The 120,914-nt window shown below is 47.9% G+C and overlaps 5 protein-coding genes and 1 pseudogene across 32 annotated transcripts; 5 read left to right on the forward strand and 1 right to left on the reverse strand.

Moving 5' to 3' along the window:
• Nucleotides 1–4,872: 4,872 nt before the first annotated feature.
• CEACAM6 (CEA cell adhesion molecule 6) lies at nt 4,873–21,088 on the forward strand. Its single transcript, XM_003316368.7, has 6 exons — nt 4,873–5,352; nt 6,234–6,593; nt 10,895–11,173; nt 11,615–11,869; nt 15,832–15,948; nt 19,683–21,088. Exons 1-5 carry the CDS (start codon nt 5,289–5,291, stop codon nt 15,906–15,908), a joined length of 1,035 nt encoding a protein of 344 aa, XP_003316416.1. The 5' UTR covers nt 4,873–5,288; the 3' UTR covers nt 15,909–15,948; nt 19,683–21,088.
• A 19,336-nt stretch (nt 21,089–40,424) lies between these two features.
• On the forward strand, nt 40,425–55,144 carry CEACAM3 (CEA cell adhesion molecule 3). Its single transcript, XM_054673814.2, is given in 10 exon segments — nt 40,425–40,574; nt 41,422–41,781; nt 50,920–51,198; nt 51,584–51,855; nt 52,375–52,381; nt 52,637–52,739; nt 53,774–53,826; nt 54,132–54,163; nt 54,641–54,706; nt 54,981–55,144. Coding segments are annotated over 10 exon segments (1,302 nt in total). The 5' UTR covers nt 40,425–40,510; the 3' UTR covers nt 55,047–55,144.
• An 18,309-nt stretch (nt 55,145–73,453) lies between these two features.
• Nucleotides 73,454–74,838, forward strand: LOC100615342 (heterogeneous nuclear ribonucleoprotein A1-like; annotated as a pseudogene).
• Nucleotides 74,839–83,184: 8,346 nt separating this feature from the next.
• On the reverse strand, nt 83,185–90,918 carry LYPD4 (LY6/PLAUR domain containing 4). 15 transcript variants are annotated; one of them, XM_054672540.2, is made up of 7 exons: nt 89,636–90,129; nt 87,241–87,455; nt 85,613–85,722; nt 85,324–85,510; nt 84,986–85,129; nt 84,047–84,373; nt 83,185–83,456 (listed from the first exon to the last, which is right to left on the reverse strand). In XM_054672540.2, exons 4-7 carry the CDS (start codon nt 85,388–85,390, stop codon nt 83,254–83,256), a joined length of 741 nt encoding a protein of 246 aa, XP_054528515.1. In that variant the 5' UTR covers nt 85,391–85,510; nt 85,613–85,722; nt 87,241–87,455; nt 89,636–90,129; the 3' UTR covers nt 83,185–83,253.
• DMRTC2 (DMRT like family C2) lies at nt 90,809–98,378 on the forward strand. 11 transcript variants are annotated; one of them, XM_063800254.1, is made up of 9 exons: nt 90,809–91,055; nt 93,463–93,690; nt 93,774–93,919; nt 94,491–94,567; nt 94,834–95,014; nt 95,169–95,295; nt 96,363–96,423; nt 96,577–96,751; nt 97,635–98,202. In XM_063800254.1, the coding sequence occupies exons 2-9, from the start codon at nt 93,467–93,469 to the stop codon at nt 97,745–97,747; spliced, it is 1,104 nt and encodes a 367-aa protein (XP_063656324.1). In that variant the 5' UTR covers nt 90,809–91,055; nt 93,463–93,466; the 3' UTR covers nt 97,748–98,202.
• A 7,145-nt stretch (nt 98,379–105,523) lies between these two features.
• On the forward strand, nt 105,524–118,958 carry RPS19 (ribosomal protein S19). 4 transcript variants are annotated; one of them, XM_009435659.5, is made up of 6 exons: nt 105,524–106,348; nt 106,834–106,904; nt 107,170–107,270; nt 115,079–115,262; nt 115,744–115,798; nt 117,390–118,958. In XM_009435659.5, the coding sequence occupies exons 1-6, from the start codon at nt 105,821–105,823 to the stop codon at nt 117,414–117,416; spliced, it is 966 nt and encodes a 321-aa protein (XP_009433934.2). In that variant the 5' UTR covers nt 105,524–105,820; the 3' UTR covers nt 117,417–118,958. The 4 variants fall into 4 exon arrangements, with proteins under 4 accessions (XP_009433934.2, XP_054529787.1, XP_003316419.2 ...); XM_003316371.6 differs by lacking the exon at nt 105,524–106,348 and adding an exon at nt 106,429–106,553; XM_063801773.1 differs by lacking the exon at nt 105,524–106,348 and adding an exon at nt 106,525–106,660.
• Nucleotides 118,959–120,914: the final 1,956 nt, after the last annotated feature.

Consider the following 120,914-nt stretch of genomic DNA (forward strand, 5'->3'; position numbering starts at 1 on the left):
CCTGTGGCTCCTGTTTCTCAAACCCTCTGGGACCTGCAGCTCTGGGGGTCTCTTCCCCCAACCCAGTTCCCTCCCCTTTAGACCAGAACAACTAAGCCATGGCCACCTTCCAGATGGACACACAAGGAGGCCTGGTGTCACCCACTGCTCCAGGGGCGGTGTTCTCGGCAGGGGAGCTGTCTCTTGTCCCGGATCCTGCTCTGCTGCCACCTTATGTGGCTGCAGAATTGGAGGGAATTGTGAACAGAGAGAGGACAGGGCAACTTCCCAGGCAACAACACTACTATTGCCAATATTTTGCCAAGGATGGGAGCAGGAGCACAGAGGGAAAACAGACCTTGTCAACGTCTCCTCCACCAACACATAACACCCACTTTCCTGCCAAATACTCAGATAGAGAAGGTCACTGAAAGTACAAGAAAATTCAAATGAGAAAAAAGACTTGAGGAAGAAACCATGAGGCATTGGGGTGTGGGGAGGTGGGAAGGAGTACAGGAGAGAACTGGCATGGCTGCCAAGTTGTCAGTCACCTTCTTATGTTCTTAAGAATGCTGCATTTCTTTTGTTTGACCAGTTTCACTTCCCAGATTCCCGTAAAGCACATGGTCTAATCTGTTACCTAACAGCAGGAAAGCATGATCTCACCTGTTCTTGCCCTCAAATAGGAACACTGCCCTGGGACTATACCGCAGACCACCAGGCTGAGCCATCCCCAGAGGTCAGGAGCTTCCAACCGGGAACCTTTCATACACTCTTCAAGCAACGTACAGCTCCACCGACGGTCGCGATAAAAATTCTAATCTCTTCCCTCCTCCTGTTGCTGATGTCCATGGTCTCTAGCAGCCTGAATCCAGGTAAATAAGACTGTCTATGAAGGGGAAAACGGGGGGAGGAAATGGAGCAAAACAGGCCACAGGTGCATCAAAATGTAGCCCTTTCAGCTACAGGGATTGGGAGCAAGTGAGCCTTTTTCAGTGCCAGTTTCCTCATTTACTGAAAGGAGCAAACTGTACTTACATCTAGTGTTGTGAGGGTTAAATGAGATATTGTATGTGAAAGTGTCTGCAACTACAGCTGGCAGATATATACATATGTACATATTGGTTCAACGAATATTTGCTCCCATGCCTTCACCCCCAAGCCTTTTCCAGAAGAGTAATGCATTTCCCCAGGGTCAAACTTGGTGGCAGTAGTGGGAGGGTATTGAAGGCAACCATATATTTACAAAAGATAAGGAACTCTTTGCTTATATTCTTTTTTTTTTTTTTTAAAGACAGGATCTTACGCTGTCGCCCAAGCTTGGAGTACAATGGTGCAATCATAGCCCATTACAGCTCAAACTCCTGGGCTCAAGCAGTCTTCCTGCCTCAGTCTTCCAAGTAAGTAGGGCTAAAAGTGTGCACCACTCTGCCTGCCTAGTTTTTCCTTTTTTTTTTTTTAGAGTCAAAGTATCACTATGTTGCTCAGTCAGATCTCAAACTTTGCTTGTATTGTTTATATTCTTTAGAGTGCACCAAGCATGACATACTTTAATGCTATTCAATGGTAGCTAATAAATGGAAGAAAATCCTATCACCAGGTAGTGTCCGTATTTGAAGCTTTAGCCACACCAAGCCCTGCTGCAACAGTGCACCATTTGAGTAGCAGACCTTTGGCTAAGGCTTTCTAATCTGCTCCAGTTTTCACTACAACCAAAGTGGCCAAGCCCTTTGCAAAGAAATCATGCAGAAGACAGCTTAGCCCCATGTATATTTCCACTTGGGAGCACCATCTCCCCAAGGGCCACTTTGAGGTGAAACAGCTTTGTTACATACTCAGCGTCAACTTGGTCCTAAAATCAGGAGATGTTCAGCCTTCTCCACTCCAATTTCCAATGTTCCTTGCTTTGTAGAGAGAGCGCTCTGGAAGCTGCTGAGCCCCATAGCCCTGGGGCCTAAACCACCATTCAGGAAGGGAAGGTTTTTCCATCACTGTGACAGACACCCAGGCCAGAGTCCTCAGCCTAGACTAAAAGCTCTAGCCCCAACCTCCGTTTCCAGTGCAACCCCCTCCACTCACTAAAAATTACTCTCTCTCTCCACCCAAACTAGACTGTTTGCCCTTCCCTGAACAGGGCTTGTGTTTTCCCACCAGTTCAACTTTGCAGATACACTCAACTAAAAAACCATCTTCCCACAGGCCAGACAAGTGCTCAGCTCCTCCCACACCCAGACAATCACTCTCCATCCTGAGAGCTGGCTTAGCCCTACTGGACTCTCTCTTCTTGCACTTATCTGCTGCCTTATATTGAAGACCTTCCTGTGTCTCTCCTGCCTCCACCCACTACCCTTCGAGGTTGCAGCCTCCTTGGCAGCACAGACTGGTGCACTGTTTCCATATCCCTCATGCTATCCAGCTCAGCACTCAGCAACCATTAGCTAACCGCACGAATGCGTCCTCAGGTTTCTAAATCAAACCAGGGCTTCAGAGCAGCTCTACTGACAACTGGGCTGACCGATTCCTTGTGGTGAGGGCTGTTCTGTGCATTGTGAGATGTTCAGCAGCATCCACATGCCCTCTCTCCACTACATGCCAATAGCAGCCTTCCCCCTCCCTCAAGCACCCTCTTCCTTCATGAAAGCAAAAAATATTTCTAGATATTGCCAAATGTCTCCTTGAGGGAAACCACCCCTAGTCGACAAACATTGCTTTATACCAATAGTTCTCCACCTGGCCACACATTTACACTCATCTAGGCATTTACCCTCAGCCTGGAAGTCAGGGGGGCCTAGATCCAAATCCTGGTTCTGTCACTCCCTTTGCAACCCTGGACAAGTCGCTTCATTTTTTTTAGCCTTTTTATCGTCTTAAGATGAATAAATACCACTGTTCACACAGACTTGTTGTGAAGATTAGATGAACCTCAGTGTGACCTGGAAAGGGTTCAATAAATGGACTGAGTGGAATTTCTAAAGTCGCCCTAAAGCCGCTCCTAAAGCACTAGGGTGAGGAACTGGGGAAAGCTCGCTGAGCCGCCAGGGGGCGCCATCACAAACCACCTCGGTGGGTGGCGCTGGGCTCGAGCTTTGTTTCCCAGCCAAGTAAAGTTTGTAATGCGGGCCTGAGTCTGAGCTACTTAGTGGCTGGAAGAAATAATAGCTCCTCCATTCCCAAAATAAATCTCAAAATAAAATCTAATCTTATTTTATATCTCCCCCCCCCCTTTTTTTTTTTTTGAGATGGAGTTTTGCTCTGTTGCCCAGGCTAGAGTGCATTGGCGCAATCTCGGCTCACTGCAACCTCCGCCTCCTGGATTCAAGCTACTCTCCTGCCTCAGCCTCCCTAGTAGCTGGAACTATTGGTCCCTGCCACCACACCCAGCTAATTTTCATGTTTTTAATAGAGACGTGGTTTCGCTGTGCTGGCCAGGCTGGTCTCGAACTCCCGACCTCAAGTGATCCGTCCATCTCGGCCTGCCAAAGTGCCAAAGCGTAAACCACCGCCCCAAGTGGCTGGCATTGTTTATTATGTCGCTGATATTGTCCAAAATTTGGCCATTGGGAGCTCCTTCTAGTTGGTTTCTGTGACTTTTGACACAACCCCATCATTTTTCAAGCAGTTCCTTACTTCTGGCCTCACAGAATGTTTACTTCTGGCCCCACAAGTCTCCTCTCGTGCTTTCTTGCCCCAGCCCTGGATCAGCTATTTCTCCAGGGACCCCTGGTTCCTTTCACGGGAAAATGATGTTTACAGACCATGGGCACCCATATGCCCATTGCTAGTAGGTGCCGGTGCTTCTATGCCCTCTAGTGGTCGGAGCTGGGAAATAACACACCCACACTAGTGTACTGTTACCCACATTTCACAAATTAGGTAAATGAGGCACAGAAAAGTTAGACAACTTGACCAACATCACAGAGAAAATAGGTAGTAGAACTGGAAAACAAAAATAATGGCAGATGCACAAGTCCTAACAAGCAAAAGTAACTTCTTCACACATGCATGTTAGCAGAAAGCCACAAGCCCAATATTCCAGCATAGACACTCTCCTTGGAAAATAACCAGAATTCCACAGCAATAAACACAATGATAACCATCACGTACTCAACACCCGCCCGGGCACTGGGCTCCCACATATTCCCAACAACTGTGCAAGGAGGATTTTACCATCCTCCTTTTACAAATCAGGGAATCAAGGATCATAGAAGCCAAGTGACTTGTCCAAGTCAACATAGTTAAGTGACAGAATCATTAGCTGAGCCCAGGTCTATCTGGATATAAATTCCATGCTTATGCCACTATATAAGCGTTTCCCAAAACTGATTTTAGGTGAAACATAAATAAACTTTGTTTAAGTTTAACTGTGTTTATTTTAACGCATGACAGGAAAAAAATTAAGCACACATCAAATCTCTGATTTCATGGACAATATTGCATAAGACAAAAATATTTTGTCTTCAGCTCCTGGCCTCAAGCCATCCTCTCACCTCAACCTCTTGAGTAGCTGAGATCACAGGTGTGAGCCACCGAGCCCTGCTAAGACAAGGATGTTTTGTAAACTAAATTTAATTGCAAAAAAAGTATGAAGTAAATAATAATAAAGGTGGTAAAGCTGTAGAGAAAATCATAAAGTTGGTCTAGAAATGTCTGGGGTCTGGATGACATAATACTACAGCACCATGCAGCTTCATTCTCAGTTACTCCCAGGAAATTAGAGTCACATAACACTGCAGAAAGAACAATTCAGAATCTTAGACCCGGGCTTTAGCCCTGGATGTGTCCACTCCTAGGACCCCAAACATCTCTGTGACCTCCTTGCTGGGGGTAAATCCAACCTTCCCAGACATGTGAGAACACTAGGAACATCCCGCACACATAGAGGGGTTTCTCTGTAACAGAGAAAATAACACCAGGTTTGAGGACCCCAGGGACTCTCTGTGTGGTGCTGACAGACCCAAGGCCCAGACACAGCAGAGGTCCGTGCTGGGGAGGGCGGGTCGTCCTGTTATGGAACAGGGGTCCAAACAAGCTTGCTTCTCAGAGCATCTTCTGGGGAACTGAATATAAACAGAAAGGGAAGAGGAGGAGGGACAAAAGAGACAGAAATAAGAGGGGAGGGGATAGAGGATTCCTGAACAGAGACCGCACCCATGACCCACGTGACCCTGGGAAATGCTTCTGCCCTGAGAGGAGGCTCAGCACAGAAGGAGGAAGGACAGCAGGGCCAACAGTCACAGCAGCCCTGACCAGAGCATTCCTGGAGCTCAAGCTCCTCTACACAGAGGTGGACAGAGAAGACAGCAGAGACCATGGGACCCCCCTCAGCCCCTCCCTGCAGACTGCATGTCCCCTGGAAAGAGGTCCTGCTCACAGGTGAGGGGAGGACTCCCTCGGAGTGGATGGGAGGAGGGAGCACAGAGACTGGCTAGGGTCTCCTGGGGAGGACAAGGCTCTGAGAGGAGACAGAGGGCTTCTGTTGAAGCCTGAGGAAACAGAACACCAGAGAGGGACAGGGGTCACAACAGGAAAGTCACACTAAACTGGGATTGATAAAAAGGGAGGAAAATCAATTGATCATGTTTTCCAAGTTAATCATCATTTGTCATTACAATTTGAAAAAAAAGAAAAATGATAGAAATCAGAACTGCATCAGGGTGACACTCCAAATAAAAATATAACAAGGAAATTAAACGCTGCCCTTACTCACCAATCAGAAGTTGAAAAATAACCACCAGATACACTCATTAACTCATCCACAAGCATTTGCAATCAATTTTAGTCAATGGCATACAACAAGCATCAGACAAGTCTCAGTCATCACAGAGCTCATGCTGTCATGAAGAGGAAAACACACACACAAAGAGATCTAGAATGTGAGGTCAGGTGTTGACAAGAGCCCTGGAAGGAACAGAGCAGGGAAAGGTCAGAAAGAAAAGACCCAGGGTCTGTAGAGGGGGTGTCAGGGAAGGGATCTCCCAAGAATGCCCTGATGTGAGCAGGACCTGAGGCCAGTGGGGAGGGAGCCATGCAGACCCCTGGGGAAGAGCATTCCACACGGGGAAATGCCAAGGTCAAAGGTGCTGAAGGAATGGGGGTGTCACACTGCTGACTTTGACTCAGTAGGACACACACACACACACACACCCACGCTCCAATGTGGAGGGGTGAAGAGACCTGCTCAGGACCCAGGGCCCCGTTTTTCCACCCTAATGCATAGGTCCCAATATTGACCGATGCTCTCTCCTCTCTCCTAGCCTCACTTCTAACCTTCTGGAACCCGCCCACCACTGCCAAGCTCACTATTGAATCCACGCCGTTCAATGTCGCAGAAGGGAAGGAGGTTCTTCTACTCGCCCACAACCTGCCCCAGAATCGTATTGGTTACAGCTGGTACAAAGGCGAAAGAGTGGATGGCAACCGTCTAATTGTAGGATATGTGATAGGAACTCAACAAGCTACCCCAGGGCCCGCATACAGTGGTCGAGAGACAATATACCCCAATGCATCCCTGCTGATCCAGAACGTCACCCAGAATGACACAGGATTCTATACCCTACAAGTCATAAAGTCAGATCTTGTGAATGAAGAAGCAACCGGACAGTTCCATGTATACCGTGAGTATTCCCCCATGACCTCTGGGTGTTGGGGGTCAGTTCTACTTCCCACATATGGGATTGTCAGGCCTGGGCTGTGCCTGTGGCCCTCTCTGCATTACATCCTGTATCAGGGTTTGGACATTTAGTGCAGGACACACACGGGGGAGACAAACTTCCACAGATCAGAATTCCTTTCCTGGATCCAGACCCTGCAGACACTCGCTGCAGAGGAAGGACAGTCTGATGGGGGGACTCAGCAGGGCGAGGTCAGTGTCAGACAAGCACCCCATGGTCTCCCCATGGACCTGACCCTGAGAAAGACCCTGGAGAACTGGATCAGGGCCTGGCCTGAGGGGTCCCCCTAGGGACCCCTCAGAGAGAAGCTCAACTCTTCCCAGAACTGAGCCCCTGTACAAAGCCCTGTCCCTGGTTCCTGATTCCAGGTGATCCTGGGGAGTCTGTGCCAGGGCTGTGTGGTGGCCTCTTGGGCAGGGCTGGCTGGGAGCAAGGATGTGAGCTCTCCAAGGGCCATGACTCCTGGAGTTGGTCACCAGCCAGGTCCCAGCACCCAGAGCCTCATCTAGCTGAGGATAGGGCCTCCTCCTTCACTTGAGGCTCAGCATGGAAAGGACAGATGGAAAAAATTACTAGTGCATGAGCCCACTGCCCTGGGGGACACAGGTTACTCCCTGGGAAGTTCAGAGTCCCCAAGGGGAGGAACAGAGAAGAGAGGATGCTCCTGGCAGCTCCATGTCCACCAGGGATCAGGCTGAGGGCCCTCTGTCTTGGAAGCAAATAATCATAGATACTGTTCACTTGGGCAGCTCCTCTGTGCAGAGCTGAGATCAAGTAATTGTAAATATTTTGAGGTTAACTCACAAACAACCTCACAGCCAAATAGCACTTATCCTACTTATTGAAAGGAAATTGAGGGACAGGGAGACAGTCACTAACAAGGGTCAAACAGGCCATAGGTGGCAGATTAGAGACATATGAGGTCTGTCTGCAGCCACAGCCCCCTCCTCTCCTCAACCGGGGGTGGATGGGGCTGTTTGCTGTTAGGCATCTGCAGACCTGAGACCAGTCATGGGTTCACTTCCTTTTGTCTTGTGCATCCGCAGCTCAGAAGTGGAGATTCTGGTCTGGAAAGTAAGAAGCAAACAGAGAATTAATCAGTTTTACTCTAGAACTAAATCACCTGCCTCAAATAACAGAGTCAGTGCTGGAATTGTCCAGGCCTCTCCCTTCGATCCACAGTCCCCTCACTGCACCTGAAATCCTGTTTCCCGATGTGTGGGTGTCACTCCCATGGGAGGATAAAGGAGAGGACTTTGCTTTCTCTCCCCACTCACACCCTGCACCAGCACAGGCCCAAAGTGAGACACATGCTCGCTCAGGAGTTCTCTCATGAAAAAGGGAAGAAAGGAAGAAGGAATGAAAAAAGGATCCATAACCTCTTTAGAGACCGGCTCCTGAATGCAGAATCCTATGAGGTTCTGGCCCACCTGTTTCTTGTCCCTCAGGGGCTGACACCCATGTTCCATCCCTCTGAACCCCTGTCCCTAAACCTACCCCATCTCATGTGACTCTGGGGTTCCTTGGTCATTAGAGGGTTTTCAGGTCTCCCTGGTCCTGGTCTGGGGCACCCAAGAGGCTCCTGGTCCCTGGGGTCTCTGAGGTCACCGTATCCCCCACTGCTCACTGCCATGGGTATCTCTGGCTCTTTCTGCTCCTCTGTGTCCCTCATTTTCCTCTCCTTTCGTTCTAGCTGGGATGCCCTGCCCTGCACAGCTTCCTCCACCCTTAGGCCTTCCCCAGAAAACCCCTCTAACAAGGCTGGCTGTCCTGTTCCCTTCCTGCTCACACTGTGTCCTGGCCCACATCCCAGGCAACAGAGAAGGCACAGAAATCGGCCGGAGCAGCTGCCCCTGCCAGGCTCCATCACGAGCCAATGTCCCCAAGTCAACAGGAGAACGAGCTTCCACTGTGTCCCCATCCAGGGCTCTTTCCCCCAGTGAGGCCGACATGTGGAACAGGCCACGGGACAGGGACAAGCGACTCCTCCATACAGTCTCTACTGATTCACCAGGCAGTCAGAGGCAGGATGACAGGTCTGCTTTCCCCAAGGCCCAGAGGCTAATTTCACCCATTGACTTCCGTCCTCATCTTGGTGTGAGGCTCACATCCTCCAGTCATTCCCCAGGACCTTCCCCAGGTGGAGCCGGCCAGGCAGGTGCTGTCTGATGGGTTTGCTGCCCATTCCACATACACTACTGTGTCCTCATGATGATGCCATTGTCATAAGGTGGGGTCCCTTGGACTGAGAAGTGCACCAGCCACTGGAGTCTCACATAGACTCTGCCCAGTTTAGATGAACTTAAACTCTCATTGTGTTTTCTCAGGTTAACAGGAGAGGAAGAAAGCATTTCACATGACTGTTTGGGGCTCCTTCCCTATTTGCCTAACTGCACAGGAATTAGGGGCAGGGAGCTCTTTCTAAATTTACTAACATAACACACGTTGCTTCTAATTTGGCATCGTTCCTTCCTTTATGTAACTGACACACACCTAAGACTTCCTCTCCTACTGGTTCTATCCTCCCAAGAGGACTCATGTGCCTCTCTCTACTCAGGGAGTTGCTAATTTCAAACCAACTTCAGCATCTTCATTTGACGACAATATGATCCTGCTGGAATTCACAGCACACCTAAACCTTAGTATGTTATCAAGAAAAATACTACTTCCAGCCATTGATCTTCGATCTTTAGGCCATTAGTAACGATCTCCACTTATGGAAAAAATTAAATGTTTCCCCCAAATTTCTTTTATTTTTTACTATATTCAGAACATAACATGAGGTCTAAACTCCTGACAAACTTTTCAAAGCAAATTACAGCACTACAGATCAAGCATCCCACATCCAATAATCCAAAATCGGAAATGCTCCCAAATCTGACACTTTTTGACCACTAAAGTGATGCTGAAAAGAAATGCTCACTGGAGCATTTTAGATTCTGGGTTTTCAAAATTAGGGTGCTAAACGGGTAAGTCTACTGCAAATATTCAAAAATCCAGAAACAGTCAGAAATCCAAAACACTTTTTGTCCTAAGCCTTATGCGTAAGTGATACTCAATCCGTATGAACTATAGGTACCAAGCTGTACAGCAAATCTCTAGAACCTCATCCTGTGTATAACTGAAAGCGCACACCCATTGACTAACTCCCCATTCTGCCTCTCCCAATCCCTGGCAACCATGGTTCTACTCTGATTCCATGAGTGTGACTGCTCTAGGGACCTCATATAAGTGGAACCCTACAGTATCTGTCCTGTGAGTGACTTATTGCATTTAGCATAATGTCCAATGGGAGAAAATATTTGCAAAACTTCTTCTCAAATTTCTGTCTCATATCTGTCAAACACACATGGTCCTTGAGAGTCAGATTTGCAGCATTTCATGCTCCCCCTTTCCACCACTCAGCTGTGCATTTGCAAACATCCACATGTGTTTATGGAGAGAGCCACAGGGTCCTCACCTGCCCTCCACAGAGGGAGAAGAAACATTAAAGGCCAAAGAAAAGGAACACGGTTCTGCTGTGAAATTCAGGCAGCTCCTGCCTGTCCCCCTCACTGTCTTCTAGATCATTCTCTGAATTCTGCTCTATCTTTAGGGGTCACAGGCTCAAGTCAGTCATTATTAAACACCTGGGAAAAACTGCCCCACCTTGTGGTTCCACTGCCTGATGACTGAACTGACCTCCAGGCTTGCCCCTGGTGTCCCCTGGTGTCCCCTGTGTTATTTCTGCTGAAAGATCCAATCCCAGGCCAGGCTGCACAGTATCCTTGGGGTTTAAGGACAATAAGAAGTCCCATCATCACCCATCTCTAGAATGTCCTTAGAAAAGGAAGCCACACAGAAAATACAGCCAGGGGGGCAAAGTAGGACTAAAGCTTGAAAAGACCCAGCACCTGAATGTTTCAGGTGAGGACTCCAAGGGAAGCCAGGCAGGCAGCTGGTCAGGGAGAAACCAGGAGAAGCACAAGGGGCTGTGACCCCGGGTCCTGTGTCTGTCCATGACCCAATGCTGCTGCTCAATTCACACTTGAGAAAGACTGTGCTTCTCCCACACAGAGCAGGTGATCTCACACAATCTCAGCCCTCAAATCATCGTGCATCTGTTGTGTGACACATACACCTGCCAGGGGCTTTTAAGGACTCAAGGGGGCTGAGAGGTGAGAGATGCCAACTCTGATTGAAAGATGCCTGTGGAGGAATCAAAGGTGCCACACAGGGCAATCTTCTCTCTGTTTTCTGCACAGCGGAGCTGCCCAAGCCCTCCATCTCCAGCAACAACTCCAACCCCGTGGAGGACAAGGATGCTGTGGCCTTCACCTGTGAACCTGAGGTTCAGAACACAACCTACCTGTGGTGGGTAAATGGTCAGAGCCTCCCGGTCAGTCCCAGGCTGCAGCTGTCCAATGGCAACATGACCCTCACTCTACTCAGCGTCAAAAGGAATGATGCAGGATCCTATGAATGTGAAATACAGAACCCAGCGAGTGCCAACCGCAGTGACCCAGTCACCCTGAATGTCCTCTGTGAGTATCTTCTGTTCCTCTGTGGCCCAGGCTGCCAGCCCAAATCCACACAACCAGAGTCCAGGTCTCTCAGTCCCTCTCAGGTCTAAGGACTCAGACCCTCACCCAGGCTGGCCATGACTTCCTGCCCTGAGCAAACCTGGGCAGACCAGGCCTTGACCAAGAATGGGAGGGGAGGGGCTGTCTCCTGTGCTACTTCTGCTCAAACACCTATTCCCATCATCACTCATCTCCAGGATGTCCTTAAGGCTCAGGGTTCACATTATCTGATGGGAGAAACAGGTGAATGTCTCAGACTTTGGCTCAGGGGACATAGTGGGGGTTTGGTTGAGACTTCAGGGTTATGACATGGCTCAGGGGGACACCGTCGCCCTTCCACAGACCAGGAACTTATGCTTCCCTCTGACAACATCACCTGTGGCTTTATTCTCTTTCCTCCAGATGGCCCAGATGTCCCCACCATTTCCCCCTCAAAGGCCAATTACCGTCCAGGGGAAAATCTGAACCTCTCCTGCCACGCAGCCTCTAACCCACCTGCACAGTACTCTTGGTTTATCAATGGGACGTTCCAGCAATCCACACAAGAGCTCTTTATCCCCAACATCACTGTGAATAATAGCGGATCCTATATGTGCCAAGCCCATAACTCGGCCACTGGCCTCAACAGGACCACAGTCACGATGATCACAGTCTCTGGTAAGTGGATCCATGAAGCACTAGCATCACATTTTCAGGTGGAGTCTGGCTCTCAGAGAAGAGCCAGGAAGAAATTTTCTTTCCCAACCTGTGTCCAAGGGGCACAAGCAAATCCCAAATTCTCCCCTGAACCCTCCCAATTCACCTCTGCAGACTCTTTTCCCCTTGTTTTTTTGTTTTTTGGTGTTTTTTGTTTTTTGATTTCTCATGTCTGACTTTGGGTCCATCCTGGAATGAGAGAAGGGGGCTCCCTCAGCACTGAGCCCTGTGTAGTGAAAGGGGCTTCACAGAGAAAAAAGGAGGAAGGGTCCTCAGGGTCAAGTTGCTGCTCTCTGTCACCAACAATTCCCTTTCTGTCACTTCTTTGTGTTCTTTTACCTACTCCATAAGCTACAAGGGACAAGGAGGCTTTGAAATGAACTCACACTTTTTCCTTAAATGAGAAGAGGAAGCCCCTTGGGTGATGGAGGAGCAGCTCAGACTCTGCCCCCATCTCTGCTCCCAGCACCCCAAGTGACTGACTGACCCCATCCTGAAGCCACCTAAGGTGGAACCAGGGCATATGGAGAAGGTGCCCAGGTGTCTGTCCTGAATCAGGCTAAATCAAGATGCTAATCAACACCAAAGCCTCCCCTGGATCAGGCCGCAGGAAAATGGGAAGACATGGAGCCTCATGACAGACTGCTGAGCTGTGTCCTGGCTCTGAAGTCACTGGCTGTATAAGACTGTGGGCACAGCACATGGGACACAGCACAGAGGACAGCAAGTGACGCACACTTGGAGACATAGGGAGATTCAGCCATGGGGACTCTGCATGGCAGGGAAGGGGCAGTGCCAAAAAGTGTGTATTTATAGAGAGGATAAGACTACCAGCCACTATGCATCTAATATAGGACTTACCTTTTCAACCCTTCCACGTGTGCAGGTCCGTAGTATTAAACACATTCCCGTTGTACTGCTACCATCACCACCACCCACCCACAGAACTCTTTTCTTCCTCCCAAAATGAAACTCTGTTCCCATCAAACTCCTGGGCAGAGCTGCCCACCTGTGACCCACAGCCTGACCCCTGAACTCACCTCTAGACTTGCTTCTGGTCTCCCGCTCAAACCCCCATCCCCATCATCACCCATCTCCAGGATGTCCTTAAATAGCAAAGCCTCAGAAAAAACACACCTTGGCTGGGTGGTGGGGGACTGTGCAGCTGAAAGAAACAGCACCTGCATGTTCCAGGTGAGTACCCCAAAAGACCAGGCAGTCAGCCAGTCAGGGAAGAAACAGGAGAGGTGCCAGAAGCTGTGGCTGTCAGTCCTGTATCTGCCCAAGACTCAATGCTTCTGCCCTATTCACATTTGAGAAAGTCTGTACTTCTCCCACACAAAGCAGGTGGCCTCGATCTCTGAGCCCTCAGATCGTTGTGCATCCGTCTTCTGACACACACACCTGCCCTGGGCTCTTAAGGACTTGGGTGGACTGAGGGGTGGGAGATGCCAACTCTGATTGAACGATGCCTGCAGAGGAATCAAAGGTGCCACACAGGGCAATCTTCTCTCTGTTTTCTGCACAGCGGAGCTGCCCAAGCCCTCGGTCACCAGCAACAATTCCAACCCTGTAGAGTTTTCTACATATAAGTTTAAGTTATCTGTGAACAGAGATAATTTTACTTCTTTCCGATTTGGATGTCTGTTTATTTGTTTGTTTGCTGCCTAATTTCTCCAGCTAGGACTTAAAATACTATGTTGAAGAGAAGTGGGGAAAGCAGGCATCCTTGTCTTGTTCCTGGTCTTACAGGGAAAGCTTTCAGTCTTTCTCCATTGAGTATCCCTCTATTATGCTGAGGTGGTTTCCTTCCATTCACAGAGTGTTTTTATTTATAAAAGAATGTTGAATTTTGTCAAATGCTTTTATTGGCTAAATCTTATTACTAATTATAGGTCTATTCAGATTTTTTTGTGTGTTCCAGGAATTTGTCCGTTTCATCTAGGTTATCCAATTTGTTGGCATACAATTATTTACCACACTCTTTTAATCTTTATTATTTCTGTAGAATTGGTAGCAATGTCATCAATTTTTTTGAGAGTAGGTCTCACTCTGTAACCCAACCCAAGCTGGAGTGCAGTGGCTTGATCATAGCTTACTTGCAGGCTGAACCCCCTGGGCTCAAGTGATCCTCCTACCTCAGCCTCCTGAGTAGCTGGGACTACAGGCATGTGCCATCATGCCTGGCTAGCTTTAAAAAAAAAAAAAATTGTAGAGACTGTGTCACCCTATGTTGCATAAGCTGGTCATGATCTTCTGGCCTCAAGCAACCCTCATCCTCTGACCTACCAGGGTGCTGGAATTAAAGGTGTGAGCCACCATGCCCCCATTTTCATTTCTGATTTTAGTAATCTGAATCTTCTCTTTTTTTCTCAGTCAACCTAGTAAATGATTGTCAATTTTGTTGATCTGTTTTGAAGAACAAACTTTTGGTTTCATTGACTCCCTTTATTGTTTTTCTAGCCTCCATTTTATTTATTTCAGTTATAATTCTTATTGTTTCCTTCATTCACTATCTTTGGGTTGATTTTGTTCTTTTTCTATATCCTGAATTTGTAAAGTTAGGTTGTTGATTTGAGGTCTCTCTTTAATGTAAGTATTTACCACTATCAATTTCTTGTACAAGATTCTTAACTTCTCTGAGCCTTCAATTCTTCAACTGAAAATTGCAATAATTCTCATCACTAAGAAATGGGTGGAAAAAATGAAAATGGAAATAACAATGCCTGTTTCATAGTATCGTTTTGAAGATTTAATGTTACATTTGATTAAGCCTTCAGCAAAATGCCACACACAAAGAAAAGCTTCACAAATATTAGCTATTATTATTACTACTGTTACCATTAACCTTGAAGTCAGGTAGTCCTAGAGTCAAATTCTAAATCCACTTGTCACTAACCATGTGACTTTGGATAAGTTTTCTCATCACCCTAAGCCTCTGTCTTTTCATCTGTAAAATGGAAATAATGTCTACCCAAGAGAGTTACTGTATAAATCAAATGAGATACAGGTAAAGTATTTAGCACAGGGCCTGGTATCTAGGACATGCCCCTCAACAGTAGCTAACCTAGCATTAACCATCGCACTGAGATGACTGGTGAGGGCTAAGCACCAAATGGAAACTCACTAGGACATGGTTACTGGCTAAACATGGGAGAGAGGAAAAACAGTGCAAAGAATCAAGCCTGGTATGTTAGCTTTCATCCACTGAGATGCAGCCAAGATGGGATTAGAGGTACAAGATAATTCACTGGGTAAAACAGCCACGAGGGAAGGTGGAGCAGCAGTGACAGGAGAGCCTAAGAGAGCCCTCAGACCACGATGCATATCTGATTCCTGAGAAGGAGAAAGAGAAGGAGGGAAGTTTTACACAGCAGTGCAGTTCTGAGTTTCCCCAAGACCGATGGGGAGTCCTTGAACCCCTCTCCCATGAGAGTGAAGCAGGGTCTCACAGACTTGGGCTTGCTTTCTTTCCCCTGGTGGGAGCCCATGGGAAGTGAGTTCTCTGTGCAAATAACATGGTAAATTCAGAATGCACTAGCCTGGGCCTTCTGTCCATCAAGTCCCTGCCATAGAGCTCCAACAGGCTCTTATTCATGGCTGCCACAACTGAGACACTGAGAAAAAGATGCAACCATAAAAATAAAGAAAGTTCTAATGACATGCAAAAATAGCAATCAGACTTTCTCAAATTTTCAAAGCCTTCAGAAATGTCTGAGTGCAGAAAGAACAAGATGAAATTGACAGAAGACTGATCACCAACCTAGAAACATGGTAAGAGAGAAAAAAAATTGCAACTTTCCCACAAAACTAGTGTATTCCTTGAAGGAACAAGTCAAGACTACTTCATGTTGACAGCTAGTTCTTGGGGACCCCACTGTAGAATAACATCACCTTCATTCCTTCTCTTTTCTTCCCACAAGGAAGTGCTCCTGTCCTCTCAGCTGTGGCCACTGTCGGCATCATGATTGGAGTGCTGGCCAGGGTGGCTCTGATATAGCAGCCCTGGTGTATTTTCGATATTTCAGGAAGACTGGCAGGTATGATCGCCTATCCTCTTGCTATGTTTCCTGCAGGGCTGACCACCATGTTTGGGAAAGGGAAAAAACTTCTTCACCTGTATCTGGTACTGGATCTCCTTCTACCGCTAAACTCCTGCTTCTCAGCACTAATTCCTGCAGGTCTCTTCTTCCCTGGTCTTCATGCTCCCTGTACCCCACTGTCTCCCAGATATAATTATCCCCAGCCTCTGCTCATTTGTTTCCTAGAGTCAATACATTGTCAAAGCCTCTTCGTCCTTTTTCAACATCTCTCACTTGTGTCAGTCTCTCCATTCCCATAAACCTCAATAATTGTTCAACATCCTGCTTGACCCCTTGTTGTAAGGTTGGAATCTTTCTTGCATATGACTGCCTCATTACCTTCCTAAAATCTAGTTCACTCACCTACTTAAGGAGCCAAAGGGGGCCAGGCACAGTGGCTTACGCCTGTAATCCCAGCCCTTTGGGAGGCCGAGGTGGGCGGATCATGAGGTCAGGAGATCGAGACCATCCTGGATAACACGGTGAAACCCGTCTCTACTAAAAATACAAAAAATTATCCAGGCGTGGTGGCGGGCACCTGTAGTCCCAGCTACTCGGGAGGCTGAGGCAGGAGAATGGCGTGAACCTGGGAGGTGGAGCTTGCAGTGAGCCGAGATCGCGCCACTGCATTCCAGCCTGGGCGACAGTGCAAGACTCCGTCTCAAAAAAAAAAAAAAAAAAAAGAAGAAGCCAAAGAAACCTGCTCTGGCCTACTAGTTAAGTTCAAATTTCTTCTCTTTACTAATTCTTCTTACTTCCTTTACCTCTACTTCCCAGTATAATTCCTCCATCTTAATTAGAATCTGACTCTCTACACATCCCTGCCCCTTTACCCCGGATGCACATAGAATTCTTAGTTTCAATGTTACACCTAAAAACAGGGTGATCTCCCCTCCACCACCTGCCCTGTGGACTTACTCACACCCTTCATCACAAGCAACCTCTTATTTCATGGAGAACACAGACTGCGTAGTATTAATATGTGAACTTTGGACACATCCTGCATGTGGCTGAGAACCTTTTCCTGACGATCAATTCATGTGTTCATAACAGATACAGAAATGAAGAAAGCAAGGTCCCTACCCCCAGGGAACATAAAGCCCAAGACAGGAGATAAGACCTGAAAAATAATCATGATACCAAAGTAGAAAGGAGCGAATGCCACAAAAATTCAGATAAATCTGATGGGAAATATAGCTACACATTGGAATCACTCAGAAACATTTTTAAAAACGGATGCTCAAGCCCCAACCATAAATTCTGATCTACTGATCTGGAGTGGGACCCAGGCATTGGTAATTTTTAAGCCTCTCCAGATGCTACTAATGTGTAGCCACGATGGAGGATCCCTGTTCTAATAGGTAGGACTTGGGGCTAAACCCATGGTTTTTAGCTAGGAGGATTAGAATTACCTCTGGAGCTTTTTCAACATACATGGGCCTATACTTTGTTGGCCTAATTCATTAATGGGCTCCACCAAGAACTCAGTAATCTAACTGAGAAACAGAAACTAAAAGGAAAAGCTGCCTTATTTGATATGTTACATTATATGGGAAGCACTGTCAAATGATAAGTGATGCTAAACCTTCTCTAAGTTATATTTATGGTTATGTTATTGATGTGAGTGTTCCAAAAATTATAAGAGATTCCCAGAAATCTAATAGATTATAAGCCATAATGTCATATGCCACAGAAGTAACTAAATGTCTATGGGAGATGCATTCTTATCATAATGAACTCTCATCAGATGTTTAACCATACTCATTTTCAATCTTTGTCATTCACTGACAATTGTTTTTTGTTTTGTTTTGTTTGGTGGGGGGGTTGTTTTTTGTTTTTGTTTTTGTTTTGAGATGGAGTTTCACTAGTTGCCCAGGCTGAAGTGCAATGGCGTGATTTCAGCTCACCGCAACCTCTGCCTCCTGGGTTCAAGCGATTCTCCTGCCTCAGCCCCCTGCACAGCTGGGATTACAGGCATGTGCCACCATGCCCGGCTAATTTTGTATTTTTAGTAGAGATGGGGTTTCTCCATGGTGATAAGGCTGGTCTCGAACTCCTGACTTCAGGTGATCCACCCGCCTCAGCCTCCCAAAGTGCTGGGATTACAGGCAAGAACCACCGCGCCCAGCCCTGACAATTATTTTGATTCTTCCTTCCTTAAAGCATTTGCAATCAGCTACCATCCAAAATTGCTTCTTCATTGAGGATATTTACAGAAAATACTCCTACATGTACTCTTGAATACAAGTTTCTGATAACATTAAAATCATACCATTAGACTATTTAAGAATTTCCAAAATTTTAACAAACTGATAGCTTCATGAAACTGCCAACCAAGAGCAAGCAGAGAAAATAATTCATTTCATGGGACTAAAAGATAATAATGAAAATAATATTTTTATGATTTTTTTATTTGAAATTTTGTGGATTCTTTGTTTTGTTTCCCAGATTTCAGGAAACATTTTTTCTTTTAAGCTATCTAGAGCTTCAACAATTTGGTGAAGTAGACTTTTGCGAACAAAAATTGAAACATCTATATTTTCTCCCTACCTGACTGCTCCAGAATTCGGAAATTATTCATGAATATTTATATGTTTATAATAATATCGTTATTTGCACAAAAATATAGTTATTAATATTAATTGTTATAAAATAATTATTATTGATAAACAATTATTTAATGATCATTATTTAATAATTTATTAATATTTATTAATAAATTAATAATTATTATTTAATGACTAATTGTGATTGCTAATTAATATTAATATTATATAATAAATATAATAGTATAGTTATTTGCTCAATAAAAATCTGCTCCCTTTATAACAGGATACATTTGAAAACACTGGTTATATTACCCAGGCTTTGATTGGGATGTTATATTTGGGAATATACATAGATGAACCCATAGGCACTGCTGGCAAAGTCTGAAGTCGGCCTTGGTTTGGCTTCCTCATGTCAAGAGGTTTCTAAAAGTTTAATCTGAGATTCCTTATAAAAACTTCCTGTAAAACAAACTTAAAAAGACCCCAGGCTGGGCACAGTAGCTCACGTCGATAATCCCAGCACTTTAGGAGGCTGAGGTGGGTGAATCATGAGATCAGGAGTTCAAGACCAGCCTGGCCAACATGGCAAAACCTCGTCTCTGCTAAAAATATTAAAAAAAAAAAAAAAAAAAAAAAAAAAGCTAGGTGTGGTGGTGGGCGCCTGTAATCCCAGTTACTCGGGAGGCTGAGGCAGGAGAATCACTTAAACCTGGGAGGTAGAGGCTGCAGTGAGCTGCACTCCAGCCTGGGAGTGCATACATAGGCCTATACTATTCATGTGCATACATAGGGCTATACATAGGCCTATACTCCTATTCAAGGAGAATCGCTTGAACTTGGGAGGTGGAGGTTGCAGTGAGCTCCACTCCAACCTGGGCAACAGGGCAAGACTCTGTCTCAAAAGGAAAAAAAAAAAAAAAGACTGTGTGGTCACCTGCTACTCTTGTTGCACTTATATAAAGAATGAGGCCAAGTTCGATGAGACTAAACTTATTTGGAAAACAAATATGTCTTACTGGGATTATCTTTGGTAGAAATAGAGATGCCTATGAAGAGAAAAATTATGTTGAAAAAAACTATAGTACACCTGTTATGACATCACAGCTCTGCTTATTGTTTTTTATTTTCATTATCCACCTATAGATTGGACCAGACCCTGAATTCTTCTAGCTCCTCCAATCCCATTTTATCCCATGGAACCACTAAAAACAAGGTCTGCTCTGCTCCTGAAGCCCTATATGCTGGAGATGGACAACTCAATGAAAATTTAAAGGGAAAACCCTCAGGCCTGAGGTGTGTGCCACTCAGAGACTTCACCTAACTAGAGACAGTCAAACTGCAAACCATGGTGAGAAATTGACGACTTCACACTATGGACAGCTTTTCCCAAGATGTCAAAACAAGACTCCTCATCATGATAAGGCTCTTACCCCCTTTTAATTTGTCCTTGCTTATGCCTGCCTCTTTCGCTTGGCAGGATGATGCTGTCATTAGTATTTCACAAGAAGTAGCTTCAGAAGGTAACTTAACAGAGTGTCAGATCTATCTTGTCAATCCCAACGTTTTACATAAAATAAGAGATCCTTTAGTGCACCCAATGACTGACATTAGCAGCATCTTTAACACAGCTGTGTGTTCAAATGTACAGTGGTCCTTTTCAGAGCTGGACTTCTAGACTCACCTGTTCTCACTCCCTGTTTTAATTCAACCCAGCCCTGCAATGCCAAATAATAGAATTGCTCCCTAACAGCTGAACAGGGAGGAGTCTGTGCAGTTTCTGACACTTCTTGTTGAACATGGCTAAATACAATGGGTAACACTGAGACTAAGTTGTAGAAATTAACAAATGTGCTGCTTGGTTAAAATGGCTACATTCATCTGACTCATTCTTTATTCTATTTTAGTTGGTTTGTATCTTGCCTAAGGTGCGTAGTCCAACTCTTGGTATTACCCTCCTAATAGTCATACTAGTAGTCATACTCCCTGGTGTAGTGCATTCTCTAAAAGCTTTAAATGTCTGCATGCAGCCAGCCATCAAATAGTGAATGGTCTCTCTTTGGCTGGAATTACAAAACTCAGAGAAATGTGCCATCAGGAGAACATCATAACCCATGAAGGATAAAAGCCCCAAATGGTGGTAACTGATAATAGCACTAATGCTTTAAGATTTGGTCACACTCTTACCTAGGTGAGCGCATTGAGCCAGTGGTGCTAAATGCTACATACTCCAACTGAAATGTTAAGGAAGAAGATAGATCCAATTAAAAAAAAATTAAAACCAATTTTTAAAAAAAAAGAACACAGGAGATTCCAGTCTACTTGAGTTAGCATAATATAGAAGTCCCCTCTACTTTAACTTTTACAAAAAAGTAACCTGAACTAATCTGATGTTAACCAATGTATTTATTTCTGTGGTTCTGTTTCCTTGTTCCGATTTGACAAAACCCACTGTTCTTGTATTGCCCAGGGGGAGCTATCACTGTACTTGTAGAGTGGTGCTGCTTTAATTCATAAATCACAAATAAAAGCCAATTAGCTCTATAACTAAATTTGTTGTAATTCTGTCTCTTTGATGTGGGTTCACAGCCAGCCATGGCCAGTGGAGTCTCTCAGGCTGCATCATTCTCACCCCGACCCTCCTGCCTTCCTCTTTCACTTACAAGGGCCCTTCTGAATACACTGAGCTCGCCCAGATTATCCAGAATAACCTCCCATCTCAAGATCCTTAACTTTACTTATTTGCAAAGTCTTTTTGCCAAATAATGTAACATGCACATGTTCCAGGGATTAGGATGTGGACATTTTTAGGAGATCATTTTTCTGCCTAACACAAGTAACTTTCATAAACATCACCCACAACAAAAATTTGCTTTGCCTTCCTTCTGTGTCTCACCTTTCTGCCTGAATCACAGGCCAGAGCACAAACTTTAAGGTGAAACACACCAGCTCTGCTGTGAACTGCCTGGATGATCCTGGACCACTCACTTCACCTCCCACAGTCTCTTCTCATTTGCAGCACAAGGATGACACTTACTGCATCAGAAAATGACAGTGCAAGAGTAAATTAAGATACTAAACACAGAGCCTGGTACCTGATGAGCCCTCGGTAAACATTCCTTTCAGTCTCTTCCTTTCAACATCCCGTTTCTTTCACCCTCACCCGTCTGCCCTTTCATCTTCTTTCTCTTCAGCAACTTATACAGTCTACCCTACCAGTTAGCAAAGAAGCCAGCTACCCATTCTCTCTTGATTCTGCTGGAATGTTCTTGTGATGGAGTCTGCTATCTACTCAAGAAAGCCCACATTATTTATATGGAGAGGTCTGTTTAGAACAAGAGGTCCTTTTTATGTTCACATAAAATGTGTACATATGGCCGGGCGCAATGGCTCACGCCTGTAATCCCAGCACTTTGAGAGGCCGAGGCGGGCAGATCACCTGAGGTCAGGAGGTCGAGAACAGCCTGGTCAACATAGTAAAACCCCATCTCCACTAAAAATACAAAAATTAGCCGGGCGTAGTGGACAGGAGAATTGCTTGAGCCCAGGAGGCAGAGGTTGCAGTGAGCCAAGATCACGCCACTGCACTTAAGCCTGGGCAACAAAGAGCGAAATTCTGTCTCAAAAAAAAAAAAAAAAAAAATTATACCTATGTCCCCTTAACTTACACATACCCGTCCCAATTCTGCCCTGTTAATTTATATGTGCACTTCCTTATTCATTCTTTAGTCTTTCTCTTTATACCTTATAATCTAGGATAGCACAGAGACAAAACTAATGACCCAAGCCACAAGAGGGGATTTTTTTTAGCAAGATGAATGCTTTCCATTAAAAAAAATCAATGCTTTTTTTTTGGCAAAAGGAATGCTAATTTGCAAGGCACCCCTGAAGCCTGTTTTTAGGCTTGGCTTTTGGAAAAACCATTTGAGCCTACAACACATTCTTAGACGCTCCCCAAACAGGAGACAATAATTACCACAGAAGCCACATTCACTCCACGTATTCCTGCTGTTGGATAAATGCATTTTCACAGAATGTTGAGCATGAGTTACTCCTCCCCAGTCCTTCCACTCCTGGAAGTTAAACTTCCTTCTTAACCATCTTCATCTCCAGGTGGACTGCCAGGACTCTGGCTGGAAAATACCACCCACGCTGGATGGCCAGGGTGGCACCTTTGCCTATTTCCATAATTATAATAGCTCATATTAATGCAGCACTCACTATGCACCAGGCACTATCCTAAGAACTTTCTAGCTAGCTACAGTCCTCACAAAACATCCTGAGTGCCACCATCCCCATTTTTACAGATTTTTAAAACTGAGACAGAGAAGTGAAGTAGTGTACCCATTGTCTCCCAACCCATAATTTAACCTCATTCCCCTCCCCATCTGGGCAGAGGACACCCTAAGATTTCCAAGGTCTCTTGAATGACATCCACCTTCCAGAATGATTTTTGCCCCCTCTACTCTCAGGATTTGACAAACAGCCAGCATTTTGTTTTCAGTCTCACCCTTCACTTATGCACCTGTTCCCTAACACCACACTCACAACTGCACAGCCTGGAATAAAAGCTGGCTTTTATGGACCTCAATCTCTTTGGAAAAAAAACAGGGCCAGGTTCCCAGTCATATACAAAGTCATTTTTACTCAATTGTCAACTACTTGCACAGCCATTCCCTGGCCACAAATGAGGTATGCTAGGGACAGAAAGTGTAATGAGAAGGAAGTAGGAGGAGGGTGACTTCCTGGAATGGTCCCAAAGAGGAGAAGATTTCAAATCCAGAAGCGGTCATAAAACACACCCAGAGTATGGCCTTTGAATAATGACAGCCCCACCTGTCTCTTTCCATGCCTCGTGGCCTCTATCTTCCTTCTCAGCCTGCCCTTCCTGCCCTTGCTTTCTTAGATCAATACTAACCACCTGGGAGCTGGGGCCAGACCAGAGCACATAGCACTGAGTCGTCAGGGTGGAGGAGCTGAAAAGAGAGAAGAGTGTTTAACTTATGGGCGTCTGACTCACCTAGGTACACATCACCTGGGCAGAAAGTGGATTCATGATGACCTGTGCGAGACTTATGGTAATTCATCAAAATGAGTGACTGAGGCAAGTGTCTGAATCAATCGTGATTTATTAAGCCAGAGCTTGAGGGCACGCCCTGGGAAAACATGAGTCCTAGAAAACCTCTGTGGCTTGCATTCTCTCTGAAGTGGTTTTCAAGAGACCAGGTTTTCTTTCTTTTTTTTTTTTTTTTGAGATGGAGTCTCACTCTGTCTCTTAGGCTGGAGTGCAGTGGCATGATCTCGGCTCACTGCAAGCTCCAACTCCCAGGTTCAAGCAATTCTCCTGCCTCAGCCTCCCAAGTAGCTGGGATTACAGGCATGTGCCACAACACCTGGCTAATTTTTGTATTTTTAGTAGAGACAGGGTTTCACCATGTTGCTCAGGCTGGTCTCGAACTCCTCACCTCAAGTGATCCACCCACCTTGGTCTCCCAAAGTGCTGGGATTACAAGCATGAGCCACTGCACCCAGCTGAGGCCAGGTGTTTATACGTTTCCTTACAGCGGGGAAGGCAGATAGGAAGAGGTGGGGTAGGCAGAAGAATGATTAATCTTGCCTTTGTTCTGTACCTGGAAAGATAAGCATTATCAGTCTGAAATATAACAGGCTTTATTCTTAGGAACTAGACTTAGATTGCAGACCTAAAGTTATAATCGACATATTCTTGTTTTATGGGAGAATATACATCTTAAAAGGTGTATAAAAAATAAAAAGGGTTTGAGAGCAGCAAAGAACAATTTGTGAGGGCAGTTATCCAGAGATGCCTGAGGCCTTTTCACCTTCCCATGGAGGTCTGACTAATGTACAATGCCTTGACACAAGGTCATGTAGTAATAGCTATTCATTTTAGGAAATGATTATGGTGTTACATGACTCAGTCTCCAGGTTGAACTTCCCTTTGGCATAAAGAGTTTGGGAGTTCTGAGATTTTTTTATCCCTTTACATTTACCCCCTTTTTTTTTTTTTTTTTTTTTTTTTTTTTGAGACAGTCTTGCTCTGTCACCCAGGCAGCTGAGCTGGAGTGCAGTGGCACAATCTCAGCTCACTGCAAACTCCACTTCCAAGGCTCAAGCAATCCTCCCACCTCAGCCTCCCAAGTAGCTGGGACTACAGGCACATGCCAACACACCTGGCTACATTTTTTTTTTTTTTTTGTATTTTTTGTGGAGACAAGGTTTCACCCTGTTGCCCAAGCTGGTCTTGAACTCCTGAGCTCAAGTAGTCAACCTGCCTTGGCATCCCAAAGTTCGAGGATTACAGGCACGAGCCACTGCACCTGACCAGCACCTATTCTTCAAAATCTTTCACAGAAAGCATTGTAGAAAACATGAGTTTTTGGCTGTATGTTTCGTCTGATCCTACATCACTAGGAAGGTTCATTCTTAGGACGTTGTGTTCCATGGAGAAGGGCATGAAGTTCATTAGAAAAAGACCAAAGTCAAGTTACAGAAACAAAGGGAAAGTAATCCTGGAACCCTATTCAAGCTACACAGCTGCCTCTTCAACTAAAGCAGTTCTTTAGGCAACCATCACTCTAACCCTTTCAGCTGCCTCTTCAACTAAAGCAGTTCTTTAGGCAACCATCACTCTAAACCTTTCAGTTATATGTTGGCTCACTTGTAATATGTGGTAATACGTGGAGCAGACTATAGGCTAGTTTTTTTTGTTTTGTTTTGTTTTGTTTTTTTTTTTTTTTAGAGTCTCTGAAGCATCTTCAAATTCCAGTGGCAGATTCCTCTGGATTGTAGTCTGAATCAGGTGTACAACTGAGCCTTTTCAGTAGTCCATACATCAGCAGGCATGAAGGCTGTTGATCTATAATGCTGTGTTTTTCTCCTGAAGTTTACTTAAATTGTCTAGCTTCAGGTTGCAGGGCTTTAGGAAGAAGCACTGTTTTAATTTCTAATGATTCCAAGTCAGAAAAACGGAAGAAAAATTGGAAAATGTTAGCTTTGATACACAAAAATGTACCAAAAAGTACAGCAGAGTCACTACATCAAGACTAGTCCTACACAAATCTTCTCTCATTAACCAAAATTTTCCAGAGGAAATGGTGATTTTTATTGTCTGCTTGACCAGATTGCACAGAGAAAGAGAAGCCAGGAGCCTCACTGGAAATAAATTCTTACCCTTTTGCTAGCTGATCATCTTCCTGGATTCCGTCATGGCCAAAAACAGGTTATGGTTGTACATCAGGTTTTAGTGGCAAGACAGGTTATGGGAGGGAGAAAGGAGGAGGCTCGGCTAACAAAGATGGTCTTGTTATGTAGATGAAACTTCACAGGTAGCAGCTCCCAGAGAGAGTAGATGGTAAATATTTATTTCAGATCTTTAAGGTATCAAGCTCAGTTCATTTTTCCTGGATCCAGACAAGAGAAAGTCTGCCTGTATTAATAGGGATTCTCTACAGATGCCAATTTTCTCATGAAAGACAGCTTTGCAGGACCACTTCTGCTTGCTGGCCCTCCAACAGACATCTCAAAATAGGTCAAAAAAAACATTTTGGGTTAAACATCTTATTTCCTTCAACTGACACATGTTTCTAGAGGTTTAACTTGGTGTCCTGCAGTTGCGGGTGTTTTCGCCAATTTTGAGGACGGTTCACCATAATGTAGAGCTCCTGCTGGATTTGACCAAGTTGGAAGGTGTTTTGGACACTACGCGGGGTCAAGAGTTGGTCAAATCCAAAGGAAGAATGACAAAAATCAAAAACACAACAAGTGATTGCACAAATTACGTACTGTTGAACACTCTAAGCATAAAGAGAGGTTAGAGCCGGCCGGGCGCAGTGGCTCACACCTGTAATCCCAGCACTTTGGGAGGCCGAGGCTGGCGGATCACGAGGTCAGGAGATCGAGAGCATCCTGGCTAACACGGTGAAACCCTGCCTCTACTAAAAACACAAAAAATTAGCCAGGCGTTGTGGTGGGAGCCTGCAGTCCCAGCTACCCGGGAGGCTGAGGCAGGAGAATGGCGTGAGCCCGGGAGGCAGAGGTTGCAGTGAGCCGAGATCGTGCCACTGCACTCCAACCTGGGCCACAGAGTGAGACTCCGTCTCAAAAAAAAAAAAAAAAATAGAGAGGTTAGAGCCAACTAGCAATAAACCTTAATCTGCAGCTATCAAATTCTAAAACAAAATCCCAACCCAGCTCCTTACCTGGGAGGGGACCAAGCTGAAGGCTGCTCTCCATTGGCACAGGAGAAGAAAACTCACCTTCCTTATAGGAAGCGAGCAAAACTCCAAGAGTAAAGGAGTTTCATGGCAAAACAAAACTCAGATCTCAAACAATCAACTGGGGAGAGCAGTGACCTCAAGAAGGAGTAGCATCTGATCCTCAGAAAGTCACAAAAGCAGTTAAAGCTAAAGCTTGATAGTTGGTACCAAGCGTAAACAGGAGAATCGCTGCAGGCCTAAAGAGCTAAGCTCCACTCAGAGGGTTCCTTCATGGTCACCAAAATGTTAACCAAAATGAGTGACTGGGGCAAGTGACTGAGTCCATTGAGGTTTATTAAACCAAAGCTTGAGGGCACACCCTGGAAAAACATAAGTCATAGAAATGCTCCATAGCGTGTCTCATCTTTGAAGAGGTTTTCAGGAGGCCTGATACTTATACATCTGCTTAAAGTGAAGAAGGGAGATAGGAAGACACAAGTAGAGGGATGAATAATTGGTCTCATCTAGTCTTTCTTCTGTACTTGGAAATATAAGCATTATCATTGTGAAATCTAACAGGCTTTAGTTTTAGAAGCTAGATTTAGTTTATACACCTATTGTTACAATTGCTTTGTCCTTGTTTTTTTTGTTTTTTTTGTTTTTTTTGAGACAGAGTCTCGCTCAGTCGCCCAGGCTGGAGTGCAGTGGCACGATCTCGGCTCACTGCAAGCTCCGTCTCCCAGGTTCACGCCATTCTCCTGCCTCAGCCTCCCGAGTAGCTGGGACTACAGGCGCCCGTGACTACACCCAGCTAATTTTTTTAGTAGAGACGGGGTTTCACCATGTTAGCCAGGATGGTCTCGATCTCCTGACCTCGTGATCCGCCCATCTTGGCCTCCCAAAGTGCTAGGATTACAGGCGTGAGCCACCACGGCCGGCCACTTTGTCCTTGTTTTATGGGAGGATATACATCTTGAAAAGTTCCAAGGCCAGTAAAGAACAATTTGTGAGGACAGTCACCCAGAGATGTCCGAGGTCTTTTTGCCTTCCTGTGGGGGTCTGGCTAATGTACAATGCTTTGACACAGGTTGTGTAATAACAGTTGTTCATCTGGGGAAAAGATGGTGGAGTCACATGACTCAGCCTCCAGACTGAACTATCACTTTGGTGTAATGAGTTTGACAGTCCTGAGATTTTTACTTTCCTTTACATAATTTTAAGAGTCAAGGGGCTGGGTGCGGTGGCTCATGCCTGTAATCCAGGCACTTTGAGAGGCCAAGGCGGGTGGATCACGAGGTCAGGAGATCGAGACCATCCTGGCTAACACGAAGAAACCCCGTCTCTACTAAAAATACGAAAAATTAGCCAGGCATGGTGGCGGGTGCCTGTAGTCCCAGCTACTCGACAGGCTGAGGCAGGAGAATGGCGTGAACCCCGGAGGCGGAGCTAGCATGAGCCGAGATCACGCCACTGCACTCCAGTCTGGGTGACAAAGCAAGACTCCATCTCAAAAAAAAAAAAAAAAACAAAGAGCCATACTTCCTCGATGCTGTTCCACTGAGGTCAAAGGGATGGGTGTGGAAGGCATCACAGCTTTTTCCTATTTAGAAACCCATTGACCCTTCCTTCGCCCCCTATTGGGTTACATTCCTCTGTCCATAGATCACATATTTACTGAGTTGTTTTCCAGGGGAAAAAAAAGTCTCAGTTGAACTCCTTAAAGCCCCAAGCATTCAATTCAGTTCAAGAGTGTCTCTCATTTTAATGATGACCAGGCACAAATATTTTTTAAAGGCTCTCCAGAAAATTTTGATAAGAGCCTCTGCACAACCCACAGTAGCTTTGGGGAGCACTGAGCTACAAAAGTGATGGGCAAGGAACCTGCTATGTGCTGGGGACCTTTATATGTCCACCTTATCTAATGCCCCAAATGACGCTTTAAGTAGGCACTATTATCCCCCTATCCCAAGACATCAATTAACTTGTCCTTTATCTCAGAATTGGTCAAAGGTGGAACCAGGATTCCGACTCATATATTTCTGAATCTAAAGGTCATGTTTCACTGCAGAGCGATTGAGCCTACACGAACTCAAAGAAAGACAGGATGACTGCTTCTAACAGAAATAACCATACAGTCTTCAATGAAGAGTCAGGGTCTGAAATGAGCCTTAGGAAAAAGAACAGCTCAGGAGGCTGAGAAGACAGTCAAAGGTATTGTGGAAAGGAGTGAAAGAATTAGAATAAGTTCAGACATGAAAACATAAAATGGGGATCAAGTCTTTCTACACAAACCAAGGGAGTAGACTGGGGCTGTGTTATGGGGCCTTTGAATGGCAGCCTAAGGAATTGAAACTTCATTCTATGGATGATAGGAGTCACCGGAAAGCTTTGAGAAGCTCAGTAACATGACAAACAGCATTTCCAGGAAGATTACTCTGACAGTGTAACCAAAAACCAGTGTAACGAAAACCAGGTTAGTCGCATGCTGCATGTAGTGAGGTCCATCAACATGAGTGAGGTCCGATACAAAAAAAAAAAGTGAATTTATTCTAAAGCTAGCTTGGAGGAAGGGGCACAAAGCATTCTGCCTTTAAATGTGCTGCTCCACCTTTGGAGCAGAAAGCAGGCATTTTTTTAGAAGGTAAAAGAGAAAATGAGCAAGAACAAGTGTCCCCCTGCTACTGGGCAATTATCTACCGGGCAGTTGAGATGGTGCCTTCCTGGACAGAAGTAAGTTGTAAAAATGGCCATGTGGGCATGCTTCTGACATGTTCCCCTAGTGGGTGTAAGTTCTGAGGTGACGGAAGCTCTGAGGCAACCCTCTGGAGGTGAAAGGTCCATGGCAGGTATTCTTTGGTCCGCTAATGAACTGTCAACTCTTGAGAGATTCATCACGGAGCACACAGCTAGAGGAACTTGCCCTGTAGGGAATGTCTGGTGATGGGGGAGGTGGAAGGTTATATATGCATTTCTGAAGGGCTAAGGGTAGGAAAGGGGTAGCCAGGGAAATGAGACAGGAGACAGAGGGAGGAAAAAAATAATTAAACCACCTCTAGAAAAATGGGGGTACTCAGTTACCATTTTCCACTGCCAAGCTTTATTTTTATCTTTATGGGATCTGGGTGCCATATTCGTTCTGAGTACTTTTTGCTGAAAGGGGGCATAGTCAGTGAGCATTAGAATGAAACTGATCTACCTAGAGTTGGAAATATTTATGAGTACCCGGACTTATAGATTATATTGGTTGGAGCATTGTGGTCTGAGGTCTAGAAGGTCTCTGGGAAAGCGTGCCTTGTATTTTTATAAACAGGTTGTAATATCAGGAAGCTCCACACCAGAGGGATATGCCTATCCCTGCAAGCAGGGCCAATGTTATAAGCAGCTTTTGCTCCTAGGATGGTTCTGACCCAAATCAGGATGCTAACCATTGGTCAGCAACAATGTGGGGTTAGGAGAAATGAAATAATTATTTCTGTTAAAACAATTAAAAAAATTAAGCTACCTCTAGAAAAATAGGGGTACTTGGTTACAATAGTGTTAGGCAAGATAACTTAGAGATGTGGTTCTGAACTCTGACAACTTAATAGAATTACCTAGAAGCTTTTCTCTTTTTCTAAACTTTTCATTTTGAAACAATTTCACACTTTCAAAAATGTTCCAAAAATAGAGTCCCCATATACTTTTCACTCAATTTTCCCAAATATTGTTTTAGATAACCACAGTGCAATCATTAAAATCAATACATGGGCCGGGCGCAGTGGCTCACGTCTGTAATCCCGGCACTTTGGGAGGCCAAAGTGGGAAGATCACCTGAGGTCGGGAGTTCGAGACCAGCCTGACCAACATGGAGAAACCACGTTTACTAAAAATACAAAATTAGCCGGGTGTGGTGGCACATGCCTGTAATCCCAGCTACTTGGGAGGTTGAGGCAGGAGAATCACTTGAACCCAGAGGGCAGAGGTTGCGATGAGCCGAGATCATGCCATTACACTCCAGCCTGGGCAACAAGAGCAAAACTCTTGTCTCAAAAAATAAATTTAATTTAATTTAAATTTAAAAAATAAAATAAATACATTAATCACTGACATTGTACAATGAATGAATCTGCAGACCTTATTGAAATCTCCTCTATCTCCCCACTAATGTCCTCTTTCTAGACCAGGATCCAATCCAAGATCACACATTGCATCTCATTTTTTGTCCTCTCAGTCTCCTTTAAACTGGTACAGTTCCTCAGAATTTCTTTTGCCTTCATGACCTTAACACTTTTGAAGAGTATTGGAGTTATTTTGTAGAATGACCCTCAGTTTGGGCTTCTATTTTTTACTCATGATTAAACTTAGGTTGTACACGTAGACAAGAACACCACAGAGGTGATGCTGCACCTTCTCCATCCATCATATTAGGATGTCCTAAGATGTCGATATCTCTGATTACTGGAGACGTGAACTTTGAGCACTGGGCTAAAAGTTCCTCCACTGTAAAATGGCTATTTTCTTTGGAAGCATTTGTAAGTGACCAATACTTGGGCCACATGATGAACCAATCAGCTCAGACTCTCTTAGGGGAAGACACAGGCCCTGGTAAGTTTTAAATGCCATATAGGTGACTCTAACCAGCATCTAAAGCTTACACCATGAAGATTAGAATCCTGGAAATCAGCTAGGAAGCCATTCCTTGGACCTAACATCCAGTTCCAGACACAATATTTGGCATGGACCCATGATAGGGAAATGGGAAGGCAAAAAAATCTCCTAACTGAGAAAATGATGGGTGAGTAGACTGCTACCCAATAAAAAGAGAAGGCAGGGCCAGGTGCGGTGGCTCATGCCTGTAATCCCAGCACTTTGGGAGGTCAAGGCAGGCAAATAACTTGAGCTCAGACGTTCAAGACCAGCCTGGGCAACATGGTGAAACCCCATCTTTACCCCAAAAAAAAAAAAAAAATTGGCCAAGCATGGTAGTACATGGCTGTAGTCCCAGTTACTTACTTGGGAGGTTGGGGTGGGAGGATCACTCAAACCCAGGAGGTTGAGGCTGCAGTGAGCCAAGACTGCACCACTGTGCTCCAGCCTGGGTGACAGAGAAAGACCCTGTCTCAAAAAAAAAAAAAAGAAAAAAGAGAGAGAGACGCAGGACACCAAGTAAAGTGTCCAGCCCTTCTGGACTATTTTCTCTCCAGACCTCAGAGAAACCTGTATTGTAGTGAAAGCACACACCATATAATTTTTTTTTTTTTAAGACGGAGTCTCGCCGTGTCGCCCAGGCTGGAGTGCAGTGGTGCGGTCTTGGCTCACTGCAAGCTCTGCCTACCGGGTTCATACCATTCTCCTGCCTCAGCCTCCTGAGTAGCTGGGACTACAGGCTCCCACCACCATGCCTGGCCAATTTTTTGTATTTTTAGTAGAGACGGGGTTTCACCGTGTTAGCCAGGATGCTCTCGATCTCCTGACCTCGTGATCCGCGCGCCTCGGCCTCCCTAAGTGCTGGGATTACAGGCGTGAGCCATGGCGCCTGGCCCACACCATATAATTTTACTATCACAAGCCTGACATGAGCTCCTGATTGCCACTGACGGGAAGGGAATTATGAATTATGTCATGGAAATATATGACCACATATGCCAAGATGCACACTTCCGGGTATAACTGAATGAAAAATTCACAAAATCCACATCAGAGATACATGACCTCCCCTAAATAACCCTGTTCTCCCCACTTGGTCTTTTGTCCTTAATTTCTTTTGAAGTAAGAGAATAAAGACTGTTATAAATTTCACAAAATAGGAAAGTGTACACATCTCCTGTCACCCGGCTGTTTAAGCAAGAGGACACTGTGCTCAACTTCGTTAGAGTTATTATCTTGAGGTTTTTATAAAGAGATATCATCAGTCCCCTCCTCAGAGGGTCCATCTGATAACATGCAAAAAAAATGCCACTGTAACCAAAACCCAGAGGCAGGAAGGACCCTGAGAAGAGCAATCCCTAAGGTATTCACATGCCTGCCATGGTCTGGTGCTGCTGGTACAGGAGGAACTGCTGCTGGCAATAGCTCGAAAAAAAGAGAAGGCAGGGTCAAGTGCAGTGGCTCACGCCTATAATCCCAGCACTTTGGGAGGCTGAGGCCAGCGGATCATCTGAGGTCAGGAGTTCAAGACCAGCCTGGTCAACATGGTGAAACCCCATCTCTACTAAAAATACAAAAATTAGCCAGGCATGTTGGCAGGTGCCTGTAATCCCAGCTACTTGGGAGGCTGAGGCAGGAGAATCACTTGAACCTGGGAGGCGGAGTTTGCAGTGAGCCAAGATCATGCCACTGCATTCCAGCCTGGGCGATAGAGTGAGATCCTGTCTCAAAAAAAAAAAAAAAAAAAAAAAAAGATAGAAGGCAGCTCTAACACTCAGGGAGTAGTAAGAAAAGAACTCACTCAACCTTCAATTCTCAATTCTCAATTCTCACACAGCCAACACCCTTCCAGCCTCTCTATGGGGGTCTCACTGGGAGGGCTGGCACATAATTAAATGCCAATACATGGATGAAATAAGTTACAGAAGGGTGGGATCAACTGGGTCAAAAACGGTTGAACATTTCACAAAACAGGAAGGATTTGGGTTAGACCCTGAAAGACTCAGGCTTAGGAAAGCAGACACAAAGAGAAACAGAAGCCAAGGGAACCTAAGTAAAGCATCCAGCCCTCCTGGCCAATTTCCTCCTCAGACCTCAGAGGGACCTTTATTGTAGTGAAAACACATGCCATATAATTTTACTATCCTAAGCCTGAGATGAGCTCCTAATTGCCACTGATGGGAAGGAAATTATGAATCATGTGATAGAAATACACAACGCATGCAAAGATGCACACTTTGCACCACTCTGGATGCACAAAGACGCACACAGGCCCCACCGGAGATGCTAGTTTTGAAGAAGGTCCCAGGAATAAGAGTGGGTTTGCAGATGTTATTTTATTTACTCTTCTCACACACGATATGGGGATATTTCACAAGGAGGATACTGATCCTCAGAAAGGGGAAGTAACTTGCCAAGGTTGTTGGTGGATGTGGGATTAGAACCTCAGTGAGTCTAACACCGGAACCCATGCCACCACCACTACCACCGAGAGACCTGAACAGGGTATGTGTAGGGAACAGGAAGGAGCAGGGAGAGCTGAAGCAGAAAGAAACCATTTTAAAACAGGGAAGTTAGGTAAGCTTGCTAAACAGGGATAATATGTTGCAGGGAAATGAACACTAGACAGGCATTCAAACTTGATCTGATTACAGAAAAGCCACTGAAGGTTTTGAGAGGGCAGAACCAGCCAAAGTGAAACCTTGAGCCAAGACCAAAGAAGGTGGTGAAAAGGGGAGTCTGGATTCCTAAGCTAGAGAGATGCCGCCAACAACAGTGACAGGACCACGTGATGCATGGAGCAAGAACTAGTCGGAGAGGCTAAAGCTGTTGGTTTAAATACAAAAAGTCATGCAGTAAGGGCATGGCAGGGTGAGGCAAGTTATATTCTTTCTCTGCAGTTCAGTCTCTCTTCATCTATAATCAGGTGCAATGAGAATTAATGTCTAAATGACCCTCAACCCTTGCTACTCAAAGTGTGGCCCACCAACCAAAAGCAACGACATGTCCAAAAGCTCCTTAGAAATGCAGAATCTCAGACTCCATCAGAAGGATCAGAATCTGTATTTAAACAAGATCTTTGGGGGATCTGTGAGCACATTAAAGATTGTGAAGCAGTTTTCTGAAGTGTCTTCCAGTTCTAAAATGCAATGATTTCACAGTCATCTGAACTCCGTCACCTTACAGGAGAAAGAAGGAAAATAACATTTACCTTCGCCTCATTTGTGACCTTTTCTTAAAACAGCCTCTTAGACTCGCCCACATCCAGGTAGAGGATTTAGAAAACACCCGAAAGGCAGTGCTGCCACCTTGTGACCATCATCAGTAAATGCACTTAACTCTTACCGGTCTCTCCAGTCGTGGAGGGGATGGGGCTGGAGCGGGCAGGGTGTAGGAAGTGAAGTCCAAGTCACAGATGAGGTAAGAGAACCATAACCGCCCACAAAGACTGGAAGTAACTGTCAGAGAGAGCTCAGCCTGCATCACAGAGCAATGACCCATTGCAAAAAACAGTTTTTATAACAATATGTGGTCAGTGAGAAACAGTTCCAAGCCAAGTTCTGCCCTTGTAACCTTAAAAATCATTGTAATGGGTATTTTCTTTTGTTTTCTTTTCTTTTTTTTTTTTTTTTCTGGAGACGGAGTCTCGTTCTGTCGCCCAGGCTGGAGTGCAGTGGCGCGATCTTGGCGCGATCTCCACTCACTGCAACCTCCGCCTCCCAGGTTCAAGCGATTCTCCTGCCTCAGCCTCCTGAGTAGCTGGGATTACAGGTGCACACCACCATGCCCAGCTAATTTTTGTATTTTTAGTAGAGACGGGGTTTCACCATGTTGGTCAGGCTGGTCTCGAACTCCTGACCTTGTGATCCACCTGCATCGGCCTCCCAGCTGGGATTACAGGCGTGAGCCACCGCACCTGGCCCACTTGTATTCTTTAGAGTGTACCAAGTATGCACACATTTTAATGCTATTTAATGGTAATGTAATAAACTGAAGAAAATCCTATCACCAGATAGTGTCCATATTTGAAGCTTTAGTCACACCAAGCCCTGCTGCAACAACGCACCCTTTGGGAAGCAGACCTTTGGTTAAAGGTTTTGAGTTTACTCCAGTTTTCACTACAAGCAAAGTGGCCCAGACCTTTGCAAAGAAACCACCTAGAAGAGAGCTCACCCCACCAGGTGCAGTGGCTCACACCTGTAATCCCAGCACTTTGGGAGGCCAAGGCGGGCAGATGATTTGAGGTCAGCAACTCAGGACTAGCTGATTAACATGGTGAAACCACGTCTCTACTAAAAATACAAAAAAATTAGCCGAGCATGGTGGCATATGCCTGTAGTCCCAGCTACATGGGAGGCTGAGTCAGGAGAACAGCTTGAACCCATGAGGCAGAGGTTGCAGTAAGCCAAGATCGCGCGCCACTGCACTTCAGCCTGGGCAACAGAGCAAGACTCCATCTCAGAGAGAGGGAGAAAGAGAGAGAGCTCACCCCATGTATATTTCCACTTGGGAGCATCATCTTTCCAAGGGCCACTTTGAGGTGAAATGGCTTTTTTACATACTCAGCATCAATTTGGTCCTAAAATCAGGAGACATTCACCCTTCTCCACCCCAATTTCCAACATCCCCTCCTTTGTAGAGAGAGCACTCTGGAAGCCACTGAGCCCCATAGCCCTAGGGCCTAGACCACTATTCCTAAAGGGAAGACTTTTCCATCACTATGACAGACACCCAGGCTAGAGTCCTCTGCCTGGACTCAAAGCTCTAACCCCAACCTCTTTTTCCAGTGCAAACCCTTCTACTCACTAAAAATTACTCTCTCTCCACTCAAACTAGCCTGTTTGCCCTTCCCTGAACGGGGCTTGTGTTTTCCCATCAGCTCAACTTTGCTCACATGCCCAGCTCAAAACCACCTTTCCACAGGCCAGACAAGTGCTCAGTTCTTCCCACACGCAGATGAGTGCTCTGCCTCCTGAGAGCCTGCTTAGCCCTACTGGACGCTGTCTTGTTGCACTTATCATCTGCTGCCTTAGATTGAAGGCCTTCATATGCCTCTCCTGCCTCCACCCCCTGCCCTTCTAAATTTCAAACTCCTTGGCCGCACAGACTGGTGCACTGTTTCCATATCCCTCACGCTATCCAGCTCAGCACTTGGCAAACATTAGCTCACCACAAGAATGCATCCTCAGGTTTTTAAGTCAGACAAGGGCTTCATAGCAGTTCTATTGACGTTGGGGATGAACAGTTCCTTGCGGTGGGGGCTGTTCTGTGCATTGTGAGACGTTCAGCAGCATCCACGTGGCCTCTTTCCACTAGATGCCAATAGCAGCCTTCCCTCTCTCCCGTCCCCACCCCGGTATGAAAACCAAAAATGTCTCCAAACATTGCCAAATGTCCCCTGGGCGGAAACCACCCTCAATCGACAACCACTACTCTATACCAATAGTTCTCCACCTGGCCACACATTCAGACTCACCTCAACATTTACACTCAGCCTGGAAGTCAGGGGGACCTAAATCCAAATCCTGGCTCTGTCACTCCCTTTGCAACCCCGGACAAGTCGCTTCACTTTTTTTTATCCTGTTTTATCGTCTTAAGATGAATAAATATCCCTTCTCACAATCTTGTTGTGAAGATTAAATGATCCGCAGCGTGACCTAGAAAGGGTTTAATAAATGGACTGTGTAGAATTTCTAAGTCGCTCTTAAAGCACGAGGGTGAGGAACTGGGGAAAGTTCGCTGCGCCACCAGGAGGCGCCATCACAAACCACGTCGGTGGGTGGCCGCCAGGCTCCAGCTTTGTTTCCCAGCCAAGCAAACTTTGCAATGTGGGCCTGAGTCTGAGCTACTTCGTAGCTGGAGGAAATGACACTCTTCCTCATCCCCCAAAATAATTCTTAAAATAAAATCGAATCTTATTTTATCTTTTCATGACATACATGCTCAATATGCTTTTCACAGGGGAGAGGGAAAAAAGAAATGGATGAGAATATATGAGGATATTATGAAAGAAATCATATTTTATATGATTTATAATAGATGACTCATTACTTATAATATTACTTGTTAATCATAAAATTACTTATAATAATAGCTGACATGTTTTAAGAACTCCTGTGTCTCAGGCATTGTTCTAAGCACTTCACATTTATCTCATTTTATCCTCACAGAAATCTTATGCATTTTACATTTTTTTACTTTTCATTTTTCAGACTTTCAAAAATATTGTAAAAATAGTCAGAGTTCCAGTATATCCTTCATCCAGCTTTTTCAAATAACCTTAACTCTAATGCAATTATCAAAATCAGTCACCTAGCATTGATACAAAAAATTTTTTAATATAGAAATATGGGGCCGGGCACGGTGGCTCACGCCTTTAATCCCAGTACTTTGGGAGGCCAAGGCGGGTAGATCACGAGGTGAGGAGATCGAGACCATCCTGGCTAACACGATGAAACCCCGTCTCTACTAAAAATACAAAAATTAGCCAGGCGTGGTGGCGGGTACCTGTAATCCCAGCTACTCAGGAGGCTGAAGCAGGAGAATCTCTTGAACTCGGGAGGTGGGGGTTGCAGTGAGCCCAGATCGAGCCACTGCACTCCAGCCTTGGCGACAGAGTGAGACTCTGTCTCCAAAAAAAAAAAACAGAAATATTAAAATTTTGCTAATCATCTCAGTCATGTCTTTTTTCTGCTCCAGAGTCCAACCCAGGATCCCACACTGAATAACACTGTCACATTTCCTAGGCCTCCTCCAACCTGGGGGAGTTTCCCACTCTTTCCCTCTCTCAGGACCTTGATGCTTTTGAGGAGGTCTGGTCAGTTGTTTTGTAGAATGCCCCTCAATTTGGGTTTGTCTCATGTTTCCTTGGGATGTTTCAGGTTATGCATTTTGGGCAAGATTAGCACAGAAGTGATGTGTCTTTCTCAGGACATCCCAGCTGGAGCCCCAGGATGTCGATATCTCTCATTACCGATGAGGTTCACTTTAAGCGCTTGGTTCAGGTGGTGTCTGCCAGGTTTCTCTACTGTGAAGTTACTGTTCATCTCATTGTAATTAATAAGTATCTTGTGGACAGATACTTTGGAAATATGCAAATAGCCAGTTTGTTCTTAGCATATTTTTTCCAATTAGTTTCTAGAATCCAGAGATAATTGTAGCCGATAAACGATTCTTACTGTGGTGTTAGCCAAACAGTGATTTTCTGTTTCCATCATTGCTTCTACACTGATTAACTGGAATGCTGCTGTAAGAAAGAGCTACTTCTTCTTTCTCATTTATTTATGTATTCACTTATTTATATATATCAGCATGGACTCTCAAGTATTTATCGGTTGGACTACATTACTATTATTATTGATTATGTTGCTATATTGTCCCCAAATTGGCCATTGGGAGCTTCTTCTAGTTGGCATTTGTGATATTTTCCACACATCCCCATCATTTTTCAAGCTGTGCTTTACTCTCAGGCCCCGCAAGATGCTCCAGTGTCCTCTTGTGGTTTCCTTCCCCAGCCCTGGAATCAGCCATTTCTCCAGGGAACCCTGGTTCCTTTCATGGGAGAATGATGTTTACAGACCATGGGCGCCCATATACCCATTGCTAGTAGGTGCCGGTGCTTCTATGCCCTCTAGTGGTCAGAGCTGGGAAATAACACACGCACAGTAGTGTATTGTTACCCACATTTCACAAATGAGGTAAATGAGGCACAAGAAAACTTAGGCAACTTGACCAACGTCACAGAGAAAATAGGTAGTGGAACTGGGAAATGAAAATAATGACAGATGCACCACAAGTCCTAACAAGCAAAAGTAGCTTTTTCACACATCCACATCAGCAGAAAGCCACAAGCCCAATATTCCGGCGTAGACATTCTTTGAAAACCCGAATTCCATAGCAATAACCACGATGGCAACCACCACGTACTCAACACCCGCCTGGGCACGGGGCTCCCACAGCAGCTCACTTATTCCCAACAACTCTGCAAGGAGGATTTTACCATCCTCCTTTTACAAATCAGGGAATCAAGGATCACAGAAGCCAAGTGACTTGTCCAAGTCAACATAGTTAAGTGACAGAACCATTAGCTGTCCCCAGGTACATCTGGACATAAAGTCCATGCTTATGCCACTGTGTCAGCATTTCCAAAAACTGATTTTAGGCGAAACGTAAGTAAGCTTTTTAAAAACTTTAATACTTATGCGTTTAATACACATTGAGAAAACATTTAAGCGCACATCAAATCTGTAATTTCATGGACAATATTGCATAAGACAAGGATGTTTTGTCTCCAACTCCTGGCCTCAAGCCATCCTCCCACCTTAGCCTCTCGAGTAGCTGGAATCACAGATCTGAGCCACCGATCCCTGCTAGGACAGGATGTTTTGTAAACTAAATTTATTTAGAAAAAAGGATGAAATATATAATAATAAAGGTGGTACAAGCTAGAGAGAAAATCATAAAGTCAGCCTAGAAATGTCTGGTGTCTGGATGACATAAAGCTACAGCACTGTGAAGCCTCATTCTCAGTTACTCCCAGGAAATTAGAGTCACATAACGCTGCAGAAAGAACAGCTCAGAATCTTAGATCTGGGCTTTAGCCCTAGATATGTCCATTTGTAGGACCCCAAACATCTCTGTGACCTCCTTGCTGGGAGTAAATCCAACCTTCCCAGACATGTGAGAACAGTAAGAAGACCCTGCACACACAAAGGAGTTTCTCTGTCACAGAGAAAATAACACCAGGTTCAGGGACCCCAGGGACTCTGCATGGTGCTGACAGACCCAAGGCCAAGGCATAGCAGAGGTCCACGCTGGGGAGGGAGGGTCATCCTGTTATGAAACAGGGATCCAAATAAGCCTTGCTTCTCAGAGCCTGGTCTGGGGAACTCAAATGTAGACAGAAGGGAGAAAGGAAGAAGAGAAAATGAGGCAAAACTGAGAGGGGACGGGACAGAGAGGTGACCTGGGCAGAGCTTCACCCATGACCCTAGAAAGTGCTCCTGCCCTGGGAGGAGGCTCAGCATGGAAAGAGGAAGGACAGCAGAGCCTAAGTCACAGCAGCCCTGACTACAGCGTTCCTGGAGCCCAGGCTCTTTTCCACAGAGGAGGAAAGAGCAGGCAGCAGAGACCATGGGGCCCCCCTCAGCCTCTCCCCACAGAGAATGCATCCCCTGGCAGGGGCTTCTGCTCACAGGTGAGTGGAGGATTCCTGGGAGTGGGCAAGAGGAGGGATCACAGAGAATTGCTGGGGTCTCCTGGGGAGGATGGGGCTCTGATAGGGGACAGAAGGCTTCTGCTGAAGCCTCAGGGGAGAGACCATCAGAGAGGGACACGGGTCACAACAAGACAATCACATTGAACTGGGACTGATAAGAGGGAGGAAAATCCATTGATCATGTTTTCCAAGTTAATCATTACTGGTCACTACAATTAGAAAATGATAAGAATAAGAATTACATCAGGGTGATACTTTAAATAAAAATATAACCAGGGCACTAAACCCTGTCCTTGACCACCAACCACAAGTTGCAAAATAACCACCACTCCTTAACTCATCCACGAGTATTTGCAATCAAATTTTAGGCACTGGTGTACAACAAATATCAGACAAGTCTCTGTGTTCAAAGAGCTTACACTCTCGCAGAGATGAAGACAGATACCCAAAGAGATCTAGAATGTGAGGTCAGGTGTTGACAAGAGCCCTGGAGGGAACAGAGCAGAAAAAGGTCAGAAAGGGAAGACCCAGGGTCTCTAGAGGAGGTGTCAGGGGAAGGGTCTCCCAAGGATGCCCTAATGTGAGCAGGATCTGAGGGCAGTGGGGAGGGAGGCATGCAAACCCCTGGGGAAGGGGATTCCAAACAGGAAAATGCCAAGGTCAGAGGTGCTGAAGAAAGAAAGGTCACACTACTGACCTTGACCAAGTGGGACACACACACACTCTCCAAGGCTGAAGGGTGAAGAGACTCTCTCAGGACCCAGGGCCCCATCTTTCCATCCCAATACATGGGTCCCAATATTGACTGATGCTTTCTCCCTTCTAGCCTCACTTCTAAACTTCTGGAACCTGCCCACCAGTGCCCAGCTCACTATTGAATCCACGCCGTTCAATGTCGCAGAGGGGAAGGAGGTGCTTCTACTTGTCCACAATCTCCCCCAGCATCTTTTTGGCTACACCTGGTACAAAGGGGAAAGAGTGGATGGCAACAGTCTAATTGTAGCATATGCAGTAGGAATTCAACAAGCTACCCCAGGGGCCGCATACAGTGGTCGAGAGACAATATACCCCAATGCATCCCTGCTGATCCAGAATGTCACCCAGAATGACATAGGATTCTACACCCTACAAGTCATAAAGTCAGATCTTGTGAATGAAGAAGCAACTGGACAGTTCCATGTATACCGTGAGTATTTCCACATGACCTCTGGGTGTTGGGGGTCAGTTCTACTTCCCACATATGGGATTGTCAGGCCTGGGCTGTGCCTGTGGCCCTCTCTGCATTACATCCTGTATCAGGGTTTGGACATTTAGTGCAGGACACACATGGGGGAGATAAACTTCCACAGATCAGAATTCCTTTCCTGCATCCAGACCCTGCAGACACTCGCTGCAGAGGAAGGACAGTCTGATGGGGGGACTCAGCAGGGCAAGGTCAGTGTCAGAAAAGAACCCCATGGTCTCCCCATGGACCTGACCCTAAGAAAGACCCTGGAGAACTGGATCAGGGCCTGGCCTGAGGGGTCCCCCTAGGATTCTCAGAGAGAAGCTCAACTCTTCCCAGAACTGAGCCCCTGTGCAAATCCCTGTCCCAGATTCCTGACTCCAGGTGACCCTGGGGACCCTAGGGATCCTGTGCCAGGGCTGAGTGAGGCCTCCTGGGCAGGGCTGACTGGGAGCAAGAATTTACCAGCTGTCTGAGGGTGGTGGCTCCTGGAGTTGGTCACCAGCCAGGGTCCAGCCCCAAGAACCTCTTCTGGGCAAGGACAGGGCCTCATCCTTCACCTGAGACTCAGCATGGGGTGAACAGATGGACAAGATTACTAGGGCATGAGCCCACTGCCCAGGGGAACTTAGATGACTCCATGGGAAGTTCAGTATCCCCAGGGGGAGGAAAAGAAGAGAGAAGATGCTCCCAGCAGCTCCTTTTCCGCAAGGGATCAGACTCAGGGACCTCTCTTTTGGAGGCAAATAAGCATAGATGCTGTTCATTTGGGCAGCTCCTCTATACACAGCTGAGGTCAAGTAATTGTAAATATTTTGAGATTAATTCACAAACAACCTCACAGCCAAATAGCACTTATCCTACTTATTGAAAAAAAATTGAGGAACAGGGAGACACAGTCACCGACTAGGGTCACACAAGTCAAAGGTGTCAGATTAGAGTCACACGAGGTCTCTCTGCAGCCCCAGCTGCCTCTTCTCCACCAGGGGGCGGCTGGCGTTATTATTAGACATCTGCAGACCTGAGACCGGTCCTAAGTTCTCTTTCCTTTTTCTTGGGCATCCACATCTCAGAGGGGGAGGTTTTGGTCTGGAGAGTAAGGGGCAAATGGAAAATTAATCAATTTTTCCTGATATAGTTTGGATGTTTATCCTCTCCAAATCTCATGTTGAAATGTGATCCCCAACGTTGGAGGTGAGGCCTGGTGGGAGGCGATCGGATCATGGGGGGCTGTTTCTCATGAGTGGCTCAGCACCATCCCCTTGGTGACAAGCCAGTTCTCACTTTGAGTGCACAGGAGATCTGGTTCTTTAAAAGTGTGTGGCACCTCCACACTCTCTCTTGCTCCTGCTTTTGCCACATGACACCACCTGCTCCCCCTTCTCCTTCCACCATGATTGTAAGCTTGCTGGGTCTCACCAGAAGCCGAGCAGACGCTGGTGCCATGCCTGTATAGCCTGCAGATCCCTGCATCAATTAAATCTCTTTTCTTTATAAATTACCCAGCCTCAGACATTTCCTTATAGTAACAAAAAATAGCCTAACACATTAGCCTAACCTAGAACTAAATCCCTTGTGTCAACAGAGTCAGTGCCAGGAATGTCTGGGCCTCCCTCTCAGATGCGCACCACTGCCCTCACTCGACCTGAAATCCTGTGTTTCCTGATGTGTCAGTGACACTCCCACAAGAGGATAAAACACTCCCCACTCACACCCTGCACCAGCGCAGGGCCCAGTGAGAGACACACACTCAGTAGTTCTCTGACGAAGGAGGGAAGGAATGAATGATGAATAATTCTTAAACTCTTCAGAGACCGGATCTTGGATGCAGAATCCTATAAGGTTCTGGCCACATCTGTTTCCTGTCCCTCCAGGGGCCGGGATCCTTGTTGCATTCCTCTAACCCCTGCCCCTAAAGCCACCCCAAGAACCGCATCTCATGGGACTCTGGCACAGCTCATCTGTGGGAAGGTTTTCAGGTCTCCCTGGTCCTGGTTTGTGGGCGGCAGGCCACCCAGGCGCCGAGGCAAGAGACCAAGGACATGAGCTGTTCCAGTATAATAAAATATAAAACAAGAAAAGTTATACCAGATATAGATCTTAGATATGATTATATGTGAATATCATTAATCATTAGTTGGTAGCAATTACTCTTTATTCCAGTATTATAATAATCCTCGCTCTATAATCATAACCTAGGAAAAGCCAGGCCATACAGAGATAGGAGCTGGGGAGACATAGTGAGAAGTGACCAGAAGACAAGAGTGCGAGCCTTCTGTTATGCCCAGACAGGGCCACCAGAAGGGCTCCTTGGTCTAGCGGTGACACTAGGGCCTGGGAAGACACCCGTTGCCAGGCAGACAGAGGTCTAGCGGTAGCGTAAGTGTCAAGGGAAAACACCCGCTACTTGGCAGACCGGGAAAGGGAGTCTCCCTTTCCCCGGGGGAGTTTAGAGAAGACTCTGCTCCTCCACCTCTTGTGGAGGGCCAGACACCAGTCAGGTCCACTCGCAGTTATCCGGAGGCCTAACCGTCTCCCTATGATGCTGTGCTTCAGTGGTCACGCTCCTAGTCCGCCTTCACGTTCCATCCGGTACGCCTGGCTCTGCCTTCTAGATAGCAGTAGTAAATTAGTGAAAGTACCAAAAGTCTCTGATATGCAGAAATAATGGCATAAGCTGTCTTTCTCTTTGTCTCCTCTCTCTCTCTGCCTCGTCTGCCAGGCAGGGAAGGGCCCCCTGTCCAGTGGACACATGACCCATGTGACCTTACCTATCATTGGAGATGACTCACACTCTTTACCCTCCCCCTTTTGCTTTGTATCTAATAAATAAAAGCGCAGTCAGACATTCGGGGCCACTACCGGTCTCCGCGCATTGGTGGTAGTGATCCCCCCGGGCCCAGCTGTCTTTTCTTTTATCTCTTTGTCTTGTGTCTTCATTTCTACACTCTCTCGTCTCCACACATGGGGAGAGACCCACCGACCCTGTGGGGCTGGTCCCTACACTGGTTCTAGAATAACCAGGGGTCTCCTGGTCCCTGGGGTCTCTGAGGTCACCGTAGTCCCCACAGCTCACTGTGATGTAATCTCTGGCTATCTCTGCTACCCCTTGTCTCTTATCTTCCTCCCCTTTCACACCAGTGAGGATGCCCCTGCCCTGCACAGCTTCCTCCACCCTTAGGTCTTCCCCAGGAACTCCCTCTAACAAGACTGGCTGTTCTGTTCCCTTCCCACTCACACTGTGGCCTGGCCCACCTCCGGGGCAATAAAAAAAGGCACAGAAATCAGCTGGATCAGAGCCCCTGCCAGGCTTCATCATGAGCCAGTGTCCCCAGGCCACCAGGAGAACGAGCTTCCACTGTGTCCCCACCCAGGGCTCTTTCCCTTCTTGAGGCCAACATGTGGAAAAGGCCACAGGACAGGGACGAGCGACTCCTCCACCTACTCTTGTAATTTCCCAGCAGGTTTTTCCTGCCACTGCACAGACAAAACCAATTCACTGAGACCACGATATTGCAGTCAAGAAAGAGTTTAATTAATGCTAAGTGAGCCAAACAGTAAGACAAGAGTTTATTATTACTTAAATCAGCCTCCCTGGAGGCTTGAGGTTAGAGTTTTTCATGGATAGTTTGATGGCAGGGGACTAGGGAATGGGGAAAGCTGATTGGTTGGGGATAAAATCATAGGGATGTGGCAACTGATCCTGGTGTGCTGAAACTGCCTCTGAGTGGGGGCCACAAGACCACTGAATCATGGGTCACGGTCCAGGTGGAGTCAGTCAGTTGCCAGAATGCAAAAGTCTGAGAAACATCTCAAAAGACCAATCTCAGGTTCTACAATAGTGATATTATCTATGGGAGCAATTAGGGAAGTCACAAATCTTGTGACCCTCCCATAATGCTAATCTCGTAATGTTTCATTAGTTTACAAAGGCAATCCTTGACAAAGAGGGAGTTAGTTTTAGGGAGGGACTATAATCATCCTTGCTTCAAAGTTAAACTATACACTGAATTTTTCCCTTGGTTAGCCTGGCTTGTGCCCAGGAATGAGCAAGGACAGCCACCCTGAGGCTAGAAGCCAGATGAAGTCAGCCATGCTAGCTTACTCTCGCCATCTTAATCTTTGCAAAAGTGGTTTCACTCTCTACAATGACTCACCAGGGGTCAGAGGCAAGAGGAGAGGTCTGCAGTCCCCAAAGCTCATGGCTCATTTCACCCATTTCCCTCCCGACTCCACCCTCATTCAGCTATGGGGCTCCCATCCTCCAGTCATTCCCTAGAGACTTCTGGTGTCCAATTTGGCATGTAAGAAGCTTGAAATCTGTCACTCAGTTATAACAACAAGTATAAAACTGAACAAACTGAAAAATCAACAACTCTTTTAGATCCCTCAGAGAAGCTAGGCCTCGGTGTTAATTGCCCCGCATATTGGAGAGACCGACAGGCAAAGATGGAGCAGCACACCTCACCTGGGCAGAAGCCCAGGGACAGAAACCCTGCAGAACCAGCGCTGGGGTCGGAAATCTGAACTGTAACTGACAAATTGCTGGAGGCTCAGCGTGGACATGCCCCAGAGTTAAACTAAACACTCCAGGGGAGGGATCAATCTTGGGGCTGGGACAAGGAGGGACTCTTTTGTGAGTCTTAACTCCTAGAGCTACCAGATTCTCATAGTGAATAGGCAACAAAGATCCCCTCCTCCTTCCTGAAGCGGGAGGGGAAAGGAACTATTTGGAAAGATCTCCGTGAATTCTATTCTTCTTAGCAACAGCTGCCTTTAAGAGAAACTTTTACCAGAGCCTGACCTGCTGGGGTTTTATGGGAGCCTAACTGGCCTGGCAGTGGGTAAATGTCCAACTCCAGCCCCCTGTAGCCATCATGTCCCACCTAAGGGGGCAAAAATACAGAGAGTTACTTATGAAGTTCACAGCCCAGGCTGCAGACCTCATCCAGGACCACAGAACCCTTCCCTCCCCACACTCACCACAGCGTCACTGAACACCTGCTCACCCAAGTTCCTTTTACCCAGAATATCATGTCTGGCTTTCAACAAAACTGCACAAGACAGACTAAGGCAAAAACAAAAAAAATGCAATTTGAAACTCAGAACAACAATCAGAACCAGACTCAAATGTGGCAGGGATGTTGAAATTAGCAGAACGGGAATTTAAAACAACTCTGGTTAATACAGTAAAGGTTATGATGGAAAAAGTAGACCCCGTGCAGGAACAGATGGGTGATGTAAGCAGAGAGATCGATATTCTAAGACAGAACCAAAAGAAATGCTGGAGATAAAAAAAGAAACCCTCCTGTAAGGTAAATGAAGAATGCCTTCAATGGGCTTACTGGTAGCCTGGACACAGCTGAGGAAAGAATCTTTAGCTTGAGGGTGTGTCAGTAGAAACTTCCAAAACTGAACAGCAAAGTTTTGTGTGTGTGTGTGTGTGTGTGTGTGTGTGTGTGTGTGTTTTGAGAGGAGTCTCGCTCTGTACCCCAGGCTGGAGTGAAGTGATGCTATCTCAGCTCACTGCAAGCTCTGCCTCCTGGGTTCACGCCATTCTCCTGCCTCAGCCTCCCAAATAGCTGGGACCACAGGCGCCCGCCACCATGCCCGGCTAATTTTTTCTATTTTTAGTAGAGACGGAGTTTCACCGTGTTATCCAGGATGGTCTCGACCTCCCAACCTCATGATCTGCCCGTCTTGGCCTCCCAAAGTGCTGGGATTACAGGCATGAGCCACCATGCCCGGCCTGAAACAGCAAAGTTTTAGAAGAGTGGGAAAAGGCCAGGCGTGGTTGTTCATGCTTGTAATCCCTGCACTTTGGGAGGCTGAGGCGGGTGGATCACCTGAGGTCAGGAGTTCGAGACCAGCCTGGCCAACATGATGATACCCTGTCTCTACTAAAAATACAAAAAATTAGCCAGGCATGATGACAGATGCCTATAATCCCAGCTATTCAGGAGGCTGAGGCAGGAGAATTGCTTGAACCTGGGAGGTAGAGGTTGTAGTGAGCCAAGATAGCGCAATTTCACTCCAGCCTGGGCAACAAGAGCAAAACTCTGCCTCAAAAAAAAAAAAAAAAGAGTGGGGAAAAAAAGTGGAAAAGCATATTCAACTTCACATTCAATATTTTGTATTGACAATGGCATATTTTATATTTTGTACTTGTGGGACAACTACAAAGGCTGTAACATACATGTAATGGGAATACTGGTGGTTCCTGGGACCAGGTGGAGCTGGCCAGCCCTGTGCTGTCTGATGGGCCCACTGCCTGTTCCACACACACCTGTGTCCCTCGTGATGATGCCATTATCATAAGATGGGGTCTTCGGGTGGGGAGATGCACAAGCCACCGGCATCTCACTTAGACTCTGCCCAATTCGGGCTAATTTAATCAAATTCTAGTTGTGTTTCCTGAGGCCTAAAGAAAAGGAGGAAGGTGTTTCATATGCCTGTTTAGGCCCCTTCCTATTTTGCCTAACTCTGCACAGGAAATTGAGGTGAGGGCTCTTTCCACATTTACTGACATACACACATCACATCTCCTAATTTGGTATTTTTCTTCTCTGTGTATTATTGAGACATCTCAGACTTTCCCTCTGACCAGTTCTGTCTTCCTAACAGGACTCACAATTCTCTCTCTACCCAGAGAGTCACTGATTTCAAACCAAAGTCAGCATCTTTCTTTGAGCTTAACATGATTATGCTGGTCTTCAGCATTTAGCAGACCTAAACCTTATTATGTTATCAAGAGAAATGCTACAGCAACCAATTGACCTCAGACCTTTCGACCATTAATAATAATTTCCACTGATAGAAAAAAAATTAATTTCCCCCAAATTTCTTTTTTTTTTTCACTATAGTGAGATCATAACTCCTTTGTCTAAACTCCTGACAAATTTTTAAGGGCAAAATGGACTATTACAGATGGGGAATCCCAAATCCAAAAATCCAAAATACAAAATGTGCCAATATCCAAAATTTTTTGACCACTGGCATGATGTTCAAAGGAAATGCTCACTGGAGCATTTTGAAATTTTAGATTTTCAGATTTGGGATGCTAAACCGATACTTGTAATACAAATATTCCAAAATAAAAAATAATTAGAAATCCAAAACACTTTTGCTCTTATGCATAAGAGATACTCAAACTCTATTAATTATAGACACCAAGCTGTACAGTAGATCTCTAGAACCTCCATATTTTGCATAATTGAAACTGCACACCCAAGGAACAACTCCCTGCCAGCCCTTGGAAATCACCACTCTGCTCTTTTATTCTTTTTTCTTCTTTTTTTTTTTTTTTTTTTTTTTAGATAGAGTTTTACTCTTGTCACCCAGGCTGGAGTGCAATGGTGTGATCTTGGCTCACTGCAACCACCGCCTCCCAGGTTCAAGCAATTCTCCCTAGCCTCCTTAAGTAGCTGGGATTAGAGGCATGCCACCACACCTGGCTAATTTTTGTATTTTTAGTAGAGACAGGGTTTCACCATGTTGGCCAGGCTGGTCTGGAACTCCCGACCTCAGGTGATCCGCCCGCCTCAGCATCCCAAAATGCTGGGATTACAGGCATGAGCCACCGCACCCGGTCCGCATTCTACTCTCTGATTCCATGAGTTTGACTACTCTAGGGACCTCGTATTCGTGGAACCGTACAGTAGTTGTCCTTGTACGACTGACTTCTTTCACTTAACATAATGTCCAATGGGAGAAAATATTTGCAAAGATTCTTCCCAAATGTCTCTCTCATATCCATCAAACACACAGAGTCCATGAGGGCCAGATTGCCAGCAGCTTCATGCTCCCTCTTTCCACCAGTCAGTTCTGCATTTGCAAACGTTCATATGTATTTCTTATTAAGTTCCACGGAGTCCTCACCTGCCCTCTGCAGGAGGAGAAAACACATTAAGGACTGAGGACAGAGAACACGGTTCTGCTCCAAAGCCACCAGCTCCTGCATGTCCCCTCCCTCTTTCTAAGTTGGGATTCTACTCTTCCTGTTGTTGTTGTTGTTGTTGTTGTTTGTTGGTTGTTGTTACGGAGTCTTGCTCTGTCACTCAGGCTGGAGTGCAGTCGTGTAATCTCGGCTCACTGCAACCTCTGCCTCCCAGGTTCAAGTGATTCTCCTGCCTCAGCCTCCGGAGTAGCTGGAATTACAGGCATGCTCCACCACACCCAGCTAATTTTTGTATTTTTAGTAGAAACTGGGTTTTTCGCCATGTTGGCCAGGCTGGTCTCGAACTCCTGACCTCAGGTGATCTGCCCACCTTGGCCTCCCCAAGTGCTGGGATTACAGGTGTGAGCCACCACACCCGGCCTTCTACTATACCTTTTATTGACTCACTGTCTCATGTCAGTCACCATGATATACCTGGAAAGAATAACCTCACCTTGTAATTCTGAGACCTCAGCACCAGCATGTTCCAGGTGAGGACCCCAAGGTCAGCCAGGCAGTCAGCCATCAGGGAAGGAACAGGAGAGGTGCCAGGGGATGTGACTCCTGGTCCTGTGTCTGTCCAACACCCAATGCTGCTGCTTAATTCACAGTTGAGAAAGTCTCTGCTTCTTTCACAGGCAGGCAGCCTCACAGTCTCTGAGCCCTCAGACGGTCATGCATCTGTCTGTGACACACACATCTGTCTTCATCTTTTTTTGTTTGTGTGTTTGTTTGTTTGTTTGCTTGTTTGTTTTGAGAGACAGAGTGTCACTCTGTCGCCCAGGCTGGAGTGCAGTGGTGCGATCTCGGCTCACTGCAAGCTCTGCCTCCCGGGTTCACACCATTCTCCTGCCTCAGCCTCCCAAGTAGCTGGGACTACAGGCGCCTGCCACCATGCCTGGCTAATTTTTTGTATTTTTTAGTAGAGACGGGGTTTCACCATGTTAGCCAGGATGGTCTCTATCTCGTGACCTCGTGATCCACCCGCCTCAGCCTCCCAAAGTGCTGGGATTACAGGCGTGAGCCACCGCACCCGGCCCTGTCTTGGTCTTTTAAGGAGTGGAGTTGGCCAAAGAATAGGAGATGTTGATTCTGATTAAAATATGCCTGTGGAGGAATCACAGGTGCCACACAGGGCAATCTTCTCTCTGTTTTCTGCACAGCGGAGCTGCCCAAGCCCTCCATCTCCAGCAACAACTCCAACCCCGTGGAGGACAAGGATGCTGTGGCCTTCACCTGTGAACCTGAGATTCACAGCACAACCTGCCTGTAGTGGGTAAATGGTCAGAGCCTCCCAGTCAGTTCCAGGCTGCAGCTGTCCAATGGCAAGAGGACCCTCACTCTACTCAGTGTCACAAGGAATGACACAGGACCCTATGAGTGTGAAATACCGAACCCAGTGGGTGCCAGCTACAGTGACCCAGTCACGCTGAATGTCCTCTGTATCTTCTGTTCCTCTGTGGCCCAGGCTTCCAGCCCAAATCCACACAGCCAGAGGCCAGGCCTCTCAGTCCCTCTCAAGTCCAGGGACTCAGACTCTCACCCAGGCTGGCCATCACTTCCTGTCCCGAGCAAACCTGGGCAGACCCAGCCTTGACCAAGAATAGAAGGGGAGAGGCTGCTCCTGTCCTGGGAGGCTCAGGGTCCACAGCCTGTGAAGGGAGAAACAGGTGAATATCTCAGACCCAGACTCAGTGGACAGATTGGGTTTCGTTAGGACTTCAAGGTTGTGACTTGGCTCACAGGGACACTGTGGCTCTTCCACAGACCAGGAGCTTCCCCTTCCCTTTGATGATATCATCTATGACTTTATTCTCGCTGCTCCAGATGGACCGGGCATTCCCACCATTTCCCCCCCAGACTCCTATTACCATCCAGGGGCAAATCTCAACCTCTCCTGCCACATGGCCTCTAACCCACCTGCACAGTACTCCTGGTTTGTCAGTGGAATGCTCCAGCAACACACACAAAAGCTCTTTATCCCCAACATCGCAGTGGAGAAGAGTGGATCCTATGCTTGCCTCGCCCATAACTCAGCCACTGGCCTCAGTACAATCACAGTCAAGATAATCACAGTCTCTGCTAAGTGGATCCCTGGAGCATAGGCCCTGAGCCCTGGGTAAAGCCACTCAGTTTTCTGAAAGAGCCTAGAAATTTATTTCCCAGCCCGTGTCTTGGACACAAGCAAATCCCAAACTCTACCCTGAGCCCTCTCACTCCACCTCTGCAGGACCCCTCCTCCCCTTGTTGTTCTGATTTCTCACAGCTGACCTTGGGGCCAGCCTGGAATGTTGTACAAATTTTGTTTTATCACTTACAAGTTCTGTGACCTTCCTTGACTTACTGAGGTGCTTTAAGTCTCAGATTCTAACTCTGCAGCTGGGGGTGATGCCCCCTCTCCCTCAAGGTGATGTAAGGATGAGATGAGTTGTAGGTGGGTTGGTGCCCACTGGAACTGGCACATGGAAGGCCCCTGAAAACAGTCAATGAACATCATCCCTGCTTATCAGCATTGAGTTGATGCCAAGGGCCTGCCCTTTGTGAGTGTCATGGGATGGAAAAGGAGAAACAGAGGGAAGAGGCATGATGCAAGAGGAAGGAGGGACTAAAAGGCACAGGAGCAGGGTGAGGTGCAGGCACCTCTGGGAGAACGTATGAGTTGGTGCCGCCCAGTGTGTCAAGCCTGCAGAAAATGTTGCCACCATGGAAAGCAAGGGAATCCGTGATGAGGACAACACAAGAGACTACACTCAGGCCCCATGGCATCTCCTTCTTCCCTGACTGCACACCTTCCCTGCAAGGCCCCTGTGGTTTCCTCTGGGATAGACTTGGGCCTCTATCCCCTTTGCCTTCTTCTTTCTGCAGAAGAAAATGCCCCAGGCCTTCCTGTGGGGGCCATCGCCGGCATCGTGACCGGGGTCCTGGTCGGAGTGGCGCTGGTGGCCGCCCTGGTGTGTTTCCTGCTCCTTGCCAAAACTGGAAGGTACCACAGCTTTTTCCCATCCTTCTCCCACCCCCTAGGCTGACTCCAGGCCAAAAGAAAGGAGACCTTGTCCTGTATTCAGGGCCAGGCTCTCCACGGCCTCCCAAGTCCCCAGGGATCCTTCCCTCTTATTCCACGGCTCCTCCCTCGTCAGCTCCTGACCCTGGGTTGCTGCCTCAACAGCTTCCTCCTCTGTGAATTTGGCCCAATTAAGGCCCCACCCCTGAGTGTGGCCCTAGTTCCCTCACACAGCAAAGCCACAGCTGCCTGGAGGGAGGGAGAGAAGGAGGGAGGGAAGTAGGGAGGGAGGGAGGGAGGGCGTGCTCTGTACTTGGTACCTCCCATTGTTCATTGAATCCATCCACACAGTGAGGGGGATTTGCAGGCTCCAGATCCTGGGCACCATCACACAATGGGGAGTGGACCAACCTGGACAGACTGGGTGGGGTCAGTGCCCCCCATGGCTGATGTGGTAACCATAGGCCCTGAGGTGTGAGATGGGAGAACCTAGGCCTCAGAACAGCATGTCCTGGAGCTTCCTTTGTGTCTCTTGCCAAGGGGTTGAGAGAGAGGACAAGGACACTGTCCCATTTCAGCATCACCAGCCCTGAGTGCAGGGTCTGGCCACAGCAGGGACACTGAGTTCCAGGAGAATCCAAGACACTTGCGGTCCCCTCTGTGTCCTGCACACGTGGCCCTGCTTTGCCTCTGGGGACTTGACCCTTCCTCTCAGGCAAACCCTCATGGTCTGTTTCCTTCCTTGGGTCTTCAGTCCCTTTCCTGGGTCCCTGGGTCAATGTTCTCCTGGCCCGGCATCTGCCTGAGGGTCCTTCCCCTCTGCTCAGGACAGATGTGGCTTCCTAAAGCCTTTCCTCAACTCCCCTCTGCTGGGTTCCCCCTAACACAAACCTGAGGGAGACAGGAGGTCTCCATGCCCATCCTTGAAAATGGGGTTCCCTTCTTGTCCCCTGTTCGAACTCCAAAGTTGTGGCTTTTAACCTGGCACCCTCCCAAATGACCCTGACCTTTCCTAGAACCAGCATCCAGCGTGACCTCAAGGAGCAGCAGCCCCAAGCCCTTGCCCCTGGTGAGTGTCCTCTCAGCCCAGGTGTGGCTGGGAACCCCTAGGACAGCCCCACAGTGTCCGCTCCTGCCAGTCACTGCCAGGCAGACTCTGATCCTTTCCCGGGGGCTGCAAGGAGGATCTCATAAAACATCACACAGGGGACCCCAACTGCTTGGGTCAGCCCTCACCTGTGGGTTCTGGGTCATGGGTCACCTCCCCAACCTCAGCTGCTCAGGTATCTTAGAGCTGAGGACCCCCTACGCCTTCCTGGGGAGGGGATAAGGCTCTCCTCCCACCCTGCTGCTCACTCCTGTCTCTGTTTCCAGGCCGTGGTCCCTCCCACAGCTCTGCCTTCTCGGTAAGCCTGTCCCCTTCCAGCCCCTTTCTACTGGGGTCTCAGCTGTGCAGGCTCTGGGCAGAGGGGCCATCAGCCCCCCAGCACAGAACAGACCCACCTTCCCCCAAAACACACAGGACAAGGCTAGCCCTGCCCTGGCCAGGAGCTGAGCCTCCCTACAGGGTCAGGACCACCCACACCCTGTGCTGACCCCTCCCCGGGACTCTCCATCACCTGAGGAGACCCCTGGAGTGCAGCAGGTGCAGAGTGGACACTGGGACCATCAGTCAGGGGTCCACATTAACAAGGGTGCAGGGTGGGCCCAGCCAGGAAAAGGGTCAGGGTGCTGTGTCCACACTGGGAGGCTGAGCTCAGGGGCAGAGCTGGTCACTCCTGAGGGGAAATGACCAGAAGTAGACACAGAGAAGTAAATCCTGGCCAATCAGAGACAGGAAACTTCCAGGCTGGGCCTCCATGACCCTCCCTCCCTGTCCACAGATGTCCCCTCTCTCCACTGCCCAGGCCCCCCTACCCAACCCCAGGACAGCAGCTTCCATCTATGAGGTGAGTGTGGGCCATGGATGTTCTGGTCCCACAGGCCCCAGGGGACCCAGGATCTTCCCCTACTGGCATCGGCTGAGCTCTGAGATTCAGGAAACTGCTGTGAAAATAAGAACGGGGGTGGCGAGCAGAGGAGGGAGGGGCTTGGGAGCAGGAACCCCCTGAGCACAGCCAGGTTCAGCCCCAGAGCAGCCCTGGATGGGCCCAGAGGCTGGGAGACGCCACACCCTGTTCTGAGGAGACTAGAGGGATCCAGGCCTCTTCTCTGTTTTTACAGGAATTGCTAAAACATGACACAAACATTTACTGCCGGATGGACCACAAAGCAGAAGTGGCTTCTTAGCTTCCTCCAGGAGCTGCTCCTGTGGGTTGATGGAGAGTCCCCGAGGCCCCCAGCTCTGGGGATGGGGAAGGACATGAAGCCTGAGCCAGAGAACCAGCTATGAGTCCTGAGAAGACACTGGGGTCTGGGGACAGGGAGGGATGGGGGTCCCTGATGAATATCTGGAGACCTCGACAGCCTGCCCTAGGCCCTGGGTGGGTCAGGACAAAGGCCTCTCATCACCGCCGAAAGTGGAGGCTTGCAGGGAAAGTGAATGGGCCTGTGGCCCACCTGGGGTCACTTGGAAAGGATCTGAATAAAGGGGACCCTTCCTCTCATTAGCTGTTTTTCTGCTAGTGGGAACTTAGCAAAAATTCGCCTGAAACTCCATATCCATTCTCTCCTGGGTCACACAAGGAAAATGTCATCTCCAACTTATTTCAACCCCAGTCTCTCTTCCCTGGGAGGCAGAAATAGGGGGTTGGGAGTCAGGCTGGGGTGGACCCTACACAGGAAAGGGTGGGATTCACAGGAGCCCTGCCCAGCCAGCTGAGCGCTCGGCTGTGCTCATACTGCCCCAGGGACCCACGGTGCGTAGCCCTGGCCACTGGGTTTCTTCTCTGTCCAAAAGGCCAGTGCTCAGGACATCTTTACCCATATCAGCGGACACACAGAGGGGCTGTCAGAGTAATCAAGGTGAGGACAGACCCAGAATTTAGTCCTGGAGTAAGATCCTCCCAGACACTACCTGGGACTCTAGCCCATCGTTTCCCATCAGTTCCCACTTTACCCCCTGGAGTGGATCTCACTGAACAATCCTTCACTCCACACAGGAGATTCCAGGTCAGAGACACAGGGCTCTCTCACCTAAAGCTCACGCAGTCTACCATGGCAATGGGACAACCTCTCTCCTCTTCTCCCTGGCCTGCAGGGCCCTCCACTCAGGCCTCACCAGCAGCTCCACCACATACCTGGGCCAGCGGTTCTCTGTCCCTCCTGAGGGCCCTGGGGAGTGTAATGATCTCATGTAGGTTCACTCAGACCAGGTGTCACCTTCCCACAATCAGGCTGGTCCCTGCACTAAAGCACAGAGCCACGGTTCCTGAGGGTATTCTGCCATTGCCCAGGGTTGTTTGCCATGAGATGGGAAGTAGGAAAAACAACCTGCCAATTTACATCAGGATTTAGCTCTAAATGACTCCTTATCTCATTTGCACACATCGTCAGATGAGACAAGGTGATGTCTCTTGTGTCAGTTTCCTGGTGATGCTCTGACAAATTCCCACAGGCCAGGCATGTTGGTGTGTGTCTTGGTCCCAATTACTCAAGAGGCTGAGGCAGGAGGATCGCTTGAGCCCAGGAGATTGAGGCTGCATTGAGCTCTGATCACACCACTGCACGCTGGCCTAGGCAACAGAGATGACAACTCCATTGATAACTTAGTGGCATAAAACAACATGTCCACTTGGCTGTGTTCTTCCTGGCAGCTCCAGGGAAAAGTCTGTTCCCTCACCTTTTCCAATTACTGGAGGCCGCCTGCATCCTTAACTTTGGCCCCTTCCTCCATCTTCAAAGCGAGCAGTACAGCATCTTGAAACCTCTCTGTGCTCTGCTTCCATCCTCACTGACTTCCCCGCCTCCCTGTCTCACTTGTATGGTTATTTTGGACCCACCTGGATAAACCACAATAATCTCCCCATCTCATCATCCTCCATTTATCTGCGAAGTGTCTTTGACCATGTGCCGTATTCACAGATCTTGGGATGAGGATGTGTGCATCTTTGAGAGGGGCTTGTTCTATCCATCTCTCCTCTCAAGGCCATTTTATCATGATTGTTCACTACAAAGTACACATGGGCACCTGGATAGGGTTATCCTGACTGTGGCATCAGTTTTTGCAGTGATGTCCCAGCACCCTCCAGGTCCTGAGAGAGGGAGACGGAGGGCTCTCCATGCCCCTAGTACCTCTCCACCTTCTCCTCGGTGACAAGCTTAGTTGTTAAGAATAAAAGAGATGTGGCCGGGCATGGTGGCTCACACCTGTAATCCCAGCACTTTGGGAGGCCGAGGCAGGCAGATCACCTGAGGTCAGGAGTTCGAGACCAGCCTGACCAACATGGCGAAACCCCGGCTCTACTAAAATTACAAAAATTAGCTGCACGTGCTGGCGCACACCCGTAATCCCAGCTACTCCGGAGGCTGAGGCAGGAGAATCACTTGAACCTGGGAGGTGGAGGTTGCTGTGAGCCAAAATAATGCCACTGCACTCCAGCCTGGGTGACAGAGTGAGACTCCATCTCAAAAAAAAAAAAAAAAGAAAAGAAAAGAAAAACAAAGAATAAAAGAGATGTGACTGGAAGATCACAACTCACTAGCCCTTCAATAGTTCATGGACATCAGCACCATGGATAGTGACCACGGAAGGGTCATCCCCAGGCACTGCAGCAGGGAGCACACAGATGGAAAGAAACTGCCGGGAAAAGCTGCCCAGTCCATTCTGCCTGAGAAAGACACAATGAGGAAGAACCTGATTCTTCTCTAATTTATTTGTTGTGAGCCCTGTGCACATGACTAAATGTTAGGGTTGTTGGCAAAGGTTGTTGACACCCCTGGCAGGGCTGATTTCTGTACCCAAAGTATGACCTTGGAGAGGCTGAGTCTGCTCTGGTTTCCCAGTGAATGTCCCTACCTCTGAGACTCAAGCCATTGTCTCTGCCTACAACACAGTGGAAACTTTTCATGATTAACTTCCGACCCCCGTGCCTGACCTTGGAACCACTACCATCACCCAGCCTGGAGCACTGCCTGAGCAAAGCATCCTGTTCCCTGAGCTCCAGCTAAGCCCCTGGGAAGCTGAGCTGAACCGAGCCCCTGAACAATCCTCTCAGTGACTCCAGGCCAGGCCTCATGCCCCATGTCAGAGGCCTTTGCCATCTGCCAGTCCTTCCCACACAATCCTCCTGAGGGACAAGTGGAGGCCTGAACATCTGTCTCCCAGGGTAGGGCCCAACTTCTCCAGGAGACAAAAACAGACCAGAGTCCTCCCAGTCACCCTCACTCTCCTCATTCCCACCACTTCCCACCCACAGAGGCAACTCTGGTCCTACAGACCCACCCCTGCCCTTCCCAAGAGCTCAGGTCCAGTCAATCAGTGTCCCTGCAGGTCACACACACACACCACTCAGAGTGCTCAGTGGAAGGGTCACTCAGGTCCCCACCGAGAGTCTCCTGTGCTTTGGATGGGTCAGAATCCTCTACACATCCCACATCTGGGCAGTCACCAAGGTCTTCTCTGCCCTGTCCTCACACCTACAGTGTCTGTCCTGGTCATCCTCATCATCTTTTCTGAGCACGGCCACAGCTCCTAACAAGTGGGGTTAAGGCTCCTGACAGATAGGGTTAAGGCATAGGACCGTGATTCTGAGGGCTTCTCAGGTCTTGCCTGTTATGTGAAATTAGCATGTACAACACATAAAATTTGTATGTTTACCTCATAATTTTAATGTGCACACCCTTTGATCATTAATTAGTCACATTAAGAAGAGCCTCCCCTGAATCGTGAGTTCTAAGGAGGCAGGAGTACACCTGTCCTGGTCTCTGCTAAGTCCAGTGACAAGCACCCAGTCTGGCACAAGGATGCTTCATAAATACATGTGGAATAAATGAGATCCTCTTACACCCTGCTCACTTCCCTGACTTATGTGACCAGACGGAAACTCCTAATGTATAGGAGAGAAAGGCAGAAACGCTGGAGACCAGTGAGAAAGCTGTTTTTTGAAAGAGCAGCAAGTTCCAGGCCTCTAAAGATACTTCTGGACTTTACGTGGTGCAGAGAAAAAGACAAAACCAATACATTCCCTTCAAACCACTAAAGTGGGTGGGGCCATAGCCTAACTGAGAAAGAAAAAGACCAAGGTAGGGTACAGTTCCCCTAACCCACTTTGTTTCCAGACATCAAAAAATACAGTTTGTGGTCTTGGACTCTGATGTGGAAAAAGTACAAACCAAAAATTGTGTTACCACTAATTTCCTTGCTATGAGCAGTCATGAAATATCAATGTACAACCATACATGCAAAGATACAAATTCAAACAGCACTTCAGTGAACATTCACAGGATCAGTGTCAGAGGTCTGCAAACTAACTACATTTGTTTTAACTTTGAATTTTTAAATAATTGTAGATTCACAGAAACTTGAAAAAAAAATGTATTTGGAGGCCCATCACCCTTCACCCAGCCTCCACCAATGTTCACATCTTGCATAACTATAATTCAGTGTCAAAACCAGGAAAGCGACATTGGTACAATCTGCAGAGCTTTTTTCATATTTCACCAGTTATACATGCATGTGTGCGTGCATACATGTGTGCATTTGTGTGTGGGTGTGGATGTGCACATGTGTGTCTCTATGCTATGCGGCTACCACAGTCACAACAGTATATGTTGCCACCCCTTCATAACCACAATACCCTCCCTGTCCCATAACTACTTCTGGCAAGCACTAATCTAGTCTACATCTCTGTGGTTATGTTATTTCAAGAATGTTACATAAATGGAATTGTACAGTATGTATGGTTTTTTTTGTTTTTTTTGTTTGTTTTTTTTGTTTTTTGGAGATAGAGTCTTGCTCTGTCGCCCAGGCTGGAGTGCAGTGGCATGATCTTGGCTCACTGCAACCTCTGCCTCCCGGTTTTAAGCAATTCTCTTGCCTCAGCCTCCCAAGTAGCTGGGATTACAGGGATTACAGACATGCGCCACCACACCCAGGTAATTTTTGTGGTTGGCTGGTTGGTTGGTTTGTTTGTTTGTTTGTTTGTTTGGAGACAGAGTTCCGCTCTTGTTGCCCGGGCTGGAGTGCAAAGGCGCAATCTCTACTCATCACAACCTCTGCCTCCCGGGTTCAAGCGATTCTCCTGCCTCAGCCTCCTGAGTAGCTGGGATTACAGGCATGCGCCACCACGCCCGGCTAATTTTTGTATTTTTAGTACAGACGGGGTTTCTCCATGTTGGTCAGGCTGGTCTTGAACCCCCGACCTTAGGTGATCTGCCCGCCTTGGCCTCCCAAAGTGCTGGGATTACAGGTGTGAGCCACCTTGCACAGCCTTGTTTTTTTCTTTTTTAAGTAGAGACGGTGTTTCACCACTTTGGCCAGGCTGGTCTCGAACTCCTGACCTCAGGGGATCCACCTGCCTTGGTCTCCCAAAGTGCTGGGATTACAGGGTTGAGCTACCACGCCCAGCCATCACGCAGTAGGTATGCTTTTGTTTTTTTTGCTTTTTGTTTTTTGTTTTTGCTCTTGTTGCCCAGGCTGGAGTGCAGTGGTGCAATCTTGGCTCACTGCAACCTCCACCTCCCAGGTTCAAGTGATTCTCCTGCCTCAGCCTCCCAAGTAGCTGGGATTACGGGCATACGCCACAACGCCCGGCTAATTTTTGTACTTTTAGTAGAGACGGGGTTTCACCATGTTGGCCAGGCTGGTCTCGAACTCCTGACCTCAGGTGATCCGCCTGCCTCGACCTCCCAAAGTACTGGGATTACAGGCGTGAGCCACCGCACCAGGCCAGTATGTATGCTTTTGATATTGGCTTTGTTCTATCAGCAAACTTTCCTTGAGCTTCATCCAAGTTGTTGCAAGTATCAAGAGTTACTCCTTTTTATTGCTCAGGGGTGGTATTTCATAGTACTGCAATTTAATCATTCACCCATTGAAGGACATTGAATTCCTTTTTAGTCCTTGGCTATTGCAAATAAAGACACTATGAACATTCACGTACAAGTTTCCATGTGAAAATACTTTTTTCCTTTCTCCGGGAAGAATGCCCAAGAGTACAATAGTTAAGTCAGGTGATAAGCCCATTTTAAGTTTTAAAAAAAATTGCCAAAGTATTTTCCAGAATGACTGGAGCCAGCATGCATGAGTGCACCAGCAGTGTATGAGTGATTCAGCTTCTCTGCATCCTCTCCAGCATTTGGTGTTATTATTATTTATGGTACCCCTTCTATTAGGTGTATAATGATATTTCATTGTGGTTTTAACTTGCTTTTCTTTTCTTTTTTTTTTTTTACTGGAGACATAGTCTCATTCTGTCACCCGGGCTGGAGTGCAGTGATGCTGGCCCACTGCAACCTCCACCTCCTGGATTCAAGCAATTCTCCTGCCTCAGCCTCCCAAGTATCTGGGATTACAGGTGTGTACCACTACGCACAGCTAATTTTGTAGTTTTAGTAGAGATGGGGTTTCACCATGTTAGCCAGGCCGGTCTCAAACTCCCAACCTCAGGTTATCCGCCCTCCTCGGCCTCCCAACTTGCATTTTTAATGGCTAAGAATGTTGAGCATCTTTTCATGTGTTTATCTGCATATTCTTTTTGCTGAAATGTCTATGCAGGTCTTTTCCTTTTTTTTTTTTTTTTTTTTTTTTTGTGGAGTCTTACTCCTGCCCAGGCTAGAGTGCAGTGGCATGATCTTGGCTCACTGCAACCTCCACCTCCCGGATTCAAGCCATTCTCCTGCCTCAGCCTCCCTCGTAGCTGGGATTACAGGTGCGTGCCACCACGCCTAGCTAATTTTAGTATTTTTAGTAGAGAAGGGGTTTCACCGTGTTGGCCAGGCTGGTCTCGAACTCCTAACTTCAAGTGATCCATCCACCTCATCCTCCCAAAGTGCTGGGATTACAGGCGTGAGCCACCATGCCCAGCCTCTTTTCACATTTTCTAATTGGAATTTTTTTTTTTTTTTTTCTTGAGACGGAGTCTCACTCTGTCACCCAGGCTGGAGTGCAGTGGTGTGATCTCGGCTCACTGCAAGCTCCGCCTCCCGGGTTCAGGCCATTCTCCTGCCTCAGCCTCCCGAGTAGCTGGGACTACAGGCGCCCACCATCACACCTGGCTAATTTTTTGTATTTTTAGTAGAGACAGGGTTTCACCGTGTTAGCCAGAATGGTCTCGATCTTCCTGTGATCCACCCGCCTCTGCCTCCCAAAGTGCTTGGGAGGTACCTTGTGATCCACCCACCTCGGCCTCCCAAAGTGCTGGGATTACAGGCATGAGCCTCCATGCCCAGCCTCTAACTGGATTTTTTAATGTTGAGTTTTGAGCATTCTTTATGTATTCTAGACACAACTCCTTGGCTGGATATCTGATTTGCAAATATTTTCTCCCAATCTGTATTTGTCTTCTTTTTCTCTTAACAAGGTCTTTCACAGAGCAGAAGATTTTAACTTTGATTTAAAAATTCATCAGTATTTCTTTTATGGATCGCATTTTGGGTGTCGAGTCTAAGAACTCTCTTCTTTCACTTTGTCGAAAATTAACGCACATACCTGTGCACACCTATTTCTAAGTCCCCTATTCTCTCCCATTGATATATGTGTCTATCCCTCAATCAGTCCCATGTTGTCTTGATTACTATAACTATATAGCAAGCCTTATGAGGAAGAGTGATTTTTCCCATCTTATTATTCCTTTTCGAAATGATTTTGGCTATTTTAGGGCCTTTCCTTTTCCATATAAATTTTAGAGTAAGCTTATCTAGGTCTATGAAAAAAAATTGCTGACATTTAGCTAGGAATTGCATTAATGTAGATCAATTTAGGGACAATGAACATGTTTACTGTCTTGAGTCGTCCAATTCATGAACACATGTCTCTCCAAGTATTTAGTTCTCCTTTGATTTCATTCATCGGCATTTTGTAATTTTTATCATATAGTTCCTGTACATGTTTTGGTAGAGTTATGTCCGAGTATTTCATTTTCTCTGGAGCAATTGTAAGTGGTACTAGGTTTTTATTTTGGTTTCCACTAGTTGATTGTCTGTATACAAAAATGCAATTGAATTTTGCATGTTGATCTTGTATCTTGTGACTTTATTGAACTCACTTATTAGTTCTAAAAGATACGTTTTTGTAAATTCCTGGAGATCTTTTACATAGATAATCAAGTCATCTTCAAATAGAGACAGTTTTATTTATTATTTTCTTCTTCTTTTTTACTTTTCGAGACAGGATCTCACTCTGTAGCCCAGGCTGGAGTGCAGTGGCACAATCTCTGCTCACTGCAGTCTCAACCTCCCAGGCTGAAGCAATCCGCCTACCTCAGCTTCCTGAGTAGCTGGAACTACAGGCACATGCCACAGTGCCTGGCTTTTTTTTGTTTTTATTTTTGTTTTCTTTTTTTTTTTTAAGATGGCGTCTCACTCTGTCACCCTGGCTGGAGTGCAGTGGCGTGATTTAGGCTCACTACAAGCTCCGCTTCCCGGATTCACGCCATTCTCCTGCCTCAGCTTCCCGAGTAGCTGGGACTACAGGCGTCTGCCACCACGTCTGGCTAATTTTTTGTATTTTTAGTAGAGATGGGGTTTCACCGTATCAGCCAGGATGGTCTCGATCTCCTGACCTCATGATCCACCCGCCTCGGCCTCCCAAAGTGCTGGGAGTACAGGCGTGAGCCACCACGCCAGGCCGCCTGGCTTTTTTTTGTAGAGATGGGATCTCATTATGTTGCCCAGGCTGGTTTCAGACTCCTGAGCCCAAGCAATCCACTCACCTCGGCTCTCCAAACATCTGGGACCGCACCCAGGCATGCACCACTGCACCCAGCCTATTTCTTACTTTCTTTTTTTTTTTTTTTTTTTTTTGAGACACAGTCTTGCTCTTGTCACCCAGGCTAAAGTGCAATGGCACGATCTTGGCTCACTGCAACCTCCACCTCCCAGGTTCAAGCAATTCTCCTGCCTCAGCCTCCCAAGTAGCTGGGATTACAGGCGCCCACCACCATGCCTGGCTAATTTTTGTATTTTTAGTAGAGACAGGGTTTCACCTTGTTGGCCAGGCTGGTCTTGAACTCCTGACCTCAGGTGATCTGCCTGCTTCAGCCTCCCAAAGTGCTGGGATTACAGCTGTGAGCCACCGCACCTGGCCCTATTTCTTACTTTCTAGTCCATATGTATTTATTTCCTTTTCTTGCCTTATTCCAGTGCTGAAACTTCCAGTAGTATATTGAATAAGGATGATGAGAGTGGGCACCCTTGCCCTTTTCTTAGTATTAGAGGGAAAACATTCAGTCTTACACCATTGAAAGTGCAACCAGGCATGGTGGCTCACACCTGTAATCCCAGCACTTTGAGCGGCCAAGTTGGGCAGATAACTTGAGGTGAGGAGTTCGAGACCAGCCTGGCCAACATGGTGAAACACCGTCTCTACCAAAAATACAAAAAAAAAAAAAAAAAATAGCCGAGTGTGCTGGCCTGCACCTGTAGTCCCAGCTACTCAGGAGGCTGAGGCAGGAGAATCACCTGAACCTGAAAGGAGGAGGTTGCAGTAAGTGGAGACGGTGCCACTGCATTCCAGCCTGGGTGACAGAGCAACCCCTATCTCAAACACAAAAAAATTTTTAAGGAATGATGTTAAATGACAGAAGATGAGAAAGACAGCAGAGTAAGTCTCTCCAGCCATTATCTCCCAGCAGAAACATCCATTTGAGCAATTATCCACACACAAAATTACTTTCACAAGAGCCAAAAAAAAAAAACTCGAACACACGAGTGAAGTTGGGAAGCGCCCTTGGACCACAAAGACAAGCAAAACCACGGTTGGAAGGTAAAGGGATCAGTTCTCTGTGCTTGCAACATGCCTCCCCTCAAGCCATTATGGCACCACACGTGGAAACTCCCCCTGGACCCATGATTTTTACACTGGAAAAAGTGAGCTAGGGGTGGACATACAGATTCCCCATCATTCCGGGCCCCTCCACAAAAGACTCACTCCTGTATTGGCCCGTAGAGAACACTGCAAGTACCTAAGGCCAGCTAAAGACAAAAAGAAGGGGTGGGGTTGGGCAGCCACTGCAAGGAACTTGGCAGTGGCTCTCCATCCCTGCCAGAGGAGATGCTGCACCAAAGACACTGTTTACAGCAACCATGCTGCAGGAAGCATGGTCCACAGATCCTCTGGCCTTGAGGGCCTGGCTGGTTCTCCACAGGGCCCAGGTGCCCTCTGTGGCTCTCCCACCTGCCCCATCCAGGTCCGACATTTCATCAGCAGTGAAGCTAGTGCCAGACTCGCCTCTAACCTGGGCTTAGGGTACCCCCTAGTGTTGAAATGGAAGACAACAGTCAGTCCACTCAATTTCTAAATAAGCCCACTGAAATAGAATGGTCACAAACAAACTCAGGCTGTAAAGACCGTAATAAACACCTAATTCACCAATGCATAGATAGAGACGCAGATCTAGGAATAAGAATAGCCTAGGAACGTGCCTCGTCAAATAGACAGAACAAAATGCCAATGAATTATCCTAAAAACATGCAAATGAATGGTCTGGCAGGCAAACAATTCAAAACGGCTGTTTTAAGAAAACTCAGAGAACTTAAAGAAAACATAGAGAAACAATTCAGACATTTGTCAGAGAAATTTAACAGCGAAAGTAAAATAATAAGAAACAAACAGAAACCTTGAAGCTGAGAAGTACAATATGAAATGAAAAATGTGCCGGGCGCGGTGGCTCATGCCTGTAATCCCAGCACTCTGGGAGGCCGAGGCGGACGGATCACGGGGTCAGGAGATCGAGACCATCCTGGATAACACGGTGAAACCCCGTCTCTACTAAAAATACAAAAAATTAGCCGGGCGTGGTGGCGGGGGCCTGTAGTCCCAGCTACTCGGGAGGCTGAGGCAGGAGAATGGCGTGAACACGGGAGGCGGAGCTTGCAGTGAGCCGAGATCGGGCCATTGCACTCCAGCCTGGGCGACAGAGCAAGACTCCGTCTCAAAAAAAAAAAAAAAAAAAAATGTGTCGGGCATAGTGCTGCATGACTATAGTCTCAGTTATTCAGGAGAATGAAGTGAGAGGATCACTTGAGTCCAGGAGTTTGAGACCAACCTGCTCAATATAGTGAGACCCCCGTCTCTGAAAAAATAAAAAATGTACTGTGTTCATGGACTGGAAGAATTAATATTGTTAAAATGTCCATACTAACCATGATGAACTACAAATTCAACTCAGTCTCTAGCAATATTTCAATGGCATTCTTCACAGAAGTAGAAATATAGGCCATTCGCAGTGGCTCGCGCCTGTAATTTCAGCACTTTGGGAGGCCACAGTGGGTGGATCACTTGAGGCCAGGAGTTAAACTACACTGACCAACCTGGCCAATCCCATCTGTACTAAAATACAAAAATTAGCCAGGCACGGTGGTGCATGCCTGTAACCCCAGCTACTCAAGAGGGTGAGGCAAGAGAATTGCTTGAACATGGGAGGCCGAGTTTGTAGTGATCCAAGATGGCGCCACTGTACTCCACCCTGGGCAACACAGCAAGACTCTGTCTCAAAAAAAAGAAAAAAGAAAAATGCTCCCAATACTCTGGGAGGCCGAAGCAGGTGGATTACCTGATGTCAGGAGTTCGAGACCAGCCTGGCCAACATGGTGAAACCCCATTTCTACTAAAAACACAAAAATGTGCTGGGTGTGGTGGTGTGCACCTATAATCCCAGCTACCTAGGAGGCTGAGGCTGGAGAAATTTTTTTATTTCCTTATTAATTTCTTAATTTACCCATTGGTGGCTCAGTAGTATATTGTTTAATTTCCATGTGCTGGTGTGTTTTCTGGGATTCCTCTTATTATTAATTTCTAGTTTTATACCCCTGTGGTAAAAAAAAATATACTTACGCCAGGCCTGGTGGCTCACGCCTATAATCTCAACACTTTGGGAAGCCAAGATGGGAAGATCACTTGAGGCCAGGAGTTCAAGACCAGCCTGAACAACATAGTGAGATTCCATCTCCACAAAAGTAAAAAAAAAAATTAGCTGGGCATTGTGGGGCACTCTTGTAATCCCAGCTATCTGGGGGGCTGAGCGAGGAGGATCATTTGAGCCCAGGAGTTGGAGGCTGCAGTGAACTATGATCTCACCACTACACTCCAGCCTGGGTAACAGAGTAAGACCCTATCTCTTTTAAAAAAAGAAAAGATACTTAATAAGATTCCTACTTTTTTGAATTTATTGAGACTTGGTTTGTGGCCTAAGAAATAGTCTACTCTGGAGAATGTTCCATGTGCTGATGGAAAGAATATCTATTCTGCAGCAGTTGGGTGAAATGTTCTGTAAATATCAGGCCTGTTTGGTCTAAAATGTAGTTTAACTCCAATGTTTCTTTGTTGATTTTCTGTCTGGGTGATCTGTCCATTATTGACAGTGGGGTGTTGAAGTCCCCAGCTATTATTGTATTGCAGTCTATCTCTCCCTTTAGATCTATTAATGTTTGTTTTATACACTTTGGTGCTCCAGTGTTTAGTACATAAATATTTATAATTTTTATATCCTCTCACTACATTGACCCCTTTAGCGTTATATAGTGACCTTCTTTCTCTCTTTTGATAGTCTTTGGCTTGTAGTCTATTTTATCTGATATAAGTACAGTTTCTTATGATCTAGCAATCCCACTACTGGGCATTTATCCAAAGGAAAGGAAATTATACTGAAGAGACATCTACACCTTCATGTTTATTGCAGCACTATTCACAATGGCTAAGATAAAAAATCAACCTAGGTTTCCAACAACAGATAAATGGATAAAGAAAATGTGGTATATACATAAACCATGGAATACATTCAGCCTTAAAAAAAAAAGAATAAAATCCTGTCATTTGGAGCAACATGGTGGAACTGGAGGACATTAAGTAAAATAAGCCATGAACAGAAGGTAAAACCCCACATGTTCTCATTCATACGTAGAAGCTTTATAAAAAGTTGATCTCATAGAAGTAAAAAGTAGAACGGAGAATACTAGAGGATGGGAAGGGAGGAATGGAAAGCAATTTGTTAAAGGATACAGAATTATAGCTGGATAATAGGATAAGTTCCAGTGCCCTATACCACTGTAGGATGACTATATTTAACAATAATATATTGTATAGTTTCAAGTGGCTAGGAGGATGTTGAACATTCCCAACACAAAGAAATGATAAATGCTTGAGATGATAGGTATGCTGATTGCCCTGATCCAATCACTATAAATTGTGTGTATCAAAGCATCACTATGTACCCCATGACTATGTACAATTGTTATTTGTCAATTAAAAATAAAATACAATGCTTAAAAAATAAAAATAAGTATTGCTACTCCTACACTTTTTTGGTTTCCACTTGCATGGAATTTTTTTTCCATCCCTTCACTTTCAGTCTACGTGTGTCTTTATAGGTGAAGTGGGCTTGTTGTAGGCAGTATGTAGTTGGGTCTTGTTTCTTTATCCCTTTAGCCACTCTTTTTTTTTTTTTTTTTTTTTGAGACAGAGTCTCGCTTTGTTGCCCAGGCTGGAGTACAGTGGCGCGATCTCAGCTCCCTGCAAGCTCCGCCTCCTGGGTTCACGCCATTCTCCTGCCTCAGCCTCCCAAGTAGCTGGGACTACAGGCGCCTGCCACCTTGCCGGCTAATTTTTTGTATTTTTAGTAGAGACGGGGTCTCACCGTGTTAGCCAGGATGGTCTCGATCTCCTGACCTCATGATCTGCCCGCCTCGGCCTCCCAAAGTGCTGGGATTACAGGCGTGAGACACCGCTCCCAGCCCATTCTGTGTCTTTTAAATGGAGAATTGCATCCATTAACATTCACATGATTATTAATTAGTACTGCAGTTTTGTTGCTTGTTTTCTGGTTGTTTTGCAACTCCCTCTTCTTTTTCTTTCTTTCCTATTGTCTTCCTTTGTAGTTAAGTGATTTTCTCTGGTAGTATGTTTTAATTCATTTATCTTTAAGTGAGTATATTATAGGTTTTGGCATTATGATTACCTTGAGCTTTACAAAAAACATCTTATGGATTATAACAAATTAACTTAAGGAGATGACAACTTATCTTAGATCATAAAGAACAGAAATGAAGAAAGCAGGAAAAAAAACTCTAGACTTTAACTCCCTTCCCCCACCCCCTACATTTTGACTTTATGTTGTCTCAATTTACATATTTTTATATCGCCTATCTCTTAACAGGTTGCTGTAGCTATTATGTTCTTGATATTTTTGTCTTTTGGGCTTCATACTAGAGTTATTAGTGGATTTTACACCACAGTGATAGTTTAGAGTACATATTCATGTACTTAATTTTATCAGTGATTTTTACACCTTTGTTTTCTTTTTACATGTTAGTGTTTTTTCTTTCCAATTGAAGAACCGCTTTAGCATTTCTTGTAAGATGAGTCTGCTGGTGGTGAATTTTCTCAGCTGTTGTTTATCTGGAAGAAACTTTCTCTCTCCTTCGTATTTGTAGGGTGGCTTTGCTGGATACAGTGTTCTTGGAGAGCAGGGGTTTTTACCTTCAGCACTTTGAATATGCCATCCCACCCCTACCTGGCCTGTATGATTTCCACTAAGAAGTCTGTTGCTTGGCCGTGTGTGTTGGCTTATGCCTGTAATCCCAGCACTTTGGGAGGCCGAGGCGGGTGGATCACCTTACGTCAGGAGTTCGAGACTAGCCTGGCCAACATGGAAAAACCCTGTCTCTACCAAAAATACAAAAATTAGCTGGGCGTGGTTGTGCACACCTGTAATCCCAGCTACTCGGGAGGCTGAGACAGGAGAATCGTTTGAACCCAGGAGGCGGAGGTTGCAGTGAGCCGAGATTGTACCACTGGACTCCAGCCTGAGTGACAGAGTGAGATTCTGTCAAAAAAAAAAAAAAAAAGTCTGTTGCCAAATTGGAACTCCTTTGTATATTATTTGCTTATTTTCTCCTGCTGCTTTTAGGATTCTCTCTTCGTCCTTGACCTGTGCAAGTTTATTATATGCCGTAGGGTAGTCATATTTGGGTCAAATCTGTTTGGTGTTCTCTGACCTTGTTGTACCTAAATACTTATCTTTTTCTACTTTTGAAAGTTTTCTGTTTTATTTCTTTGAATAAGCTTTCTACCTCTTGCTCTTCCCCAACTCCCTCTTAAACATCAATAATTTTTAGATTTGGTTTGGGGCATTTTGTTTCTTTTTTTTTCTTTTCTTTTCTTTTTTTTTTTTTTTTTTAGGCAGAATCTCACTCTGTCACCAGGCAGCAGTGCAGTAGCATGATCTCTGCTCACTGCAACAAATTTTTTTGTATTTTTAGTAGAGACAGGGTTTCACCATGTTGGCCAGGCTAATCTCAAGCTCCTGACCTCAAGTAATCCACCCACCTCAGCCTCCCAAAGTTGGGATTACAGGCAGGAGCCACCACACCCAGCCAGATTTGGTCTTTTGAGGTAATTTTCTATATCTTATAGGTGATCATCATTCTTGTTCATTCTTTTTTTTCTCCTCTGTGTATTTTCAAAAAGCCTGTGTTTGAGCTCACTGATTCTTTTCTCTGCTTGATCCATTCTGCTGTTGAGAGACTTTAATAAATTTTTCAGTTCAGCAAATGTATTTCTCAGTTCCAAGATCTCTTTTTTGTTTGTTTGTTTGTTTGTTTGTTTTTGAGACAATGTCTCATTCTGTTCCCTAGGTTGTAGTACAGTGGCATGATCATGGCTCACTGCAGCCTCGACATCCTGGGCTCAAGTGATCCTCCCGCCTGAGCCTCCCAAGTAGCTGGCACCACAAGCACACACCACCATGCCTGGTTAATTTTTTGGTTTTTTGTAGAGACAGGGTTTTGCCATGTTGCCCAGGCTGGTCTCGAACTCCTGAGCTCAAGCAATCCACCTGCCTTGGCCTCCAAAAGTACAGAGATTACAGTGTAAGCCACCATGCCCAGCCAGTTCTGAGATTTTTGTTTGTTTGTTTTATTTCAATATGTTTGTTAAATCACTGAGTTTCCTTAAAACTGCTCTTTTGAATTCTTGGTCACAGAGCTCACATACTGTAGTCTCCTTAGGGTCAGTCACTGATTCCCTATTTTGTCCAATTGGGGAAATCATGATTCCCTGTTTGCTGTTGTTTCTTGTGGATTTACATCTATGTCTTTGCATTAAATAATTATTCCAGTATTCCAGTCCTGTCTGGATGGCTTGTTTTGGTTTTCATTAGATGTATTTGCTTAGAGATTCTTTGTAATTTATCTGTTGATTTTTTTTCCTACTAGGTTGCTGCCTCTTTTTTGGCAGTAAATGATACCTTAACCCCTGGTTTGCCTTGGTTCTAGTAAACAATCAGAGCCAGGCATGGTCGCTCACACCTGTAATCCCACCTACTCAGGAGGCTGAGGCGGGAGGATCACTTAAGCCCAGAAGTTCAAGACCAGCCTGGGGAACATAACAAGACTCTGTCTCAAAACAAAAACAAAACAAAACGCCAGGCATGGTGGCTCATACCTGTAATCCCAGCACTTTGGGAGGCCAAGGCAGGCGGATCACCTGAGGTCGGGAGTTAGTGACCAGCCTGACCAACATGGAGAAACCCCGTCTCTACTAAAAATACAAAATTAGCCAGGCATGGTGGCGCATGCCTGTAATCCCAGCTACTCAGGAAGCTGAGGCAGGAGAATCGTTTGAACATGGGAGGTGGAGATTGTGGTGATCTGAGATAGTGCCATTGCACTCCGGCCTGGGCAACAAGAGCAAAACTTCATCTCAAAAAAAAAAAAAATCAGAGCATTGTCCATTCCAAATGAGAGAAGTCCCAAAGGGTCCCGGTAGTGCGGGAAGGCTGGATAAGCAGTTCGTGCTCACGGCAGCTGTGGAAGGAACCTGCTATAGCATAGTGCTGCTGAAAAGCCACTCATATTTGGTGTCTCATTTAGCCAAATTGCAGCGCAGAGTTTCCAGAACTGAAGATGGCAGTGCAGACTCCCCCGCCCTTGTCTCTGCCTATCCTCAGGGATATTTCTCCCTCCAAGCACTCTCTATGCTTTCTGTGGATTGAGAAAGGGTCAGGTTTCCTGTCAGGAAACCCAAGATAGTGGGGAGGCTATTTGTCCGTCTCCATCTCACTTTTTTCAGTATAGAAACCATGAGTCGGGGGAAATTTTCTGTACACTTGGAGCCTGGCAGACTGGGGGGAAGGGCATCATGGATATGGATTTTTTTTTTTTAATTGCAAGGGTGAGTCTTACGTGTTTACAAACAAAATTATATGATTTCTGATATTTAACCCAGGGGGTGAAAGAGTAGATGAGTATAGATACAATAAAATTTGTCATGAGTATATATATATATTTTCGAGATGGAATCTCACTTGTTGCCCAGCTCACTGAGCTGGTACAATCTCAGCTCACTGCAACCTCCACCTTCTGGGTTCAAGCGATTCTTCTGCCTCAGCCTCCTAAGTAGCTGGGACTACAAGTACATGCCACCAAGCCTGGCTAATTTTTATTGTATTTTTAGTAGAGATAGGGTTTCACCATATTGGCCAGGCTGGTCTTGAACTTCTGACCTCAAGGGATCTACCTGCCTGGGCCTCCCAAAGTACTAAAGTTACAGGTGTGAGCCATCACACCCAGCCCATGAGTTGATATTTTTGAAACTGTTGATGGGTACATGGGAGTTCACTATACCTTTCTCTTCAGTATAATAAACTAGAGTTTGTGGGACAGGCGGAGTGGCTCACGCCTGTAATCCCAGCACTTTAGGAGGCCGAGGCGGGTGGATCACAAGGTGAGGAGATGGAGACCATCTTGGTTAACATGGTGAAACCCCGCCTCTACTAAAAATACAAAAAAAAATTAGCCAGGCGTGGTGGCGGGCGCCTGTAGTCCCATCCACTTGGGAGGCTGAGGCAGGAGAACGGCATGAACCTGGGAGGCGGAGCTTGCAGTGAGCCGAGATCGCCCCACTGCACTGCAGCCTGGGCGACAGAGCGAGACTCCATCTCAAAATAAAAACAAATAAAATAAAAAATAAACTAGAGTTTGTGTGTATATGTTTGTGTACAAACTCTCCTTGTATACGATTTGAAATTTTCTATATGAAAAGTTTTTTAAAAGAGAGGAAAAAAATATCTAGCCCAGAAGAGAGAAAAAAAATAGCCCAAAAGTTTTTGGTTTTAGTTTCGGTTTTGTGTTTTTGAGACAGGGTCTCACGCTGTTGTCCAGGCTGGAGTGCAGTGGTACGATCACGTCTCACTATAGCCTTGACTTCGTGCAGCCCAGAAGTTTTATCAGTGATTTCTACAGAATTTTCATGATGGATCATCTCAATCTTATACAAACTCTTCCATAGGGAAGAAAAGGAAGGAGTATTTCCCCAACTCATTCTATTAGGTTAGTATAAACTTGACATTGAAACCAGAACCAAAAAAAAAGTACAAAAGAGGAAATTATCAGGCCAATCACATTCATGAACAGAGATGCATAAAAACCTAAACAAGGCATTAGGAAATCAAATCAACAGTATATTAAAAAATGAAACACTATGACTAGGTTTTGTTTGTTCCAGGAAAAGCAAAAAAGGTGATTTAACATTATAAATCTATAAGTGGGCTTTTCTGCCCATGGACGCCGCCAAAGAAGCATCGTTAGAGTCTCGGTTCTCCCTGCCATCATGTCTAAGTCAGAGTGTCCTAAAGAGCCTGAACAGCTGAGGAAGCTCTTCATTGGAGGGTTGAGCTTTGAAACAACTGATAAGAGCCTGAGAAGCCATTCTGAGCAATGGAGAATGCTCACGGACTGTGTGGTAATGAGAGATCCAAACACCAAGCGCTCCAGGAGCTTTGGGCTTGTCACATATGCCACTGTGAAGGAGGCAGATGCGCCATGAATGCTAGGCCGCACAAGGTGGATAGAAGAGTTGTGGAACCAAAGAGAGCTGTCTCAAGAGAAGATTCTCAAAGACCAGGTGCCCAGTTAACTGTGAAAAAGATATTTGTTGGTGGCATTAAAGAAGACACTGAAGGCCAAGTGCAGTGACTCATGCCTATAATCCCAGCACTTTGGGAGGCCGAGGAGGGCAAATCACCTGAAGTCGGGAGTTCAAGACCAGCCTGACCAACATGAGAAACCCCGTCTCTACTAAAAATACAAAATTAGCTGGGCGTGGTGGCGCATGCCTGTAATCCCAACTACTCGGGAGGCTGAGGCGGGAAAATCGCTTGATCCCAGGAGGCGGAGGTTGTGGTGAGCCAAGGTTGCACCATTGCACTCCAGCCTGGACGACAGACTGAGACTCTGTCTAAAACAAAAAAAAAGAAGACAGTGAAGAACATCACCTAAGAGATTATTTTGAACAGTATGGAAAAATTGAAGTGACTGAAATCATGACTGACCGAAGCAGTGGCAAGAAAAGGGGCTTTGCCTTTCTAACCTTTGATGACCATGACTCCGTGGGTAAGATTATCATTCAGAAATACCATACTGTGAATGGCCACAACTGTGAAATCAGGGAAGCCCTATCAAAGCAAGAGATACCTAGTGTTTCATCCAGCCAAAGAGATCAAAGCAGTTCTGGAAATTTTGGTGGTGGTCATGGAGGCGGTTTTGCTGGGAATGACAACTTTGGTCATGGAGGAAACTTCAGTGGTCATGGTGGCTTTGGTGGCAGCCGTGTTGGTGGTGGATATGGTGGCAGTGGGGATGGCTATGACGGATTTGGTAATGATGGAAGCAACTTTGGACGTAGTGGAAGCTACAATGATTTTGGCAATTACAACAATCAGTCTTCAAATTTTGGACCCATGAAGAGAGGAAACTTTGGAGGCAGAAGCTCTGGCCCCTATAGTGGTGGAGGCCAATATTTGCCAAACCACGAAACCAAGGTGGCTATGGCGGTTCCAGTAGCAGCAGTAGCTATGGCAGTGGCAGAAGATTTTAATTAGGAAACAAAGCTTAGCAGGAGAGGAGAGCCAGAGAAGTGACAGGGAAGCTACAGGTTACAACAGATTTGTGAACTCAGCCACGCACAGTGGTGGCAGGGCCTAGCTGCTAAAAACAAGACATGTTTTAGACAAATACTCATGTGTATGGGCAAAAAACTCGAGGACTGTATTTGCAACTAATTGTATAACAGGTTATTTTAGTCTCTGTTCTGTGGAAAATGTAAAGCATTCCAACAAAGAGCTTTAATGTAGATTTTTTTTTGCATCGATGCTGTTGATCGCTAAATGTAATAGTCTGATCGTGATGCTGAATAAATGTCTTTTTTTAGAAAAAAGAAATCTATAAGTGGAAGGGGGCATGAGGGAGCTTCTAGGGTGCTAGGAAGGTTTTGTTTCCTTATCTAGCTACTATTTACATGGGTGTGTTCAATTTTTGAAAAGGCATCAAACAATACATTTATAATCTATGCACTTTTCTATATATAAGTAATGTATCAATTTTTTAAGTATTTTAAAGTATATATTACTTGCCATATTAAGAGAATAAAGGGAAAACTCATGACTATCTCAATAGATGCAGAAAAATCATGTAATAATATTTCCTGAGCTGGGTGTGGGGGCTAATGCCTGTAATTCCAGTATTTGGGGAGGCTGAGGCAGCAAGATTGCTTGAGGCCAAAAGTTTGAGACCAGCCTGGGCAACATAGCAAGACCCTGTCTCTACAAAAAAATCCAAAAAAAACTAATAACATTTGCCATCCATTTCTTAAAAATATTACACTAGGATAGAAGAGAACTTCCTTACTCTGCTAAAGCACGGCTATCCCCCCAACCCCCAAAAGAGAAAGCAAAAAAACAGCAACCAAAAAAAAATCATTGTTAATAGGAAAATGGGAGCATTCCACTGAAAATCAAGGATAATCCAAGAGGGACAAGCACAATGGTTTATGCCTGTAATCCCAACACTTTGGGAGGCTGAGGTGAGAAGATCACTTAAGGTCAGAAGTTCAAGACATGCCTGGCCAACATGGCGAAACCTCATCTCTACTAAAAATACAAAAGTTAAGGCTGGGTGTGATGGCTCACGCCTGTAATCCCAGCACTTTGGGAGGCCAAGGTGGGCGGATCACTTGAGGTCAGGAGTTCAAGATCGGCCTGGCCAACATGGTGAAACCCCATCTCTACTAAAAACAGAAAAATCAGCCAGGCATAGTGGCACACACCTGTAATCCCAGCTACTCGGGAGGCTGAGACACAGGAATTGCTAGAACCCAGAAGGCAGAGGCTGCAGTGAGCCAAGAATGTGCCACTGTGCTCCAGCCTGGGTGACTGAGTGAGACTCCATCTCAAATAAAAAAAAAAAAAAAAAACAGAAATTAGCCAGGTGTGGTGGCAGGTGCCTATAGTCCCAGGTACTCAGGAGGCTGGGGCATGGGAATTGCTTGAACCCAGAAGGCAGAGGTTGCAGCGAGCTGAGATCACACCATTGCACTCCAGCCTGGGCAACAGAGAGATTGTCTCAAAAAAAAAAAAAAAAAAAAGAAGAAGAATCCAAGGGGCAGGGCAGGCACCTGTAATCTCAGTACTTTGGGAGGCCAAGGCAGGAGAATCACTTGAGGAAAAGAGTTCAAGACCAGCCTGGGCAACATAACAAGATACCAGCTGTACAAAATTTATTTTTTAAAAAAGAATAATCCAAGGATGCCCAGCATTGTCAATATTGTACTGGGATGGCCTAGCCAACACAGATCAGCTGTCAGTATTTTTTTTTTTTTTTTGAGACGGAGTCTCGCTCTGTTGCCCAGGCTAAAGTGCAGTGGCGCGATCTCTGCTCACTGTAAGCTCCACCTCCCGGGTTCACGCCATTCGCCTGCCTCAGCCTCTGGAGTAGCTGGGACTACAGGCGTCTGCCACCACACCCAGCTAATTTTTTTGTATTTTTAGTAGAGACGGGGTTTCACCATGTTAGCCAGGATGGTCTCAATCTCCTGACCTTGTGATCCACCCACCTTGGCCTCCCAAAGTGCTGGGATTACAGGCGTGAGCCACTGTGCCTGGCCAGTATTTTTTTTATTATTATTTTTAGAAACAGGGCCTTGCTCTGTCACCCATGCTGGAATGCACTGGCATGATCATAGCTCACTGTAGCCTTGAACTCCTAGACTCATGTGATTCTCTCACCTCAGCCTCCCAAATAGCTGGGAGTACAGGCACACACCACCACACTGAGTTAATTTTTATTTTTTTACAGGTGTAAGCCACCACCCCGGGCCAGCTGTTGTTATTAACAGGTTATTATTATCTGCCCAGAAAACCCCAAAAGAGCCTACAAACAAATTATTAGAAGTTATAAAAGAGTCTAGAAAGATGCCTGGCTTTAAGATCAATATACTATACAAAAATCAATTGCGACCAGGCATGGTGGCTCACGCCTGTAATTCTAGCATTCTGGGAAGCCGAAGTGGGTGGATTACCTGAGCTCAGGAGTTCGAGATCAGCCTGGCCAACATGGTGAAACCCCATCTCTACTAAAATACAAAAAATTAGCCAGACATGGTGGCTCGTGCCTGTAGTCCCAGCTACTCGGAAGGCTGAGGCACAAGAATCGTTTGAACCCAGTAAGCAGAGGTTGCAGTAAGCCGAGATCACACCACTGCACTCCAGCCTAGGTGACAGAGTGAGACTCTGTCTAAAAAAAAAAAAATCAATTTCGCATCTATACGTTAGAAACAAATAGAAAATATAACTTTTAAAAGACACCATTTATAATAACAATAAATACTACAGATTATTTTAGACTAAATATAACAAAAGATGTGCCAAATCCTAATACAGAAGACTTTTTAACTTTATTGAAAAATATTAACAACCTTAAAAAATTGAGAGGCCAGGCACGGTGGCTCATGCCTGTAATCCCAGCACTTTGGGAGGCCGAGGTGGGCGGATCACCTGAGGTCAGGAGTTTGAGACCAGCCTGACCAACATGGAGAAACCCTGTGTCTACTAAAAATACAAAATTGCCGGGCGTGGTGGCGCATGCCTATAATCCCAACTACTCGGGAGGCTGAGGCAGGAGAATCACATGAACCTGGGAGGCGCAGGTTGCAGTGAGCCGAGACCGCACCATTGCACTCCAGCCTGGGCAACAAGAGTGAAACTCTGTCTCAAAAAACAAACAAACAAACAAACAAACAAAAAAACTATAAGGAATGAAGACAAATATTCTAACAAAGAGTTAGTATATAATATATAAAATATAGAAGAAAGCTTACATATCAAGAAGAAAAAGTTAACCCTATAGAACAATACAGCCCCCACCAAAATGGTCATTTTACAAAAGCAGCACAGTCGAGTCTTAGAAGTGTTGGGAAGCCCTCTCCCTCTCCCTCTCCCTCTCCCTCTTCCTCTCCCTCTTCCTCTCCCTCTCCCTCCTCTCCCTCTCCCTCTCCCTCTCCCTCCTCTTTCCACGGTCTCCCTCTGATGCCGAGTGGAAGCTGGACTGTACTGCTGCCATCTCGGCTCACTGCAACCTCCCTGCCTGATTCTCCTGCCTCAGCCTGCCAAGTGCCTGCGATTGCAGGCGCGTGCCGCCACGCCTGACTGGTTTTCGTATTTTTTTGGTGGAGACGGGGTTTCGCTGTGTTGGCCGGGCTGGTCTCCAGCTCCTAACAGCGAGTGATCCACCAGCCTCGGCCTCCCGAGGTGCCGGGATTGCAGACAGAGTCTGGTTCACTCAGTGCTCAATGGTGCCCAGGCTGGAGCGCAGTGGCGTGATCTCGGCTGGCTACAACCTCCACCTCCCACCCGCCTGCCTTGGCCTCCCAAAGTACCGAGATTGCAGCCTCTGCCCGGCCGCCACCCCGTCTGGGAAGTGAGGAGCGTCTCTGCCTGGTCGCCCATCGTCTGGGACGTAAGGAGCCCCTCTGCCTGGCTGCCCAGTCTGGAAAGTGAGGAGCGTCTCTGCCCCGCCGCCATCCCATCTAGGAAGTGAGGAGCGCCTCTTCCCGGCCACCATCCCATCTAGGAAGTGAGGAGCATCTCTGCCCGGCCGCCCATCGTCTGAGATGTGGGGAGCGCCTTTGCCCCGCCGCCCCATCTGGGATGTGAGGAGCGCCTCTACCCGGCCGTGACCCCCATCTGGGAGGTGAGGAGCGTCTCTGCCCAGCCGCCCCATCTGAGAAGGGAGGAGACCCTCCACCCGGCAACCGCCCCGTCTGAGAAGCGAGGAGACCCTCCGCCCAGCAACTGCCCCGTCTGAGAAGCGAGGAGACCCTCCGCCTGGCAACCGTCCCGTCTGAGAAGTGAGGAGCCCCTCCGCCCGGCAGCTGCCCCATCTGAGAAGTGAGGAGCCTCTCCGCCCGGCAGCCGCCCCGTCTGGGAAGTGAGGAGCGTCTCCGCCCGGCAGCCACCCCGTCCGGGAGGGAGGTGGGGGGGTCAGCCCCCCGCCCGGCCAGCCGCCCCGTCCGGGAGGGAGGTGGGGGGGTCAGCCCCCCGCCCGGCCAGCCGCCCCGTCCGGGAGGGAGGTGGGGGGGTCAGCCCCCCGCCTGGCCAGCCGCCCCGTCCCAGAGGGAGGTGGGGGGGTCAGCCCCCTGCCTGGCCAGCTGCCCCGTCCGGGAGGTGAGGGGCGCCTCTGCCCGGCCGCCCCTACTGGGAAGTGAGGAGCCCCTCTGCCCGGCCAGCCACCCCGTCCGGGAGGGAGGTGGGGGGGTCAGCCCCCCGCCCGGCCAGCCGCCCCGTCCGGGAGGGAGGTGGGGGGGTCACCCCCCGCCCGGCCAGCCGCCCCATCCGGGAGGTGAGGGGCGCCTCTGCCCGGCCGCCCCTACTGGGAAGTGAGGAGCCCCTCTGCCCGGCCAGCCGCCCCGTCCGGGAGGGAGGTGGAGGGGTCAGCCCCCCGCCCGGCCAGCCGCCTCGTCCGGGAGGTGAGGGGCGCCTCTGCCCGGCCGCCCCTACTGGGAAGTGAGGAGCCCCTCTGCCCAGCCAGCCGCCCCGCCCGGGAGGGAGGTGGGGGGGTCAGCCCCCCGCCCAGCCAGCCGCCTCGTCTGGGAGGTGAGGGGCGCCTCTGCCCGGCCGCCCCTACTGGGAAGTGAGGAGCCCCTCTGCCCGGCCACCACCCCGTCTGGGAGGTGTACCCAACAGCTCATTGAGAACGGGCCATGATGACAATGGCGGTTTTGTGGAATAGAAAGAGGGGAAAGGCGGGGAAAAGATTGAGAAATCGGATGGTTGCCGTGTCTGTGTAGAAAGAGGTAGACATGGGAGACTTTTCATTTTGTTCTGTACTAAGAAAAATTCTTCTGCCTTGGGATCCTGTTGATCTGTGTGACCTTACCCCCAACCCTGTGCCCTCTGAAACATGTGCTGTGTCCACTCAGGGTTAAATGGATTAAGGGCGGTGCAGGATGTGCTTTGTTAAACAGATGCTTGAAGGCAGCATGCTCGTTAAGAATCATCACCACTCCCTAATCTCAAGTACCCAGGGACACAAACACTGCGGAAGGCCGCAGGGTCCTCTGCCTAGGAAAACCAGAGACCTTTGTTCACTTGTTTATCTGCTGACCTTCCCTCCACTATTGTCCTATGACCCTGCCAAATACCCCTCTGCGAGAAACACCCAAGAATGATCAATTAAAAAAAAAACAAAAAAAAAGCAGCACAGTCAAGGCACATATGAAAAGAAGCTCAACCTACTTAGTAACCAGGAAAATACAAATTCAGACCATAATGAGATATCATTTCATACCCAACAGAGTGGCAAAAATTTTTAAGTGTGAACAGTTGAAGGGCATGTATTTCAACAAAAATTCTTTACCCTCTCACCAGTAATGTATAACTGCTACAACCATTTTGGAAAACAATTTGGCATTTACTCCCAAAGCTGAACAAACCCTACAGCCAGCAATTGTACTCCTGGGTGTATACCTATGAGAAGCTCTTACACATATGTACAAGACATGTACAAGAGGACATGCATAAGAATATTCATAGCAGCAGTAGCCAGAGTATCCAAAAACTGGGGAAGAAATCCACACATAATTGACAGAGAATAGATCAGTTGTGATACAATAGCACAGTAGGATGTAACAACAGTGAAAATGGAAGAACAAAGTCCCACACGGAAACGTGGGTGAATGTTAGAAACATAATGATGAGTTGTTTAAAAGCAAGTTCCAAGCCTGGGCAACATAGCAAGACCTTGTCTCTACTAAAAATTTAAAAAATTAGTGGAGTGTGGTGGCACATGCATGTAGTCCCAGCTACTCAGGAGGCTGAAACGAGAGGATCACTTGAGCCTGGGAGGTCAAGGCTGCAATGAGCCATGATCCTGTCACTAAGTTCCAGCCTGGGTGATACAGCAAGACCCTGTCTCTAAAAATAACAATAATAAAATAAAAAGCAAGTTCCAGAAAACTACATATGATACCATTTTTACAGAGCTCAAAACCAGGCAAATCTAAACAATATTTATTGTTTAAATGTATAATACATACATGACAAAGTATATAAAAATCCAATCCAAGCCAAACTAAATAAAATATTGCCTCCTCATGGGAGGAGGCAAAGGAGTGGATGGGGAAAAGAACACAGGTAAAAAGCAAGTTATTCCTGATGCTCCATTTCTTGGGTTAAGTGATGAGTCCATGGGGTTTGTTAAATCACACTCCACATCCAATATTTTTATTACATATAATCCTTTGTATGTAGCAAATATGTCCTGTCCCTGGTATCAGGATTAAGCCATCCATTTGTGACACCTAGGACACCATTTCCTTTGACTTGTTAATTCCCTTTGAAGGTCATTGATGTCCTCAACCACCTTGGCTAGTGGGATGAAGACAATCTGTGGAAGTATGTCTTGGCCCACCCAGGCCTCAGCTCAGCCTTCTAAAACTAATAGCCCAGCTGGTCAGATGCTAGGAAGAGGTGGGCAAAGCCCACTGATAAAACTCATCTACTAAAACCTCCCTCTATGACCTAAAGCCTCTTGTCGTAGGCTCGCTGGTCTCCACCCAGCCCTGTTCCACTTGCTGTGACTATTCTGGCTTCCCAACCACCCCTTCCAGAACCTAGATTGGTCATGGAGGTCACAGAGGTCCATGGTAACCGAAACCTCGTGTCAGTCCCACTTCTGAGGCCAGGTGCAGGCACCTGTGCTGCAGACCCCACTTGCTCAAGCTACTAACAAAGGTCGGCTCCGTGGCCTTGAGGAGTTAAGCCTGTGTCCTCGCCTGTAAAATGCAAATACAGAAGTGATGACATCTATTTAATAAGGTTGTAGTAAGGATGAACAAGGTAATGCACAGAAAATGCCTAACCCACAGTAAAGGTACCCTACGTCACTGCCTCTAAACTTCACAAGATAGTGGGAGAGAATTAAACTGAGCTCCCACACATAAATGGCCTGACACAGAGACTCTCCATTCCCTACTTCCCACCCCTAAACATACAAACTCTGTCTCACACACACACACACACACACTCATTCACTCAACTTAAAAAGGCAAGAAGTTGCAGAGTGAGTGTATCTGCTGCCCCCTTATGGCCAGAGAAAAGAATCACACTGTTCTCCTTTCCTAGGAACCCAGAACCAAAACTCCGGGTGAAAAAAAACCACCCCAGCCCTGCTCTTTCCTCTCTCCCCTATTTGCCAACTTACCAAAAAAAAAAAAAAAAAAAAAAAAAAACAAACAAACAAAAAAAAAAAAAACAAAAAACTACTGAACAGATAAAATAATCTCAGGTCTCCAAATCTCTCAATGAAATTGCCTCAGCAGGGACAGAAATCTGCAGGGGAGGTAAGGGAGATGCTACTTTGAGCAGGTTTCACCTCCTAGAGCTAGTTTCTTCTTTGCAAAATAGAGACAAAAGCTGCCTCACTGAGGTCTTGTGAGGATTAAATGATATCCTGTATGTAAAACACTAGCACAGATACTAGCACAGTGTCTGGCACACATAGTAGATACTCAGTAAGTAATCCCAGATAATAATCACCCTGGGGGTCAAACACAGTAGCTCCCATGTAAAATCCCAGCTACTGGGGAAGCTGAGGCAGGAGGATCACTTGAGGCCAAAGATTCGAGACCAGACCGGGCAACATAGTGAGACAGACCCCCATGTCAAAAGGAAAAAAAAAAAAAAAGAATTGGCCTGAGGAGGCTCTTCTCTAACTCATAAGACACTTCCTTTTAAAGAGGAGGAAACTGAGGCCCATAAAAAGGGAGAGATTTGGCCAGGGTCTCGGAAATCAGACCCTGATTAGTAGCTGAACCCAGGCTGGAGCTCAAGCCTCCAGAGGAAGGGGAAGGAGAAAAGGAATATTTCAGCTCCCCCAGTTGCTGGGCAGGACACTGTCACTTTGCCAGGCTCCTCTTCCTGGGTCCCCACCTCCCTGGACATGCTTGGCCTTCCTCACACCTTCCTCACCCCTGCACTCTCATGGACCACAGGACAACGCAGAAAGGGAACTCTGCTATTTTATTTGTTATGTGAAAGAGTCTGGGTGCTTGTCGGGTGCAGCTAGATGGTCAGTCCCTGAAGGCAAACAGGAGGCCTAAGACGACACCCCAAGCAGGATCTTGCCTGGAGGATGCTGCACCAACAATCTGAGACTTCTCTAAGATGTTGAGGACCTCAGTCACTTTGATGCTCCCAATATGATGAAAATCCACTAAAAGCTGGTTATGTTCACGAGCACACCCCATGAGGAGGAAGGTGGTATTGAGAAACCCTGTAAGGAAGAGAGGGAGAAGTCAGGAACACTTTCAAGACTCAAGAGCCCTGCCTTCAGCCAGGTGCAGTGGCTCACACCTGTAATCCCAGCACTTTGGGAGGCCGAGGCAGGTGGATCACTTGAGGACTTGAGGCCAGGAGTTTGAGACTAGCCTGGCCAACATGGCAAAAACCCATCTCCCTTAAAAATACAAAAATTAGCCAGGTATGGTGGCACATGCCTATAATCCCAGCTACTTAGGAGGCTGGGGTATGAGAATCACTTGAACCTGGGAGGCAGAGGTTGCAGTGAGCCGAGATCGGACCACTGCACTCCAGCTTGGGCAACAGAGCAAGACTCCCATCTCAAAAAAATAAAAAAAGACCCCTGCTTTCTCCCCAGAGGCCCCTCACAAACCAGAACACCTGCTCTCCCATGAGAGACTTAGGCACCAGGCGCCTTCCCCTTCCTCCTTGGAATTCATGTGCCCTGTCCCTTGCAACCCCAATCCCATCTCTGGATCCCACCAGCCTCTCTGAGATGTGAAGGTGCTGGACAATGCCTGGCAGAGAGTAGGCATTTGATAAACAAAATTCCTCTCCTCTCACCTGCCTGAAATTTTAAGGTGGAACTGTAACATGTAGAAGCAGCCAAGGGGCAAGAATTAGTGGTGACAAAATTTGGGAGGCAATCCTTCATGTGCTCGCCCACACAGGTCGGGCAGCTATGGGACGCAGATGTGATAGACTTAGGAGCGCTGGCCTTGAGTTTCACAAAAGGCTCCAAATTGGTGAGGTTGTTGCAGAGATAAGACCGGCAGACGCGACTGTAGGAGGCAATGGACACTCCGGGTGGGGAAACAAGGTAGGAGATTTGCGCAGGGTAAGACGAAGACGAGCTGCAGCCTTTAAAGCCCACGACTCCCCTTGCAGTCCCTGAGGAGCAGAGGATTGAGAGAGCTCGGATCAGTGTCACTGGCCTCACCCAGAGTCCTCCCTCCCCCCAGCTCTTTCTGCACCCACCCTGCCTGTCACAATCTGTGCCTCCCTCCCCAACCCCTGTGTCCACTCAATGCAGCTGCACAGGGCTCAGATGCTGGGGTCTCCATCTGGATCTCCTCATTCTTCCACTGCAGGACCCCCCTAGCCCCCACTCCTCTCTCCCTTGTGCCCTCCTCCAGGGATCTGTCCACCTCCATTCTACCCACTTACCCAGCCCACACCACAACCAGTGGGGCCCTGCCCCTCTCCTGCCAGTGTCCTGACATTATCCAGATAAAAATGATGGCCAGGCACAGTGGCTTATGCCTGTAATCCGGACACTTTGGGAGGCCAAGGTGGGCAGATCGCTTGAGCTCAGGAGTTTGAGACCAGCCTGGGCAACATAGTAAGAACTCCCCATCTCAAAAAAAATTAAAAAAAAAATATATATATATATATGTATAGTAACTATGTGGAATTCTAATCTACAGTCCCTCGGTGCTGGGAGTGGAGCTGGGGGTCAGAAGAGCAAGCAAAACGAAATTGATCAAACTTAGACTGCTTCACCTGTCTCAATGAACACTAGCGTCTCCTCGCAGCCCTCTTGCAGCTTACACACCATGTTCCTCATCAGAAGCCACTTCCAGTTATGGAAAGCAACAGCTCTGAATCTTGAGGCTGTTGCTTCATAGCACAAAAGAGCTCCAGCCCCTAAAAAGAGAATACTCTCCCAGTCATTGGCCCCTCATATCTCCTTCTGAGCCCGTGAACTGCCAACCAAGAGTTCAGCCCCCACAGGTCCTGTCCCCAGTGAAACCTAGATACCCAGCCCTCGTTCCACCAGTGACATGAATCCAGCCTCCCACCTTTCTGGGTCTTATAGCATCCAGCCCCACAGGACATACGAGGCAGAGTGGAGATGGCCCCTAGAAGGCAGAACAGCTGCACAAGTCTCAAATGCTGGGGTCCCATGGCCCTGTGTCTGGGTCCTGGGTGCTAGAGGTCAGTCTGGAATCAGTTTCAGTCTGGATCCCAAGCTCAGTTCCCGTCAGTCCCCGAATTCTTTGTCCACCTGTCTCTGGGTCACTGTTTCTGGAGCAGAAAGTTGATTGCATCAGCTTCTAGGACATAGGCTCCCTCAGACCTTCTGGGTCACAGGTCTTCCCATCTCCACTGTCTGCCCTCCAGTCTAACCTGCACCATCCACCATCTTAGCTTCTCAAAGCAGGACTCTCACTCTCCCACTTAGGTCCTCCCATTGGACAAGGTGCTGAGCAGAGAATCCTGGCTTACTGATATGCAGGCTGTTCTCCAGCCAGAGGCAATGAGATCAGAGAAACAAATAGATGTTTCAAACTCGTGTGTGTGTGTGTGTGTGTGTGTGTGTGTGTGTGTGTGTAAGTTAACATATCACTAAATAACCCTTGGTTCAACATGGAAATTTAAAAGTATTTAGAACTGAGGTGAGGAGCAGTGGCTCACGCCTGTAATTCCATCACTTTGGGAGGCTAAGGCAGGTGGATCACCAGAGGTCAGGAGTCCAAGACCAGCCTGCCAAAATGGTAAAACCCCATCTCTACTAGAAAATATAAATTAGCCAGGGGTGGTGGCATGAGCCTATAGTCCCAGCTACTCAGGAGGCTGAAGCATGAGAATCGCTTGAACCCAGGAGGCGGAGGTTGCAGTGAACCGAGATCGCGCCACTGCACTCCAGGCTGGGCAACAGAGAGAGAGACTCCATTTCAAAAAAAAAAAAAGTATTTAGAACTGAATAATAATAAACATACTACATAACACACACATTCACACACAGACATAGACACAGACAGACACACACATACACACACACACACACATAAGTGCATGTAAAATCTGCTGAAAACTGAATAAGGTCTGAAGTCTAGGTAAGAGTACTGTACACCAGCCCAGGCATCACGACAAAACGCCATCTCTACAAAAAAATACAAAAATTGGCCAGGCATGGTGGCATGCACCTGTGGTCCCAGCTACTTGGGAGGCTGAGGTGGGAGGACCACTTGAGCCCCGGGGATGGAGGTTGCAGTGAGCTATGACTGTACAAACAGTATTGTACAAATGTCAATTTCCTGCTCATATACTACGGTTATATAAGATGCCCCTACAGGGAAACTGGAGGAAGGATCCAAGGGACTCTATGTACCACTTTTGCAACTTCCTGTGAGCCAATAATCATTTCAAAATTAAAGGGTTTTTAAAATATATACAGCCGGGCGCAGTATCTCCCGCCTGTAATCCCAGCACTTTGGGAGGCCGAGGCAGGCGGATCACGAGGTCAGGAGATCAAGACCATCCTGGCTAACACGGTGAAACCCCATCTCTAAAAACACAAAAAAATTAGCCAGGCATGGTCGTGGACGCCTGTAGTCCCAACTACTTGGGAGGCTGAGGCAGGAGAATGGTGTGAACCCGGGAGGCGGAGCTTGCAGTGAGCCAAGATTGCAACGCTGCACTCCAGCCTGGACGACAGAGCGAAACTCCGTCTCAAAAAAAAATGAAATAAAATAAAATATATACATCAAAATTTGAGACACAGCTAAAGCAGTATTTAGAAGTAAATTTATACTTTTAAATACATGTATCAGGAAATGTGAAGCATTAAAAAATAAATATATTCATGAACTAGTTCAAGAAATTGTATAAGGAGCAACAAAGCAATTCTCTCCTACCCAAAAAAGAATGGAAATAAGGATGATAGCAGAAATCAATGAAATAGTAAACAACAACAAACATTATTACAAAAAAGATCCATTCTATGAAAAGATTTAGTTAGTTCGCTGGCAAACCTGATCAAGGGAGAAGATGCAGGCCGGCACAGTGGCTCATGCCTCTAATCCCAGTGCTTTGGGAGGCTGAGCCAGGAGGATCCCTTGAGGTCAGGAGTTCAAGACCAGCCTGGGCAACACAGTGGCTTATGCCGGTAATTCCAGTGCTTTGGGAGGCTGAGCCAGGAGGACTGCTCGAGGTCAGCAATTTGAGACCAGCCTGGGCAACACCTTGTCTATACCAAAAAAAAAAAGTTTAAAAATTAGCCAAGCATGGGAGTGCCTGTAGTCCCAGCTACTCAGGAGGCTAATGTTGAAGGATTGCTTTAGCCTCAAATCACAAGGTCAGGAGTTCGCGACCAGCCTGGCCAACAAGGTGAAACACTGTCTCTACTACAAATACAAAAATTAGCCCGGTGTGGTGGTACGTGCCTGCAGTCCCAGCTACTAGGGAGGCTGAGGAGGGAGGATCACTTGAACCCGGAAGCCAGAGGTTGCAGTGAGCTGAGATCATGCCACTGCACTCCAGCCTGGGCAATAGAACAAGACCCTGTCTCAAAAAAAAAAAAAAAAGTGAAGAAATGCACAAACCCAGCAATAACCAAGGAAATGCAATCTGTCAAATTGTACATCTCTCAGACTGGTAAGGATCAGAAAGCTGGGAAAAGACAAGTGTTGGCAGGTATGTGGGGATAAAGGAACCCTTGGCCCCTGATGCTCATGGCATTATTTGGAGGGCTGGGGAATAAAACACTATTTCTGGACTCTGAGAAACAAAGGAGTTGAGAGTTCTGACCAGGATCTCAGGCCCAAAGCAGCATTGCAGGGGTCTGACACTACATGGTCAAATTGGGTTTATAAATACCCATTTCCAGTATACCCTACATAGGTATTACAAAAATGTCCACCTTCATCTACAAAGGAACATGCACAATAATGCAGCATTTTCTTTTTCTGAGACTGGGTCTCACTCTGTTGCCCAGGCTGGAGGACAGCTGTGCTCACTGCAGCCCCCACCTGCCAGGCTCATGCAATCCTCTCACCTCGGCCACCCAAATAGCTGGGACTACAGGTGTGCGCCAACACACCCAGCTTTGTAGAGATGGGGTTTTTCCATGTTGCCCCAGCTGTTATCAAACTCCTGGGCTCAAGCAATCCACCCACCTCGGCCTCCCAAAGTGCTGGGATTACAGGCATGAGCTCCCATGCCCAGCAAATGCAGCATTATTGTGGTGATGGTAAGTTGAGACAATGGGAGCTTCCCTCTCTGAGACCAAGTGAATGCCAAACATGCTGGGGATGTACGCTATGGAATATCACGCAGGAGTTGGAAGAAGTTGATTAGATGTACACAGGATGTGAGGCAGGGTACAGTGGCTCACGCCTGTAATCCCAGCACTTCGGGAGGCTGAGGTGGGCGGATCACCTGAGGTCAGGAGTTCAAGACCAAGCTGGTCAACATGGCAAAATCCTGACTCTACTAAAAATACAAAAATTAGTCGAGTGTGGTGGTGGGAGCCTGTAATCCCAGCTACTCAAGAGGCTGTGGCAGCAGAAGAATTGCTTGAACCCGGGAGGTGGAGGGTGCAGTAAGCCAAGATCACACCATTGTACTCCAGCCTGGGCAATAAGAGTGAAACTCCGTCTAAACAAACAAAAAAAAAAAGTACACATCATGACAGAATGACAGAATGTGTACATGGATAGAATGTAAAATCACAGTGCTGATTATTATAAATAGTATATAACATAATATCACTTGCATAAATTAAAAACTCAAACAGAGGTCGGGTGTGGTCGTTCATGCCTGTGATCCCAGCACTTTGGGAGGCCAAGGCAGACAGATCACTTCAGGCCAGGAGTTCTGGACCAGCCTGGTTAATATGGCAAAACCCCATCGCTAAAAAAAAAAAAAAAAAAAAAAAAAACACTACACACATCCTGGGAGAACACACACACAAACCAAAAGATACATATTAACCACCTTAGAATGACAATTGCCTATAAGAAGGTTAGGGAATGAAAGTGGGGAATTGGTGGAAAATAACAGTGTAGGAGGGGGTACAAAGATCACTGACCTTGGCCTCAGAGACCCAGGTTGGAATCTTTACCCCTTCATTTACTAGCTGTCCAATTTGTTGAACTCAGAGCCTACTACCTTCTTTATAAAATGAAGTATAATACATCTCATAGGGTCATTGTGAAGATCAATAAAATTATTACCATAAGTATTAGGCAAATGCTAAGCTCTTTATAATCGTTGGTTACCCTGTTCCTCTACCACTATCCCTCCCTCCCACACACACTTCCTCTCACTCTCTCTCCACTACCTAAAGGATCAAGTTCAACCTCTTTAGCTGGCCTTTAAGCCTCCCCCGACCACACCCCACCCCACCCCAGATAAGCGCCACCCAACCTTTCCAATTTTATCTAGGACAGCTCCCCTGCCCAGCAGTCCAGCTAGAGGTCACGTCGGCCACCCTTTTCTGCCTGCAATGCCTCAGACACACATGCTCTGTAACCCAGAAATCTGTGGCCAAGAAAGGTGCCAAGACCCGCAGAAAAGCTGGGACACAGGAAAGAGAAACGAAGGCTGACAACAGATCTCACGGGGGTGAGGGGGATTAGGCCAATCAGAGAAGACAGCACACGCCAGCCTCAGATGCAGAACAACTGGACCTGGACCTAACAAGCTGAGTACAAGTGGAGACGCAACCAGAAAAGATTGAAGTGAAATCCTCAAGCAAAAAAAAAAAAAAAAAAAAAAAAGGATGGAGCAGTAGTCAGAGGGGATGCCACCCCTACAAAAGACAAACAAATTGATGGAATGGAACCTTGCAGGGAGACAGAGGACCAGCAGAGAGAGGGAGGCGTAGGAAAATGAGGAGTGGGGCACAAAGGTGGGGCTCTCAGGGAGAAGAGGAGTCGATTTTAGAGGGGGAGAAGAAAAGGACACAGAGCTGGCTGCACAGAGAAAAGGGGCCAAGGCAGAGAAGATGGCGGGATGGCATGAGACGGAGTTCACAGAGATACCCAGAGAAGGCGACGATTACACAGAGGAGCCCCCAGAGGGGCGAACTCTTGAGGAAGATGAACGCGGAGGGTGGAGCCAGCCGGAAATTCAGAAAAACTAGAGGCGTCCCCGGTAGCGAAGAAGCCGGGAAGGGGCCAGGCTATCAGGGCATGAAGCATGGGAGAAAATGGGTCCGAAGAGGGAGAGCGTCCGAGGGAAAAGGAAAATCAGAGATTAGGAAAATCACAACCGACACAAAGACAAGAAGAGACACAAGGAAAGGGGTGCAATCTGAGGAAGGAGGGCCCGGTAAGCAACCCGGTAATCACAGCGCTGGGAGAGAACGCATAAAAGAAGGGTAGCTCAGGAGTTGTGGGGCATCGGAAGAGACATAACAGAAAACGCGGGCCTCCACTCAGCAAAAACAAGCCACGCGCGAAGTCGAGGTACAAGGCAAGGGAAGGCCAGAAACGAGGCAACCCGTGCGCAGACCGGGCTTGGTCAACGCCCCAGGGGCGGGGCCAGGCGGGCCGTTCCTGGGGGGCGGGGCCAGCCTCAGTCCAATAAGAGGTACTCGACGCCCCATTGGCCACCTGCCTCGAAAGGGGAAAGACAGTCTGGGCGGGCAGGACGTGCGGAGGGAGAGGCAGCGGTGGCGCGAGGCTCAACTCGAAGCGCTATTGGTGGGACTGATAGTCTTGTGCGCCAAGAAGCTGGCAGAAGGGAAGGGGCGGGACATCAGTTCAGGATCTCAAACCGCATTGGTCGTCTGCCTCGGCTGAGAGAGGCGATGCTTGAAGTTCATTGGTCCTTGTGAGACAGGGTAAGAAAAGCAGCGCGAGCTTGGCCGTTCCTCTGGCCACTTTCTCACAGTGTCTTTGGGCGTCTTCTTGACTGAATCTGACTCCATTGGAGGCTGTGGTAACCGTGAACTAGCTGCACGAACACGGTCCCTCCTGCCTTTCCGTCCTCCTCCCTCTTAGCCGGACTCCCTAACCCAGGCATCCCCTCTCCTCCCCCTCGCGCCCCTCCCGCCCTCGCGCCCCCTCTCCCCTTCCCTGCCTCGCGGGCCCCTTGGCGCGTTCCCGGTTCCCCACTCGCTCCCTGGGGCACGGGAAGGGGGGAGGGGGACATGCATGAAATTAATTGTTGGTAGTGGGCACAGGAGCAGGAAGCGCTGGACACAGTGACTTCACATGTTTACACAAAAACCTGAATAAGGTGTGAGCGCAAGAGAGACATTAGTGCCCCAAGGAGAAGGTTTTTGGCCCAGATCAGGGCCTAGCACATGACAGGGGCTCAGTAACCATTTGTGGAATGAATGAAGGAGTGAAGGAAAATAACTTGAAAGTGGGTCAGGTGGCGGGTGCGGTGGCTCATGCCTGTAATCCCAACACTTTGGGAGGCCGAAGCAGGCAGGTCGCTTGAGGCAGGTCAGGAGTTCAAGACCAGCCTGGCCAACATGGTGAAACCCCATCTCTACTAAAAATACAAAAATTAGACGGGCGTGGTGGCACAGGCCTGTAATCCCAGGTACTCCGGAGGCTGAGGCAGGAGAATTGCTTGAACCCAGGAGGCAGAGGTTGCAGTGAGTCGGGATTGCACTACTGCACTACAGCCTGGGCTACAGAGTGAGATTCCATCTCAAAACCAAAAAAAGAAAGAAAGAAAGTGGGACAGGGGAGCCAAGCGTAGTGGCTCCAGCCTGTAGTCCCAGCTACTGGGGAGGCTGCGGCAGGAGGATTGCTTGAGCTCAGGAGGTGGAGGCTGCAGTGAGCCATGATCACACCACTGCGCTCCAGCCTGGGCAACAGAGCGAGACCCTGTCAATAAAAAAAAAAAGAAAGTGGAGTAGGGAATCCATGAGAATAAGGTAATTATTGGGGGTGCAAGAGAGGGTTCTGATTTAAAGGGGTACAAGAACAAAATAAGACTGAAGGAATGCAAGGAGGCAGTTGCTTTGCAGGGCATAGATGAGACTAAGAATTGAAATTGAACTAAGAATTGAAAGGGGCATAAAACTACTGGTAGGCATTGGATAAATGCATGAGAGTGGGGTGAGCATTGTTGAAGAGGATGCCAGGAAACACTGTTGGGACGGAACAGGGTGCTTGTGAAAAGGGGATGTAGGACTCGCTGAAGGGGTATGTGAGGACATGAGTAGGTTGGAACCTAGGATGTGTGTGTGGGTGGGAAAGTGTTTGGATTGAAAGAAAAGAATGTTTGAATTGAAAGAATACAGAATGCCGGGCGCAGCAGCTCATGCCTCTGATACTAGCACTGTGGGAGGCCAAGGCAGGAGGATCGCTTGAGCCCAGGAGTTCGAGACCAGACCAGCCTGGGAAACATAATGAGACCTTGTCTCTATAAAAATAAACAATTTAAAAAAATTTTTTTTTGAGACAGAGTCTTGCTCTGTCACCCAGGCTAAAGTGCAGTGGCGCGATCATGGCTCACTGCCAGCTCCGCCTCCCGGGTTCACGCCATTCTCCTGCCTCAGCCTCCGGAGTAGCTGGGACTACAGGCGCCCGCCACCACGCCCAGCTAATTTTTTGTATTTTTAGTAGAGACAGGGTTTCACTGTGTTAGCCAGGATGGTCTCGATCTCCTGACCTTGTGATGCACCCGCCTTGGCCTCCCAAAGTGCTGGGATTATAGACTTGAGCCACCGCACCTGGCCTAAAAATTTTTAAATTTAAAAAAAGGGGGGATGGGTGCAGTGGCTCATGGCTATAATTCCAGCACTTTGGGAGGCCGAGACAGGCAGATCACTTGAGGCCAGGAGTTCGAGACCAGCCTGGCCAACATGGTGAAACACCATCTCTACTAAACATACAAAAAAAAAATAGCCGGGCATGGTGGCTCTTGCCTGTAATCCCAGCTACTCAGGAGGCTGAGGCAGGAGAATCGCTTGAACCCGGGAGGTGGAGGTTGCAGCGAGCCAAGATCGTGCCACTGCCCTCCAGCCTGGGAGACAGAGCGAGACTCCATCTCAAAAAAAAAAAAAAAAAGAAAGAACACAGAAGAGGAAGAGGAGAGGGGTTTCTGAAGAAGGAAGATACCTGAGAAATGTCATGGGGTAAAGAGGGGAGAAAGCTGGGAAAGAAGCCAGGATCAGGGCGGGGTCTAAAGAGGGGCAGGATGGAGACCTGCAGGTGTGGTCTCCAGGGCAGGAGGGTTGTTAGGGGCAGGCCCACCTGGCTATGCTCACCTTCCACTCCTGCCCCTAGATCCATGGAACCCAGTGACATGCCTGCTGGCTACCACTGCCCCTTAGACTCTGCCCCCTGGGATGAGACCAGAGACCCCCAGAGCACAGAGCTGATCCCCAGGAGAGCCATCAGCCGCTCTCCAACCTGCGCCCGCTGCCGCAACCACGGTGTCACCGCCCATCTCAAGGGCCACAAGCGCCTCTGCCTCTTCCAGGCTTGCGAGTGTCACAAATGTATCCTCATCCTGTGAGTATGAGGTCTGGGAGGGGAGGAGGATGAGCCTCCTCCAAAGGGTGGCTGACCTTTGACTTGCAACTCCCCACTTTTAGGGAGCGCCGCAGGGTCATGGCTGCCCAGGTGGCCTTGCGTAGGCAGCAGGAGGCGCAGCTAAAGAAGGACCTGATGAGGAGAGGGGAAGCCTCTCCCAAAGCTCCCAACCACTTCAGAAAGGGAACCACTCAGCCACAGGTCCCCTGTGAGTGTCTCTGACCAGCGATGGGGCAGGAGTTTGGGTACAGGAGGCAGGTATGGGAAAAAGAGGCCCAGTCCTGCTGCTGAATTGGTGTGCGACCTTGAACTAAGGGTTTCTACTCCCTCGGCCTCAGCTGTCCCAGCGTTGAGAGAATGCAGCGAGTTCTGTGGGTCAAAAATGGGCTAGAGGCCGGGCACAGTGGCTCACGCCTGTAATCCAAGCACTTTGGGAGGCTGAGGCAGGCAGACCACGAGGTCAAGAGATCGAGACCATCCTGGCCAACATGGTGAAACCCCGTCTCTACTAAAAATACAAAAATTAGCTGGGCTTGGTGGCGCATGCCTGTAGTCCCAGCTACTCGGGAAGCTGAGGCAGGAGAATCACTTGAACCCAGGAGGCGGAGGTTGTAGTGAGCCAAGATCACGCCACTGCACTCCAGCCTGGGCGACACAGCAAGACTCCATCTCAAAAAAAAAAAAATGAGCTAGATGGGGGAGATGAGAACTGTCTGGGGTTGGGGTAGGATAGGGGTCAGGAGAAAGGGCTCATTAGAGCTCTCCCTGGTCCTTCACAGCTGGAAAGGAGAACATAGCACCCCAGCCTCAGACCCCCCATGGGGCAGTCCTGCTGGCACCGACACCCCCCGGGAAGGTAAGGAGAGGCTGGGGCCTGAGAAAGTGTCCCCCACCCTAGTTCCTACCCAGACCCTTTCTTCTGTGCCCTCAACACCTGGGTTCTAGCCCCAGCCCTGGTTTGCTATGTAATCTAGTCAAATCACTGCTCTTCTCTAGGCAAAATGAGGGGAAAACGAGGGCCTCCCAGCCCCAAAGTTTTGGGGTTCTGCCCATATCCCAGAATACACTCAATCCTTCTCCAGCCTTGTACCCAACTCCAGCCTGTGCCCTCTGCCCCTGCAGAACTCCTGTGGGCCTCTGCTGCTCAGCCATCCCCCGGAAGCCTCGCCCTTGTCCTGGACTCCGGTGCCTCCTGGCCCTTGGGTCCCTGGACACTGGCTGCCTCCAGGCTTCTCCATGCCACCACCAGTGGTGTGCCGCCTGCTGTACCAAGAACCTGCTGTCTCTCTGCCTCCCTTCCCTGGTAAGATGATAATTCAACATTCATTCAACAGATATTTGAGTGCCAATCTGCCACATATTGGAGAGGGAAGAGGAAGAAAGCATAGGTGGGGAGAGGGAGGAAAGAAACTATGACCTTGACCCCTATACACTCTGCATTCTTTTATTCTTATTAGGCTTTGACCCTGGCACCTCCCTCCAGCTGCCCACTCATGGGCCCTTCACCACCTGCCCAGGATCTCACCCAGTACTGACAGCTCCTCTTTCTGGAGAGCCCCAAGGGCCCCCTAGCCAGCCCCGCACGTGAGTAGGGAGAGAAGGATGTGTCTCATAAGCCTAAGCCTGTGCTGTGTCCAACCACAGTGCTGGTGTCCAACCACAGTGGATAATGAAGATGAAAAGGTCTCTGACTAATAGGCAAGGCAGAGCTGTCCTAGTACTGCCATTTCCTAGCTGTGATGCTTTGGACAATTATCTTTACCTCTCTGAGCCTGTTTTTCTATCAGTAAATTGGAGACACTATTACTTACCTCTCTGATTGTTGTAAGAATTAGCAATAATGTATGGAATAGACCTAGCACAGACTCTTTAATGGTAGCTGTTATATCTGCTTAGACAGATTTGATGGGGTAAGATTGCCTGCTGATATGGGGGGCAGAGATGGTGAGAGCCTCAGAGACCCAGGAGAGGGGCCAGAGGCCATTAGGAAAAGCTTCCCAAGGGTGAGCCAAGCTCTCCTTCAAGTTCTATGGGGATTGGGGAACTGGGGGAATGGGACCCAGACTCTGATAGGTCAGGGACAGTAATCCCAGTCTTCTAGGTGTTTTTTTAAAAACCGGCATCAGGTGGGGCCTGGTGGCTCACACCTGTAATCCCAACACTTTGGGAGGCTGAGGTGGGAGGATTACTTGAGGCCAAGAGTTTGAGACCACCTGAGTAACTGAGCGAGACTTCGTCTCTACAAAAAAATTAAAAGAGCCAGGAATGGTGGTGCACACCTGTTTTCCTGGCTACTTAGGAGGCTGAGGTGGGAAGATGGTATAGGCCCAGGAGTTCAAGCTTATGGTGAGCCATGATCACACCGCCACTGCACTCCAGCCTAGGTGACAGAGCAAGAGCCTGTCTCAAAAAAAAAAAAAAAAAAAAAAAAGACACTAGTGATTTCCCATAATCCTCACAGTAGCCCTGGGAGGAAAAACTGGCAAGGATTTTTACTTTACTGAAAACAAAATAAGTCAAGACACAGCTTAATGGCCCAGCAGGCTCTCAGATTCCCAGATCAAAACATGGCAAAACCTTGCCCCTCTTTCAATGTGTGCATGTCTGTTCATCTGTTTAACCACCCTGGCATCTTCTCTCCTTGTTTCTAGACACTCAACTCTGATACTCCAGCCCTGTGGCACCCCAGACCCTCTTCAGCTACAGCCACAGGTCCTGGGAAAGAAGTGGGATCTAGGGCCCTGGGAGGAGGTTGAGCCTGGGGAAGGAAAAAGCAGGAAACTGAAGGAAGCAGGGGCTGAGGAACACTTAGAGGGTGGGCAGAAGCGGGGGTTCCCAGTCTGCTTGTCTCCCTTTCCCTTGCAGGCCTCTGGAGCCTCGTGCCTGGCCCGGACATCTGGCCCCTCAGAGTGGCAGCTGCAGCAAGAGGCAGCTGAAGCCCTCGTGGGGCTGAAAGATTCATCCCAGGCTCCTCGTGTGACCCCTTCTGTGCCCCCCAACCCTGCCTGGATCTCCCTGATTCACCCCTGTGGCCCACCAGGTGGGCCATGAAAGGAGAGGATGGATAGGGATGGCTGGGAAATGGAGATCACTGAAGTACACAGGGACTAACCAAGGAGATGAGGGGGTCGACAGGTTGAACGTCTTCAGGCCCAGGACCCCAAGCTCCTCAGCCTGGCCCCTGGGATTGCAGTTGAGAGTTATTCAGTGAATCCATTTTATCAGTTTGGCACTCGACAGCAAATTTCTTGATATCAAGGAAAGTGGGGCACTGAGAAAGGCAGGGACTTGCCCAAGGGCATATAGTGAGACAGTGGCAGGGAACCCAATGCTCTGTCTCTGGACCCAGGCTGCCTGCTGAAGTCTGAAGTGGGGTCTGGCCTGGGAGGAGGTCTGATAAGTGCCTTCAAGGAGCTTCCGTTCTAGTTAGGGAAATTGGATGCCTTCACAAGGCTCAGTGACAAACCTGGAGAAGATTGGAGGAACCTTGAAGAGTGAGAAACACCTAGGGGGACAGACAGGGAAAGCTGCGAATTCTCTTGTCCAAATAGTGGATCGGGCAGACTGGCCTGGAGGAAATGCTAGAACAGAGGGAAAGGAGGCTGGAGAGGCTTCTGATGCTGGAGATCCGGCATGCCAGGCTTAGGTGTCTAGAACAGCAACTGTACGTGAAGGGGAGCCAGGGAACGTTTCTGAACTAAGCAAGGACAAATTCAGAGACCCTGAGCTTTAGAAAGACAAGTGGGTGGCTTTGATGGACGGTTTGGAGGAGGCAAGACTGGAGGTGGGAAAATTAGCAAGGAGGTCTGTGAAATAATCCAGGAGAACAATGATGAGGCCTGGATTGGATTCGGTAAAAAGAGGGGGTTGCTAGAAGGAAAAACAGGTGTGACCTGATCCTGCCCCTTCCTTCTTGCCTGTAGCTCCTGCTGGAGGAAGAGGATTCCAGCCTGTTGGCCCCTGTCTTCAACCCAGCCCAGCCCCCTCTGTTGCTCTGCATATTGGCCGTCTGGGGTCCATCTCCCTCCTGAGCTAGAAACCCGGAGATGGAGGCTGTCTTGCTATGGCAGGGAGGTGACAGCCTGCTGGCACTGTATATTTAGTGTCTTACTTAAGGATTTATGCATGGAATTTAATGTAGTACAAGCTTCGGGCTTTTTTGTTTGTTTGTTTGTTTGTTTAAGCTTTCAGGTGCTTCATTAGCTTTCAGTTCCTTTGGTAGTGTGGGCATTTCCTTGGCTGACAGTGGATATTCTTGTACCCTTCTTGGGTCCTGGGATCTCTTGAAATCCCCTATAAAGAGAGAGTTGTGCTATTTAAGCTGACCAGTATCTATAAACGTGTTTGCATGAGTTTACATCCCAGGATTCCATGATTCTGTAAATGCCTATGCATTCATGTCTGTCTCCATGCATGTGAAAACAGGAGGGTGTTTTCATTTTGTGTCTAGGTTTGTGTGAGTAAGCAAGAAATAAACCTTTGTTGTTGTAAGCCACTGAGATTTGGAGATTGTTACCACAGCCTAACCTAGTCTATCCTGACTGACAGAAAGGACTTGTTCATTTTGCTTCTCAAAGTGAAAAATCTGTTATCCAGTAGCTACCATAGATGAAAACAAACTTGGATTTTTTTCTTTGTCCAAATAAAAAAAAAATGATGTAAAGAAATAATGGGGGATTCACTGATTAATTGCCCGCTCTGTGCCAGGCATAGACAGTTTCCAGCTGTCTAGAGGGGCTACAAATCGAAATGCCTACAGGGCTGAGCAGATCAAATAAATGAGTAAAGAAGGCCAGATGGACCCTGGCAAACTGAGAATGGATGCCTTGCCTAAAGAGCAGCCTCCTTTTGGCCCTAGCAGATTACTGCCAGGCGGGAATGTGGACTCAGTGTTGCTCCATCTTCTGATTTTTTAAGAGAAACTGGAAAACTAGATTTCCATGTAAAACATCTTAATTTTCAAATGTTGGCTCAGTTTTCTTCTTTAAATTCTATACGTGCCAAATAAAACATATTTTCAGGCTAGCTTTGGCCAATGGAATACCAATTTGATACATTTTCCAGATGGGGAAATTGAGGCTAACCAGAATAGAAAGAATCGAGTTAGTCTTTATCACAAGTTTTTCCTCAACTAGGGAGGTTCACGTGTCTGAGTTTCGAAGGATCCATAAAAGGTTAAGAAACATTTATTATCATTTATTGAGTGCCCACTCCATTTGATTCACATATCTTCACAGCAACCCTGGAAGTTATGCAGGATGGTTCCCATTTTACAAGTGAAGAAACAAGCTTAAAGAGGTAAAGTAACTTGCCCAAGTGTTTTAGGGGAAATTTCTAGGCAGAGATCAGAGGAGGGTTCCCTCTCTTTGCCAGGCTCCAAATTAGTTAATAATGTTTATAAAGCATTGGGCTGGGTGTGATAGCTCACACCTGTAATCCCAGCACTTTGGGAGGCCAAGGCAGGAGGATCGCTTGAGCCCAGGAGTTTGAGACCAGCCTGAGTAACACAGGGAGACCCTGTCTCTATAAAAACAAATAAATAAAAGCATAGAATGAAAGATGCACCACTCCTTTCCCCAATCAGGACTCCAGAAGATAGATACAAGTCAAGAGTTTTTCAAAAAAGTCTTTTATTTTTCTCCTCAAGATATCATTAAGAATAAGATCTTACCTGCATTTGTTTCTCAGTCCTCTGGTGTCAAGTCCTTCTCCTTGAACCATTCCGTACATAGGAAAACCTGTTGAGCTATTCCAAAGACATGAAGCCTGGAGACCCCCTTCCCATTCCCACCCTTAGAAGGGGCTCAAGGGATGTGCTTGATCACTGATTCTTTTTCCTGATGTTACCTACACCCCTTGTTTTACTCAAGATGATTGATGGTGATGACATCCAATTACAACTTGTTATTTCTTATTTGGGATTTTTGAGAGGGTGGGTTTCTTCTCCTCCCTAGCAGAGTACAGAGTAACAAACCTGCAGCACTTCTCAGGAGGTACTGAGATATCAGGAGACCAAAGTCGGCTTCACACCCTTCTTCCCTCCCCTTAGCTATAACTTAGATATATGATTGCTCCTTAATAGACCTGCCTAAGACTTGGTGTGCCATGCTTTCCTAGTGACAGATGACCAGGGCCACAAAGTCACAGAGAAAGGAAGCACTGCAACATCCAACGTGGCTGAGAGTCTGCTACTCAGCACTGACCAAGGGTCCTCTGTACACCAAGGTCACAGAGCTGAGAAGGGTAAAAGAGAAAGTATAATTTGGGGTTAAAGGATGGCATGAAAAGGGGAGGAAAAGAGGAAGTGATGGAGATTGGGGGAAGGAGTAGACTAGAGGCCACCTCTCCTTCACCTCTCCTTCAGTACCCGGCCTTCAGTACCCGGCCTGGGCAAGGCTTTTCACACCAGTTGGCCAGGCCAACTTTGTCTTTCAAATTGTTAGGGCCCCCCATTAGTGCCTGAGGGAAAGGGCCAGAGCTTCTGCAGATGTCAGTCTTAGGGAAAAGAGCAGATTTAAGAGTTGCTCATGCTCCTAAGTTGTTGCCTGTTCAGGTGCAGCACTCTTCACCTGTGGTTGTAGGGAGCCACTAGGCTCCTGGCCTCTTCTCGGCTCTGAGAGATTACAGATAATAGACTGTGAGCACTGTTTCCTATACTGCCCCCTTTCCCACTTCCCAGTGCCAGGTAGGGAAAGGTATTGCCATGGTCCAATAAAGTACTGAGTAAATCATCTCCCTTCTAAACCTTCTTTGTGTACCCTCTTGGCACTCTGCAGACTTAACCAATGAGGTCCCAAATATGAAGCACCGTCCCTGTTCCTCTCTCTCCTCACAAGACTCCTCCCCACAGTCACCCAGGTTTTATTTCAGGAGCTTATTTCACATTCTGCCCTTTGGGAATCCATGCTCCTTTCACTTCAGCCCTACATTAACTTGCTCCACTCCTGACCTCAATTCTCGTCCAACGTAGAACTGACATCATACACTTATCCCATCCAGCCTATACGCAGACCCTCATTGCTTCATCCACATAGGCCTCATTCTGCACCCCTGTTCCATTGTGTAGCTGGCTTTGCAGCCCTGACACGTTTGCATAAATACAGTCCTATAACCCCTACCCTGCATGGGCCTTCACAAGATCCTGAACTCTTCACAAAACCAAAGTTCATCCTTTTCATCCAACTCAAAATAATATGTTAAGCCTCTCAGGCAGAGTTCCCTATGTTCCCAAGGGGCCACTGGTCTCTACTTCATAGTCCTGATCACCCTGAGCTGTGCCTATCTATGTCCATCTATGTCTCCCCCTCAGAGAATAAGCACTCTCAGAGCACAGGACTTGCCTGCAGCTCCTCCCTGGGAGCTCAGAATAAATGACTGAGTAAAATACGTTCTGTCTGATTCCTTAGGAATTGTTTTTTCCTACTGAGTTAACACACTCCAGTGCTGCCCCTCTCCTCATCAAAATATGAACTTTCTGACCTCAAACCATTTTTTCTAAGACAGTCTCTGTCACCCAAGCTGGAGTACAGTGGCACAGTCATGGCTCACGGCAGTCTCAACCTCCCAGGCTCAAGTGACCCTCCAGCCTCAGCCTCCTGAGTAGCTGGGACTACAGGCATACACCTCCATGTGAGACTAATTTTTATTTTTTGTAGAGACAGTGTCTCACTATGTTGCCCAGGCTGGTCTTGAATGTCTGAGCTCAACCGATCCTCCTGTCTCAGCCTCCCAAAGTGCTGGGATTAGAGTTGTTTTGTTTGTATGTGTGTATTTTTGTTTCTTCTTATTATTTTGGGATTAGAGTTGTGAGCCACCATACCCAGCAAAAAAACCTTCAGGGGCCAGATGCAGTGGCTCACACCTCTGATCTCGGAACTTTGGGAGGCCAAGGTGGGAGGATTGCTTGAGCTCAGGAGTTCGGGACCAGCCTCAGCAACATGGCAAAACCCCCTTTCTGCAAAAAATACAAAATTTAGCCAGGCATGGTGGCGTGCACCTGTAGTCCCAGCTACTCAGGAGGCTGAGGTGGGAGAATAGCTTGAGCCCAGGAGGTCAAGGCTGCAGTGAGCCATGATTACACCACTGCACTCCAGCCTGGGTGACAGAGCAAGACTGTCTCATATATATGTGTGTGTGTATATACATGCAACACACATATATACACACATATACATATACATATGTATACATATATATATTATATATGTTCATAGCAAAATTTAGTGGAAAGTACAGAATTCCCATAGTCCCCTTGCCAACACACAGGGATGGCCTCCCTTTTGTATCAACATTCCACACCAGAGTGGTACCTTTGCTACAATCAAGGAACACAGTATTATCACCCAAAGTCCGCAGTTTACATCAGTGTTCACTCTTGTTGTATGTTCTGCAAGTTTTGGTAAATGTGTAATGACACGTATCCACCATTACAGTTTCATAGAGAATAGTTTCATTGCCCTAAACAACACCCATTCATCCCTCCATCCCTCCAAGCCAACAACCAATTATCATTTTATCATTTTATTGTCATCACAATTTTGCCTTTTTCCAGAATGTCATATAGTTGGAATCATACATTTGGATTGGCTTCTTTCAGTTAGTAAGGCATTTAAGGTTCCACCGTATCTTTCTTTTGGCGGGGTGGAGGGGAGGGGGAGGCAGACGGTCCTGCTGTGGAGTGCAGTGGTGCTGGAACGCAGTGCACTTGGCTCACTGCAACCTCCGCCTCCCAGGTTCAAGCGATTCTCGTGCCTCATCTTCCTGAGTAGCTGGGATTACAGGCGTGCACCACCACACCTAGCTAATTTTTGTATTTTTTTAGTAGAGACGGGATTTCGTTTTTTTGATTTGTTTTATTTTGTTTTGAGACGGAGTCTCGCTCTGTCTCCCAGGCTAGAGTGCAGTGGCGCAATCTCGGCTCACTGCAAACTCCGCCTCCCGGGTTCGGCCATTCTCCTGCCTCAGCCTCCCGAGTAGCTGGGACTACAGGCGCCCACCACCTCCCCCAGCTAATGTTTTGTATTTTTAGTAGAGACGGGGTTTCACCATGTTAGCCAGGACGGTCTCCATCTCCTGACCTCGTGATCCGCCCACCTCGGCCTCCCAAAGTGCTGGGATTACAGGCGTGAGCCACCGCGCCCGGCCTAATTTTTTGTATTTTAGTAGAGAGGGGGTTTCACCGTGTTGCCCAGGCTGGTCAAGAACTCCTAAACTCAGGCAATCCGCCCATCTCAGCCTCCCAAAGTGCTGGGATTACAGGCATGAGCCACCGCTCCCGGCCAGCTCATTTCTTTTTAGGGCTGAATAATATCCCACTGTTTGTAGGTACTACAGCCTCAACCCATTTTTAAAACTGTGTTTAAAGAGTTTATTGAGGCCAGGTGCAGTGGCTCACGCCTGTAATCCCAGCACTCCAGTGCCACTGCACTCCAGAGCAGGACCCTGTCTGCCTCCCCCTCCCCTCCACCCCGCCAAAAGAAAGATACGGGGGAACCTTAAATGCCTTACTAACTGAAAGAAGCCAATCCAAATGTATGATTCCAACTATATGACATTCTGGAAAAAGGCAAAATTGTGATGACAATAAAATGATAAAATGATAATTGGTTGTCGGCTTGGAGGGATGGAGGGATAAATGGGTGTTGTTTAGGGCAATGAAGCTATTCTCTATGAAACTGTAATGGTGGATACGTGTCATTACACATTTGCCAAAACTTGCAGAACATACAACAAGAGTGAACACTGATGTAAACTGCGGACTTCGGGTGATAATATTGTGTTCCTTGATTGTAGCAAAGGTACCACTCTGGTGTGGAATGTTGATAGAAAGGGAGGCCATCCCTGTGTGTCGGCATGGGGACTATGGGAATTCTGTACTTTACACTAAATTTACAGGCATGAGCCTGTAATCCCAGCACTCTGGGAGACCAAGGCGGGTGGATCACAAGGTCAGGAGATCAAGACCATCCTGGCTAACACGATGAAACCCCGTCTCTACTAAAAATACAAAAAATTACCCAGGCGTGGTGGCGGGAAACTGTAGTACCAGCTACTCGACAGGCTGAGGTAGGAGAATGGTGTGAACCCGGGAGGCGGAGCTTGCATGAGCAGAGATCACACCACTGCACTCCAGCCTGGGCGACAGAGCGAGGCTCCGTCTCAAAAAAAAAAAAAAAGTTTATTGCAAGAGCTTGAGTATCTTCAGTTGTGGCTTCAAATCCGGGCTCAGGCTTTAACCTTATGTGACCCTGGACAAATGACTTGACTCTAAGGCTCAGTTGACTGGTCTATAACCACCTCACAGAGTTGTCAATTATGAACCTGTAAAAACTAACATGTACAAAAATTAACACCAGGGACACAGTGCTGAGAAACTGTGTTCTCTAAAATCACAGACTGCCAGAATTTTTAAAAATATTTAAAATCATAACAATAGTGAAAATGGGACATCTCATTCTTACCTGGAAAGTCTAAGTCACTTTGACACAGAGAAGCAGTCATGATCTCAGAGAAGCGGTTTTTAGAGACAACATTGTACATTTACCTAAACTTTCTAATGTCCAAGGAAACAGAATCCTGGGTCTGCTCCTCGCCCAGGCATGATGTTAACTCCGTTGCATAAATACATGCCTGCTTTGCCTTATGTCCATCAAAACTCTGCTTTATATAAATTTTACCTAAGCTTCACTCTTCCCAAAATCCTATATTCACCCTGTCTCTTCCTTTGGTCAGGCACTCCAGAGTTCCTCTGGAGAGCTTTAAAAAAAAAAATTAAATGTAATGAAATGACTCAAATGAATTACGTGTAAATGATTCAGAACTGGTATTAGAAATTATTAAAAGTGGGGGCCAGGCACGGTGGCTCACACCTGTAATCCCAGCATTTTGGGAGGCCAACGCAGGTGGATCACCTGAGGTCAGGAGTTCGAGACCAGCCTGGCCAACGTGGTGAAAACCCGTCTCTATAAAAATACAAAAATTAGCCAGGTGTGGTGGCAGGCGCCTGTAATCCCAGCTACCTGGGAGCCTGAGGCCGGAGAATCGCTTGAACCCGGGAGGTGGAGGTTGCAGTGAACCAAGATCACATCATTGCACTCCCGCCTGGGCGACAAAGCGAGGCTCCAACTCAAAAAAAAAATTAAATAATAATTACTTAATTAAATTATAAAAAGTGAATATAAATTACCCAAGTACATGGAGATTTCCAGTTAGACATGCATATATTACCCACTTTGAATACATATGGAAATATGTATGTGTTGGTTCTGGAAAAACAATTGAGATAATGAAAATATTTTCTCAAGTTTTAGAAACAGTATGAGATAGGTTTCAACAACATTCTACATGAATGTAAAACCTTGATTTAAATATATGATCTTATGCTAGAAGCATGGTTGGTTTTAATTTTTCTAACAGATACGAGTCTTGGCTTATTAATAATTAACACATTTTGCAGCCACAGTATCAGTGTGGGGTAAAATTCTAATATTTGCTCTGATGTTTTAAATTCTCAGTCTTTCCAACATAAGAAAATAGCTACACACATTTCAGTGTTTCCTTTTTGCAACAAGTTAACATAATTTTATTGGACCACATGTTATTTAGTTGTTGGGCCTTGTAAGGATTAAATGAGATCATGCATGTAACACTACAGTAACAGCCACATGATAAATGTCCAGATAATATTTACCTGTGCCTGGCACAGAGCAGGCACTCAAAAAATATTTTTTAGAGCATGTGACGCGCCATGAACCAGAGGAGCCACTTTAAATGGGCAAACAGGGATCTCTTTTTTTTTTTTTTTTTTAATGGTGAGACAAGCCCTGAGAAGGCAAATGGACTGCCTAAAGCTACACAGGTCAGCGGGGCAGGTAAATCTAAATTGGCAAAGTAAGGGCTGAGCGAACAGACTCCGACACTAGAAGGCAGAGCTGAACTAACTTCTGCTAAGGTCCCGCCTCTGCCGCTTTGTCCCGCCCTTATCTTCTCCCCTCCTCCAGCGCCTCATTCCCTTTTCGCTCGCCCCGGCCGTGCTGAAGCAACTTCCGCCCTGAGAAGGGTGGGGCTTCCGTCTCCCGCTCTCGCGACTCCCGGCGGTGAAGGACGGAAGATGATAGCCACATTTCTTCCTCGCCCTTCCCCTAGGTTCCCTGTCACAGTTCCGCCCTTACTACTCCCACTTCCGGCGAGGGAACAGCCACTTCCACCCGGAAAAAGGGTTGTTCCGCCGTGGGGCGCCAGCTGTGGCCCACCCATCCTGCCCCGTACTTTCGCCATCATAGTCTTCTCCACCACTGTTCCTTCCAGCCACGAACAACGCAAACGAAGCCAAGTTCCCCCAGCTCCGAACAGGAGCTCTCTATCCTCTCTATTACACTCCGGGAGAAGGAAACGCGGGAGGAAACCCAGGCCTCCACGCCCGACCCCTTGGCCCTCCCCTTTACCTCTCCACCCCTCACTAGACACCCTCCCCTCTAGACGGGGACGAAGCCACTTTCGCCCTGAGAGAGGCGGAGCCTCAGCGTCTACCCTCGCTCTCGCGAGCTTTCGGAACTCTCGCGAGACCCTACGCCCGACTTGTGCGCCCGGGAAACCCCGTCGCTCCCTTTCCCCTGGCTGGCAGCGCGGAGGCCGCACGGTAAGCGGGGGCTCCGAGCTGGACCGGGCGCGAGGCGGCAGGGCCGGACGCCGAAGCCTCAGAGCGCGTGCCTGAGGGCCCCGAGGCGCCCGGCGCGGGCCCGTCCCGCCCCCTAGAGCCGCGGCCACGTGCGAGCGGCAGGCCCGGACATGCCCGGTCGGCGCCGTCCGGGAACCGAGCGTGGGCCCCGGGGGGCAGCGGCGGGGTGCGTGGGGCGTCCGGAGTCCCGGGGCTGGGGAGTGGGGTCGCGCAGGATCCTCACACGCAGGGGCCGGGCTCTGTTAGTGCGATTCAGAGAGGCCGTGGGCGTCGGTGAGCTCCTTCAGACCCGCAGGAGCCGGAGCCCGGCGTTGAAGGGGCCGTGGGAAGTAACGGGGGGTACCACGGTTTAGGATGCGTTGGAGCGAAAGGATTGGGGTGGGGTCCGTGCTCTTGGCAGTCGTCTCCGCCAGGCCTGTGTTCACATGCTTGACTTTCTCCCTCAGATGCCTGGAGTTACTGTAAAAGACGTGAACCAGCAGGAGTTCGTCAGAGCTCTGGCAGCCTTCCTCAAAAAGTGAGTTTGGGGACTGAGGTTCAAAACGGGTGGAGGCTGTCGCCTTGGCCTGCCCATCTGAGCCCCAGTGTTTGCCGGTCCTGGCAGGGGAGGCTTGTTTGGGGCTTCCGTGGCTCCTTTCAGCGTGAGGCCTGGCTTGTGTTCCGGTTCCAGCCTCTCTTTGTACTCTGGGCGCAGCATAGTTGTGTTGAGGGGAGGGCATTTGGGATATGGGGTAGTTTGTGGAGATGACTGAATCGTGCTTTTCCCACTGTTTTGGTCTTAGGTCCGGGAAGCTGAAAGTCCCCGAATGGGTGGACACCGTCAAGCTGGCCAAGCACAAAGAGCTTGCTCCCTACGATGAGAACTGGTTCTACACGCGAGCTGGTGAGGAACTTAGGTCTTTGGCTGGAGAGTGGGGAGCTGGGTGACCCCTGGCACAAACCATACTTCCCTGTCTCCTCTGAGCTCTTTCCTGCCCCAAGAGGGAGAGAAACCCTTGGTTGTGTCACCACTTGCTTTGTGTGATGTGACATTCGATAACTTGTTACTCCAAGTTTTTATGACATTCTAAGAGCTTTGTGAGAGGAGGACCTGTGGCTTTGAGCCTCAGGGGAAACCAGAGACAGATGAATGTTCATATTTTGCTTACAGGTGGTTTAATCCTTTCTATATACACGGAGGCAGACTCCCTGGGTTTGAATCCATCTTTTACATCTGGCTGTGTGTCCTCTGGCAAGTTGGTTAACCTGCCTGTGCACTCTCTCATCCCCAAAATGGGACTAATTATTGTACCAGTACTAGAGTATTGCGAGGATTGAATGAATTTAAAGAAGAGTGTTTAGAACGTGTCTGTTGCACAGTAGTTATTCAGGAAAAAGCCAGTTATCTTTACTATTGCTCAGATCATCAAGTTAGCCTTCTCCATGTCTCTAACAGGCTGTTTCTAACTAAATGGTTGGAGATCTGGCCAGGTCAGTCCCTGCTTTAAATCTTGACTTCTGATCTTATGGACACCCTGCGACCTCGTGCCAGCTCCGTCTCTTTTCGATCTTCCAATAATAATTTACGTACAGTCCCTGACTAGTGTTAGTTCTCACGTGTCTTAATATTTCAGTACTCACTAAATCTTCACTTTCAGGAAGATGTAACAGGGTGGGCGGTGGCAGTGCCGTGTTATGTCAAGGTGACAGCCTTAGCACCGACCTTCACTAAGGGGCCTCGGCCTCTCCAATCTTAAACCTTCTCTCTCTGTGAAGTGGGGGCTCCATCCTGACCACAACTTGTCTCCAGATAAGAAGTAGGTGGGAAGCAGGGTTTGCAAATCGGCAAAACTCCTCAATGACCCTGAAAGGAGTTGGCCTTGGTACAGGTTGCTTGGCCCTTCAGAATATGAAGCATTTTGTAGATTTGTGGTACACTTGTGCCTCAAATGTCTATTGGGGCCCACTCTTTGAGGCCATGGAGTGAGCACAGAGGACCAGCATAACTCAGCCGCGGCCTCTGAGAACTGAAAGATGAACTTGCTGAGGTGGGTCGGGTTGCTGGCATACCACCTACCCACCATTTGTTTTAGACAGAAAATGGGGCGGATGAAGAGAAGCTGACTTCCCTGGGCGCACAGCAGTGACAAGGCCTGGAAGTTACATATCCCCTCCACCTGTCCCCCCATCTTGCTTTGGCAGTGCCTCAAGGGTCAGTAGGTCAGAGCAGCTTTGGATCTGGGATTAGCCTTTCTCATTTGCTGGGGTGAAGACACATTCTGCACATACCAAATACCTCCAAAGTAGGACTGTATGTGTCTTGTACATTTTTTTTTTTTTTTTACATGGGGAGGGATTAACAAGAGATGGCATTAAGACCTTGGATAATAAACCTAGTTGCATCTGCTGGTCATGGTAGAGCTGCTGTGGTCCCTTGCAGCCCACAGTGGCCCTGCCTGGAAACCTCAAGCAGGATGTGCATCTTCTGCCTGCCTACTGATCTCCATCACTTGGAGTACCCCAGAGGCCTCTTTTTCACCTCACTTGCCCAGCTGCCCTAGCGGCATAGGATGGTTGTGTGGTAGACCAGAGGCCTGTTGTGTATATTTTTGTTGGGATATAGCCACCCCTGTGTATCTACATGCACAAGGGCAGAGTTGTAGTTGTGGCAGAAGCTGTAGCCTACAAAGCCTGAAATATTTCCTACCTGACCCTTTATTATTTATTTTCAGGGACAGGGTCTAGGCCTGTCACCCAGGTTGGAGTGCAGTGGCACAATTATAGCTCACTGCAGCTTCCTGGGCTCAAGTGATCCTCCTGCCCCACCCTCCTAAGTAGCTGGGACTACAGGTGCCAGTCACCATGCCTAGCTAATTTTTTTTATTTGTAGAGATGGAGTCTCACCATGTTGAACTCCCGAGCTCAAGCGGTCCTCCCGCCTCAGCCTTCCAAAGCACTGGGATTACAGGCAAAGTTGACCAGCCTCTATTCTAGAGTTTAACATGTTCCACCCAGTTTGGCAGTCAGCTTATACTGGTCATGGGAGTGATCTTGTTTTACCAAAGAGGAAGCTGTGGTGCAGACAGGCGAAGGGACTTGCTGCAAGTTACCCTGAGAGGGCTTGGCAGGGTGGCTCTGTCCAAAACTAGGTTCCCTGCTATATTCCCTTTTTTCTACTCATAAGAGTCTGGCCTATTTTGCCTCCTCAGATTTGAGGCTAAAGTGTGCTAAAGCTGCGCCCTTCCTGAGCAGGGCCAAATTGTGGAGACCTGTAGGAATGAGTGTGAGGTAGACAGGTCTTAATCCTGGGGTTTGGGGGTAAAGAGGCCCATGGTAGAAGATGGGGCCCTCTTGAGGGTGGTCTGGAAATGGAGCAGAGCTGTAGGAGTAAGCAGTCCCAAGGCAGTGGTGTAGGAGGCAGGGCAAGGTAGAGGAAGAACCCGCAAAGACTTGCTCTCACTGGACGTTCAAGGGATGGCCGCCATGGGTCTTTATGAAGCAGGTGGTGCAGTGTAGCCCTGGACAGGCTTTTTTTTTTTTTAAACAGAGTTGCAGTGTCACCAGGCTGGAGTACACTGGTGCCGTCTCGGCTAACTGCAACCTCTGCCCGCCGGGTTCAAGCGATTCTCCTACCTCAGCCTCCCAAGTACCTGGGACTACAGGTGCCCGCCACCACGCCCAGCTAATTTTTCTATTTTTAGTAGAGACAGGGTTTCACCATGTTGGCTGGGATGCTCTCGATCTCTTGACCTCGTGATCCGCCCGCCTCGGCCTCCCAAAGTGCTGGGATTACAGGCATGAGCTCCCGCACCCAGCTGGACAAGCCTCTTGCTGTCTTAATTCTTTAAAGGACCTGCTGAAGATGGAGATGTGGGAGTCCAGTTTGATGTCCTGGTGTGCGTCTGAGAGCAGCTGCTGAATTGGGATGTCTGGAAACACTTCTTGTAGGTTGGAGGCTGCTCCATTTCTGGCTCCTGCATGGGGCTGGGCACCCACTTGTGCTATGATAGTAGAAAGAATGAGATCTGGGAGGCATCACAGAAGTGAGTTAAGGGATGAATCAAGGTCAGGAGAGTGGTTTCTTACAAGTTCGGCAGAGAAGGGTCAGCTAGAGTGTGCTGGGGAAGTTCTTCCCTGCCTTTGACTCAGTAGGTCAGGATGGGACCACCGGTCTGGACTTTGCTGAGCTGTGATGACTCCTGAGGAGCTGTGCTTGGTTGGTCTGCCCCGTGCTCAGATCCAGAGGGACCCTCCCTCTCGGTCTAGCAGGAACACAGCTGCTTTCCCTTGACCATGAACTCACAGTAGAGTGGAGAGGGGTGGCCTCCTTTACAGTTCCAGGTAGGGGGTGATTCCTGGACAGGGGTTCCTTAGAGGAGTGGGTTGCCATCCCAAGAATGCACACAGCAGAGGAGCAGAAGGCCTCTAGCGTGGAGGAACTGGAGGAGAACGCATTTGTGACAGCAACTTGCTCGCAATTGGCCCTCATGAGTACCAGCTACGGCGGTCTGCATTTGTGCAGCTCCACATCAAAAGCTGGGGCTGGAACCTTGGTCTCCAGGGGGTGAGGAAAAAGGTCAGTGTTTTAATAGAACGCGGTATTTCAACTCTTAGCATTTTCCAATTTGTGAAGTTAATAACCTTTCCTCTCCCTTCTAGTGGGTCAGAAAAAAATAATTAGCATGAACTGGGATAGCAAGGGAGGAGCTTGTAATATCTGACCAAGGTTCTCCATGCCAAAAGGTTTTTATACAGCCTTAAGAAAAATTTAAGCCTCCATTGAAGAACCTAATAGGCCTTTGGGAGGCCAAGGCAGGCGGATCACCTGAGGTCAAGAGTTTGAGACCATCCTGACCAATGTGGTGAAACCCCGTCTCTACTAAAAATAAAAATTAGCCAGGCGTGGTAGCAGGCGCCTGTAGTCCCAGCTACTGGGGAGGCTGAGACAGAAGAATTGCTTGGACCCCGGAGGCAGAGGTTGCAGTGAGCCTGAGATCGTACCACTACACTCCAGCCTGGGCAACAGAGTGAGACTGTCTCAAAAAAAAAAAAAAAAAAAACACCTAATAGGCTTTATGGGAGCTTTTTCTCTACCAGTCACTGTGCTCAAGGTTTAAGTAAAGTGTCTCCTTTAGTACCGCAGCACAAACCACCTGGAGGATAGGTGGGTCCTGTGTCCCTCCTGAGGAGGAACGGTGTCAGGATTCAAGCTCCTGTCTGACTGCTCTGGGCGCTGGTCCCAACCCAACAAGACTGAGGTTGAGTGTCCCATTTCTGGTGTACAGCCGCTTTGGGCATCTCTGCGCTTAGGAGTGTGTGCCTTACTCTTAAAAAGCAAGATAACAGAGGCCCGGTGCGGTGGCTCACACCTGTAATCCCAGCACTTTGGGAGGCCGAGGTGGGCGGATCATGAGGTCAAGAGATCGAGACCATCCTGGCTAACATGGTGAAACCCCATGTCTACTAAAAATACGAAAAAATTAGCCGGGCGTGGTGGCGGGCGCCTGTAGTCCCAGTTACTGTAGAGGCTGAGGCAGGAGAATAGCATGAACCCGGGAGGCGGAGCTTGCAGTGAGCTGAGATCGCGCCACTGCACTCCAGCCTGGGCGACAGAGTGAGACTCCGTCTTAAAAAAAAAAAAAAAAAAAGGCCGGGCACGGTGGCTCACGCCTGTAATCCCAGCACTTTGGGAGGCCGAGGCGGGCGGATCAGGAGGTCAGGAGTTCAAGACCAGCCTGGCCAGCATGGTGAAAACCCCATCTCTACTAAAAATACAAAAAATTAGCCAGGTGTGGTGGCGTGTGCCTGTAGTCCCAGCTACTCGGGAGGCTGAGACAGGAGAATTGCTTGAACCCGGGAGGCGGAGCTAGCAGTGAGCCCAGACGGCACCACTGCACTCCAACCTAGGCAACAGAGAAAGACTCCGTCTCAAAAAAAAATAAAGCAGGATAACAGGAAAAGCTATTCTGCATTCCCCAGTCCTGGGTACTGTAGTTCAAATGGGAGAGCAGGTCTCCACCCAGAGCCCCAGGGCACAACCAGCTACAGGGCCCAGAGGGATGGCAGCAGCTGCTGGGTATTTGAGCTGGTCTGAAAGGGTGGAGGTTTCCAGTGATGTCACCCTCTGGCGGAAGGATTGTGGGGGGTGACTTACGCCAGGTGAGTCTGTCTGTTGGTCCTGGTTATGGGCACTTATTACCAGGCAGTGGCGTAGGGGGTAGCTGGAGTGAAGTGGGGATTTTAAAGTGAGCAGATGCCAGAGGTAGTGAGCCAACAGCAGGGCTGTGCTCTTGGCCCCCAGCAGAGCATGGTTGTACAGTATCAGCTGAGGATTGGTTCCAGGATGAACCCCAATACCCAAGTCCACAGATGCTCACCCTTACTATAAAATGGTGTAATATCGGGGCCAGGGGCCGGGTGCGGTGGCTCAACCCTGTAATCCCAGCACTTTGGGAGGCCGAGGCAGGTGGATCACGAGGTCAGGAGATCGAGACCATCCTCGCTAACACGGTGAAACCCCGTCTCTACTAAAAATACAAAAAAATTAGCCAGGCGTGGTGGCGGGCGCCTGTAGTCCCAGCTACTCTGGAGGCTGAGGCAGGAGAATGGAGTGAACCCGGAAGGCAGAGCTTGCAGTGAACCGAGATTGCGCCACTGCACTCCAGCCTGGGCGACAGAGCGAGAGACTCCATCTCAGAAAAAAAAATATATCGGGGCCAGCACAGTGGCACACACCTGTAAATCCCAGCACTTTGGGAGGCCAAGATGGGTGGATCACTTCACTCCAGGAGTTCAGCCAGAGCAACATGGCAAAACCGGGTCTCCTCAGAAATTATCTGGGCGTGGTGGCTTGCACCTGTAGTTCCAACTATTCAGGAGGTCAAAGCTGCAGTGAGCTGTTAGCACTGCACTCCAGCCTGGGTGACAGAATGATGCCCTGTCTCCAAAAAAAAAAAAAAAAAGGTATAATATTTGCATATATCCTATGTAGATGTTTTACTTTTGAGACAGAGTCTCACTCTGTCACCCAGTCTGGAGTGCAGTGGCATGATCTTGGCTAACTGCAACCTCTGCCTCCCAGGTTCAAGTGATTCTTTTGCCCTGCCTCAGCCTCCCAGGTAGCTGGGGTTACAGGGGGTGTGCCACCACACCTGGCTAATTTTCTTGTAATTTCAGTAGAGATGGGGTTTCACCATGTTGGCCAGGCTGGTCTCAAACTCCTGACCTCAGGTGATTCTCCCGCCTCAGCCTCCCAAAGTGGTGGGATTACAGGCGTGAGCCACTGCGCCCGGCCTGATCCCATATATTTTAAATCATCTGTAGATTACTTATAGATTAATACAGGCCAGACATGGCACATACTTATACTCCCAGCTACTTAGGAGGCTGAGGCAAGAGGATTGCTTAAGCCCAGGAGTTCGAGGCTGCAGTGAGCTATGATCACACCACAGCACTCCAGCCTGGGTGACAGAATGAGGCCCTTTTTTTGTGTTTTAAGAAAAAAGAAAAAGCACTAATATGGTGTAAATAATTGTTACACTGTTTTGAATTGTAGTTTTTTTCCCCTAAATATTTTTGATCCACCCTTGGTTGAGTCTGTGGATATGAAGGGCTGGCTGTATCTGGACCTGATCTCAGGGCAGGAGTGGGCTGGGAACAAGCGGTATGCAAGAACTGTTTCTGGGCAGAAGCAGCTCACCCCACACAGACTACTGCCTGGCACTTGGCAGTTACGGAAGAACCCCCAGTTCCCCCACTTGATCTTTAGAACTGGAGGAAAGAAATCACTTGAGCAGACTCAGACCAACTTGCTGATCTCTGGGTCCCAGGAACAAACCAGACTCTGCTCTGAGCTCCAGAGCTAGGCAGGACCATGTGATGGCTGAAATCTGGGTGCTTCCTGCATGTGGGCCCCGGTGCCATCACAGTGGCAGGACAGGGCAGTTCCTCCAGAGCTGTGTGACACGGAGCCAGTGAGTACCCTCTGGCACCTCAGTTTCACTCTTTAAAGGAGAGTAGCACTTGACACACCTGTTGAGTCCTCAGAGTAACCCGGCCCTCAGGTGAAGCAGGGTGGAGAGATCGAAAAGCATTTGGCACAGGGCCTGGCAGATGTGTGCTCCAGTTAATAGAAGCGTGCAAGCGTTTCTGGGGAGGCTGGTGTGTCGACTGGATTTTACGGAGCTTTTTTTGCAGGCAAGGAGGCTGGCTGGGGTGGACCAGGGACTTGCCCAAGCCAGCCTTCCCTGTGTCCGCAGAGGGGCTGGTACACATTCCAAGCAGGGGGCACCCACTGCACAGAGTGTCTGCCCTGCCCTTGTTATTCTGAGCTCTCCAGACTGAGGTGGCCCGGAGAGTGGCAATAGGTCCCTTCACTCCTGCTTCTCTGGGGCCCATGGAGATGGTCACAGCTAGGCTCCACCCCTACATAACCTCAGGTTCAATTCAACAGCAGTGCTGCTGGGATAGTAACCACTAAAGAAGTTGGCCCTGGAGATGGTGGGAGTGCCCACCCAGGGTGCAGGGCTGTTTGTCAAGGAAGAGCTAGCCGGGGGGTGGGTGAGGAGAGGGGGCTGTCAGTTTCTGGGTGTTAGTGTGTGTTTTCAGTTTCCCTTTTTATAAAACAGTGAGAATTAGCTGTTTACACACAAGGAATTGTTTACCTGAGACCTTGATCAAGACCCTTAAATCTCCCTCTCACACAACCCCCAGCTTCCACAGCGCGGCACCTGTACCTCCGGGGTGGCGCTGGGGTTGGCTCCATGACCAAGATCTATGGGGGACGTCAGAGAAACGGCGTCATGCCCAGCCACTTCAGCCGAGGCTCCAAGAGTGTGGCCCGCCGGATCCTCCAAGCCCTGGAGGGGCTGAAAATGGTGGAAAAGGACCAAGATGGGTAAGCAGGGTAGGGAGGGCTGCATTGATGGAGTAGCCTTGAGGCCCGGTCATCACTTCCCCAACGAATGGTCCTGCATAGTCTGCCCAGCCCCTCAGGCCCCTCCTATCAGAGGCAGGCAGGAGGGGATTCTGCAGAAAAGCAAACAATACGGGGCCTCACCCCGACCTCTGGCTGACTAGCCCAGGCTCCAGGAGGGTAATTTAGCGACTATCTGCTTTCATTAGCCTGCTCGTTAACTTTTCCCAATTGATTTTTCGGGGCTTTTGATCTAAATGCTTGCACAAACAACACCCCGTCAGCTCCCGGGGGGCTCCCACTACTGCCCCCAGCTCGTTAGAATGCACCTGACTAGGGCCCTCAGTGGGACTTGGCTGGCGGCAGGTGGCTTCTTGAGAAGCCTGGCTTACAGCCAGGAGGGAAGGGGCTGAGAACAGGACCTGTGCTCACTGGGGCCTGCATGACCCTTCCCTCCCCACAGCGGCCGCAAACTGACACCTCAGGGACAAAGAGATCTGGACAGAATCGCCGGACAGGTAAGGCCTGCGTTTGGGGTGGGGCTGGGTCCCTTAGTCGCTGCCCAAGCATTTCCAAAGCCCATGCTTTGTCAGGTAGACTTATTTCCTTCTCTGGAGGGCACAGCCCAGGGTGCTGGTGGGGTCAGAGGAGGGCTGCCCAGAGACAGGAGAAAGGACAGTCCTGTCTGACTTTTGCTGTTGGTGCTGCTTAGAAATTTGGAGGCAGGCTGGCTGTGGTGTCTCACCCCTGTAATCCCAGCACTTTGGGATGCCAAGGCAGGCGAATTATCTGAGGTCAGGAGTTCAAGACCATTCTGACCAACATGGAGAAACCCTGTCTCTACTAAAAATACAAAATTAGCCGGGTGTGGTGGCACATTCCTGTAATCTCAGCTACTGGGGAGGCTGAGGCACAAGAATCGCTTGAACCCGGGAGGTGGAGGTTGCGGTGAGCCAAGATCACGCCATTGCACCCCAGCCTGGGCAACAAGAGTGAAACTCCATCTCAAAAAAAAAAAAAATTGGAGGGAACTCCAGCCCAGGTGCCACTGGGCATCTATCCACAGAGCACATAGCTGTACCCGTAGATGACTCCCCCTCCCCAGGTCAGCCTGCAATGTTTCCCCTTAGTCCTCATGCGTACTGAGCATCACATGGGCTGCTTGGGAGAGGTGGAGATAAGGGAGGGGGGGCTGGTTCAGAACCCAGGTCTCCATTCAGATCCTGGCTGGCCGACACCCTGGGGCAGAGTGGCCACACCCCTGGTGCCACAGTCTCCTGTCTTGGCCTCCCTGTGGCCAAAATCTACCCTTGGCCACCTCAAGCATGGTAGTGAGGAGTCAGTGAGCTATAGTACAGCAGGAGCACCCAGGGCCTGGCATGAGCTCAATTCTGTATCACTGACTCAGGCCTCCTAGGAGCCTTGGAGCATTTAGTCAGTCAAGTGTCACAAAAGAATGGAAAGTGTCAGCCCTCTAGGAGTTGGGGGTGGTCTGGAAGGAGAAAGCTCTTCCAGGCAGAGTGGGGCTTGGCGCACACATCATTGCTGGTGGTTGGATGTTGGCCTTCTCACATGGCAGTGGGCGGAATTTGGACTCCACTCCGCCACTCCCTTCTCTCTTTTTTTTTTTTTTCTTTTTGAGACAGAGTCTTGCTCTGTCGCCCAGGCTGGAGTGCAGTGGTGCAATGTCAGCTCACTGCAACCTCTGCCACCCGAGTTCAAGCAATTCTCCTGTCTCAGCCTCCCGAGTAGCTGGGACTACAGGCACACACCACCACACCTGGCTAGTTTTTATATTTTTAGTAGAGACAGGGTTTCACCATATTGGTCAGGCTGGTCTCGAACTCTTGACCTCAGGTGATCCACCTGCCTCGGCCTTCCAGAGTGCTGGGATTAAAGGTTTGAGCCACCGTGCCCGGCCACTCCCTTGAGACCCAGTTTCCACGTCTGTGAAATGGGGGAATACCCACAGTAAGAATTAGATGAGATAGATGCATTTGAAACTACAAATCGGGGTGCCCACCTCTGGTGGGTAGTTAGGTAGCTGTTACAAAGTGCCCCAGCAGAGACCCCCTTGACTAACTTTTATTCTTCCATCTTTTCCCACAGGTGGCAGCTGCCAACAAGAAGCATTAGAACAAACCATGCTGGGTTAATAAATTGCCTCATTCGTAATCCTGGTCTGGGTCTCTTTTTTGAGTCTCTTGCTCTGTCGCCCAGGCTGGAGTGCAGTGGCGCCATCTCAGCTCACTGCAATCTCCGCCTTCTGGGTTCAAATGATTCTCCTGCCTCAGCCTCCCAAAGTGCTGGGATTACAAGTGTGAGCCACTGCGCCTGGTCTGGTTTGGGTCTCTTGATTGTTCTTCAGGGGCATGAGGAAGAGGCGCTTCCTCCCTTCCCTTGGGTGAGGGGGCCCAGGGTGATTGGGTGGCTGTGTACCCGGCAGCCAGTCGGGCCTTCCCAGGTCAAACAGTTCCCATCTGGGTTTGGAGGAAGGACCCAGGGGCCCTTGTGGCTCACTCCCCCACATCCTGTCTTTGCAATTGTCAGAAAGTGAGAAACGAAAGGATGGCTGTGAGCTGTGACCTCAGCTGGGCCTGGGCTGCAGAGGTGGCTTCCGCTGGAGTAAAGCAAGAGGGCCCAGGGTTCATGCTCTTCCCTGGAAGGTAGAAAAGGACAGACCACCAGGGAGCCTCCACCGCAAACTGACCTGTGCTGCCTACACATTAACTTTCCTGGGCCTGCACAGGCTGAATGGTCCTTGAGCCTTCACTCTGCATCTGAGCGGTCTTGGGCCCGCTGAGTGGCAGTGGCAGGAAGTCGGTGGAAGCAGATCCCTGTGCAGAAGTTGAATTCCCAGGGCGGCCACACACGGGTTGCACAACCTTTGCAGTCGTGCACGGCAAGTGGGATGTGGCCTCCGCCCATGATTGGGCACCTGGTCAGGCTGGGAGATCCAAATAGCACCCAGTGGGCAGCTGTCCAACCCCTGGAGGGGCAAGCCAGGAAAGAAACTTAGTGCCCGCTGTGACCAGATGTCCCTCCCAGTTGGGAAGACTAAACTGGTTTGGCCAATATCTCCCAGGATTCCCCTGTCCAAATTATTCCTGGGATCTGACCCATTTCCTGGAAAGGGGCGAGCCTGGGTTTTGAAGTTCAAACTAGAGTTTAAATCACAACTCTGCCCCTAATCCCATGTAACCCTGTGCACCTTATCCTCTGAGCCTTCGTCTCCTCGTGTGTAAGCCTGCTAACTCCTGAGAGACTGGACAAGATGCTGTGGAGAGCCTTGGCTCTGAGTAGCTCTGCTGCTGGACAGTTCAGTTGGCAGTCCCCAAAAGTAAGGCGTTAAGAGTTTAAGAAGTATCGGCCAGGCACAGTGGCTCACACCTGTAATCTCAACACTTTGGGAGGCCGAGACGGGCTGATCACCTGAGGTTGGGAGCTTGAGAACAGCCTGACCAACATGGAGAAACCCTGTCTCTAAAAATACCAAAATTAGTTGGGCATGGTGGCGTGCACCTGTAATCCCAGCTACTCAGGAGGCTGAGGCAGAAGAATCGCTCGAACCCCGGAGGCGGAGGTTGCAGTGGGTTGAGATCGAGCAATTGCAATCCAGCCTGGGCAACAGAGTGAGACTCCATTTCAAAAAAAGAATCAATAAAAATGTTAAAAGCACCGTTGTTTACACTCAGCAACTCTGTGAAGTAAGTGCCGAAAAGTGCTTTGGAGGTAGGTAAAGTAAGCCATAGGCTGGGTAACTTGCCAGATATCCCACAGCTGGAGCCATCATTTGAACCCAAGCAACCCAGCTGCAACCTGGACCTAGCCACTCCAAGGCCTCTGTGCCTCAGAAAAGAGGCCCAAAGGGTTGCACTCTAGCTGCAGGCCAGTCACTCCCCATTCTGGGCTCTAGTTTCCTCTTTTGGCCATTAATGAAAACATTTCCCAGAGCTGACATGAGAACTCAATGCCAAGCGTCCGGTTTGCACAGCAGCAGGCACTGCGCTTCCCAGGTAGGAAGCAAGGTCTAGGTGTCCCAAGCAGGCCTACAATCCTGCAGCCGCGCCGCTCCAGCCACTGGGGGGCAGTAGAGGGCCTAGAAAGAAGCTCAGCCACCGAAGGCTCTTGAAGGTGAATTCCTAGGGCTTCCAGGTCTGGAGCCAGGCTTATTCCTGGGAGGGGGTCGTAACGGGGAATTGAAGTGCAGAGGGGCTAGTGACCCCAGCAGAACACCTGGGGTCCTGGTCCCCAGGGCTACAGAACTGTCCTAGATACTGTGCCAAATGCACTGCAGAATATTCTTGCAGTCTTATCAAGTAGGGGGTTTGTACCCATGTTACAGGAGAAAAAACTGAGTTTCAGATGACCAGTCAGTTGGCAGAGCTGAGTTGTAAAAGAATCCTGGACTCTTGAGGCCCAGGCTCTTCTGCGTGGATGGCAATTGCACTTTTCCCGTCTCCTGGTTTCACGCCATTCTGCCTCAGCCTCCCCAGCAGCTGGGACTACAGGCACACGCCGCCATGCCCGGCTAATTTTGGTATTTTTAGTAGAGATGGGGTTTCACTGTGTTAGCCAGGAAATGGTTTTGATCTCCTGACCTTCTGATCCGCCCGCCTCAGCCTCCCAACGTGCTGGGATTACAGGCGTGAGCCACCGCGCCCAGCTGGCAATTGCACTTTTTAAAAATTCTGCACTCTAGGAGGCAGAGGTGGGCAGATTACTTAAGGTCAAGAGTTTGAGACCTTGGCCTGGAGTGGTGGCTCACACCTGTAATCCCAACACTTGGAGAGGCCGAGGCAGGTGGATCACCTGAGGTCAGAAGTTCGAGACCAGCCTGGCCAACATGGTGGAACCCTGTCTCTACTAAAAAATACAAAAATTAGCCGGACCTGGAGGCAGGAGAATCGCTTGAATGCAGGAAGTGGAGCTCACAGTGAGCCAAGATTGCACCATTGTACTCCAGTCTGGGCAACAAGAGTGAAACACCGTCTCAAAAAAAAAAAAAAGTTCGAGACCAGCCTGGCCAACATGGTGAAACCCTGTGTCTATTTAAAAAAAAATTGGGTGGGAATGGTGGTGCACACCTGTAATTCCAGCTTTAGGAGGCTGAGACAGGAGAACAGCTTGAACCCGGGAGGCGGAGGTTGCAGTGAGCCAAGATCACACCATCGCACTCCAGCCTGGGCTACACAGCGAGACTCTGTCTCAAAAGAAAAAAAAATTAAAAATAGCCAGCCATAGTGGTGTGCACCTGTAATCCCAGCTACTTGGGAAGCTGAGGCAAGAGAATCACTTGAGCCCAGGAGTTTGAGGTTATGATCATGCCACTGGACACCAGCCTTGGCGACAGAGAGAGGCCCTATCTCTAAAAAAGAAAAAAAAAAAAAAAAAAGTGGCCAGCCACGGTGGCTCCCGCCTGTAATCCCAGCACTATGGGAGGCTGAGGTGGGTGGATTACCTGAGGTCAGGAGTGTGAGACCAGCCTGCCCAACATGGTGAAACCTGGTCTCTACTAAAAATACAAAAATATAGCCAGGCATGGTGGCAGCCGCCTGTAATCCCAGCTACTCAGGAGGCTGAGGCAGGAGAATCACTTGAACCTGGGAGGCAGAGGTTGCAGTGAGCCAAGAT

This window comes from Pan troglodytes, chromosome 20 (genome assembly GCF_028858775.2).
Source record: "Pan troglodytes isolate AG18354 chromosome 20, NHGRI_mPanTro3-v2.0_pri, whole genome shotgun sequence".
NCBI classification, from domain to species: domain Eukaryota; kingdom Metazoa; phylum Chordata; class Mammalia; order Primates; family Hominidae; genus Pan; species Pan troglodytes.

What these genes read in the sequence shown, in the direction of transcription:
- CEACAM6 (XM_003316368.7), top strand. Translation starts at nt 5,289, where the DNA reads ATGGGACCCCCCTCAGCCCCTCCCTGCAGACTGCATGTCCCCTGGAAA. An exon ending in GAAAGAGGTCCTGCTCACAG is followed by an intron (nt 5,353 to 6,233) that starts GTGAGGGGAGGA and finishes CCTCTCTCCTAG; the next exon opens with CCTCACTTCTAACCTTCTGG. An exon ending in CACGATGATCACAGTCTCTG is followed by an intron (nt 11,870 to 15,831) that starts GTAAGTGGATCC and finishes TCTTCCCACAAG; the next exon opens with GAAGTGCTCCTGTCCTCTCA.
- LYPD4 (XM_016934155.4), bottom strand. Translation starts at nt 85,390, where the DNA reads ATGGGACCCCAGCATTTGAGACTTGTGCAGCTGTTCTGCCTTCTAGGG. An exon ending in ATGCTATAAGACCCAGAAAG is followed by an intron (nt 85,130 to 85,284) that starts GTGGGAGGCTGG and finishes TTCTCTTTTTAG; the next exon opens with GGGCTGGAGCTCTTTTGTGC. An exon ending in GCTAGTGTTCATTGAGACAG is followed by an intron (nt 84,374 to 84,985) that starts GTGAAGCAGTCT and finishes TCTGCTCCTCAG; the next exon opens with GGACTGCAAGGGGAGTCGTG.
- DMRTC2 (XM_016934065.3), top strand. An exon ending in CACAAATGTATCCTCATCCT is followed by an intron (nt 93,691 to 93,773) that starts GTGAGTATGAGG and finishes CCCCACTTTTAG; the next exon opens with GGAGCGCCGCAGGGTCATGG. An exon ending in CACCGACACCCCCCGGGAAG is followed by an intron (nt 94,568 to 94,833) that starts GTAAGGAGAGGC and finishes CTGCCCCTGCAG; the next exon opens with AACTCCTGTGGGCCTCTGCT.
- RPS19 (XM_009435659.5), top strand. Translation starts at nt 105,821, where the DNA reads ATGATAGCCACATTTCTTCCTCGCCCTTCCCCTAGGTTCCCTGTCACA. An exon ending in GGCAGCGCGGAGGCCGCACG is followed by an intron (nt 106,349 to 106,833) that starts GTAAGCGGGGGC and finishes TTTCTCCCTCAG; the next exon opens with ATGCCTGGAGTTACTGTAAA. An exon ending in TGGACAGAATCGCCGGACAG is followed by an intron (nt 115,799 to 117,389) that starts GTAAGGCCTGCG and finishes CTTTTCCCACAG; the next exon opens with GTGGCAGCTGCCAACAAGAA.